At 33.3% G+C, this 127,180-nt stretch overlaps 4 protein-coding genes and 1 long non-coding RNA gene across 5 annotated transcripts; 4 read left to right on the forward strand and 1 right to left on the reverse strand.

The window, feature by feature from the left end:
• Positions 1-5,043: 5,043 nt before the first annotated feature.
• Positions 5,044-10,249, reverse strand: LOC132760329 (uncharacterized). Its single transcript, XR_009629836.1, has 4 exons — positions 9,842-10,249; positions 9,575-9,642; positions 9,312-9,369; positions 5,044-9,063 (listed from the first exon to the last, which is right to left on the reverse strand). It is a non-coding gene; the product is annotated as an uncharacterized LOC132760329 (long non-coding RNA).
• Positions 10,250-27,174: 16,925 nt separating this feature from the next.
• LOC132760377 (uncharacterized) lies at positions 27,175-30,915 on the forward strand. The gene is made up of 3 exons (XM_060752364.1): positions 27,175-27,333; positions 28,925-29,191; positions 29,510-30,915. The coding sequence occupies exons 1-3, from the start codon at positions 27,303-27,305 to the stop codon at positions 30,373-30,375; spliced, it is 1,164 nt and encodes a 387-aa protein (XP_060608347.1). The 5' UTR covers positions 27,175-27,302; the 3' UTR covers positions 30,376-30,915.
• Positions 30,916-61,099: 30,184 nt separating this feature from the next.
• LOC132760378 (ras protein let-60-like) lies at positions 61,100-63,484 on the forward strand. The gene is made up of 2 exons (XM_060752365.1): positions 61,100-61,170; positions 62,487-63,484. Exons 1-2 carry the CDS (start codon positions 61,127-61,129, stop codon positions 63,244-63,246), a joined length of 804 nt encoding a protein of 267 aa, XP_060608348.1. The 5' UTR covers positions 61,100-61,126; the 3' UTR covers positions 63,247-63,484.
• Positions 63,485-75,910: 12,426 nt separating this feature from the next.
• Positions 75,911-93,287, forward strand: LOC132760330 (threonylcarbamoyladenosine tRNA methylthiotransferase-like). Its single transcript, XM_060752284.1, is given in 15 exon segments — positions 75,911-75,948; positions 79,671-79,841; positions 80,154-80,255; positions 80,985-81,148; positions 82,390-82,456; positions 83,608-83,728; positions 85,017-85,120; positions 86,234-86,400; positions 86,922-87,067; positions 87,709-87,889; positions 88,781-88,843; positions 89,633-89,665; positions 89,668-89,718; positions 91,737-91,904; positions 92,834-93,287. Coding segments are annotated over 14 exon segments (1,677 nt in total). The 5' UTR covers positions 75,911-75,948; positions 79,671-79,675; the 3' UTR covers positions 92,978-93,287.
• A 1,549-nt stretch (positions 93,288-94,836) lies between these two features.
• Positions 94,837-117,554, forward strand: LOC132760369 (threonylcarbamoyladenosine tRNA methylthiotransferase-like). The gene is made up of 7 exons (XM_060752353.1): positions 94,837-94,875; positions 111,285-111,430; positions 112,069-112,249; positions 113,112-113,174; positions 113,956-114,039; positions 115,958-116,125; positions 117,051-117,554. The coding sequence occupies exons 1-7, from the start codon at positions 94,837-94,839 to the stop codon at positions 117,162-117,164; spliced, it is 795 nt and encodes a 264-aa protein (XP_060608336.1). The 3' UTR covers positions 117,165-117,554.
• The last annotated feature ends 9,626 nt before the right edge of the window (positions 117,555-127,180 follow it).

Below are 127,180 nucleotides of genomic sequence, written 5' to 3' on the forward strand. Positions count from 1 at the left end.
GTTGAATTATATTTTTTAAACCCGAGATTTTGGAAATTTTGTTTGTTCTTTTTTAAGCAAACGTTCCTAAGGTTATGAGTACAAAAACCCTTTTTTTTTGCATATTTTAAAAAATTGTTTGGGGGAAAAAAAGTTCGATTTTAATTAGGAAAAAAGGGGGAAAAAGAAAATAAAAAGGGGTTGTGGGTTTAAACCTAAAATGAGGAAATTGTAATTCTCAGTTGGGCCCGCATGGTTAAGGTAAATTTTTTCCCTAAAGAAAATTAAAAAGTAAAAAAAACGTAAAAAAGGTGAGGCCCATGCAAAAAATCCCTCTTGTTTCCCTATAATTATTTTAAATTTGGGGGCCCTCCAATCGGCCCCGCTTCCCCGGAGAAACCGCGGAAAATTTTTAAAGTTTTTATTAAAACCTAAAGTTTTAAATTTTTCTTAAAATCTTTTAAATAAAAAAATATGAAAATTAAATGGGAACAATTAAAAAACTAAATGTTTTTAGTAAATTTTCAAAAAAATTAAACTTCAATAAAAGCTGCTCAAGGAAAAGAAATATTCAATAATGCTCGAAAAAACAACAATTTTCAATTTTTTTAAAAGAATTAAAGATGTATCCTATGGAAAGTTTAAATTTTAAGGGAAAACTTTTAAATTTTTCAAAATGTCAAGCATTGCTTTTTATGGTAAAAAAATTTGCCCTGATTTTGAAATGAAAACTTTAAAAATTTTCTGGTTGTTTATACCTTTTTAAAGGGCCCAAATTTCCCTTTTTTTTATTTTATTTTTGTTAAAAACTATTTCTCCCTGTTTCTTTGTAAGAATCACGTTACTACACGTTGGATGTTATTGGTATAAAATCTATTAATAGTAACAAATGGCTGATAAGACAGATATACAGGTATCTTGTGAATGGTTGGCATGATAAAGTACTTATCAAAGTAATTCTGTATGAATAATTACAATATCTCGGTATGACGGTAGGGGGCCGGAATCGTATTGGAAACACAGAGAAAAACTAATATACTATATTTGTGATGATAGTTTATCGCACTGAAAGGCAATTAAACGTTAACTATACCATATGTAACGACGGAAATATTGATTTCAACTAAATTATATATTTTTTCGATAGCGCATAAGAATAAATTTTTTATGCAGACACCACTTTTACAGTAGAATTGCATTGTTTAATGCAATAATTAAGCATAATTATATATTTCATAGTCACTTTGCAAATATTCGATGATCAGTAATTATTTGTCGGTAATTATCGGATTCTTAAGTAAAACATACGGATTTCAATGTATGGTACAACGGTATATGTATAAAGTAGAATTACAAGTAGAATTACAAGCATATCATTTGCTATACAAGACTCGTTGACAAAGTGTTAGATTTTCATTTACTCGTAGTTTCAAATTGAAGTCTGTTGGTTCGATAAAGTGATTTTTTATGTTTTCTATTATGATATTTTTTGTATTTTGCAAAAAATGACCATTTATCAAAATTATGAAATAAATAAGTGCTAGAAATGAAACACACGATTTATCAACTGTTTCAGATAGTGAAAAGATATAATAAAATCAATTTAACAGGATTTGTCCAAGGGTTTGCCTTAAATACGAAAGTGAGATTTTTGACGAAAGTGAGCGAAAGTGACTTTTAAAATTGAATTGTACCGTTTTAATATAATTTTACAATAAAATTGCTGTTTGTAGACGTATATTATTAGCAACTAATTATATATATTATAATAAATAACCATAATCATGATTTAATCGCCATTTATTGGCCTAATTTCTTTATACCAGTTCGCTTGCAAAGAAAAATACGAAATATATGAAATATAGAGTTTAAATTGAAAATGTACTAAATTTGCAGTTTGTTGACGTATATTATAAAAAATTAATATTATTTATTTTCTAAATTAATCATTACGATGCTTTATAGTTTTATACCCCATTTTTGCATAATTTCTATATACAATATCAGCGATCTTCCTTTCGCTCTTACATTGAAAAATACGAAAGATTCGAACTTGCGTCTACTAGGTTACAACTTCTTCATACTTACCACTGGGCCATCGAGCAGTATTAATTGATATATACATGTAATTATACTTACAATAAAATCGTTAACATTAATCATAATATATGTAAGTTATGAAAACTAACGAAACACCCTCCGAAAATTAATGGGTCTCGGGTAAATATTGCCAAACAATACTTGCTTATTTAATAATGATACCAGTTTCTTGACCAAATTACAAAGCAAGTTTGCTTCAAATATGATGTTTTATTATAACATAACCTAAATTTATTGCATACAACTCTTTTACAAAGTTTATAGCAAGAAATGTGGCAGGTATATGAAACATGAACATGAACATGAATAAACATTACTCAACTTATTGTTCCTTTTTCTTTATACTCGAACCATTAAACTGATATTTTCTTTTTTTATGATATAAAAAACATATTTTTATCAGGCGACTCGATGCTTTAGCATCAAAATCTCTACTTGTTGCATTGAGTGCCGAATAAAAAATAGCGATAACCTACTTATACCTTTACTCGAATTGAAATAAGACGGGAGCAGTTGCAAACGCGCACCGACATTCGTTTGGGAATAAGCAATGGAGAAAAATATTACAAACACTAATGAAGGTAATTTATAACATTTTATTTTTCAACTTACAATTTTTTTTCTATTGTGTGGCCAACGTAACAATTGTATTTGTTGGGGAAATTACCTTTTTTTGTTTTTACAAGATATTTTTCTGGTATTCTGATTGGAGGTACAATTATGATATATTCCTTTCACCCTGCACATTTTTTTCTGTTGATTAAATCATAACCATAAAGGTGATGAAATATGTACTGTAAATGGACATGTATTGCTATTTAAAACAAAAAAACCGTTAATCATTGTCAGAATTTATGCAAGAATATTAAGGAAAACCTTCTGAGGTCCGAAGGTCGTGAAAAAACATAAAATTCGATTTTTTTAACATAGATCAACTTACTTGCATGGGTACTTTAAAGAAAATATATGCCAAAATAATAAAGAAATTTAGTTAAATTACGCAGAAATTGAAATTGAAAATCGCACCTTATATAATTCTTAGCGTTTCATTTTTTTAGTAACATCATGAAAACGTTAAAGGAGTCCCTTTAAAGGAACTCCACTGAGGACCAAAAGCCTAAAACATAAAATTTGAAAATCTTACATAGATCAGCTGGGGCAAAAGATAATTAAGAAATATACCCAGAAATTAATTGAAAAATTATTTTGTTCAACGCTTTTAAATGTTGGGTCATTTTCCACATTTAGAATAATCTTTGTGGAAAAACAGTGTGAGCAAATGATCTGAAATTTTGCATACAGGTAATTGTGCTAGACCTATATCTAATGGAACATTATTCTTGAAAAATAATTCCAGTCCTGTCATGTCAAATAACCTCAGTGGAGTCCCTTTAAGGTTTGAAAGAAAGGTTCTACTTCCCCCTCGTTACATTTCTTCGATTACTCAATGTGCAAGACAACGACTAATGTGAAAAGCTTTACCTATTATTACTCGGATTTTCTTTCCACTGTATTTTTTCTTCAATATTGTGACCAGCAAAAAACACGTTATCTTATGGACAGGGCACTGTCTGATTATTTACTTTTTTACTACAAGGACAATGGTATGGTATGCGTACAAAAAGTAATTTAACGTAGCGTCAGGCGGGATAAGCGAGCCTCATCGTCATAGTTATAGCCTAAAGTGTATCAAAATAATATACATAAAGTTGATTACGGAAATAAAACGTGCTGATAAAATTTTATCTAGTGCATCATTTTTATTTATCTTTTTTATTCATTCATATTTTTTGCATAAAAACTGAAAAGTGACAAGATGTCAAACTCGTATATTTTTTTCGACATTTCTATAATTTGTTAACTCTGTTGGTGGCGGGCAGAAACTAACAATGTGCATGTTTGTATATTGAAATAACCGATCAAGTATTTTCAATTATAAATTAATCAAATAAACTCTATGCATAACTCAAAGGCGTTCTCCTATTTTTGAAGCACGCTCTTTGAATCTTTGTTGGGATTCGTGAGAGTCATAAATTCTAGTAATAAAAACACACGACGAGCAAACTTTTTATATCGATATAATAAATGGTTGTTTGATAAACAAATAAACTCCCAATGATATTTCAAAATGAATTGCCTGGTCGCCTCGTTCTTCTCTACAGATTTTATTTATGATAAAGACATTACATATGTAACGTGTCCATTTATGTCTATTTACGTTAAGGGTAAATGACAAGATGCAAGCTGCAGTGATGAAAAAGTAGCGTTTTTATCTTTTCTTCTCATTTCTTTTGTTTTAAAGGTTACTATGGGGAGCCTGCTGACCAGCATATTACATCCCGGTCATCAAACCAAGGCCAGGTGCCTAGCGGGTTTTATGCAGTGGGTCAACATGCTGGAAGCCAAACGCCGATACAGATGCAAGCTTTGGATCCAGCACCTCAAGGAATTGTACAGTATGTGATGCAGCCTGTTCAACAAGGTTATGGCTCCAATACAGTACATTATCATGTCCCTGGTAACCAGTACATGGTACGAGATTCATTTAGCCCTATGCCTACCGATGAAGGTACTTTTAACCAAATAATCTTCTTATTTAAAAATATTTTATTGCATATATGAATATAAATCAATTATTTTACATAAACATAATATCACCATATACAAAAGGGTGGGGCAAAAAGTGTTTGCAATATTGCCATGGTTTCTCCCCAATAAATGTTTAATATCAGTTTCATAAAGTAAAGATATATTTATATTAACTAAACAATGAAATAATTTACATATTAACTAAATAATGAAATAATTTACATATTAACTAAATAATCAAATAATTAACTCACCGTGTCATTTTCCCATTCAATCAATATGAAATTCAGATATACCGCAATTTAAGTGTGATATAAGCTAACGAATTAAAACTCCTATAATCGAGTTTGTCAATATATTGCTCTTCTTTGCAGACGATGATGGGCCGACAATCATACCATCTTTAGCAGGTATAATTTTCAAGCGTATAGTCTCCGCACTTTTCATTCTTCTAGATGTTTGCTTAAATTGGTTGCAATTCGCCTCGTGGGTTGGAAATTTTGAATTGTCAGCCTGGTTGAGTGTGCTTGAAACAGTAAATAGTCTGAAAGGGAAATCGCCGTGGAAGTCTCAATGCAGTGAAGGGTCCGTTGACCTTACATCAATCTATGGGGCCTTTGTTGGCATAGGAACCGCCTACGCCTGCTTGAAAATAGTTAACATGATCGGGGAAACACTCTTAGAATACCAACTGCGAGATAAGAGTGAAAAAGAGCCTGCTTGCAGGGGGTTTCAGTTGCTACATGGTTGGATAGAAACAGTGCTGGGTGTTCTTTGTGACGACCTGCCCCAGGCCATATTGTTAACCTTATTTAGCGTACAGTGTCAGGTTGACTTGACTGCCATGACGAAACTTATTGTTTTGACAATAATCAAATCAATCAAGAATGCCTTTCGTGCCAGTTCGTGCAAGCAGAAGTACAAACCGTGTTGTCATGACCTATGTAAAGATTTCTGCGCCATAAAACAAGATTTTCCTTGCTGCTGTAGATTATTCATTTTTAGACCTTTTGGTTGCTGCTGCGACGCAGAGTGCGTAGAATGTGAAGAGTATGCCATTTGCCCCGACTGTGTGTGCAAGAGAGGTGGCAGATGCTTTGGCAATATTGACAAAGACCCGAAATGGGCATTAAGATACTACAAAAAGTTACAACAGTGTTATTTTACACTTCAAGTTGCAATTATCGTAATTTGTTTACTTAAAATTTTTAAAAACCATTGGATTTTCAATTTTATGAGCAAACCAATCGAAACAGTACAGCCTTAAGAACATTAATACCGTGTCCGGGGATTATAAAAAATCAACTGAGATGAAAATGTTAGTTCTGACATAAATTGTTTTTGTTTTACGATTTATATAATTTCCTTAAACGATTTTTAACATCTAATATATTAAACTTATGTAATTCATGTGTGTCATTATTCAGAGACTGAACTGTACAAAAGTAGATCTACGTAAATATTCTATTATTTAGAGACAACGAGTACATAAAAGTGTAATTATTCAGAAACTGACCTGAGCATAATAGTCTAGTCAAATTAGCCCGAAAATCAAGCTAACCTAGAACTAATTGCAAAAGTTTTTGTTTTGGTATTTTATGATGGTACCATATCTGCTTGATATTAGGAAAAAAGTTGCACTCTTTTGCTGAAGGGGAAATGTGATAATTCTAGCTTTCAAGTTGACACCCTTAAATTTCAGTTATAAAATCGGCGTAATTTGTTAATTTCCGATGATACTAAAAAAACACTTCTATATATAAGTTAAACATATTTATTACATGCAAACTTCATACAAACAAATTTTTGTACATGTTGATACAAAAATTTATGCATTTAAAATTTAAAAAAAAAATTTTGGTGGGCAATTCTATGACAAACTGGTGTCAAATTACCCCACCCACTTTATGTTAAAATTTTTAACCAGTCAAATTCCGATATATAAGCAGCAAATCATCCATTCCATGTATATTTACAGTAAAAACAATACATAATAACATATTTATGCATGAAGAAGTACTTTGTAAATTATGTCAACTGTATTCATATGAATTAAAATGGACATACATGTGTATTGTAAATTATGTTTTAGATAAATGTTGAATAATTCAGGTACACTTTTGTTTAGCTAACATTCTGAACATCCAACGCATTTTGAATAATTTGTTTGTTTCAAGCAAAAAAAAAAAGAACAACAACAACAAGTAAGTATAATTAAGAGCGAGTTACAATTACCAAAACTACAGATGAAAAATACTATGCCCGGTCTATGGAGAAATTGTAGTATATACATTTAAGTGTCACTTGTTGAAATTTGACATTACACACGGAATAAAACTATATTACAAATGTATAAATGTACCGAAGAGCTACCTAATTTGGCAAGCAACAATGTAGTGATAATAAATATAAAGAACATGAATATACAGGCTGTTTCATTCACAAGAACTACATTTTTGTCACATCGATATGTACACTTAAATCACTTTAAGTATATGGTAGGGTTATTGTCATGCTTGTACTAACACATAACAGTCTACAACATATAAGACCACTTCTATTAATTTGAAATTATCGTTCTGTATTTCAGACAGTATAGTAATACATTTTTATTTACAATAGGTGAACTTTGACATTGACAATTAGAGAAAAAAACAGTGTGTCGCAACACAAGCAAATATAAGAAAGCATTGATAAGTATGTATTCAATATACAATCTAACTCTAAATATACAATACTATTGTACATTTGGAGTTAGATTGTTTCAAACATTTTACTACATTTATGTTATAGCGCATAGTTTGGTGCTAGTACAAGTTAATTGTTCTGTGATAGACACCTGCATAAATTTTAGTATAATTTGACCCTGGATAAAAGAGTATAACTACAATACTAAAGAACTACTTCATATGGCAAGCAAACAGAGTATTATTATAAATCTTTTGTTTTTATTACAAGCTACTTTGTATTTACTTCGCGAGGAATATGAGACTGTTCAATATATAGAACAGATTTGTCTGCAAAGTTTTATATGAATAACTTAAAGTGAAACCTCTATTGCTTATGTAAAAACAAGATGCCAGATGCATGTACATTGCCAATAATAACACTAAATATGAATACATTTCAATACAAAACAGGTAAAAATTGACAACTAGTTCTAAGAGCATTGCGTCGATACAAGATCTAGTCCTCCATGTCTGCAAAATCAATATCTGAAATGGACCGACAGTTTGAACAGCTAATACAATATGACATTCTCCACAACCAACCGAAAATTCAAGGTTATGTTTGCGACAGGTACATCTCTAAGAGTGGCATTTTTTGCAATTGCATCTGATAATATTTAAAAGAAAATCTGGAGCAGCGGGTTGTGTAGATTTTGTGGGTAAAAGAGTCCTTCGAGAAGTTCCTATCCCCATTCAGTTGGATCTAATTTATCATTTCCAATCCATGTTTGTGTTTGAAAATATGACGGTAAAGAATGTCAGACGTAGGCGGAATGCTTTGAACTTGAATAACAGATCAACTTGACATGGGTTTGATTACAAATTTGTGAAATCTCAGTTTGTTCAAATTTATCTCCCTAGCTTCATCATATAATATCCTCATGGCATTTTCATCACCTGTAATAATTTCTTCTTTGTTTGTTGAAGAATGAAATATTGCAGCATTTTGCCGGAACACTTCATTTTTACACATTATTTTAAGAACTGTCGCAACCAGAGAAAGCGTGCAGGAATGGTAGGAGATAACAAATCTCTATTCCAATCATATTTTGGTGTCTTTTGAATATATATGCCAAACTATTTGGGTTTTCAATGTCTGATCTGAAATATACATTCTTCGAATCTGACGAAATTCCAAAACTGACAACAGTCTGTTTAAAACAACATTTCCCCACACATTGTTTCTCTTAGAACATTTGAGTTGTATTGTTTCCTGCATCCTCGGTAACGCAGGCTATTTACCGTATACATGTATCGGTAATAATATTAAATGTAGTGTATACGGAATGTGTACCGTGGGTTCCGACGATGTGTTTCCTGAAAATCAAAACTTCTACCAGGATGAACATCTATGTTTACCAGATGCAACTTTAGCAGGCTTACCACAGAACAAGCGATCACACTTTAAAGCAAAGTTAGCATTTGATCTTAAATGTCTTTTAACTTGGTTACACTTAAAATTGGAACTATTTGAAATGTTTCTATTGTGGATAAAATCCCTTCTACAGTCTTGATGCACAATTTGGCCTGTAATTGTTCGTATACTTGTATACTTGAATTCCTCAGATCGCTAGCATGGTTAACACTGTTGCTTCCCTTCTCCCTGAGAGTGACAATTGGTATCCATTCTGGATATCCTGCGCACAAAATACGCACGTTGTAGAATCTGAAAGCATATTTTAAATCTACAGATCTGTATATATTTTTATTTTGTATATGCATTATTTCACAGTAACAATAGTATTATGTAGTGTAAAATATGAATATACATCATACATGTATATAACTTATGAAATATGTTATTTTATATATGTTTGTATTGTGTGTTGATTATCTTACTATTCAGACCAATATCGACACATGGGAACATGATGAATGTATAAACCATCTGACATTGGTAAAAACAAAATATACCTGTTGCCATGTTGATATTTACTTGTAGATCCCGAAATCAGAAATGCACAACGGGTTTCTGAAAAAAAATTATTCAGTATAGAAATATTCAGTATAAAATGTGCATTTATTTCAGCCTACCTTAAATAGCCTATGTTATTTCCCTGCATTTAACATACATTAGACCTTTGTCCGAAAACTTTATGGCAAGCATGTGTATATTTACAGAGAAATTGTCATGAGTTTTTTATTAATTTAATATACAGTAGTCAGTATAAACATACCGAAATGCAACGCCCTTCATATCGTTGTTTGTTCCATCAGCATGGTTTGGTAATGTGGCTTGTATCATCTATAGAAATAAAAGACATATTTTGTGAGAAATCATGTATGAATTTAGCATATATTGCATCAACCGATACTCAAATGACATAATGGTGTGGTCTATTTCACATAAATAGCATATTTAAAAAAAGGACAAGTTAAAACAAACATTGTTCATATATTATAGATAGAAATTGTGCATAGATAATACTTAAAGTATGACTCACCTTGATACAAGAGACAGCTGAACATTAGATAATCATCATATGACCATTGGTGTGTAAATCATGGATGTCCCATCTGAAATTAAGTATTGATTTTATTTATGTACATTTACATACATGTTTATTAATGCAAAATATATATCTAAATATAAATTTATATATACGTACATGTAAATCTGAATATTGTTTTATTACTGGTTTGGGACCACCAAAACCAGACAACCACCAAACCCGGACGGCCCCGAAAATGCTTTATTTAGTATTTTCTTTGTTCAGTGGTTGTCGGTCACTTTTTCATCAACAATAAATGCATGTTTCTTCTAAAATTAAGCAAATAAATTTATTTCAACCTACGTAAATGGTAATATTTTTATTGTCTATTTATAGAATGTTGACGTTGAAATTTGGGGGTCAAGAAAGCATTGGATATATCATTTCGATTCTAACACGACATAAACAAAAAAATGCTGCCGTACCTGCTATTAAGCAAAATTGCGCCTAATTTGTTTCCGTACTTATTGTCAGCGCGTCGGATTACGTCACATGTATAATGATTACGCCACATGTCTAAATATAGAGCGTCAAACAGTGACTCTATTGCATAATAACACACACTTTCGGTTCTTCTATATGTTCAATAGGGCAAAATGCAGGTCGTGTTAGAATAACAAATTGATAGAGCGCTTGTTCGGAATGCGTATTTAGAGTTTCTTTTAATACTTCATAAGAAGTGTTTTATATATACTTTTATTTTAAAACACAATTATCAATTTCGCCATGATGTTTTCACCTCTAAATCGTCGTACACTCGTGTTTTTCGTCTTTGAACTTCCGTGTATTCATATTTTTGCCTTCCAGTTGGCATGTGCAGAACAGAACAATTGATTTGTTTAACAAATGAACAAGTTTATATAAAGTCATTTTCAAAGAGGCTATGCATCAGTGATTTTTTTTATTATAGTCTGAAATTGTTATATGCATTTTTGTTAGGTTTTTCTTAGGTTCTTTTTAAATAACCAAATTGTTTTGTTGTTTATTTTTCATTAGCATAATAGCAGGTGAGGCTGTGATGCAGAGGTAAAATGCTTACATCGGGTTTGACACCCTGGCACTGTTTAATATTTTATATGAAGGAGTTTTTTATCTTATTTTATTTCATGTTATGTTAGCTCATGATTAAACTGTTGTAACAAAAAATCTATTTGAGATTTATTTTTTTATTTTTTTATTTATTTATTTATTTAATTTCTTTTTTGCAATTTGAAATTTGCTTTTGAAGTTGTGTTTTAAGGGTGTGGCGCCGTTATATGTCGCAACGCCGCTAAATGTCGCACTTACCGCTAAATGTCACACAATTGCCGCTAAATGACGCAACAACCGCTAAATATTGCAAAATCATCTGCAACTGTAACGTTAAATGTCGCAGGATTATCCCTTACCGTTAAATGTAGCAACACCACCCTTAAATGTCGCAATATCAAATTCATGTACAAAAACTGGTATTATGTCAATTTTAAAGTTATGCAAGTGAACTAGGGACCAGCTATCTCTCAGAGAGAAAAAGATTTGCTGTGATGTTTATGTCTCTGCGATGATAATACAAGATGATACATGTTAAAAATAATATTATTTGATTCTAGTAACTTTGGTTCACATTTTTAAATGGCAACAAGCGATGTAATAGGAAATTGTTGCGCGTTAATAAACCAGTCAACACGATCAAATTCAATCGCATTTTCGGTGGTTTTAGCACGGATTCCAGTAACAGTTCAATGTAAAAAACAACAACATTGTTTTAAACAGTCCTAAAGTAGATAGAGAATCTTCTGATTATTTGATGCCAAGACTTTGCCGATATGTAGTCTCAAAGCGAAATGTGTTTTAGAAAAAAGAAAGCTCAATGTATTGCCTGAATTTGTTGCGTGGTAAGTAAAGGTATATCTAGACTTTGGTATCGCTTGAATATCTCGCGTGGAAGGTAAAATGCTAGGTTACTCTTATCTATGCCAGATGTAACTTAGTAAATCTTAAAAATTGAAATCCATTTATCACAAACATCTATAAGGCTAACATTTTTTTATTAAATGTTTTACGGGACATTTTTTAAAAAAAAAATGGATCGGGGAGTAGGGGATAAATAAAAATAACAAGAGCCCGGTTTGAGCCGGGTGATGCTCCCCGAATAGGTTTTGGACACAGGAAAGTACACCTCTTGTAGTTTCAGAGTTATGTCCGTGGAAAAAGTTCAAAGTGCAATAATTCCAAAATTAGGCAAGGCTGTTACAGTTCTTTGCACTGCACTTCTTATCAATGTGATCTATCAACCTACAAAGTTTCTTGATGATATCTCTTATGATTTCCGAGTTATGTCCTGGACAATTCAAAAAGTAAAAATAAACAAAGGGCAATAACTCCAGAATTAGGCAAGGTAGAGTTATGATTCTTGTGCACTGCACATCTACCCATTGAGATTTATCTACCTACAAAGTTTCATGTTGATATCTCTTATAGTTTTACAGCTATGTCCTGGACAAGATTTTTCTAAAAGGGGAGATTATTCAAAAATAAGGCTTAACAGAGTTATGGTTCTTTTGCACTGCACATCTATCCATTGAGATCTATTCACCTACAAAGTTTCATGTTGATATCTCTTATAGTTTTAGAGTTATGCCCCGGACAAGATTTTTCTATAAGGGGAGATAATTCAAAAACCAGGCAAAATAGAGTTATGGTTCTTTGACACTGCACTCCCCCTCAATGCCCTCTACCACTGTATGAAGTTTCAACAAATTATCTCCAAGGGTTTTCAAGTTATGTTCCGGACAAAGTTCAAAGTATTAAAATAAACAAAGGGCAATAACTCCAAAATTAGGACAAAAAGAGTTATTGTTCTTATGCACTGCACATCTACGCATTGAGATCTATTCACCTACAAAGTTTCATGTTGATATCTCTAATAGTTTTAGAGTTATGCCCCGGACAAGATTTTTCTATAAGGGGAGATAATTCAAAAACCAGGCAAAATAGAGTTATGGTTCTTTGACACTGCACTCCCCCTCAATGCCCTCTACCACTGTATGAAGTTTCAACAAATTATCTCCAAGGGTTTTCAAGTTATGTTCCGGACAAAGTTCAAAGTATTAAAATAAACAAAGGGCAATAACTCCAAAATTAGGACAAAAAGAGTTATTGTTCTTATGCACTGCACATCTACCCATTGAGATCTATTCACCTACAAAGTTTCATGTTGATATCTCTTATAGTTTTAGAGTTATGCCCCGGACAAGATTTTTCTATAAGGGGAGATAATTCAAAAACCGGGCAAAATAGAGTTATGGTTCTTTGACACTGCACTCCCCCTCGATGCCCTCTACCACTGTATGAAGTTTCAACAAATTATCTCCAAGGGTTTTCAAGTTATGCTCCGGACAAGACAACGGACGGACAGACGGACAGACGGACGGACGGACAGACGGACAGACGGACAGACGGACAAGGCGCCGACTATATGCTCCCCCGAAATTTTTCGGGGAGCATAAAAATAGATGACCGAATTATAATTATTAACTGTTTTATTCGGTCTTGAACTCATCGAACATTTTGATTTAGCGTAATAAGATTATTAACGAGACTTCTGTAAAAAAAGTAATCAACTTAGAGGCGGTACGGCCGAGTGATTAACGCGTCAGACTAGTAATCTAAAGAAGGCTGCGTGGGTTCAAACCGAGTCAGGTGCAAGACGTTTTTACCGTTAGCAAAAAAACTTTAAACTCGTTGCTTAGTACTGGTTAGTTCCAGTTCTAGTACTTTAATGCGCTTAGAGCTTCCAACACAAATGAACTAAAACAAATTCGTATAACCAAAAATAATCAAGTTGATATTCAGATTGTTGAACGTTAGCACTTACAGCAATATATACAAAATAAGCATTCTGATACAAATAGAATTTTGTTGGATTTTAATGCGCACCATCAGAGTCAGGACATGGTAACTTTTCCGCCTTACTGGTGAAGAAGGACATTATTTGCCTTTCCGTGCATAATTTCAGTCACGAACGGGAATTTGAATAAAACCAGCGACGTTCCATAAACTAGGTGGACTATCTTCCTCATATAAAAGAATACTAAGTCTCTTGCGGGATTCGAACCAACGGCGATGAGGGCAAGTAGAAGTACAAAAGTACACAAAGCAAAATACTTTACAGATGATTATTATATGAACATTTGCATACTATACTTTTATCAATCGCTTTTTCAGTTAAATTTCAATAAAAAAAAAGACATTTCTTGCGACATTTAACGGTAGTGTTGCGACAATTAACGGTAAGAGTAAATCGTTCGACATTAATTTTAACGTTACAGTTGTGACATTTAACGGTAATCAGCGTTGCGACATATAATGGCGCCACAAAGGGCACTGGCATAAGTTGTTGGAAATAATGTGCCATTCTTGATTTTTGTGAAAAAGTGAGACTGTTTTGGGGGCAAGCGTTTATTATGAATGTCTTATACAGTAGTTGTATTTTCTAGAAAAGAATAAAAATAGTAAAAGAAACTGATCACAAGAAAAGTACATTAGGATCCGTTACACTTATTCATAAAGTTTTAAAACAATCTGTTCTCGGGAACTCTCTGAATCAGAAATAAACCAGTGTTACAGCACATTGATTATTGTAGTTTTATATTTACCCACCAATATGAATCTTTTTAATAATTTAGCTAATATCCATTTTGTACTGGTTTAATATTCAAGGCTTTAGGCACTTAACATTTGTCATTTCGATAATGTTTCTTCTATATATGATTACTGCGTATTATAGTAGATTAAATATGAAAACACAACGTCTTATGTTGTAAATTAGAAGTATCCAGAGTAGTAGAACTGTTTCGGCATATTCAACCGAACGAACTGAAAGGAATGTCATAGACCCCAATCTTTATTCTAAAGACAAAGAGATGCCTTTATTTTATACAACGGATTCCTTCTGAAGCAAAATGATCCCCACTCCCCAGAACCAACTTCATAACACCCTTATCAGAAACCTGTAGAATATATGAATCTCAAACTGGTTTGTGCAAGCTTGAAATAAACTCTTACGTTAATTCTTTTTCTTTTTTACCTCGCCCGACCTTGACCTATTGATTAAATACTGTTTCAGCTTAAATACATTTGTAGCGTATATAAATATTGATTTGAAAAATTAAATCTGGTATTTGAAAACAATTTTTAATACTTTTATTACTGACAAATATACCGGCACTAACTTATTGTCCAATTGGTGACTGCCATAAAAAATCATAATTTAATCTGGCTTTTGTGAGAAGAGGCATCATGTATAAGCTGAACACCTGTCCATCCGTTGTTTCTTATTGTAAAATGCCTTCACTTTTTCTAGTTCAAAATTCTTGTAAAACTGTCCAGTGTCATAATGCTGACTATTCAAACTCACAAGAGAAACTGAATTTAATATGAAGTTTCCAGCGTTCTGTACCCGTATATCCGTAAAAACAACACGCCATCAAGACGCTATGCTGTCGTTATTCAGGCGTAAGTCACACGTTCACAACGCTCGTCAGGAGTTGACAAATAATTCGCCCCGCGCCAGTGGTACGTTAGCACACGCTTATGGGTTTCAGACGTATCTTACTTGGTCGCTGTTACACGCTTCTCGTGCGTTAGACACACGCTAGTTTTGCGCGTTAGACACACGCTAGTTATGCGTTAGACGCATATTAATCACATGCTAGATGTGTCAACCCCATTCAAGAACGTTCAAAAATTGAACGATTGAAACGTTCAGAGAGCGATGACGAGAACGTCATGGTGTGTTGACCCTATACATAGGCCATATAATATGTTAAAAATCTTATAATATACATGTTAAGAAAGAAATTAATACAATGTATATGCATGTAGAATAATTTCTTCATTTTTTATGTTATGAAAAAAAACGAATGAAAATGACCAAGGCGACACACACTGTGCTCCTCTTAGATCACGATACTTCACTCTTTGAAACAAGAAAGATAAGAAACAATGAACTTACGGTACCAAAAATTGTCAAAAGCTAAAATAGTTAAGTATTTTCTGCTGTATGAAACTAGTCTCATGGATATATGGCATTGCAGAGAAATAAGTGATGACGCGAAATTATTGATGTTGACTTTACATGTTAACGATATATTTTCTGTGATCTTAACAATCGGTACATCTCGCCGGTTTTCCATTTACATAAATATCACTTCGGTCGCAAAATTGCGAATGTAATCAAAATTTTCGACGAACTTTATCAATCACTTTAAGTACAGACTGGCAGTATTTACATCTTGTTCCTGCACATTTTCAAAGAATGTCCTGTCATTAAATAATCAAAAAGTATGCAATGTGCCATCTCGTTTACATCAAACTTATGTAATTGTATCATTTTCGGTTCTATTTGCCTCCTATACGGACGCGATATTTCGGTCTTACCTACGCTAAGAAACTAAACATGTAAACAAATTGTAATTTAATGCTAGAATTGCTTTCTGAATATATTCCATTATATCAAGAAAAAGTCCACATAAATTAAGTTAATTCATAGTTATCAAAGTAAACAGTACATTATTAATGATTCTAACACGACCCGCATTTTTCCCTATTGAACACAGAAGAACCGAAAGTGTGTGTTATTATGCTATAAAATCACTGTTTGACGTTATATATTTATACATGTGACGTAATCATTATACATGTGACGTAACCACTATAAAATCCGACGCGATGACAATAAGTACGGAAACAAATCAGGCGCAATTTTGCTATATATCAGGTACGGCATCATTTACTTGTTGATGTCGTGTTAGAATCGAAATAATATATCCAAATCGGTGATTTTATCGCTGGATAACATCACTGTTTGTCGTTCGGATGCGCATCATTATATCACTCTGGCTACGCCCTCGTGATATAATTCCTCGCATCCGAACTCCAAACAATGATGTTATTGAGCGATAAAATCACAGTTTGGGATATATTATTTCTTAAATATCAAGGTTTTAGAAACCGAAAGTACAAAATGTCTAAAATGTTGGTTTATTTCATTATTTGGTCTTAAAGTCGGCTTAAATTAAGTAAATTCATGGAAATAAAAGTATAAATAATATTATCTAAATACCATTAATAAGTTTTAGGAACCGAAAGTACAAAATGTAAATCTGTTGGCGATATGTAGGGATTTCGTTATAATTATATGTCTATGGGCATTCTGAAATTAATTCTGACTGTGAGACATATTTTCAATCATAATTTCACCCCTGAGTACGGACCCCGGACGCCGGACATGTCGCCAATTATGTCCTTAATTGCCAAATGGTGACCTATTAATTTTGCATTCAGTAATTCACTGAATGCGACTAAATATATTGTTTTATTCTTTCTATTTGATATACAATATGCATGATTAATACACTTGTTACTATATATAGTAACAAAATTGCCTATGATTTCAACTGATTATGTCTGTCACGTGACCTATTATGAGTTTGCTGCCCGGGGCCGAGAACTTGTTATCAGCCCGCTGAACATGTGCACGTGCACAAACTGAAACAATGACGTCATATTTTACGTCATCAAACAGTTAACTGTAAAAGTGAATGTAGGTTGTCAGCACTAATTGCTTTATTTTTATTATGAGAGCTTAAGCGTATTTAGTACAAACACATTTTTGTTACTATTGAAATTTGAAGAAATAATATGACAAATTCATTCCGAAAAAAAATGAAAATAAAACATAAAAAATAAACATCTCTGTACAGAATAGTAGAAGAGTAGACAAGAATTTCAACGAAAGAACTTTGTTGTTGTATTTTTTTTTTTTTAAATGCTACTAGAATCTATTAGATCTACAAAGTGTATTAAAGACATTAATACACTTGTTACTATATATAGTAACAAAATTGCCTATGATTTCAACTGATTATGAGTGTCACGTGACCTATTATCAGTTTGCGGCCCGGGGCCGAGAACTAGTTATCAGCCCGCAGAACATGTGCACGTGCACAAACTGAAACAATGACGTCACATTTAACGTCATCAAACAGTTAACTGTAAAAGTGAAAGTAGGTTGTCAGCACGAATCGCTTTATTTTTATTATGAGACCTTAAGCGTATTTAGTACAAACACATTTTGTTACTATTAAATTTGAAGAAATAATACGACAAATTCATTCCGAAAAAAAAAATGAAAATAAAACTTGCTTCTTGGTTCTACTGCTTTGACCGCCTCCGTGGTCGAGTGGTTAGAGTCGATGACTTCTAATCCAGTAACCTCTCTGGCGTGGGTTCGATCCCCGGGAGATGCTTTGGTAGTTTAGCGCGGAGGAAGGTAGTCAAGTACTGGTGTAACTCTCCAGGAACGATGGTTAGGGAACTACCCGCCTATATGACTGAAATACTGTTGGAAAAAGGCGTAAAATGACACAAACAAACAAACAAACAAAATCTACTGCTTTGAACACACAAACAGAAAATATCTCTGTACAGAACAGTAGAAGAATTTCAACGAAAGAACTTCAAAGTCTATTTGTTTTGATTATGTTTTTGTTATTTGTTTTTTGTTTTTTTTTAAATGCTACTATTAGATCTACCAAGTGTATTAAAGACATTAATACACGTCAGCGTAGGGCCGGAAGGTGATAATCGGCCCTGAATGAATAACGGCCCTCGGGCTAAAGCCCTCGGGTCCATTATTCATTTTGCGGGCCGATTATCACCTTCCGGCCCTCTCCTGCCGTGTATTAACCTCTTATTAATACACGTCGGAGTAGGGCCGGGAGGTGATAATCCGAAAAAAAATGAAAATAAAACATAAAAAATAAACATCTCTGTACAGAATAGTAGAAGAGTAGACAAGAATTTCAACGAAAGAACTTTGTTGTTGTATTTTTTTTTTAAAAAAAATGCTACTAGAATCTATTAGATCTACAAAGTGTATTAAAGACATTAATACACTTGTTACTATATATAGTAACAAAATTGCCTATGATTTCAACTGATTATGAGTGTCACGTGACCTATTATGAGTTTGCGGCCCGGGGCCGAGAAACTAGTTATCAGCCCGCAGAACATGTGCACGTGCACAAACTGAAACAATGACGTCACATTTAACGTCATCAAACAGTTAACTGTAAAAGTGAAAGTAGGTTGTCAGCACGAATCGCTTTATTTTTATTATGAGACCTTAAGCGTATTTAGTACAAACACATTTTTGTTACTATTAAATTTGAAGAAATAATACGACAAATTCATTCCGAAAAAAAAAAATGAAAATAAAACTTGCTTCTTGGTTCTACTGCTTTGACCGCCTCCGTGGTCGAGTGGTTAGAGTCGATGACTTCTAATCCAGTAACCTCTCTGGCGTGGGTTCGATCCCCGGGAGATGCTTTGGTAGTTTAGCGCGGAGGAAGGTAGTCAAGTACTGGTGTAACTCTCCAGGAACGATGGTTAGGGAACTACCCGCCTATATGACTGAAATACTGTTGGAAAAAGGCGTAAAATGACACAAAAAACAAACAAACAAAATCTACTGCTTTGAACACACAAACAGAAAATATCTCTGTACAGAACAGTAGAAGAATTTCAACGAAAGAACTTCAAAGTCTATTTGTTTTGATTATTTTTGTTATTTGTTTGTTTTTTTTTTTTTTAAATGCTACTATTAGATCTACCAAGTGTATTAAAGACATTAATACACGTCAGAGTAGGGCCGGAAGGTGATAATCGGCCCTGAATGAATAATGGCCCTCGGGCTAAAGCCCTCGGGTCCATTATTCATTTTGCGGGCCGATTATCACCTTCCGGCCCTCTCCTGCCGTGTATTAACCTCTTATTAATACACGTCAGAGTAGGGCCGGAAGGTGATAATCGGCCCTGAATGAATAATGGCCCTCGGGCTAAAGCCCTCGGGTCCATTATTCATTTTGCGGGCCGATTATCACCTTCCGGCCCTCTCCTGCCGTGTATTAACCTCTTATTATAGTGATGCTAAGGAAGCCAATGAGACCATTATATGCATCATGCTTAAATGTAAAAGGTTGATGGTGTTGCCAAAATAAGAAAGCAAAACAACAATAATACTGGGTTGATGTAGTTTTGACCCTGACCACTTTCTGTACATACAAAGTCATGTGATAGAACTATTCTCAATTCGTATTATTTCCGAGACGTTTACGTATAATTTGCAAGGTGTTTCGAATGACTTTATAATTATATGCTATAGATCTTTTTACAATACGATTTTTCCATAGCAACCGATGTTGCATTTCGCGCATGCGCATTTTGCGTAGGGCAAAAGCGCAATAACGATAGACTACATTTTAGCGTACTTGAAGGCTATAAAAGACGTGATTATAAGTTATGTCACCCAGAAAACATGACTTTTGTGATGAATTAAAGCGGTAAACTTGTACTTCAAACGTGAATTGATATTTATAACAGATATTAAGAGATTAATACACGGCAGGAGAGGGCCGGAAGGCGATAATCGGCCCGCAAAATGAATAATGGACCCGAGGGCTTTAGCCCGAGGGCCATTATTCATTCAGGGCCGATTATCACCTTTTGGCCCTACTCTGACGTGTATTAATGTCTTTAATACACTTGGTAAATCTAATACATCTGGTAGCATTTAAAAAAAACAACAAAAAACAAAAAACAACAACAACAACAAATAGGATCTACTTTGAAATTCTTTCGTTGAAATTCTTGTCTACACATACTCTTCTACTGTTCTGTACAGAGATGTTTACTAACAGTACTGTTCGTGTGTTAAAAGCAGTAGAATCTAGACGCAAGTTTTATTTTCTTTTTTTTTTCGGAATGAATTTGTCGTATTATTTCTTCAAATTTCAATAGTAACAAATATGTGTTTGTACTAAATACGCTTAAGCTCTCACAATAAAAATAAAGCGATTCGTGCTGACAACCTACTTTCACTTTCACAGTTAACTGTTTGATGACGTAAAATATGACGTCATTGTTTCAGTTTGTGCACGTGCACATGTTCTGCGGGCTGATAACTAGTTCTCGGCCCCGGGCCGCAAACTCATAATAGGTCACGTGACACTCATAATCAGTTGAAATCATAGGCAATTTTGTTACTATATATAGTAACAAGTGTATTAATAAGAGGTTAATACACGGCAGGAGAGGGCCGGAAGGTGATAATCGGCCCGCAAAATGAATAATGGACCCGAGGGCCGTTATTCATTCAGGGCCGATTATCACCTTCCGGCCCTACGCTGACGTGTATTAATGTCTTTAATACACTTGGTAGATCTAATAGTAGCATTTAAAAAAAAACAAAAAACAAATAACAAAAACATAATCAAAACAAATAGACTTTGAAGTTCTTTCGTTGAAATTCTTCTACTGTTCTGTACAGAGATATTTTCTGTTTGTGTGTTCAAAGCAGTAGATTTTGTTTGTTTGTTTGTTTGTGTCATTATACGCCTTTTTCCAACAGTATTTCAGTCATATAGGCGGGTAGTTTCCTAACCATCGTTCCTGGAGAGTAACACCAGTACTAGACTACCTTCCTCCGCGCTAAACTACCAAGGCATCTCCCAGGGATCGAACCCACGCCAGAGAGGTAACTGAATTAGAAGTCATCGACTCTAACCCTTCGACCACGGAGGCGGTCAAAGCAGTAGAACCAAGAAGCAAGTTTTATTTTCATTTTTTTTTCGGAATGAATTTGTCGTATTATTTCTTCAAATTTAATAGTAACAAAATGTGTTTGTACTAAATACGCTTAAGGTCTCATAATAAAAATAAAGCGATTCGTGCTGACAACCTACTTTCACTTTTACAGTTAACTGTTTGATGACGTTAAATGTGACGTCATTGTTTCAGTTTGTGCACGTGCACATGTTCTGCGGGCTGATAACTAGTTCTCGGCCCCGGGCCGCAAACTCATAATAGGTCACGTGACACTCATAATCAGTTGAAATCATAGGCAATTTTGTTACTATATATAGTAACAAGTGTATTAATGTCTTTAATACACTTTGTAGATCTAATAGATTCTAGTAGCATTTTTTTTTTAAAAAAAATACAACAACAAAGTTCTTTCGTTGAAATTCTTGTCTACTCTTCTACTATTCTGTACAGAGATGTTTATTTTTTATGTTTTATTTTCATTTTTTTTCGGAATGAATTTGTCATATTATTTCTTCAAATTTCAATAGTAACAAAAATGTGTTTGTACTAAATACGCTTAAGCTCTCATAATAAAAATAAAGCAATTAGTGCTGACAACCTACATTCACTTTTACAGTTAACTGTTTGATGACGTAAAATATGACGTCATTGTTTCAGTTTGTGCACGTGCACATGTTCAGCGGGCTGATAACAAGTTCTCGGCCCCGGGCAGCAAACTCATAATAGGTCACGTGACAGACATAATCAGTTGAAATCATAGGCAATTTTGTTACTATATATAGTAACAAGTGTATTAATCATGCATATTGTATATCAAATAGAAAGAATAAAACAATATATTTAGTCGCATTCAGTGAATTACTGAATGCAAAATTAATAGGTCACCATTTGGCAATTAAGGACATAATTGGCGACATGTCCGGCGTCCGGGGTCCGTACTCAGGGGTGAAAGCTGCGCTTCGGGCCATATACCTTCCTCAGTCTGACCAACCAGTCCGCAAACTTGCATATTGCCCTCAAGGTCATGTTTTATTTGTTAAATAGTATTGAAATGATATAGTAGGGAAACGCCCGAGAAAATGTTGGTATGAGCAAACTCTTTTGTATGTGCATTTATTATAATCATGCTGTAAAACAATGATCTAAATTTGTGTTGATATATCAATTTCTGTTGTATTAACAAACCTGAAAGACACCTAATTGTTTTGTTTTCATTCATTCAATAAGATATATATACGTGAAAAGCCATTTTTCTCTCACATCCCATTACCCCTTGTGTAGAAGTCACGTGCCTATCCATCTTCTAACTAATTATACAACAACTGTTCTATAAATGCTGACAACAACATGGAAAACATTACTTAAAATATACATACAACTGGCACTGGTATCGTGAGGGTAGATTATCAAGCTACATTTTATTTAAAAGAAAACAATTGAAGCAAATTTAATATGTTATAATAAGAATAAAATGGTTTAGGATCGGAAAAGATATAATTAAAATCTATATCAAATGCAATTTTGAAGTCTGGTCTGTTAACACCTCATTTTAATTTTCTCTTTGAATATGTAATCTTAGTATTTAAGTAAATTTTGTGTTTTAAAACCATTTTGATAAGTGAAATCTATTGCATTTTGACATTAGATTATAAATTAGACTTATCCAAATTGTCTAGAATGATAGAATAAAAATAGTTAAAACATAAGATATAAAACTGTGTAAAGAACAGAACAGAATTTTATTTTGGATTTGTACATAGTGCATCATCACTACAATATAAATACACAAATTGTAAAGATGTCACGTTTCTATTTAACAAATAATATAGGATTTTATATATATTATTGAATTTCATGTAAAGCTAGAGAATGAACAATAATGATTTAAGAGAATATTATTAACACTTTAATATAAAACAATTTGTTACGCAGAGTATACAACAAATCAATTGAATTTTTAGTATAAATTTGTAACAAAATTTCAAAATTCAGTTGTTAGTACTAACAATAATGTTCCTGATTTTAATCGATTCTCTCAAATATTTAGCTAGATTAGTGAGTATAATTTTATTATTAGAAGAAATCAGTCCAATATTTACACATTGACGGACATTTGTAATAATATCGTTTCACATATTTTTTTCCTTATGTCAACATAGCATGGGCATATCAAAACAAAATGGTATTCATCTTCTTACAACATAAACAATATCTTTCACTCCTTGGGATTCTATTCTGACCATATAACCCGTTTGTACTCTTAGTGTATGTGCAGACATCCTAATTCTTGTGATGTAAAATCTAAGATCCTTTGGTAATATGTTAAGATAGTTTTCGTATAAATATAATTCTTTACAATTTTTATAAAGTTCTAAAACAGAATTATTTTCTACAGATGAATGCCATATTTGTATATAATTATCAATAACTCTTTGTTTAAATATTTTTGGAAATAATTTACTATCTACGATATTATTTTCCAAAAAGTATTCGGATAAACCATATATATCTAGCATTTTTTTAACATTTGATACCCAGTTTTTACCTTTATAACAGTCAGATAAACTAAATTCTTATTCATATGTTTTCCGTAAAATTATATTATCAGTATTTATCAATTTGCACCAAAACTTAATTATTCTTACGTATCGGTTTATATACAATGGGTAACGGCCAAGTTCGCCGTATATACGAACATTCCTTGTATTGGCTCTAACATTTAAAATTCTTTTACAATACTTCAAGTGAATACGCTCAATTATCTTTTCATTTGCTAAAACCCCATACTCTCAGATGCATATGATATGACTGAACCTACAAAAGAATCAAATAATTGGCATAATAATTTGGGTTTTAAATCCATGTTATCTGTTAAGAAGTAAAAGTAATGTATAAAGTTTCAGTAACAGCTTCCTCATTAATAGGTAAATAGTTTTAGCTTGATTACACCCTATTTTTCATATAACATGCTGGAATATTATCATTTCGCTTAGAAATGCATTATGTATTACAAAATACGTTTGTTTACATCAAGTTATCATATTATTTGATTTAATTATGATTTCCACAATTCATAAAACATGCCAACTCTTTGAAATAAGTCAAATTTAACATTTTAAAAAAATATCCCTAGATTTTCGTGATTTTGATCACAACACGCTTCCGTAGAGAAGAAAAATTTACATAACTTGTGCATACACATTTTTTTAAATACTCAGTAAGATGTGTGGTTAATTCTGTGTCATTTTAGATAATTGTACAAAAGAAAACAATATAGAACAATGGGTAAAAGATAAACTCTCTGTTAATGATTACTTCATTCAAAATTGTGTTTAAAAATCGCGAAATTATATGACACATTTTGTCATCTGCATAATCGATTGATTGGTGGTCAATAAAATCTATCTACTGACATATTTTTCCCTAAAATTTATACAGAAGAATATAAAAATGACTAAAATTACTCACCTTTGCACTAGGAATGCTGGAATTGAAGTAACTTCAGATCTTTCAACGAAAATATAATAAACGTGACGTCACCGAACGTGCATAAAGTTAAAGTACGGTGTAATTTAAGAGACACATTTAAATATTGATTTTTACTAAATCTTTATGATTGATTTTTCAGGATTCTGCAAGGAGATTTTTTGAGGACTTTTTTCTCAAAATGTAGATAATGTTTATCTTTTATTTAATCGTGAAAACATTTCTGAAGGAATTAGTTTTACCATAATTTCTAATATGACTGGCTCGGTGAAATATTTTTCGATCTTACACTGAAACAAACAAATATCCTCTATGTACTTATAATATTTCACATTTAATCCTCGGATATTTCTTCTTATTTTAGGTCTAACACATTTTAATTGTAACAAAGAACAACTGTAAAAATAACTAAATTATATCAGTTTGTATGGAAAAACCTACATTTTGTAACTTATATTGTACATGTACATCAAAATGTCAGACTGTGAATGTTTAGACACTGAGAATATTTTGTTTCATTTACGTCTACACATAGACCGAGTAAAAACAAAATGGCTGCCATTTCCCAGTTTCTTGCAGAAATCTATATCATTTTTTGGCCCTGCTTTATTAGCCAATCAAATTACTTCAATTGCGGGCTTTATATCTATATCACTTTTCGGCCCGGGGCCGAAAAAGTGATATAATTATTGGCCCTGTTTTAAGGCAGGCCATCGTGTTATTGAACGTGTGACAGGTGCTTTTTTATAGGACTAAAAACGTAAAGTTATTTAATAAACAATTTTATTACCCATGTATTACATAATATTACACAATCGGTTTTCCTTTGAAAGTGGATTGGCAAGGCGGTAAGTGGCAAACGGATTGACACGTGATCGCTTAATTGTTATTTGCCAGCTATAGTTTTCAGTATCATTCAACCGGGACGTTTTAGTACCATGAAATATTTAATCACATAAAATTATGAAATTATCGTTATTTAAGTTACTTTTTAAGTTTATACCATAAATTGTTGAAGTGACAATTAAATAGTGTACGTGGCGTGCATTTTAATGTTTTACGAGAAACCGGATAAAATGTGTGTTATTTCATAACCCATCTTAACCTATCAAGAGTTTGAAACATTATTTAAATATATATATGTGTCTTAAAAAGTTTCTGCTTGGCATCACAGTCAAGTCGGATAAAGGATAATATTACTTTATATTAGGTAAGCTGAAAACTAAAAACTCATTAATTATCACGTGTTCCGATTTATTTTCAGAATAATAATTAATACACCTCTATTTTAAATGTTATAAAATTTCTTTAGTTTTTTTTTAAGAACAATTTTAACAACAATTAAATTAACTTCTTTATTTGATTATATATATATTTCGACATCAATTACATCAATTATCTCATTTTTATGTCCGTGATCGTAAGGGGGAATTCTTTAACAATCGTCTTTTCCGTGCATTTTGTAGCAATTTGGCCACAAAGCTATAAATGTATCTTTCATGCTTGTGTAAAAAGCTATTTTATATGATTTCCTAATTTTTACCTTAAACTAACTCGGAATTATCAATGAACTTCTACTACATTTCTATTGTAGGGCAACGCTTTTTTGCCCTACGCAGATTGCGCATGCGCGAGAAAATACTGCTTCCGGTCAATTTTTCATAGCAACGGACCGCGTCGTAAAAAGGTCTATAGGAATATATAAACGCAATAAAAGTCTATATAATTGAAAGATTGAAGATGAGACTAAAATTAAACTTCCAATTTTCTAATGAGCATTTGTTTGGCCTAAAATTATGCGGTGTAGATAGACGTTGATCCAAAATGTATTCTGCATAAAAATGGTCGGGATATCGCTGATAACGCACGTCGTGTCCAAGTAACAGATTGCGCATGCAATTTAGATTATAAAAAATAATATTTTGTAAAAAAGGAATTTCCTTTCATCTATTTCCAATTGGAGAATACATATAACAAAATTGTCTTTTAACGCAGAAATAGACTTTTTGTGTCAATGTTTGTGACCTCAAGTACTGAAAATATACTAGAAATATCCTAATGTACAAAAAATAAATACACAAAAACTCAAAGATAAAGGCAAGGAAGTTTAATAGCTCCCGAAAGTTCAAATATTACCCGTACAATTTTTACAAGTTTATTGCATTGTGTGCACATTCCAAATGATAAGAGACATGGTCTACTTATACCATGCTCGTATTAAAATAAACCGGGAGCAGTTGTAAACGCGCACCGACATTCGTGTGGAAATAAGTTTGCAATGGAGAAAAATACTGCAAACACTAATGAAGGTAATTTATAGCATTTTATTTTTCAACTTACTCAAGAGTTTTTTTTGTCTATTGTGTGGCCAACGTAACAATTGTATTTGTTAGGGAAATTACATTTTTTTACAAAATATGTTTCTGGTATTCTGATTGGAGGTACAATAATGATATATTCCTTTCACCCTGCACATTTTTTTCTGTTGATTAAATCATGACCATAAATGATAGAATGAATGAATTAATTAAAGGTGATGAAATATGTAAAATGGACATGTATTGCTATTTAAAAGAAAAAAAATCGTTTATCATTGTCAGAATTTATGCAAGAATATTAAAGAAAACCCACTGAGGTCCGAAGGTCGTAAAAAACGTAAAAATCGATGTTTTAACATAGATCAACGTGGGTACTTCAACGAAAATATATGCCAAAGATAATTTAGAAATTTATATAAATTACGCAGAAATTGAAATTGAAAATCGCACCTACTGTGATTCATTAGCCAAAGTTGAGCAAAAGATAATTAAGAAATATACACAGAAATTAATTGAAAAATTATTTTGTTCAACGCTTTTAAATTTTGGGTCATTTTCCACACATTTAGAATAATCTTTGTGGAAAAACAGAGTGAGCGAATGATCTGAATTTTTGCATACAGGTAATTGTGCTAGACCTATATATAATGGAACATAAATCTAAAAAAAATCAGTCCTGTCATGTCAAATAACCTCAGTGGAGGAGTCCCTTTAAGGCTTGAAAGAAAGGTTCTACTTCTCCCTCGTAACATTCCGACGATTACTCAATGTGCAAGACAACGACTAACGTGAAAGGCTTTACCTATTATGACTCGGATTTTCTTTCCACTGTATTGTTTCTTTAATATTGTGACCTGCAAAACAACCCACGTTATCTTATGGGCAGGGCACTGTCTGATTATTTACTTTTTTACTACAAGGACAATGGTATAGTTTGCGTACAGATTAGCGAGCCTCATCACCATATAGTTAATCAAAATAATATACATAAAGTTGATTACGGAAATAAAACGTGCTGATAAAAAATGATCTAGTGCAGTCATTTTTTATCTTTTTTTATTCAGTCATATTTTTTTGCATAAAAACTGAAAAGTGACAAGATGTCAAACTCGTATATTTTTTTTCGACATTTCTATAATTTGTTGACTCTGTTGGAGGTGGGCAGAAACTCACAATGTGCACGTTTGTATATTTAAATTATCGATGAAGTATTTTCAATTTTAAATTAATCAAATAAACTCTATACGTAACTCAAAGGCGTTCTCCTATTTTTGAAGCACGCTTTTTGAATCTTTTTTTTAAATAACTCCGGGATTCGTGAGAGAGTCATAAATTCTAGTAATAAAAACACACGACGAGCAAACTTTTTATATCGATATGATAAACAAATAAACTCCCACTGATATTTCAAAATGAATTGCCTGGTCGCCTCGTTCTTATCTACAGATTTTATTTATGATAAAGACATTACACATGTGTGTTGTCTATTTATGACTATTAACGTTAAACCTAATTGACCGGGTGCTGCAGTGATGAAAAAGTAGCGTTTTTATCTTTTCTTCTCATTTATTTTGTTTAAAAGGTTACTATGGGGAGCCTGCTGACCAGCATATTACATCCCGGTCATCAAACCAAGGTCACATGCCTGGCGGGTTTTATGCAGTGGGTCAACATGCTGGAAGTCAAACGTCGATACAGATGCAAGCTTTGGGTCCAGCACCTCAAGGAAATGTACAGTATGTGATACAACCAGTTCAACAAGGTTATGTTACCAGTACAGTACAAAATCATGTCCCTGGTATCCAGTACATTGTACGAGATTCAGTAACCCCTATGCCTGCAGATGAAGGTACTTTTAATCAAATGATCTTTTTATTTAATAATATTTTATTACATATATAAATATACGTCAATTTTTTAACATCAACATACACAATATACAAAAGACTTATGCAACATTATCATGGGCCCTCCTCTAATGCTTAATATCAGTTTCATAAAGTAAAGATAGATTTATATTGACCAAATAATCAAATAATGAACCTACCATGTCATTTTGCCATCCAATCGACATGAAATTCAGATATACCGCAACTGAAGTTGCATATAAGCTTACGAATTAAAACTCCTATAATCGAGTTTGTCAATATATTGCTCTTCTTTTCAGACCCTGATGGGCCGACAATCATACCATCTTTAGCAGGTATAATTTTCAAGCGTGTAGTCTCCGCACTTTTCATTCTTCTAGATGTTTGCTTAAATTGGTTGCAATTCGCCTCGTGGGTTGGACATTTTGAATTGCCAGCCTGGTTGAGTCTGCTTGAAACAGCAAATAGTCTGAAGGGGAAATCGCCGTGGAAGGCTCAATGTAGTGAAGGGTCCGTTGACCTTACATCAATCTATGGGACCTTTGTTGGCATAGGAACCGCCTACGCGTGCTTGAGAATAGTTAACATGATCGGGGAAACACTCTTAGAATACCAACTGCGAAATACGAGTGAAAAAGAGCCTGCTTGCAGGGGTTTTCAGTTGCTTCATGGTTGGATAGAAACAGTGCTAGGTGTTCTTTGTGACGACCTGCCTCAGGCGATATTGTTAACCTTATTTAGCGTACAGTGTCAGGTTGACTTGACTGCCATGACGAAACTTATTGTTTTGACAATAATCAAATCAATCAAGAATGCCTTTCGTGCCAGTTCATGCAAGCAGAAGTACAAACCGTGTTGTCATGACCTATGTAAAGATTGCTGCGCCGTTACACAAGATTTTCCTTGCTGCTGTAGATATTTCACTTTTAGACCTTTTGGTTGTTGCTGCGACGCTGAGTGCTTAGAATGCGAAGAGTATGCAATGTGCCCCGACTGTGTGTGCAGGAGAGATAACAGGTGCTTCGGCAATATTGAAAAAGACCCGAAATGGGCATTTAGATACTACGAAAAGTTGCAACAGTACTATTTTACCCTTCAAGTTGCAATTATCGTAATATGTTTACTTAAAAAGTTTAGCATACTGCCCGAAACTATTGGATTTTGAATTTTATGAGCAAACCAATCGAAACAGTACAGCCTAAAGAACATTAATACCATGTTCAGGGATTATAAAAAAATCAGCTGAGATGAAAATGTTAGTTCTGACATAAATTTGTTTTTGTTTTACGATTTATATAATTTTCTTAAACTATTCTTTAACATCTAATATATTAAACTTCAGTAATTCCGAGACTGTACATACGTGTGTTATTATTCAGAGACTGGACTGTACATAAGTACGTAAATACAAATGTATTTCATTATTCAGAGACAAAGAGTACATAAGAGTGTCATTATTGTGAGAGAGTGTACTTGGTGTGTCATTATTTTTAAAAAAAGAGTCCATAATGATGTCATTATTCTGAGACAAATTGTACATAAGACTATATATCATTATCCTGATAAAAAAGGTACATAAGTGTGTCATTATTGAGTGTAAATGTGTCAGTATTCTGAGACAAAGAAAATATACATACTCGTATGTGTGTTACAGGTGCTTAAATTACTATACATGTAGATAATATAAATAAAATCCTGAACCGTATTTTGACTTGTATTTGATTTTTTCCTCGGATTAATTATCCAATTATTAAAACATCTTAGAAGCTGTAATTTTTCTATGTAGCTGTAGGCCGTACCATAGTGTGTAGGATGCCGTTGTTGTTATACTGGCCGCAAGAATAACCATATGGACCAGATTATCTGCGCACTTGCTGGTCCGATCACAGAGCCCACATCAGCGGCGATTTGGCATGCAGAGTCTTCCCGGAACCTGTCCTTGGTGGTTGAAGGAGACGACACTACTTTCCAAGGCATCAGATTTCCGAGGGCATCTCTAACAAAAAACAGCTCTTGCCAGCGCCACCCTCCAAAGTTAGACACGACAGGTCAAACTATTATATCATCTCTGGTACTTGAGATGACTTGACCTTGACCTGTCGTGTGCCTTCTTCGCGACGTGCACGCCTCTGGAGGGATTTCGAGAAGTAGGATGCCCAATATCAATGAGACGACCACGTAATCATTGAATTGTAGATTCGATTGGGCTTATAATCCTCAGTCGACGCACAGAATCATATAACATATATATGAAAACCCATGCTGTAACATGTGTGTCATTCAGAGACAGAACAATACATATGTGTGTCATTCAGAAACATAACTATACATATGTGTGTCATTCAGAGACAGACCTATACATATGTGTGTCATTCAGAGACAGAACTAAACATATGTGTGTCATTCAGAGACAGAACTGTACATATGTGTGTTATTCAGAGACAGAACTATACATATGTGTGTCAATCAGAGACAGAACTATACATATGTGTGTCATTCATAGACAGAACTAAACATATGTGTGTCATTCAGAGACAGAACTATATATATGTGTGTCATTCAGAGACAGAACTATACATATGTGTGTCATTCAGAGACAGAACTATACATATATGTGTCATTCAGAGACAGAACTATACATATATGTGTGTCATTCAGAGACAGAACTGTACATATGTGTGTTATTCAGAGACAGAACTATACATATGTGTGTCAATCAGAGACAGAACTATACATATGTGTGTCATTCATAAACAGAACTAAACATATGTGTGTCATTCAGAGACAGAACTATATATATGTGTGTCATTCAGAGACAGAACTATACATATGTGTGACATTCAGAGAAACAAAACTATACATATGTGTGTCATTCAGAGACAGAACTATACATATGTGTGTCATTCAGAGACAGAACTATACATATGTGTGTCATTCAGAGACAGAACTATACATATGTGTGTCATTCATTACCCAGAGACATACTTATACTTATATTATTCAAAAACTGGACTCTGCATAAGTATATTATAACTGAAAGAAAAGTTATAAATAGTTATTTAAAAATGCTTTTTTGACAAAAATGACAAAAAAATCTAACACGAGGACAACCTCTCCTTTTTGTATTTGATTACTGTGAAACGTATTGTGACAAGTTTACCTTCAAGTAAACTGCCGATTATGTAAAGATTGTAAGATTGTAAAATACATATTTTTTCGATGAGAAATTCGTCATCTTTGAATCTAAAATTTTAATACTGCCAAGGAGATATAGCATGCTAGGTTCAAGTACATATTCAATGTGATTTCATCATTGTGGTATATTAGCTTAATATTATGTAAACAATTTGATACAGCGCATGTTCGGAATGCGTATTTATAGTTTCTTGTTGAACAATATGTAAATACTTCAATATTATTTCAATTTTATAACATACTTCTCGTTTTCGCCATCTTATTTCCACATTTCATCATCCAAACTCACAGTAATTACCCCCCTTGGCACATACTGTACTGATAAGGGGAGATAACTGCGTAGGAGATTGCTTCATCATCGTACGTTCTATTCTTCGTTGTTTCGTTCTCCCGCGTTTTCGTCTCCGTACTATCGTTCTTTCGTAATTTCGTCTTCCGGTACGCATGAGTAGAGCAGTAGATTTGTATAACAAATGAAAAAAGTCATTTTCAATTCAATGATTTTTAATTCTGAAATTGTTATAGATATAAAATGACTTTAGGGTTTACTTTTAAAATTGGATTTAAAACTAGTAAAAGGGGGTTTTATTTATAAAAACCTTTCCCCAACCCCCTTAAAAGTGGGGAAAAATTTTTGCTATAATTTCTAGGGCTTTTTTGGTAAAGGTTTTAAATTTCTTATATTTTTTTAAAATAATCATATTGCTTTTCATGAGCAAAATAGCAAATGAGGCTGCGGTGTAAAATGCTCAATTCGGTAATGAAGTATAAGAACTGTTTCGGCATATTGAAAACAACTGAACGAACTGAAAGGAATGTCAAAGACCCCAATCTTTATTCTAAAGACAAAGTGACGCCTTTATTTTATAGAACGGATTCCTTCTGAAGCAAAATGATCCCCTGACCCATAGACCCAACCTCACCACACCCTTATCAGAAACCTGTAGAATATATAAATCTCAAACTGGTTTGTGCAAGCTTGAAATAAACTGACATACTTTTACCTTACTTTAATTCTTTTTCTTTTTTACCTCGCCCGACCTTGACCAATTGATTAAATACTGTTTCAGCTGAAATAAATTTGTAGCTTAACTATATTAATATTGATTTGCGAAATTTTAAAAAATCTTGTATTTGAAAACAAATTTTATTATTTCTATTACTGACAAATATATCGGCATTGATTTATTATATTGTCCAATTGGTGATTCTTAGCGCAAATGGAGTAAAAGCGTTTCATTTTTTTTCAGTAACATCATGAAAACGTCAGCGGAGTCCCTTTAAAGAACTCCAGTGAGGAACAAAAGCCTAAAACATAAAATTTGAATTTCTTATATAGATCAGCTGACGCAAAAGATAATTAAGAAATATACTCAGAAATTAATTGAAACTCTTATTTTATGCAACGCTTTTAAATTTTGGGTCATTTTCCACATTTAGAATAATTGTTTTGGAAAACAGAGAGAGCGAATGATCTAATTTTTTGCATACAGGTAATTGTGCTAGACCTACATCTAATGGAACATTAATCTCGAAAAATAATTCCTGTCCTGTCATGTCAAATAACCTCAGTGGAGGAGTCCCTTTAAGGCTTTAAAGAAAGGTTCTACTTCCCCCCTCGTTACATTCCGCCGAGTACTCAATGTGCAACACAACGAATAATGTGACAGGCTTTATCTATTATGACTCGGATTTTCTTTCCAATGTATTTTTTCTTCAATATTGAAATCAGAATTAATCTGGCTTTTGTGAGAAGAGGCATCATGAATAAGATGAACACCTGTCCATCCGTTGTTTCTTATTGTAAAATGCCTTCACTTTTTCTAGTTCAAAATTCTTGTAGAACTGTCCAGTGACTTTTGACCAGATGTTCAAGGCACTTTACTACTGATCCATTGAAATTAAAGGAAAGCGAATACAAAATCTTTGTACTTGTGAGACTTAGGGGGAATGCAGGATCGTTTTTTTTATATCTTTTTCACAACCACTGTTTGTCATCGGCCCTTATTAAATTAATCTTACCTTCTGATATTCCAGTACAGCTAGCTATCTCCTCTACTGACAATCTACTATATAAACTTTAGAGCAGCAATGTTTGCCTTGGTAACCGATGTTGTAGGCTTAACGGTAGTCATCTTTGACACACGATTTCCCAGATTTTAAAAGCTTTGACCTACCTCAAGATGGTGCGCTTTGACCATATATGCAACACAGTTCTTTATACACATGTATCCGCGTTGCAGTTTTATCATGCTCATGCGACATTTTAATTTAGCTTCGAATTTCTGTCTTGTCTTTTAAACAATATGGTCAGTAAATTGGTCAGTGTATATGACTGCAAGTATTTGGAATTGAATTATCTCGGTCACTTTATACGCCAATGGCATGAAACAAACCATTGAACTCCTCATTCAATTACAATGAAGCGTTTTAAAATACTACGAGGATAAAACTACGGAACACAGTGACATAACTTATTGAATGATCCTCGTACAGTTTATGGATATTTATTTTAAACTTTATCTAAATATTTATATATCAAAATTGTTTTTTAAACCCTAGAAGGTTTAAATCAAAATAAGTGTGGAACCAGATGCGTCCATATTTCCGGCATCGACCGTTGCATTTATGAAAACCAAGGGAAAGGCAGTCAAAACATTAGTTATTTATAGCAGATTTTACATTATGCGTGCGTATGTTTATGTATGTTTGCATGTTGGTGGGTTGGTCAGTTTTCTTCTTATTTGTCTTCTTTTTTTACTTCACTCCCCATTGCAGACGCTATAAAATTGTTATTCTGTGTACAAGTAAACAAGAAATTGCGCAATACAGGGATAGTACAATGGTTGCGTGTGTAGCAACGCTATATGTCGCAACGCCGCTATATGTCGCAACTAACGCTAAATGCCGCAACGCTGACGCTATATGTCGCAATCAACGCTATATGTCGCAATCTCCTACCGCTAAATGTCGCAACGTTGCCGCTATATGTCGCACACAAATCGATTGCCGGCTAAATGTCGCAACCCCTTGACGCTAAATGTCGCACTTTGGTAGGAAAGTAACAGATGGAACTGACACAAAAAAGTAAGTGTTAAAACATTTAAAGTTTATACCATTTACACATGAAAACATATCCTAGTAACCAAACAAAAGTTGTATTTCGCGGTCTATGGCAAAAACCTTGTATGGCCATAGAAACAGTTTTTGATTAAAGGGATGGATTTGGTTCTCAACCACGGACCAGGTGTGAGATCAAACTTTCTCTTTGAGGATGTCTTTCTCACAAAAATGCATCAACAAAAACATTTGGATATACATGTATATTTTGCTCAATTATTTGACATAACTGAGCAAACCGCTTGTTAATGCTAAGGGGGAACTATATCTTACCATTTTATGTAAATAGCTGTCATTATAAATAGTGGTCGAATAGCCCAGTCTAGGTAATTCGAATTTGGTATTTGTCCAGAGCAGATATATACTTATGTATTGAATAATAAAATGTGAAACATCAGTGTGTTCTCTCTCCGTTTATACGACAGGGGATACAACAATATTTTGATATCCGAAAGTAGTCTACTGTGTCCATTTCTCATATTATACTGCGCTTTGTTTAAGCTCGTTTTTTTTTCTCCGTTACATGGATACTTTTGTAATGGTTTGATATATTGTAGCTTCATTTTTTACTTCAACATGGTTTCGTTTGTGGCGTTTTTCATAATGAAGTATCATTTTCATTTTTATAATGATACATTTGCCTTGTTTTACCATTACATGACATACTTTTGTAAAGTTTTTCGTTATTGCAGCCTGGTTTCAGTGTCACATTTCCTTATTGTAGCCTCGTTTTCATTATAATAGGGTTACTATAGTCTCTTTTCCTGCGTTTAACTGTATAACGCGAATACGTTTGTAACGTTTCCTTACTGTTGCCTTGTTTTCACTGTAACTCGGATACGTTTTGTGACGAATTCCTTACTGTAGCCTCGTTTTCACTGTAACGGCGGATACGTTTGTGACGTTTCCTTACTGTTGCTTCGTTTTCATCGTAACGCGGATACGTTTGTGACGCTTCCTTACTGTAGCCTCGTTTTCCCTGTAACGCGGATACGTTTTGTGACGTTTTCTTACTGTTGCCTCTTTTTCATTGTTTACATGGTTACGTTTGTGACGTTTGTTACTGTAGCCTCGTTTCCATTGTTACATGGCTACGTTTGTGACGTTTCTTTATTGTAGCCTCGTTTGCATTGTTACATGGTTACGTTTGTGACGTTTCTTTACTGTAGCCTCGTTTTCATTGTAACATGGTTACGTTTGTGACTTGTGACGTTTCTTTAGTGTAGCCTTGTTTTCATTGTACATGCTTACGTTTGTGACGTTTCTTTAGTGTAGCCTTGTTTTCATTGTATATGGTTACGTTTGTGACGTTTCTTTACTGAATCCTCGTTATGGTTACGTTTGTGACGTTTACCTTCTGTAGCCTCGTTCTCATCGTAACATGGTAACGTTTATGACGTTTTCTCCCTGTAAAGCACGTTTTCACTATTATATGGATTCGTTTGTGACGTTTCTTTACTGTAGCCTCGTTTTCATAGTTACGTTTGTCACGTTTTCCTTTACGTGGCCTCGTTTGTATTGCAATATGGTTACGTTTTGTGACATTTTTCTAATTACATGTATATTCTCGTTTTGATCGAAACAAGGACACGTTTGTGAATGGTTACTCTATTTCCTGATTTACATAACACGAACACGTTTATGACATTAAATTCTTACTTATATGTTTTATCCTCTTTTTCCTCGTAACACTGATACATTTGTTAACTTAATGTATCGTAGTCTCATTTTACTTCACCATGGTTTCATTTTTGATGTTTCTAAATTATTTCGAAGCAGAGTTGTTCGTTCCTCACATATATCACATCTGCAAATATGCTGAATGACAAGAATCTTGTCAAAACGTAACAATTTTTTAACACTTTGACTTTAAATATAAGACCATAGATAAAATGCACAAATAGAAGCACGTTGTAAAGATATGATAATTTTATCATCATTTTTATTGGAACTTTTGTCATGTCCAAGTATGCAGATGATGTCATCACGCAGATGCAAACAAAAAAAACTTGAAAGTGATTTTAATATAATTTTAATATGTGGTAGAAACATTCCTGTTTGGACCTCTGTCAGTTTGGAGGCAGTTGCCTTATTCTGGCGACATAAATCGCAAAATGATTCATTTCCAAAATGTTAACATACGAGTATGTCAGAGCGATTTTGGGACTACTTTCTGAGCCAACTATACTAAAGCGAATGGAATAGATTATATTTTTCTTATAAGTTTCGTTTTCCTCGTTACATAAATATGTTTGTTACGCGTTTTGTTAAAGTCTAATATACTCTAGTACATTTGTTACGTTTTGTCATTGTAGTCTCGTTTGCATTGTAACGTGTGTGAAGTTTTCTTGTTGTTTTCTTGTTATTATCGTAACATAGTTACGTTTGTAACATCTTCCTGTAGTTTTTTATGCCACCGCAGCATCTGCGATGCAGTGGCATATAGCGATTCACCCGTGTGTATGTGCGTGTGTTTGTGTGTTTGTGTGTGTGTGTGTGTGTGTGTGCGTGTGTGCGTGTGTGCGTGTGTGTGTGTGTGTGTGTGTGTGTGTGTGTGAGTGTGAGTGTGAGTGTGTGTGTGTGTGTGTGCGTGTGCGTGTGCGTGTGCGTGTGCGTGTGTTTGTGTGTTTGTTATATAGATTATATAGTGAACTTAAAAAATCTTCTTGTGAAAAACCGCTAGTCCAATTTCAACCAAACTTGGCAGGATTGTTCCTTGGGTGAAGGGCTTCCAAAGTTGTTCAAAGAATTTCATTCCATGCAGAAATCTGGTTGCCATGGCAACCAAAAGGAATTAAAAGGATAAATTTAAAAAATCTTCTTGTAAAGACCCAAAAGGCCTACTGTAGAGCTTAGATATTTTGCATAAGGCATTGTCTGGTAGACCTCTAACAAGATTGTTCAAATTATAGCCCTGGGGTCAAAATTGGCCTCGCCCGGGGGTCATTGATTTTCACTATGTACATATAGTAAAAAACTTAAAATACCTTCTTGTAAAACCCAAAAGGCTTAGAGCTTAGATATTTTGCATAAGGCATCATCTGGTAGACCCTTACCAAGGTTGTTCAAATAATAGCCCTTGGGTCAAAATCGGCCCCGCCCCGGGGTCATTGATTTTTGCTATATGTACATATAGTAAAAACTTAAAAAACCTTCTTGTTAAGACCCAAAAGGCTTAGAACTTAGATATTTTGCATAAGACATTGTCTGGTAGACCTTTACCCAGATTGTTCAAATTATAGCCCTGGGATCAAAATCGGCCCGCCCCAGGGGTCATTGGTTTTCCATATATGTATATAGTAAAAACTTTTAAAAAATTCTTCTATCAATTGACAAATGCTAAAGGTTAGATATTTTGTATGAAACATTGTGTTGTAAAACTCTAGCAAGATTGTTCAAATTATAGCCATAGGGTCAAAATTGCCCCCGCCCTGGGGGTCATTGATTTCAATATATACATATATAGTAAAAAATAAAAAAATCTTATTGTCTGAAGGTTCAAGGCTTAGAGCTTTAATAATTGTTAAATAATATCATCTAAAGGTACTCTACCAAAGTTGTTCAAATTTTGCCTCTTTTGTCAAAATTAGCCCCGCCCCTGGGAGCCATAGGTTTATCCTAAATGTATATAGTTAAAACTTAAAAAATCATTTTCTCTAAATTTACAAAGGATAAAGTTAAGATATTTTGCATGAAACATTGTGTAGTCAACCTCTAGCAAGATTGTTCAAATTATAGCCCTGGGGTCAAAATTGGTTCCGCCCCGGGGGTCATTGATTTTCATTTTGTACATATAGTGAAAAAAAAAATTTTGTTTGAAGGTTCAAGGCATAGAGCTTTGGTGTTTGATATATAATATCATCTATAGGTCCTCTACCAACGTTGTTCAAATGTCAAAAATTGGCCCTGCCCGAGGGCAGTGATTCTCATTATGTACACATAGAAAAAAAAACAGAAAATAAAACAAATGTGTTCTGAATGGGAGAAAGCTATAGCTTAGATATTTGACTTGAAATGTTGTTTGGTGGACCTGTATCAAGATTGTTATTAAACCCTTTGGTCAAAATTATGCCTTGCCCAAGAGGACAGTGACATACTTTCTTGTCCTTTGATGTACAGCAATGACTTTTTGACCATGTGCACAGTTTTAGTTGTAAAATTTAACTTTGACCTAGATTTTGATGATGTGACTTTCTTTCTTGTCCTTTGATGTACAGCTATGAAATTTGAACCATGCGGTGGCATAGCATTTTTCTCAAATGCAATCTTGTTTCAATGTTACATATATAAGTTTGTGACGTTTTCTTATTGTAGCCTCGTGTTTCTTGTAATTGAAACATGCTCACGTTTTTGACGTTTTGATATTGTAGCCTCGTTTTAAAACTGACATGGTTACGTTTGTGACGTTTTCTTATTGTTGCCTCGTTTTCGTCGTTACACGGTTGCGTTTGGGACGTTTTTTTTTCTTCTTTAGCCTCATTTTCACTGTTTCATAGATACGTTTGTGACGTTTTCTTACTGTCGCCTCGTTTTCAGCTCTAAGTTTGCGTAGCATCGCTTTCATCGAAGTCACGTTTTCATCAGAAAACGAATGCGTTTGTGAATGGTAATATTATGTTCACATTTACATGTATTAAGTTGTTGTCTTATTATCACCCTTTGATGATTTATCTAAAGACAAATTGAATGTATAATTCAATCGATATTTGAATTATTCTTAATTTGTCGCACACAAGAAAAAAATGAACATTCGGTTCATGCTTATTGAATTATCATTATTAATATACAACATACGATTTTATGTCTGGTTGCTTTTGAACATATTGTGACATAATTCATGGAGGATATTCAAGTGTTTTCTATAAATACAGGATTTATTTTCATCTAGTGGCAAGACAATAATTATTTTATGAGTGGCGGTAGCCATGAATGAAATATGATAATTTCCATACCACACGATGATAATAAATCCTGTATTTATAGAAAAGAAAACTTGAATTGTCTGTTTATCATATAGATTTCTCTTTTTTTTTCTTTTTCTTTTTGACATTACAATTTGAAAGAATTCTCCTTAAATTATGTGTATTGTCTGAAGTTAGAAGAAAGTAGTCCGGCAAGACAGCAGTGAAAATACAGAAAATATATTTCACTACAGTCAAAAATAGCTTTTTACAGTGAAACTACTAAAATTGAAAATACGCATTTTATTTCATCAGTATTTCTCAATATTTCACATATAAGTATATAATAAAACAATTTCTTTTCGGCTTAATTTTTAGTTTCTCTATTTTTTTTCATGGGTCAGCCTATAACCTCTATATGTAAACGGATAAAAGAATACCTCTATTTATTGATTTTTATTCATTTTTGTATTTCTTTATTTATCTAATTGTTGTTGTTGTTGATTTCTAGTGGGGGAGTAAGCAGTTGACAGCATGCAATTGACAGTAAGCAGTTGACAGTAAGCAGTAGGCAGTTAACAGTAGGCAGTAGTTAGTCAGAAGTAGACAGTAAGCAGTCAACAGTTGGCTGTCGTTTATGGAATTCCATGTTAAAGGCCATGCATTTATTAATTTATCAGTGAATTCCTTTAAATGTTGTTCTAAGAATATATATGTACCTGTAAACTATTAAAGTAAATTAGGAGGCAGAAAAATACCAAGGGTCCAACCGGGTTTTGAGCCACAGACCTCTTGGTCCGTAGACGTACACCTCAACCACGTCGTTAAAGGGTTAATCTAACAGCAAGGCTGATGGGTTGGCCTATATACCTACAACCACTACACTCCTCCCCTCTTTACTTTTCAGAGCTAGCCAGAATGTCTCTCCCTGCTTACCGCATGAGTCCGTCAAACACTTCTGACACAATTTAAGTAAATTAGGAGGCAGAAAAATACCAAGGGTCCAACCGGGTTTGAACAACAGACCTCTTGATCCGTAGGCGGACACCTCAACCACATCGCTAAAGGGTTTACCCAACAGCAAGGCTGTTGGAAGTGGCCTATATACCACTGCACTATATTAATTGTGCATGACCTCCAGAACAGCAACTATTTCGGCAACTGAATAATTTTTTGACCAATACAGTTGTAATAGGTCGTCCATTTTTATTTCAATGCTATTAGCAGTGAATAATAAGTAGTAAGCCGTAAGCAGTTGATAGTGAGCAGTTGACAGTAAGCAGTAGGCAGTCAACATTTGGCAATTCCATAGTATATTGATTCATTAATGTTCCCAAAGAAATATTGAGATAAATATAAAAAGTTATGAAAGTATAACAATTCTGTCATAAACCTAAAACAATAAACCGCATAGTTACGAATATCGATCAACAGATCAATTGGGTATTATTTAATACTTACATGTAGTAACGCCTATCTAGTCAGATTATGAACAGGTATAATATAAAATATATATTAAGATATAGTTCCCCCCTTAGCATTAACAAGCGGTTTGCTCAGTTATGTCAAATAATATATTAACAAATATACATGCATATCCAAATGTTTTTGTTGATGCATTTTGTGAGAAAGACATCCTCAAAGAGAAAGTTTGATCTCACACCTGGTCCGTGGTTGAGAACCAAATCCATCCCTTTTATCAATCAAAGGGCTGGAAGCTCTGTGATATTTTCTGATCTTTTCAATCTAAATCGTACTGTATATCTGTATGTGTTTTCCTGTATAAGTTTATTTTTATGTACTATAATTCATTTTGCAGGGCACCAGAGTTTGATACTAACGGAATTTTGCATAACTAGAGTTGCATCAAAAAATCATTTATGTTCATTTTTTATGATAGCCACACTTTATCCTTGGATATCGTGGCTATTTCCTTAACAAAGATACTATAAAAAGAATTAAAAAAATGTTGACTAGACTGGGATTTGAACTCCAGACGTCTCACAAACTAAACGAGCGCGTTACCACTGCACCACGGAGAAGTTTTAATATCAGAGGCTGAATAAAATCAAGTCATTCTAAATTTAGAATTTCCATTGCATTTCGGGTTTTAAAGCAGCACAGGCTGAATAAAATCAAGTCATTCTAAATTTAGAATTTCCATTGCATTTCGTGTTAGGGTAATTTCGAAGTATTTTGTTCAGGATAAACCTGTTGTTTAAAATTGAAGTAGATAATTTAGCAAAAATCTTCTCGCCCAAACAGTCCAACATGTATACTTAAGGACAATGAAAACGCACGCCCGCACTATATGCATTTAATTACATGAAAACAAAACAAAACACTAACGACTCCATTAGATATATATCATAACTTTAATACAAAACGCAAACTTAACAACTGAAAATAATTCAAAATGTTCAAAATCAAATGTACACCAGTAAATCGAAGAACCTTAGCTGGAAATTCAAAAATCACACTTTTTCATCACAGTAATGCAAACTTAACAAAGGCAAAAACCAAAATGAAAATCCAATACAAAGTCACTCATAAATGTCTATTCGTAAAGTCACGGTCGAGATCTTTAGAAACGACAATATCCTTCATCAGCGTCTCTTACAGATGTACATTGTCGCCTCATAGACCTTACGGTCCCTGTGGAATCTGACGCCATTCAGCCTGTAGTGTAGTGCGAAAACGCTGATGAAGCCGAGAAATTGTAGACCGATGGACGCCACAATGGTTGGCGCTTTGATAATACAAAGTTTGATTGTAAGATAGACCTGACTGAATCTGTCCTAAATCTACCCAGCTGTTAATTATTTGTAGAATCATTGCAAACAATTTGCTAGCAAATCTTCAGAAGTGTTTGAAATTAAGCACATTTTCTAGAGATGCAATTTCAATGTGAGCTTTTACGATTTCTAAAACTGACCATTGGCATACGAAAACGAGGCTCGAAAATATGGCCGCTTTTTTCAAATAGTGAAACTCGAAATGTAAAAAAAATTGGTGTTTGCGAATAAAACTGGAAAATATTGGGATATATTGATTTGGAAACTATATTTGTTTAGTATCTTTGATCTTTGATAATACTTAGTGATTTTATGGAAATAATCGTGAAAATTTGGACATTACTGTGAAACTGTGTAAAAACTGTGAAAAGTCATGGCTTCTAAAGATACTGGTAAGAAAACTTGCGGACAAAACATAAACAAAGGTAACCATTCAACAAACCCTGCAAGCACGCCAGGGTCAGATCGTGTAAATAGAGCCCCCCCCCCAAAACAGTGCAACATTCATTCCACCTTAAAGCGGGATTACAATATCCGTTCTTGCCACCCTTCCACATTCCAGGAATCCCTGGGTATGCGCCAACATCAAGTCCTCCTCAGACATACAATTATGACAATACAAATTCAAATGAAACATTATATGATCTGATGCGACAAATGTCCAACAGTATGCAGTCTATGGACAGTCGCTTGAAATCTATTGAGCAAAATGTAGATAAAATATCAAAAATTGAACAAAATGTTGCTTACCTAAAAGTAAATGTGCAGAAACTCGCGGAAGAAAATAAATCCATGTCTACTAGAATAGCTCACACTGAAAACTCCTGCTCATATATAAGTGGTATTTCTGATGATCTGCTTAAGTCAAAAAGTGAGACCGAAGAATCTGTGAGGCAGTTAAAGGCAACCAACAAAAATCTTCAGTCGCAAATCGATGAACTCGAACACAAAAACAATTATTTAGAAAGTAAACATATAGACATGTATAATAAATGCCTCGACACACAATGCGATGTCCTGAAAAATAACCTCATTGTATTCGGTGTAAATGAGGCCCGCCGAGGATTTGACCAGGATCAAAATGCACCTAGAATTCAACCAGAAATCCCAGAAGTTATCATTAGAAAAACCCTTTTGATTTAATCATATTTTATTGCTTGAAACATGTACATGTAACATAGAGATTACATTAATACTAAACAGAATACAATAAATACGAATAAGGAAACATGTATGTTAACAGTTTGAAGCAAATGGGTTGGGCCACAAGTTTTACCAACATTAATGAAGGCCCTTCCCAGGCAAGTTTAAATAACAAAATGTTCATTATAAAGATACAAAACTTGTTTACGTAATTAATGTGTTAGGCGAAGAAACAAGAAAATATATGTTTTTTTGCGCATCATCAGTAATATTTACAGTTTGCTTCTATATATATCTATATTGATATAAAAGTATTTAGATGACAATATTTTGAGAAAAAAAACAACAACAACAAAAAAAAATTGATATGAGGTTTAAATATCATGAAATAGAAAAAAAACCCACATTCTAAAAACATCCAAACTTCTGTTCACCTTTCCTCTGAAAAAAAAAACAAGTTTCGCCTCCATTTCCGTTACTGGACCAGCATTAAAAATAGAAGCACGGAGTTATATTTAATTATCATTAAGATATATTAAGTTCTAAAACGATTCGTATTCTTTATATATTTTTGAACATGCCCAAAAATAATGTCATTATCTTCAGGCGACAAGTTATCAATTCCAAACAGCAGTTTCTTTACACTTAAAGGATGGTATGGGCGGGTATTAATGAATAATTGATGGCGCTGTTGATGAAATAACGGACATTTGAAAAAAATAGTGTTCTGCATCCTCTATGGTATATCCACAGTCACATTTTTGATTATCACGTAAGTGGTTGTAAAATAAGTCGGAGTTTAGGTTACTACATTTATTACGTATTCTTGCATGATGGACCTGTGAAAATCTTTCACCAGAAATAAAGAATGGGGGAACTATTGGGGGTTTAAATTTTTCTTTTAGATTACGTTTAAAAGCTGATAATGAGTCTACAGTACGAGATTGAGTGTCCAAATTGTTCCAAAGTTTGATAGATGAAGGTATTGTAGATTTAGCATAGATTTTCAAGCCGGCGTGCCATAGTAGCATAGTCAGAATTGTTTCTCAAATTGTATGTATTTGCTTCTAAAACGGTATTTGGAAAAAGTTCAGACAGATAACAGGGTAATTCTCCACGGCTATATTTATATACCAAAATTAATTTCTGCATGTTTCTTCTGTCTGATAATGAAACCCACCCTATTTCTTTTAGTAAACGTTCTATTGATACAGATCTTGTTAAGCCAGTTACAATTCGTGCAGCGTCATACTGAATTTTGTCTAAAAGATCTTTTTCATAAACTGTGCAGCTATCCCAAACAATCGATGCATATTCAATAATTGGTCTAAGATAAGATATATATATTTGATTCAAAGTTTTCCGTTTAAGCTTAAACTTTAACATACGCATAGATCCTAAAACTTTTGTGGCGGAAGATGCTATATTTGTAATATGTTCATGCCATGAACCATCTTTACTAAATGTAATACCCAAGTGTTTATGGTTGTCAACAAACGTTAAGCGTGTATTATCAAAGAAAAGTGTAGGTACGTTCACGTGTTGTCTATTAAGAGAGAGAAATAATACTTCTGTTTTAGTCGGATTAAATTTAACAAGCCATTGTTTTGCCCATTTTGATAATATATTTAGGTCGTCATTTAATGTTGATTCGATATGATTAATATTATTGGAACTAACTGATAATGAACTATCGTCGGCAAATAAACGTGTTACACTAGACAGAGAATCTGCAATGTCGTTCACGTAAATAAGAAAAAGTAGAGGTCCAAGTACTGAGCCCTGTGGCACGCCGGCATTAATAGTTCTTTCCTCAGAAAAGGTAGATCCAACGAATACTTTTTGTTTTCGACTTATTAAGTAACTAGACATCCATTTAAGAATATTGTCTGTAATTCCATATTGTTTTAATTTGAAAATCAAACCCTTATGCCATACACGATCAAAGGCTTTACTAATATCACAAAAAACGATGCAAGTCGAATTCTTGTCATCAAAAGCTTTGCAAATTTGATTGTAAATGTCAATTAATTGATACACTGTAGAATGTCCAGGTAGGAAACCTGACTGATTTTTATAGATTAGATTATTTTCATGAAAATAGTTATAGATATACTTAAACATAATTCGTTCCATAACTTTACCTATACAACTAATAAGTGAAACTGGTCGATAATTTGACGGCATTGAGCTATCACCCTTTTTAAATAAGGGCATAACATTTGCAGTTTTCCAGCTATCTGGGTACATATTAAGATTGACAGACATGTTGAATAATATTTTTAGGGGTTCACAAATAGTAAAACGAGTCTCCTTTAACATACGATGGCTTATTTCATCAGGTCCACTTGCCTTATTAATAATAAGATTTGAAAGAACGTCAATAATATCTTGATTGGTAATGCTGAAACTATCGAGCTGTTTATTCGTCTTATATACTAGCGGTGGTAAAGAGGTATTAGAGTCATCAATAGTTGAAATAGATACGAAAAAATCATTAAGTGTATCGGCCTTGTCTTTATCAGAAAAGGCTAGGGAATTATCATCTTTTATTAATGGGGGCATACATTTACAATTTGGGGAATTTTCTTTGACTAATAATTTAACCAGTTTCCAATATTGACGCGGATTCGTTGAACTACAATCACTCAAAGTAAATTCGATATTATTAAAGAACTCTTCTTTAGCATGCTTTATCATGTTATTAACCTTATTTCTTAAAGTTTTATATCCGACCCAGTCTTCGTATTTTCTGGTAGAAATAGCTTTTCGTTTTTGTTTATTTCGTCTTTTAGTGGTTTTCCTAATTTCAGAATTGTACCAGGTTTATCTTTTGGACGGATAGTTGCCATAGTGGTAGGAATACACGTTTTTGCCAAATTTAAAAACTTATCTGTAAATTGTTTTGTTGCAGTATTAATATCAGTGAGTGTCAGAAATGACCAGTCAGTGTTTTGAATCTTTTCATTAAGTTGTTCGAAATTTGCTCTTTTATAGTTCCAGACTCGTCTTTTAAAAGGATCATTAATTTGATTTCTTGTTCTAATATAGGCAAATGTTCCAAAATGGTCACTGATTAACTTGTCTGTATTATAAACACCCGAGAATAAACATTCTAAAGAAGACGACATTCCAATAGGATCTAATAGAGTTTGCGAGTAAGGAGTAATTCTAGTGGCTTCAGTTATAACATTTTCCATATTATTTAAAAGAAGTATATTACGCAATTTGTTATTGTTTGAATTGAGTTGGTCCTCATTTAAGTCGCCAACTAAAATAATATTATTACAAGTTTCTAGTGCAGTTTCCATACTAATATTAATCCTATCCCAAATTTCAACGCTTGCGTTAGGTGGCCTGTATAAATTACAGAGTAAATACGTTTTAAATTCCGTTTTAATTTCCAGCCAAATAGATTCAGGTAAAATAACTTCTAATTCTAAAATTCTTTTTGAGTAAATGCCGGAGGACACGTAAATTAAAAGACCACCAGAATGGGCGGTATTATCTTTGCGATACATCTTATCGAAACCATCTAGATGTAAGGAGTCATTTGGAATATCAAATGATAATTTACTTTCTGTAAAACAGACAATATCATAATCAAGAAAATTTGTCTTAATATAATCAAACTTATTTCTTATGCTACGGATATTTTGATGAAAAACAGATAAACACGAATCAAATGTATTTGGTCCCGGATTTTTCTCTACATCGCCGGATAAAATTAACAATATTTCAACTATTAATAAGAAGTATGAAAGAAATAGTACGTCAGTAACTTCTGAAAATATTCCAATAGTATTGTTATAATAAACACTACACACTACTAATGCAACTGCTAGCGAGAAATAATAATCAACAATACCGTAATACAAAAACATCAAAAGCGTATGATAAATTTTCGACATCGAACCTATACCTTTAATAAACAAGCCAGCCAATATTTGAGTAACTTTAAATTCACTCCTATATTTAATACGTATGTGCTGTCTTCGAACATTAAAGAGTCCAATGGTCGATCTGTAGGATATTAAATCATTACCTATAAGGATACATAATAATGGTTATACAAATACAGATCGACCAGTGGACGAGAGTTACGAAACCAGAAGGAGAATGGTGACGAAAAGCGTAATCAAAAAAAGACGGAAAGGTGAACAAAGTACTCAAATGATAGAAAAAAAGATACATAACTACAATAAAATATTGCAAAATTCGAAATACAAACATATAATGCCTTCTGAGCTAAGCTAAATCTGGTACATTTTAATAATGCGACATCTTACATGAAACTATTATATATAATTTGATTTATAATTAAATTAGCCTGAGAAACTATATAAAAAAATAAGAATTGAAATTAATATAATAAATGTGTTAGTGATAAAGCTGTAATCTACTAATAATATATTGACAACAAATGCCATGTAGATTCAATGTAATATAAATTTCAAACAACATAAAAGTATATAAAAATCCATTAGATTACACTTCATCAATAAACAGTCACATGAATAAAATGACTAAATAGACTATCAGTTATAAAAGAATGACAAAAGTTTTGACAAAATAGTTTGCAGGTAAATGGGTACTATGACAAACTGGTGTGAAGACAGACTGGTACTACGACAAACTGGTGTGAAGACGGACAGGTACTACGACAAACTGGTGTGAAGACGGACAGGTACTACGACAAACTAGCGTGAAGACAGACAGGTACTACGACAAACTAGTGTGAAGACGGACACGTACTACGACAAACTGGTGTGCAGATAAACAGGTACTGAGACACACTGGTGTACAGACAGACACGTACTAGGACAAACTGGTGTGCAGACAGATAGGTACTACGAAAAACTGGTGTGCAGACAGACAGGTATTAAGACAAAACTGGTGTGCAGACAGACATGTACTAAGACAAACTGGTTGCAGACAGACAGGCTCTACGACAGTCAGACAGGTACAATGATAAAACTGGTGTGAAGCATCACACTTTTTGTCTGGACATGCATATAAGTATGTACTGATTGCGGTCAAAAGTGAACGGACAGACGCACATATGAACATACATATAAACATGTGTACAGGTGAGTACATGTGCTAATAATCAGACACAAACAAGTGCATGAACAAACTGGTGTACATACGGACGGTTGGGAAATCATGTAACATCTAAATTATCATTAATTTTGGTTTATTACTAAGTTTTATACAACTGAAGAAAGACAACCAATGAATTACCAAAAGAATCGTAATGCATTAATTGTCTCCCTTGTTCTACTTAAAAAAATATCACGAAATATTCGTACAGGATCATACAAATTAATGGGAGATTTCTATAAAAATGCAATTGCAGGTTTTGCAGCGGTATTAAAAATATGGATATATTTGTGCGCAACTAGTGCTGATCTTATAATAATGACAACTGGAATATATAATAAACATAAAATTTGGTGTTAAAAAGAAAAAAAAAAAAAACTATATATAAATCTACTACAAACAGTTAAGTTTCGTGTCGTAAACAACTACATAACGTGATATATCAACTGGTTTCAGAAGAAATCACCTTAGATTTATATAAAAAAATAAATAAGATGTGACTATTATGTATTAATCAAAAAGAAAGCACTTAGTATTTTACTATAAGTATGAAAATGGAATTTGTGTAATAAAACTAAACCTTGATAATGGATTATATAACAAAAAAGTTCGTCTGCTAAATGAAAAGTGTACACATAGTACAGGTAAGTGCAATGTTTAATATAAAGTAGTGTTTATTCAACCATGCCTATATTTAGCCGCTGTGTAAAGACATATAGCACATCACAAATAGTAAATAAACAACAATATTTGACAGCTGTCAAATTGAATCTAAGCAATGGGCTGCAGTCCCTTGTCTCTGATCTCCTGGATCGCATCCATGTGCATTATCACTCGAGCTTTGGACTCATTCGGCAGCAGAACGTGCACTTTACAGCCAGCGACCCAGCACTTAGATATGTATTTTTCTCTTTTCAACTGACGCGCGTAGTATGCCAGACTTTCACGATGCGGGGTTAGATTTTCCTGCACAAATATACCAGCTGCCATCTCCTTCCTAGCTGCATACATCCTCTGCCTAGCCTTTGAGTTAGTAAATTTTATAATTACCCTCCTGTTATAGCTATCAATGGGTTTGCCTTTCCTGTGACACTTATCGATGTCCGAACTTTTAACATCAATACCTATCCTATTAGCCTCTTGTAGGATTTTGGTTTCAATGTCTTCATCTGCTTTGCCTGTATCACCGGGAATACCGGCGATGTCCAGGTTCATTCGACGCCCATATTGTTCTAGTTCGTCATGCTCCAGCCTGGAAGCTTTCAGCTCTGCCTTTAGGTCTGACATTTCTGATTTTAAAGACCTTACCTCATCTTGAAGTTTTTGAGTCTCTATGTGGACGATATCACATATTTCTTCCTTCAGTTCACATATAACTTCTAGTCTCAGCTGAGCTTTCAACTCCTTTATTAGAATCGGTGCTAGTTGTGAGCTCAATTCTTTCAGATCATCTTGACTGAATTTCGGCATATCGAATTCTTGTGTGGGTGGGGTAACCTTGATCAAATCTTCCCCTGATTCACACGCCTCATAAAAATCTTCACCTTCACAAAAACCCTGAAAGACAGTATACAAAACAATATTGATATAAACAAGGAGGCCCCAATTGACGTAGACTCCATAAAATTCTCGCAAGTGAAAAGGATCGGTGATCCTGTGAAAGCAGCAGAGTCGCATCGCCCGAGACCTATAGTGGTATCATTTGAATCATTTAGTGATAGAGAAAAGGTAAGAAAAGCAGGCATACTATTTAATAAAAGTCAAAAAACAGATTAAAATCATGAACATTTCCCCAGAGAAGTAGAAGATCGGAGAAAAATATTGTATTATCCTGCTCGAAAACTATCAGGACAAGATCAAAAGGTTGTGTTAGTCAAAGATCGTCTTTATGTCAATAATAAACTGTTTGACCCACAAACTTACAAATATACAGACAAATTTGGTAACACTAAATTTCTAGCAAAGCCACAGCCTCCGGCATACGGCGAAAATAGTAACCGATACATACATCCATCACATATTAACACTTCGGAAGGACCAAGTAATATCCCTGTACAGGGACACGCTCATTCACAAGACAATGGTTTCAAAAACACATATCGTTATAAACCGAGCATACAAAACCGGAAGCGTTTGGATTCTTCAAGATTTTGGATTTCACTACCCCAAACCGGTATCAATCACTTGCGGTATTAGATCGCACCGACCAACAGAAACGGAAAGTTTGTTCCCCACTAGATATAGAGTTTGTAACAAAGCGTCTAGATGACAGTTCTTCACCGAGCTCCCACGCCACGACAATTCATGGAAACTTCTCGGGAAAAAAAATTCCGTTAGTTTCTTTATTAAATGACGAAATAATAACAGATTCAGTTAGTGAGAATTTGCCAGTAATTACACCGCCCGCGCCTCAAATAGTGTAGGACAGATGTGGAGAGTCACGTGATCAATTTAGTGACCTAGTAAACAATTATCGCAGTCGACAGTGTCAGTTTTGCTATACAGCAGATATTGTATGTGAAATGCTTGAATGCACGTGTAAATTTTACCGTTTAAATAACATCTACTGTTTACAACTATTCTACGTAAACGCCTGTCTGATTTTGTATTGCACTTTTCATCGTATGATCTTCAATATACATAATCAATTTGTAGAAACGGCATACTATCACCCATTAGAATATAAAGCAAAGGGTAACCCGTCTAAATATGAATACCCCAACAATATAAATATAAGAAATGATAACTTGTTTCCAATTGAATGGACCGGGACGCATACTGTTAATTTCTTACTCTTGTTTATTTATGCGATCACGTATTTTCAATTTCTCTTCTGTAACACACATTGTTTAAAAGCTCAATATCAATTATTGATTGTCATTCAGTACATATTTTATGTAATTAGCTATCTAAAATTGTGTGGCGCATTTTTCCTGACATATGCGTTGTTATTTTTCTTCTACACAACGTTAACAGATTTTCTTATGTATTTTTTGTTACTACCACATAAATTTTAATATGATAAGACGTAAATTCCATTTTCATATCACCACCATATACTGTTTAGAATTGTTGAACCAAATGTTAATTTTACAAAATTTTGTATATTTAGGTGTGACTTTCTGTAGCGTAATCTACAATACAATTATTTTTTATATTCATAATCAATCAATTGCCATCCACTATTTTAAACTTGTATTTTTGTCTGAGGTTACGGCATTACATTTTGCGGAGTACTTAATTAACGGTTATTATACTATAAGAGCAAAGATAGAATTATATTCTTGCTTTGAATTTTTGACTCGTACTATCTTAATGTAAGAACAGTGCCATTTGGGAAAGAAGAATTTTATTTTTTTGGCTAATAATAACTCTAACTGCCACACAACATGTGTTTGTAAATATGCAAAAGTAAACTTGAATAATAATTTATTGTGTATATCATGTTTTCTGCACGAGTGTATGTGCATGTATGTTTGCTCATTTATTCAACTGCATCATCATTTATATTATACTTTGTTAGATTTTTTTTATTTTTATAATGTACTGGTATTCTTTTTTCAAATATGTACCACTAGTATCTATAGCAGTAATGTTTTTAAAGAAGCACAACTAGTAAATAACATAGACGTAAATAAAAACAACATAAACAATAACAACGTAAATGATAATAATAATAATTATAATAATAATAATAATAATAATAATGATGATGATACAAATAATAATAATAATAATAATAATAACAATAATAATATAATAATAATAATAATAATTATGATAATAATCAAATAGATGATAATAATAATAGAAGTAATAATAATGGAAATAACGATGATAGTAAAGGTCTACAGAACAATACAATATCAAATAAAATTAATTGTAATCTTTCATTTCTTTCGCTGAATGTTTGTGGGTTGAAATCAAAGATAAAATGTCCTGAAATTTACTGAAATGCTCAACCGATATGAAGTAATTGGATTACAAGAAACAAAACTAAATGATCTGGATCATGTCGAACTCTCTGGTTACAAACTTCATTTTAAAAAACAGGAAATTTAGTAAACGTGCTTCAGGCGGAATCGCTCTTGCTTACAGATGTGCTTTGTCGAAATATGTAACTGTAATAGAATCAAAATCTAACCTTGTTCTTTGGTTCTCTCTATCGAAAAAACTTTTCAAAACTGAATCAGACATTTTATGTGGTGTGGTTTACATACCACCCGAAAGATCAGATTACTCGGTCGAAGACCCGTTTTTAGAGATTCAACTAGAACTAAACAGTTTATCAGATAAATACACATACCATTCATTGTTCGGTGATTTTAACGCTAGGACCAAAGAACTAAACGACTACATTGTGTTAGACACCGACTTTTTTAACATGCAAAATCTTCATGAAATATGTGATGAGTATAATGCGGAAATGCAAAAATTTGATAATGCAGAACATTTGTCGAAGCGTCGTAGAAACTGTGATCATATTGCAAATAATTATGGTAACAGACTTATCGAATTTCTCCAGTTTAATAATATTTATATCTTAAATGGCAGAACAAAGGGAAACGAAACAGGAATGTTAACTTGTAAGTCCTCTAGCACAGTAGATTATTTTTTTATGCAGTTCAAATATTTTCAAATATATAAACAACATGCAGGTATTAGATTTCTGTCCATTGTTATCGGATGCTCATAACCCTTTAAGTTTAACACTAAACATAGGAATTCCTAAAAGTACTGAAACCGATTCTAACGATACTCCTGACATAAGATTATGGGAAAACTCTAAAATAAATGAATTCGTACTTAATATAGATTTGAATGAAGTATGTAGACTATCAGATAAGTTGGATAATCAGGAAATTAAAGACAATTTTAACCAAGAAACTGTGGATAATATCATGTCAGATATTGCTTCTTTATTTCTTCGATCATCAAAAACATCTTTTGGCTCTATGCGCAAAAATAAAAATATAAATAATGAAAAATCGTCTGATTCATCGACGTGGTTTGGGCATAAATGTCGAACTGCGCGTAAACAATTCCATAAGGCTAAATACCTTTATAAATTGCGAAAAATCAGAGACAAATAAAGAAAACCTTAAAACAAAAAGTAAAATGTATAAAGAAACCATGAAACTTTTTATAATAAAGCTAAAAATAAAAATATAGAAAAATTAAGGAAATTAAAACATTCTGATCCTAGAAAATATTGGAAAGTTTTTAAAAGGTAACAACAAAGAAAAAGTTTAGTGTGGTAATAATGAATTGTATTCTTATTTCAAAGAAAATAATTTTGCAAGCAATATAAGCGATCAAATACCAGAGGTTCACATTCAAATGCAAAATGCAGAAATAAATGAAACGATCAACTGTCCAATAACTAAAGAAGAAATATCAAAAGCAGTCAAATCTCTAAAAAAAATAACAAATCATGTGGAATTGATAATATTGTAAATGAACACATTAAATACTCGTATCATATTTTTTAAAAACGTTTACCTTAAACTATTCAATTTGATTTTAGACAATGGCACAATCCCGGAATCATGGACCATTGGACTCATAAATCCAATTTATAAAAATAAAGGTGACAAATCCAAAACCAGAAAATTACAGGCCCATAACTCTGCTCAGTTGCTTTTGGTAAATTATTTACTTGCATTATCAATAACAGATTGACAAATTACGTTGAATCAAATGATATTTTACATAATTCTCAAGCTGGTTTTCGAAAAGGGTTTTCAACTCAAGATAATATGTTTATTCTTCAACATTTAATTCAATATAATAATAATAACAAAAAGAAATTATTTTGCGCTTTTATAGACCTTAAACAAGCTTTTGATACTGTTTGGCGAGATGGTCTTTGGAATAAATTAGGTAATTATAATATCAATGGAAAATGTTTCAATTTTATTAAAAACATGTACAATAATATTAAATCATGTGTTAAATCAAATTCAACTGTATCAAGTTTCTTTCCATGTAATATTGGTGTAAGACAAGGCGAAAACCTTTCGCCTTTGATGTTTTCTCTTTACCTAAATGATCTACACATTTTTTTTGACAATAATACTAATATAAATGGAATAGTTATACCTGATAGTGAAAATACAGATGATATGCAGACTTTTTTAAAATTATTTATCTTACTTTATGCAGATGATACTGTTATTTTAGCTAACAGTGAAGATGAATTACAAAACTCTCTTGATTTATATGAAGAATCATGTGATGCTTGGCAGCTAACCGTAAATATTGAAAAATCAAAAATTTTAATTTTCTCAAAAGGAAGAATACCTCAATATCAATTTTCATTTAATAATCAACAGTTAGAAATAGTGCAAGAATATAAGTACCTTTGGAAATATATTTTAGTAGAAGCGGATCATTTTTTTAAATGTAAGAAACATTTATCTTACACAAGCAACTCGCGCTATGTATAGCCTAATTAAAAATTCAAATAGATTAAGTTTACCCATAGATTTACAGATTGACATGTTCAATAAAACAATCAAACCAATTCTTTTATACGGATCTGAAATATGGGGTTTTGGAAATTATGATATAATTGAACGTGTTCAACTTAAATTTCTTAAGTATATTTTAAAATTAAAAAAGTCAACCCCAAACTATATGGTATATGGGGAAACCGGTTGTACACCTCTCTCTATAGATATTGAAGAGAAAAACTATTGCATTTTGGTCAAGAATATGTAATGTTAATCCAGATACATTGCCAAATAAATTATCTTCAATAGTTTACAAAAATGTAGTTAACATAGCTAAAACATTGGGCAATGAATCATTGAAAAGAAAATATCCTTGGTTTTATAATATTAAGGACATTTTTATCAAATGTGGAATGATACATATATGGACGAACCATCATTTCCCAAACAGTAAATGGCTAAAACTTTCAGTACGACAAAAATTAAAAGATCTGTTTATTAACGAATGGTATGCTAATGTAGAAAACTCTTCTAAGGCTAGCTTCTATAAACTTTTTAAATGCAAATTTGAAAGAGAATCATTTTTATCATTGCCAAAGTCAACAATCCTATATTCATTGATACGATTTCGTACTCGAAACCACCATCTTCCGATAGAAATCGGAAACTGGGCAAGAATTCAATTAAATGATAGACTATGTACGTCATGTAATAAATTAGGCGACGAATTTCATTTCTTATTCGAATGCAAAATCTTTGAAAAATGAGCGTAAACGCTTCTTAAAACCCTATTATTTTAGAAGACCAAATATAATCAAAACATCTGAATTAATGAATACTAACAATAAACAAGAACGTCTCAAATTAGGTAAATTTGTTAAGTGTATACTAAGTAGAATTTAAGGCATTGACCACTATGTAATGATTATAATATAACTTTCTTTTCTCCGAATATCAAAAGTGCTGCAAAGTCTCTGTTTCGTTTTGGGAGACCCAGTGGCACACATTTATAATATCCCGCATTTCAACTAGACCACAGATCTTTGATTTTTCTAAAGGAAAGGTCAGAAGAAGTTGTCTAGTTTAGAAATACTAATCAACTCCACTTTCGTATCTCAATATCTAATGGTATTTATCACTATATGAAAATGTGTTATTTCTTTCTACATTATACAAAAGAACTATTTTTTCCTCTTTGGGCCTATGATATAGCCTTTCGCTAATTAAATATTGTAAGATCGTGTGGGAACTGTGGCCTCCGACACCTTTGTATAGGACTCACCGTGAAGTCGGGGGTACTCCTGTCTCCCGACCGCCATTGGGAAGTCGAGGGACAGGAGTGCACCTGGCACGGCCTGGGGCGCGTTTCATCGCAGGAAGACCTTATTGGAGCTTCCATGCCCCAGGTCGTGCTCTGATTGAGTTCAGGTCCACGATAGAGTAGACGGAGACCCCAGTTCCCGCCGATCAGAAAGTTTTTTCTAGATCATATTCAAATTCACTCTGCATAACTAAACACTTGAATATTACCTAACACTTAAACTAAAGGGAAGTAAATGCAACAATATCTACGTACAAAGCCTTTTTTGTTATCTCCCCTCATCTACTATTCGCATCTCTATACCATAACTTTTTAGACTTCTCCTTTTATACCTTAAAAATGATTCGTATGGTTACTTAAATTTTTGTAGTATATTCATCTACGTTAAAAATATTGATTGTCGTTACGACTATTGAGCAGTAATCGTCAATTTAATACTACACATTGTTGAAATAGAAAGTATACATATATATATATGTGTGTGTGTGTGTGTGTGTGTGTGTGTGTGCGTGTGTGTGTGCGTGCGTGCGTGCGTGTGTGTGCGTGCGCGTGCGTGTGACGAGAAAAAAATGAAAAAAAATACCTTTGAATGTAATACTAGCTTTCTTTATTATTTAATATGTTTTAGTAATATATATACACAACAATTTTGGCTCTCCACGTACCTAAAGACTGGAAGCACAATTCTATTATATTTTTCGCTAGTATGTTAATTAACTGTTATTTGAGCCTCATTATACTTTATTCATGTTTATTACTCCATTATGTCATGTTTGTACATTTCTAGAAAGGTGAGAAAACAAGTTAATAATTAACAGTTTAAAAAAATAAATAATTTCATTTCATAAAGTAACCATGAATTGATTAAATCTGTTTTCCGTTGTGAACTTATCACAATTAGCCAAAAGTGTTACTTTTGATTTTTCGGGTACTGTCTTTATCATGCAATAACTTCATGAAAATTCAATCATTATTTTATAAGTATGGTATCAAAAGGACCGGAATGCATTCGGTTTTATGAATCTGTGAAAAAATACTTAAGGGAAACAAATTTTCCTTGTTAAAATGCAACTATTCCGACCGTGCGTTTTCATTGTCCTTAAGTATAGAAACTATATATTCAACTACTCGGCAGTCAGATTAATTTGTGTAGTATTCGGTAATCGACATCGCTAAAAATAGCATTTTCATTGATTAAAATCATATTCATCCGCGTAATTTGTGAGTGTGCATTTACTGACAATTCTATAAGCCAACGCTACTTTTAAAGTTTGTATGTGTAGTAAATTGTTGGAGACTTGTAACAAAAAATTGTTCTTTCTTTTAAATTGCTGGTTTTTAAGCAGTTTTGAGTGAGAACTAATTTGCGTTGTTAGGTCTGTTAGGAAATTTTGTGCTAGACCGTGGATGTTAGCTATGTATTTGCTGATCTGCGATCAGAAAATACAAAAACAGTTTCTATGGACATATAAGGTTTTTGCCATATACCGCGAAATACAACTTTTGTTTGGTTACTAGGATATGTTTTCATGTGTAAATGGTATAAACTTTAAATGTTTTAACACTTACTTTTTGTTTCAGTTCCATCTGTTACTTTCCTACCAAGTGCGACATTTAGCGTCAAGGGGTTGCAACATTTAGCGGCAATCGATTTTTGTGCGACATATAGCGGCAACGTTGCAACATTTAGCGGTAGGCGATTGTGACATATAGCGTTGATTGCGACATATAGCGTCAGCGTTGCGACATTTAGCGTTACTTGCGACATAAAGCGGCGTTGCGACATATAGCGTTGCTACAGCGTGTTTTGAACTGTTTACAAATATATACAATACCAATCCTGCAGGGTGCTGATCAATATTTTCAGTTTATGATAACTGCTAATAAGAAATCGCACCAGGTAGGTTTTGTTTTTTTATTTTTGAAAAATATAAGAAACAACAACAGAGCACCAAGGATGGTGAAGGGAAAGGCAAATAATTGATGACGTGGTCAGACTATTCTTTATTTGGAGTTCATAATATGGTGTAGGGGAGAAGTTATTAAAAAGGAAGGACTGTTATATATAGCATCATGCTGATTTATTTTAGAACTTAAATTTAAAACTACAATTATAATTTCATACTGCAGTTTATTATTTCATTCGCGAAGAGAATGAAAAATAAAACGTTTGAGTGTTATGGCATGGCTGCAAAATTGGAAATAAGTCACCCAAAATACAACGAAAATAGCTGATATGCTGACACATTTAAATAAATTTCAAAATTTTAAGCACGCTGTCAGTTTTACTTACTATAATAACAAAAACGTTATAAAACCACTCATTATTTTTATAATCATAATCATTATTTTCGGAATGATACTAATAATAATGATGATAGTGATAACAAAATTGACGACAATTTTCATATAAAATCATTGTCACAATTATCATCATCATTATCATCATTAGTAGTATTATTATTATCAAAATGATACAGGTAATGATAATATGAAAGTTTTTTTATGATGCTGATGACAACGATGATAATAATGATAGAATTTATTATAATTATCATTACTAAATAATTATCATTACTGATGCTTCTGCAGCTACTACCTACAATGTTTTTTAGAAAACCAAACTACCTTTTTATATAATGTAAAATGTGTATACATGTACAATTTCATTACATAATTGGAAAATATTTGATTGAAAAATGGAAGGGAATATGTTGGACTATACGAACAATCAGTTTCAATTAATGCAGTCGTTATACTCAGTACACGATATGTTGTATTATTTAGATCAGGTACGAAAAGGTTTGCAAAATCCGGAGACTTGACTTTCAAACAAGATTTTCAGTTCTGATATGCTAGCCGTCCAAAAATTCAACATTTTTAATGAGGATGGCTATTTTACGCAATACAATGGCGTTAAATTAATTTTTGCCATCTGCAGTGTGCATAATAAGACACAAACATAGTTTGTTTACTTTAACCACACAAAGAATTCAGCTTTACAAAATTGCGGTTTTTTTCTAGAAGAAAAAAGCTGTGCATGTTCCGACAAAAGAAAATGGCAATTACAGACAAAGGAAGGTCATCAGGGACAGATACATGTAGAGAATTGACTTTCACACTTATTCTTCCTCTCATAATTACCATATATTTATATTTGTCAATACCATAACGTTATAAAAATAAGAAAAACAACAAACAAGCAAAAGACTTATTGTCTGGTTGTAATGTTTTGTACCGATGACAATGATAAAGACTACAACATCAACTACGATGGCAACTTCTTCTACGGCGAAGACAACCACAAAATTGATATTGGCCATTTTCTGGTCATCAGGTACATTCTTACTTATCATGTAGACTGCGGACAAAAGATGTTTTTTAACTTGACCTTTAATAAGTGACCTCAAATCCATAGCGGTCATTTTCTGCTGCAAATTATGATACTTATTATAATGATATAAATTTAGTAACTAGACATGAGTTCTTCTCTTTTCCATTGAAAACTTCGAACAGGAACATTACTAAATTCCGTCTTTTATCATTTTCTGATCATCGTTGTTGTAATTGGTAACGTATTTAAGACGCTTTTATATTTTTTTTCCTTTTTCCACGTGTCCTATTTTGTTGAAATCGACGTATTTAAATGTTAAATTATTCATTAATACTAACTATAATACTTTCAACTAGAATATCTACATGAATGGTCAAGTGAAACAATGTCTTTAGGAAAATTTAAGAAAGCAGCAAAAATGCGGTAAGAATACATAGCATACATACAATACATGAAGACGATCCGGTATTTGTTCCGGTGTCCACAGTATAAATGTGTGTGTCCAACAAACAGTGTTTTTAGTCGAGTGGAGGACATTGGATTCCAAACATGTATTTTGAAAGTATTGAATTCAAGTATCCGACCAGTACACAGTAAGTCATTTCTCTTTTAAATTTTGTTTGTACTTTATGACACTTGACAGATCAGTAAATTATCGTTACATATTTCCTGCTAATTATTGTCATCTTCCCTCTCAATTTTTAAATTGTATGTTGAATTCAAAAAAACTAGTATCAAAACAGTGCACTTTCAGTACATAAGAATAAAGATTTTCAAGGGCAAACAAAAATGTTCATCTTTAAACATAGATTGCAAAGTAAATCATGGATAACTATTTTGTACAGCGGTGCAACAAGGAAGTGCTTGCTATAAGTCCGCCAGTTTCTGCTGGAACTGATAAATTATTTACACCAATGGATTAAACAGATTATTGATTGTAACAGACGCCACATTCTTGTAAAAATGACAAAATGTTTTTGTTTTGATTATGTTGTTGTTTGTTTGGTGTTTTTATTTAGTTTTTTATTTTTGTCTTTTTTGTTGCTGTTCTATCCCGACACAAACAAAAGCAAGATATAGAATGGAATAATTATCTCGTACACACGGCATTGCATATTATCTCATGCACACGGCTTATTATCTTGTGCATACGACATTGTAACTCATGCGTACGTTTTAGTTATCCCGTGCACACGACTTAACTATATCATGCGCACGACTTAGTAAGTCTGTGATGTGACGAGTTACTTAGTCGTGTGCACAAGATTATTAAGAGTAAACTTGTTCCTTTCGTGTTTTATAACATAAACAATGTTAAAAGGCTTTGTTGGCTTATTTGTGCCATTTCGTAATTTCGCTCCTCAGGCGTCAGAATAAAATACGAAAATACGCTAGGTATATTTTCGTGTTTATATTCAATTTCTTTGCCAGCCAATCACGTAAATGCGACAAAGTCACTACGCGTGACGCCAGATAAAAACACAAAAATATGACAATGTCATCCCTTTGTCGTATCCTCATGTCTTCGCCTGGCGCATCGCCGAGCGAAAGTTCGAGAAAATCGTCTCTTTGTTGAATTTGGCGTGTTTTTGAGCAAAAGTATGTCATGGCACAAATCGGCCACAAAGCCTTTTAATGACATCGTTTATGTCGAAAAACATGAAGGTAACGATTGATGATATATATCTTATATAATAGGTATCAACGCTTTCTTTTTTATGGTTTTATACATCTTCAGGGTGAAATTGACATTTCAATACCCACAATACTAGCTTTTGCATACCTTCACCTATATCATGCAATATATCATGAGAGGTGGATTTCACTTGATATGACACTTTTTATCACTATTTTCATGTAAACTTATCTTGATTCTCAATAAACATTTATCTTTAAACGTTTCTTTCAGTGAGCTTTCCTCGAGACTGACGATGAGGATGAGGTCAGTTACAGGTATCCAAGGCAACAAAATACGTGTGCTGGTAATTGGTGATACCGGTGTGGGTAAATCAATGATGATTAATCAGTTCTCGAAGAAACGATTCATTGAAGACTTTGAGGACAACAATCCCTCCGAGGAAGGAGCAATAGTAGTCGAGTTAATGGAGATCGATGTTAATCTCGTAGCAGCATTAAAAAGGCTGGCAATAAAAACCGCACAAGCCTATATCTTGATGCATTCGTATGACAATCCGCAGTCGTTTGAGTACATAAGAAAAGTCAAGCAAGAAATAGAAGAAATGAAAGGGGTTGGAATGCCGGTAGTCGTGGTCGGAAATAAAATCGACATTTCGCGGAGAATAAATCAACATAGGAGTCAGCATTCTGAAGTTATCAACTGGGGTTTACCTCATACAGATATATCACTGCGTACTGGGATGAATATAGGCGGGGTATACAGACACCTCTTCAGCCATCGCACACTGCAGAGACTGGTGGATGTTGTAGCAGTGATAAATGCATCATCGGTTTCAGCTAGTATACGTAGAATGTCCCTCCCGGCTTTTGAAGCTTTCAGAGTACCGGAAGTAAATGTAACGGAAGCACAGTCCGAGATTTTAACAGAAAATGAAAAACAATCTTCAGATACGTTCCCGTTGCAAAAACAACGTGCATCTACTTGGGCTAAGTTCAAACAGGTCTTTTCTGGAGCGAAAGTACGAAAATAATTACAAAAGAACCATTTCTTTTAATCGGGAATGTAATTTTCAAACGGGGACTGGTAAAAAAAATGACACTCACCAAATCAATATTGCTTGATCACATTTTGTTATTCTAGTTTCTTTAGCCTGTTTTTATGCTTGCCGAGTTCATATAGAAAAACAGTTTAACGATAATTAGATTACAATTAAAAGTGGTCTTTTCTTATTAAATGTTCATTACTAAAATTGTATATATTATATATGTTAAATAGATAAATAGTCGCCCCGCGGTGGCGCGGAGCAAGATTTAAGAAATAAAACGGCAGGGGCACGGAGCTAAAACACGCTTATTTAGCGCCCTTCTAATGAGCGTGTTTTCGCTCCGCGCCCCCGCCATTTAAACTTTTTAATTCTCGACTTTTTGCTTGGCGGGTACGCGGAACGAAAACACGCTAATTAGCGGGGCGCGGGCGCAGTTTTATTGATTAAACTTCGCCCCTCGCTCCCACTTATAAGCGTGTTTTCGCTCCGCGCCCCGCCGTTTTATTTCTTAAATCTCGCTCCGCGTCTACTCGGGGAGATTATTTATTTATTAAACATCGCCCCGCTCCCCTCGCTAATAAGCGGGTTTTCGCTCTGCGCCCCGCCATTTTAACTTGTTTGTTCTCGACTTTACGCTTAGCGGGATCGCGGGACAAAAACACGCTCATAAGCAGGGAAACGGGGAAAAGTTTTATTTATTTATTTAACTTCGCACCTCGCCCCCGCGTGTTTTTGGCATGCGACCCCGCCGTTGAATTTCTTAAAGCTCGCTCCGCTCCCCCGCGGGACAACTATTTTCGCCCCGCGCCCTCGCAAATAAGTGTGTTTTCGCTCTGACCCATCGCCATTTTTACTTGTTAATTCTCGACTTTTCGCTTGGCGGGGTCGAAACCACGAGTGGCACAAATCAGTCACCATGTTTTAAGTGATTTACTTTGTCAGTTATTGAGAAAGTGACCTTTGAAACAAAACAATTTAGAAAAGAGGCATTACATTACTTTGGAAAAATTGATTTAAAGATTATCTGTCCTCTTAAATGGTGACATATTTTCAATATGAACATGTAATTCAAGTTTGAAATAAATAACTTTGATAGTTTATTATGAAAAGGTTAACCAGGACTAAAATTTCAAGTTAAAAAGGGGGCTTATTTTTTCATAAAATAATTTCAAGATTATCTGTCCTTTTGAACTTGTGTCCTCATAAACTTTTATGCCAAGTTTGAAATCAACAGCTCTTATACTTTGAGAAAATGGCCTTTAACAACGCTGAGGAAGGGAAGGGACATAAATATAAAACCTGGGCCAGTTAGATTTTATTATCTATACCAAGTTAGGTTTGGTTATGGTTGGAATGCCAAAAGAATTGGTATTTTTATTTCATTATTAATTTTTATTTATTTTGTGTGTGTGTGTGTGTGCGTGCGTGCGTGCGAGCGAGCGAGCAAGCGTGCGTGCGTGTGTGTGTGATGGTGCGTGTTTGTGTGTGTGTGGTTTTATTGGGGAGGATCTCTGTAGTTTTGTTGTTGTTTTTCAGAAAAGCTTAAAGTTTACTCTTTAACAAATATTTGAAATTAAACATATAACGTAGTTAAAATGTGGTATGCTCTATGATACTATGTCAAATTTAATCTGAAAATCTTTCACTTGAATATAATTAATGCATTGTATATTGTTAAATTTATACACTTTTTATTGACAATTTGTTTTCCTTTTCTTTGTAGGTAGTGAAAAATAAATTGGGAGTTATTTGAACACATTTTTCTTTATTTCATTTCTAAATATCTATGATTATTTTTTTCTACAAATATCCGTGCAATTTTGCAAAACAATTACAGCCGTTTCATAAGCAAGTGTAACGTTTTTAGATTATTAACACAAAGTCCACAAAAACCGTCGAACGGATGATGCTCCCTGAATAGGTTTTAGACACAAAGAAGAAGTTTCTTGTTGTTATCTCTCGTACTTTCATAGTTGTGTCCCAAACAAAGTTCAAAGTGTAAAAATAAAAAATGACAATAACACCAGAATTAGGCAAATCAGAGATTTTATGCACTGCATTTCTACTAAATGAGATCTATCTTTCTATCTACTAAGTTTCTTGTTGATACCTCTTGTAAAATGGCATTACTTTGCATGAGTATACATTCTTCGACAACCATCAAGAACTGCTTTATATCTCAGACAAATAGTTTTTCTGTAGATGTATTGCCAATGCTCTTTTATGACACCTTTAAGTTAGGGCATGGCCGGGTACTTTATTTGAACCCGAATATCCCATCTCTAATTACCCGCGAGCTCTCTCATGGTACTCTCATTTGAAGACAAATATACGATCAAAGTACGCTTCAATTTTCACAAAACGGCTAAAGAAGAGACAAACAATCGAGTTCATTGCCTTATGTCCGTGCCCATGACAACCGTACCTGTTGCAGCAAGTGAAAGACAAACCTACTGCAAAAGCAAAACATTTCTCTCCTGATTACACACGGTCCGTCTTCAACACTGACAAAATTAACAAAGACTCAATCAACATCAGTAAGATAATTAATATATAAATCTACATTTGACATGACATGTTTTACTTTTAAGCTTCAAGCTGTTTCGTGTCTCAGTCCTTGCATCTGTTTATATTTCAAAACAGGAATACATGTACTATATTCTTCATTATTCAATGTTATTCCACCGTTGTACCAGTTATCGTTCTACCAATGCAAATTAATGGAATAATTCTAAAAAGAACCTCGATTTTAACTAAATTCTATATTTTTTCTGCTTTCTAAGATAAGTTTCATTTTGTGATTATGTGACCTATTTATAAACGGATAAAGAAACATTATACAGAAAGATATTATTATAAAAGCCCTTGCATTTCTTGAGTTAATGTCAACTAAAACATAAATGTTTTCAACAAATTAGCTTGTGTTCAGATTCAACGAAATGTCGTAGTTTGCAACGGTGTAATATATTGTAGTGTAAAAATCATTTTTGTCATCAGAAGTGTTCAGTGAGTAATGTGGGTAACTAAGCGGTATGTCGTCAAACAGTAAGTTCTGCTGTGTAAGATGCCCTTAGTGAGTAATGTCCACTGTGTAACATGTCCGCAAGGAGTAATGTCCACAAACTAGATAAATAAAAAGTACCTTTCAAATAATTTGTTTTAGGTCGTTTATGCATAATGTCTTTTTTATATGTTGATCTTAGTAAGTAAGCTTTATTTTGAGATAACGGAATTAGATTAGAAATATATGCTGGCGTTAATTTATTCATCACTTTATATACCATAATTCCAGAAAAGTATTTACATCTAGATAGAAAAGATAACCATTTCATATTTTGAAACATTTCAAGAGAATTTGTTTTTACGGGTTTATTTAAAATAATCCTGGCGATTCTTTTTTGTAATTTTGCTATTCTATTTAGATCTAATTTGTTACATTTGGACCAAATATTACATACATGTAAGCGTTATAAAATAATTGTTTCATTTCAGGTGTAAGAAATATTGAATTCTTTTCAGCAGAGATATTTTAGAAGCAAGCTTTAGCTTAGAACACGTTTTGTAAATATGTGTTTTCCAAGATAGACAGTTATCAATAAGCAAGTAGCTTTTGACAATGAACATTATTTATACTCGAATTCTCTATATACAGAGAAAGATTGCCTTTGTTATTTAATTTCCATTTTGATCCAATTATCATGCACGTTGTCTTTATTGGATTAATGACCATGTTATTGAGAGTGCACCATTCCTGTATTTTTAATAAGTCTAGCTGCAACTAAGACTTTATATTACTGAAACTTTGGTCAGCTATGCGTAATGTTGAATCGTCTGCACACATATCAAATGTCTGAATTCGTAGTGACTGATATATCATTTACATATAAAAGAAACAGTATAGGACCTAAGTTTGAGCCCTGTGGCACACCTGATATAACCGGTAAGCTTTCAGATTTATCATTGTTGACTTTTACAATTTGCTCTCTGTTAGAGAGATATGACTGGAAAAATTGTACAGAGTTTCCAGAAAAATGATAAAGTTTTAATTTATGAATCAGTATATTATGGTCAACTAAATCAAAGGCTTTTTTTAAATCTAAAAATACAGCACCTATAATATCTCCATCATCAATATTGCGTAAATAATTCTGAAAAACAAAGTGATCCCTCGGAAGCATTAATCACAACAATATTACAAGAGAATTACAGACTCGGTTTGATTGAGTCTGTACATGAGGGATAATGAATAAGTGCAATATCCCTCACGCCCCCTAGCACCGACTTGAGCGGTATTCAATTCTCAACACTAAATAGTGCTGTCATCAATGTTCCCGAAGGACCAGAAAGCCACTCATCTGTAAGGCGGATCAAAGCTGGTGTTCATTAATGATATTGGTATAATGAAGATAATTATTTATCTGATTTGCAACATGCCTTTCAAGTATTTTTTGAAATGTTTGGGAGAATAGATATTGGCCTATAATTATTGGGGTTTGACTTGCCCCCCCCCCCCCCCCCCCCCTTGTGTAAAGGTATAACACGTGCTAGTTGTTTCAATTTATCTGGGAATATACCTAGTGAAATACTCTTATTCATAATTGAAGTTACTGCTCTCGTTATAGAGTCTTCACATTGTTTTAACATATTAGGACCAATTCCATCAATGCCAGAGGATTTATTTTTATCAAGGTTGTCAATATATCTGCTTACTTCAAATGTGGTTATGAAATCAATTTCAAATTGCTTAGGTTTAAGTTTATGATCTAGAAAATCTTCTAAATACGAAAAATTGTTAACATTAAAATTAGATTTCTTAATTAGTTTTGAAATTTCTGTAAAATGTTCATTTAAGGCATTTGCAACATTCACATTTCCTTCAAATAGAACATCATTAATGTTTAAAGTGATTGGTAAAGACGGTTGCTGCTTATTTTCGTTTGATATGTCTTCTACATTTTGTCATAAATATTTACAATCTCTCGAATCTTTAACTGCCTTGTTAAAGAGCCCCTTCTTGCTCTTTTTAATAACAGCCTGGCATCTATTTCTCCATGACTTATAATTAATCTAGTCTTTACACCTTTAATAGTGATCCCTTTTATCGCGGGCCTCTTAAATTTCGTCAGAATACCAATCTGGTTGTTTAGTCCTTTTAATACGCTTTACCTTTTCAGGCGCATGTTTGTTAAATAATGCGTCAATCATATTGTAAAGAACATCAAGTGAGTTATTTGGCTCTGCAATAGTTTCAATCATATCAAAATTAATGGCTTTCAAATCATTTTTAAATACTTGTTTATAACAATTCTTGAAATAAAGATAATTTATCGTTATATGCGAGAAAGCAAATGCCTCCCTGCTTGTAAGACAATTTATTGTAAACGACAATGGACAGTGATCGCTTAAGCTTAAATTAGAGACGTATGGCTAAAGGAAGATACGTATAAATGGTCAATTATAGTAGATGTATCTTTAGTTACTCTAGTAGGAGATTGGATTAATTGCTCGAGGCCAAAATCTTGAACAATATGCGCCCATTTGTTGATGTTTAAAGTTGAAGAATGTATTTGTCAACAGGGATTTTGGAATCCAGATTAACATATATGAATTAACCCTGGTGCAAAATTTCTTAAAATCCGAAATAAAAATTGATAAAATGTTTATTATTGACGTTGAAATATTTTTTTTCAAATACCAATGGTAGGATACTACGTTATCGCGCACCTGCTGAATGCTCCCACTTGGACCATTTTTTTGTCGATTCGAAGGTAAAATTCAATTCTATTATAAGAAAACGTAAGAGTATTAAAAAATCATGTAGTGCACCAAAGAATGGCTATAGTACTTGAGATAATTGTAAAAAAAGTTTATAGATTTATTGCCTGGTTTAAGCCTGAAAACGGGATAAGTGTTTTTCTCTGAATGCTACCACTCGGACTTTTCCCGAAACATATATGAAATAAGGTTGAAAACCTTCTTGAAAATTATTTTTAATGTACCAGAATATAAACCGGGTCATGTTTACACGTTTTTCTATATTAGTTTCAAATATTTCTATTCCAAAGTCAGTCTTTTAAAGTTTTTTTTTTTATCGAAATGGAAAATGCTCCCACTTGGACTCGATTTCAGAGATGCTCCCACTCGGACCCAAATACATACATTTTGAAAGCATATTGATGTGCCAAGCTTTTATGGATTATTCTTACAATTTTTAAATCATTTTGTCAATATTTACTGTGTTTGTCGACATTAACTTTTACCTTCTTTTTACACAGATCTCTTCTTACGTCGTTGGGTAGGACCCGGTGCCATGGCAAAGTTTCAACTGACAGGATCACTTTACAAAAAGGTGAACTTGGCTTGTGTTGGATTCGAAGGGATGATTCAAAATTATTGCCAACAACAAAGATAGGACTATAAGACTTTAAATGGACAGTTTGGATCTCAAGAATAAAGTTGTTTTTTTTTGAGATGTTAAAACAATGGTGGTGTTTTATAAAGAAATTATTATGCATTGTTTAGTACCATACTGGATTAAGATTCTGTTGGACTCGTACACATATTAGAGGCCTGCATTTATTCAATAATTGCTGATCTTGTTAATAATTTAAAACCCAATGATTTGCGTGTTTGTTAAACTTGTGATTTAGATTTTATAGCATTATAATAGTACGTTTATGAACATAAAGAAGTCAATATCTATCGGTTGATTTGAATAGTTTATTAAAGAACAACATGTGAATCATTTTTGTCATGAACTGGTTAAAAAGTCAATGTACTGCCATACCATGGCATATAAAGCATGCATCACAGTTATTGACAACTTTGACATTTTTAAATATGAAAGTTATCATATGTACGTATTTTTACCTAAAATAACAAAATTAAATAAATGAGAAAACAAAGATCACAGTTATTTCTTTATCACAGTCTTTACCATATCTTTGTAACTACAATGGAAATTTTATATATATGTATATAAATATGCTACTAAAACAATTTTCAAACATTAAGGAATATGTGAAATACGTACTGCAAATGCTTGTCCACATTATATGTAATCATTAAAATATACATGTATGCATTCATTTCTTATTTAAGAATTCAACTTACACTTAAAAGAAAATATATTTCTAATTACCTCCCTTTATGAAATATAAGTTCGGTATCATCTTTACAAATAATGCTTTTTGGAACATACAATATTGATAAATCTTCATTTGAGCATTATATTTATTGTATAAAACCAAAATTGATTTCAGGATATTTAAATGACGTTAAAATAATAACAATCATACAATGGGGAATCACAGACAGTAAAATCCCCCGCCGAAAAGGAGGAAATACATTTCATAGGGGAAGTAACCCTTACATACATGTAAAAATCCAAGTAATGCCACTCGTGAAAATTAATGAAAAGTTATAGTCTAGAAATAATAAATCATGACAAAAATAACACTCCTGAAAAAAAAAACAAAGAAAAAAACAACAACAAAGAAGCATTAAGTGAACACTTCTGTGCCTTATGCTCTGCTTTTCACTTTTATCTGCACTGTCCCAGTGTTGTTTTCTTTAATTAAAAACAGCATACGGAAGTTTTGTTTAATATAAAGTTTCAAGTCTATATCTCAAATACCTTTGGAGGTATGGTCCTTGCAAACTAATCATAGTGAATACAAAGGGCAATAACTCCAAAACTGGAGAGTTGTTATTCTTGTTTGTGGTACATCTATCCTGCAGTGAAGTCTCAGATGAATTGATCCTTTAAGACACATTGTCCAATGATTAACGCAAAAACTGAACAAAAGACAATTACTTCAAAGAGCTACAATTCTTGTGTTTTCTAGAGTTTTCCTCCTCACTGAGATATATATCCACAGTTGGTATCTAAACTATTTGCTCCAGCTATGCCGTGCCAAGATGTCCTACCATGTGCTTTATTACGTCGCAATGTGGTTTATACCTTTTCCCATACTGGTCACAAACACAAATACTTTCTGCAAAACAAAATATTATATATATAATTTATATTTAATATATTTTTAAAATGTATAATCAATTTGTTTCTTATTTCAACGACTCTATTTAACGAGGAATTGTTTCAACACAACCTTTTTTCCTTATTCTTAGGCCGATAACTGATCCTCTAAGAAGACATATTTACGAGACTGTTATGATACAATGTGTCAAAATTTAGTGATCTAAATATTAGTATCGTATTTTCATTGAATTCTTACTGATAATATGAATATATGAACTTGAATATAAAGATAGTTTGAAAAAATTATAAATTCTTAACACAGCAATGTGTTTTCAAAATGTGTATATATTTAGGTCCGAGTGGGAGCATCTCTGAAGATGAGTCCGAGTGGGAGCATTTTCCATTTTTATAAAAAGAATTAAGAAAAACTGATTTCTGAATAGAAATATTTGAAACTAATCTAGAAAAATTGATAAACATGACTCGGTTTATGTTCCGGTACGTTAAAAATAATTTTCAAGAAGGTTTTCAACCTTATTTCATATATGTTTCGGGAAAAGTCCGAGTGGGAGCATTCAGAGAAAAACACTTATCCCGTTTTCAGGCTTAAACCAGGCAATAAATCTATAAACTTTTTTTACAATTATCTCAAGTACTATAGCCATTCTTTGGTGCGCTACATGATTTTTTAATACTCTTACGTTTTCTTATAATAAAATTGTATTTTACCTTCGAATCGACGAAAAAATGGTCCAAGTGGGAGCATTCAGCAGGTGCGCGGTGACGTAGTATCCTACCATTGAATACAGTATACTCAAATGTTGACCTGTTATTGTTAACAAAATAATGCTTCTAAGCGGCTCGGTCTATTTACCCAAAGACACTCCAAGACTATCCCAAGACACCCCAAGACTACCCCAAGACACCTCAAGACTACCCCAAGACACCCAAAGACTACCCTAAGACGCCCAAAGACTACCGCAAGACATCCCAAGAATCTTCTTAATGGAAATTAACTTCAAATTGGAAAAATTTATTAATATATGACCCTGTAGGAGATAATCTCAGGGGAGTAACTAGATACAACCGATATCAATATTGGAATTAACTCCATGGACTTGTGTGACAGGTTGGAGTTAAAAAAATAAGATGTAATTCTTGTGTTTCTTCAATCATAATTTAATAATATGTTTGTTTGTATGTGTTTGTATGTGGTTGTGTGTGTTAATTAAAAATATAACTTGCATTACATAGCAGCGACAATGTTTGAAAAGTAGGAAAAGTACAATGGTCAATTAACAAATGTATAAGTTTACAGATATAATTATTTCACTTAAAATAAAAAATAAGGATTTCAAAAAATGTAAGACCATTTAATCTCTTTTTTTAATTAAATATGTAAACAAAGTCTTTTTTTTCAACAAAATGGCATGGCAACAAACAGTTACACTTGAATTCACTTTTTTAACAAACATAATTATATTATTTATTTTTTAAACTTGAGACAATTTATTAAAGACACAACAGACAATATGATAAACATGGTTACACAAAGGGAAAAAAAGTAATAGACTTAAATGCCATATTACTACAGCTTAGTAGTAAAAAAATAATTTTCATTGATGATAGTTCTCTAAAGAAAATAATGTTAGCGACAAAAATGGCAAAGTTAAGCATGGAGAAACCCCGTCATTAAAAAAGCTTAATTTAACAATTGTTTGCAACAAAAAAATATTCTTAAAATATAAAAAAAAAATGACAAAGTTATATTGCTTCCATAGTTTTGAGAGTGGATTATTGAACTAATTGCATGAGTTGGTAAAAAGAATGCATCTGTTATATAGCACATACGAAGCAGCAAATAGAAAGACAAGTAAGTACACAAATAAAATGTTCATTAACAAATATCATATTGCTACTTATACAGCATTATGTATAACATTATATGTACATGTATGTATATATAGGTCTGAAATCAGTTTATACTATTCTACCCGAATATACCTGGTATATTCCAGTGATCGATTTATTATTAATTCACACATTTCCGGCATTTCTAAAATTTACTGGTCAGTTTTTATTTTCTGTTTGTTAAAGGCATTGCTACAAAAAGTCAAGCAATATGCATGCAAATTCATTAACTTTTCATATTCACAGCATGAACATTTAAATGCATGTGCACTGTATTTTTTGTCTTTATAATTTGGGACACTAGTTTTTGGGATCATCGCTTCCTAGTTCTTTCTGAGGGGACGCTTGCGCTGTCCTGGTTTCTTAGCCACACCACTAGCTTTATCAATAACTGTGTACTTTCCGTTTTTGGCTTCAACATACTTCATTTTTATCAGTCTCTTTTTGTTCATCAAGAATTTGTTAAATATTTCATTTTTTTCTTCTTCTGTCTTTCAGCGCCAAATTGAGTCCGTTATATGGTAAACACGACGTTCATTCGGCGTTTGGTCGTAGTTACCCGTGTCATGGAGGGCACTTCGATAATCCATGAAATGGAGATTTGTTATGTCATACATTTTTTCGATTAGTTCACTGGTTCGTTTCGGTTTCTAGTCTAAAGATAGTTTGAGTACATGTATATTGTTCATTGATTCTGCGTTGTTGTTTGTCCAATTCTTAAATCCATTTGTTTCGTGACTCGGTTTGAAGACAAATTCTAACAGTCTTGGTTTAAGGTTGTTACAGAAATACGTTTTTAGAGAATCGTTTTCTTTGTCAATTTTTTCCTCAAACTCTGAGGCCTTAGTTTCAAAATCCAAAGTGGAGTCTGCATCTATCAAGCCCCCGCTACCAAACAAATCATTCATTAATATGTTTCTTTGTTTAACTTCAACGCCGATTTTGTTTTGAAGGTAATGTTTAACATTGTCTTTTAGATGCTTGGTACACAAATATCTATCAGCTGATGGAAACACTTCTTCAATTGCCTTAGTAAGGACTTTTTCATCATCTGTACCGAATTCCATATTTTCTGAAATTATCATTTCAATTGTATCATATTGTCACTATCTTCTTCAGTGGCTATTTGTTGCAGAAAAAAATTGTATGTGTTGTATGAAGTGTCTTTATGTAAAGAACTGGTCCTAAGAAAATTGGGTTTTCAGTTGTGTTCTTTCGGAAAATTCTTTGACTTTTGTAAACTAGAACTGTCACAAAAAAATTCCCTAAATTGAAGGTTCTGTCTATTCCAATTGGCTGTTTCTTGCCATTCCTAAGGAAATGTTTAAGATCATTCATTTGTTCATTTGTATAGCATATTATGGAAGGGACCTTGTCTTTGTGGTGTATAAATGTTTAGACATTGGGGTGATCATTTATTATACTTAGAACTTCTAGTATTTCATCAGCTATATTGTCACGTTGATTGCATTTGTGCTGAACTTTCTGTTTACTTTTATATTTTATATATTCTTAATAACTTTAAAATCACGAGGACAATCCATAGAATCGTCTTTTTTTAAACGATGGAAAATCTGTTTAGGTTTGTCATGTTCATTCAACTGTTTCAGCTTGTCCACTGTCTTTGGATAAGTTCGTGTGAACGTTTTTTCCCATCCGTGCATTGCCATGTGGTTTAGATTCAATGGGTTGATTTCCCTGGTATTCGTACAATGCGACACTCGCAACATTTAGATCAGATTTCTTCGTGAAGTATAAAACACGTTTTTTGAAAGTTTGCTCTCTTTTTAACTGTGTATAATACCTACTTAAAATGTAAACTTCGTTGTCCGACGGTTGATTTGGAAGTGGCTCGTTGAATACATTTCCTCTGGACCTTTTTTTGACACAGTATTTCCCGTTTTTATATTCTACATTTTTCAAGTGTCCATTCTCTTTAATGCAAATAAGTGTAATGATAATAAGTTGTTATTTTTGTCAAGTAGAAAGGAATATATAAAGGTTAAGAGGCGAGCAAGGGAAGCGATATTTTACTCTAAAGAAAAAATAATCTGTCACAAATGTCAAAAACCTCACCGCGTAAGTTTTGGAAGTACATAAATAAATTCAAACGTAGCCACTTAGATTCAAATAGTTTTGTTAACCATTTTTCAAATATCTCTAATTTGCAGCACAGTAATTTTAATGCAGACGATTTTATTCAGCCACGTGATACACCGTTATATATTGAACAGTTAGATTGTCCTCAGTGTGGAGGAAGTGTCGAAAACTATATCTTCGTTGAATAGAAATAAGAGTGCTGATTATTTAAATCAGGCCGGGTCTTTCAAATAGATTTCTATTTGAAAGACCCTGTTTAAATATAGCAAATCATGCAGGGAAAGGTATTTCAACACTATTTATAGATTATATTATAATAATTTTTATTGATATATGTGATATTTTACATGCTTGCATTCACAAATATACATTTTAATTGAATTTTAAGTCGTTTGGAGCACCACAAAACAAGTGTCTATGAGAAAATTCCAATGTGGGGGGGGGGCTATATGTTGAGTGATCCTTCCTCTTAGAAATGAGGTCCTGATGAAGAATACACATAAAACATCGTTTAGAATTAACAAATATTATACAAAATAACAGATGTGTAATTCATTCACTTAAAATATTAGAATATAAGCAATCAAACTATAGCACCTATTCCGTACCCGAAAAGTTACGTGGTTTAGCAGTGACGGCATAACACGGCGTTTACCAAAATTAGTGTACAACAACAACATCACGCACAACATCCGGTATTGTGTCACAAGTTGCAATTTTCTTGTTTGTGTTGCAGGCTATATGGTATTACAAAAAATATTTGAGATCGAACAAACTTTTGCTAGACTTTAGAATCTGTCCGCAGCTATTTTAACCTCTATTATAAATTTCCTCAAATAAGTTGTATTTGACTGTTTCTCTACAAAATCACTCGGATTACTCTAACATTGTCTAAGGGTTAGGGGTTTGGGTTAGGATTTTAAAACATGGATTTTGCAGTGAACAGATTCCGAAACTGCCCCCAAAATTTCTCTGTCTGCAAAAAAATTGTGTATCAATTTGGCAAGCTGGATAAGATCAGGGTCTTTCAAATAGAAATTATGGTCTGGAAATTTTATGTAAACCCTTTTCGCTACAATTAAACATGTCTCGGTATAACTCGGTATAGTTTGCTATACGCAAATTATGTTAGTGTTCAAGAAAAGGGCGAACATTGAAAACAATAGCAAAAATGAAAATTCAACATATTGTTCATTAAAAACCTTTAAACTTGTAAAAAATAGATGAATCATTTAGAAAATAATGTTCTAGAAAGGCATAATCTATTGAAAACATAGATTGCTTGTTCATTATGTTTGCAGACAAATGGCGCCATTTTGAAATTTCTCAAAATTAAACATCAAATACAGGGTTCTCGGGGACGCTTATTTCGGCGTCCCGGTACGCATGTTTATTACAGCTGGACGCAAATTTTTCAGAGCAAGGATTCCACGTACGCTTAATTTTGCCTGGGGACGCATAGAATCTTAACATTACTGATTGTTTACAACCACAAATACGTCAGCGCGTGTCAGTCTGTAGGTACATGTAGGCGGTCCTATGCACATCAACCCGTGAAGCGATTAGCCAATTAGCGATAACGCTTCCGATCATTATCACGCAATAGTGATCAGAATAATGTATACACGCGCTGTACAAGTAATTACCAGATATAACACGAGGTGATAATTTTATATCTTCGATCAACAGTTGATTGGAAATTAGCAAATTTTACCGATTATCGACTATTTACTCCGCAAGTTTAAAGATACAAATGAGTGTAATTTTGAATGATTGTCGAATATTTTCGGCATTTTCTAGGCACAATTTTGCTTTAGTTTCATTCTTGCAAAAAACGTTCTATAAAAGTATTAAGAATTTAAAACATTGTGCCGAAATGCCAGGACAACAAACCAAAATACACATACGCTTTTCTTTGATATTTAGATCCTCTCCGAAAATTGATCCCGAACATCGGCGATTTCACGTTCGCCAGAAACCCTAAAATTTCGTAAAAATTTTCAGTTTCCAAACCAAACATGTGAATGAATTGTTCCTTTATTATTTAATTAACATTAAATCTTTAAATATCGATCTTCAATTTGCCCCCTTTTGAAGATACTTGTCGATCGGATGAATCTCTTACACACTGTGTGAAGCTGTACACGATTTTCCTATTCATTCCGCTAAATGCTTCCTATATACATTTACGTTTTTTTTTACAAATATAAACTTTTTGTCTTTAGAATGGACTTATTTTACCAGAAAAAAATTTGATTTGGTATTAAAAAAAAAAAAAAAAAAAAAAAAAAAAAAAACAATTTCCATTTGTTGATGCATTATAATGGAATAATTTCATTATAATAAATATAAACAACAAAACAATTATTATACTATGTAGTTCAGAGTTTCTTTTGAATAACTATAAACTTTGAAAGTCTCTTGAAGATTCAAAATATAAGCAATGCTCAGGGCTCATCCGGAAGGGCGATTCAGGCGAAAACTTCGCCGTGTATATTTCCATTTCGCTCTCCCAATTGATCAAAGAGAAGTCAACATCGCCGATAAAATCTTAATTCCCAAAGAGTAATTACTTGGCGATGTAAAGAGCAGAGATTGTATCCGCCCATTTGACGACTGCTAATTATCATTATCCAATCAGAGCGTCGCTTTATACTACCCTTCTACCTGTATGCACAGCGATAGACCGCCTACTCTAAACAGTAAATAATGAGAGCATCGGCCCGAAACGGGTATAATCACAGGGGGCCCACATAAATAGTCTATATTTATATACATATTATAAGGTTATGACTAAAATCTTATTTTAAGGTCACTATCAAGCAGTATATACCATCCAAACACTGTGTGGGCCCCCTGTGGGTATAATTGTGTGACAGTTTTGCGATAGGCGATAATTATAGATTGTTTTTTCCCCGATCATCTAAACACGTGCATATCTTCCCTAATTAATATACACGCGGTGTTTAACCCGAGTAATGGCGATGTGCAATGGGTTTTTCACGGCTATCACAAAACTGTTAGTCAATTAAAAATAATCAATTTCATTAATGATCAGCGACCGGATTAAAACCTTAATTATAGTTTTGAATGATTTCAGTCCGTTAACATGAATTAAAAATTGTTATGTCGCTCACATCATGGCTACAGGGCAAAATGCCCAAACCTAGCAGTAAAAGAAAAACTACGAATCAATGATCGGCATGCTACATATCGGTCGTATATCATGTGTACATGTATATAAACAACAAATTTTGTCAGGAAAAAGTGTTCTTATAGTTTCAATATATATATTTGTTCTAATGTCATAAATATGACGCCTCATATTAAGATTTATCAATATTGTAAATTTCAAAAAGCATTATTTATAAAGATATTACGAGTTAAACATTTCATGAAAATAAAGGGAGGTAATTAGAAATTTATTTTCTATAATTTCTCAGTCAATTTTTTCAATAAGAAATGAATGTATATAATTTTAGTGATCAAATATAATGTGCACAAATGTTTGCAGTACATATTTTACATATTCTTCGATGTTTGAAAATTGTTTTATAAGCATAATTATATGCACATAAATGTGACATTACAACATACAAGATCTTAAAAGATTTTCTGTAATCATTTTAACAGAACAGACAGATATTGTTCAGCAATATCCAATGCAACTATATCTTCTAATAAAAGTGAGGAATGTATATAATAAAAAATTAATTTATTCATCATACTTTTTCTTACACATTATTATCAATAAATCTACATGAAAATAAATAAACAAATATTTAGAGAAAGCTTATAAATAGATTAATTGTGTTTATATTATAGTTAAAGGATGTATAGCCATGCATGTTAATGCATACACATTGGGTTCTTTCCCTTCTCCCTATTTTTCGCGAGGAAGTCACTTCTCCCTAAAATTTCCCCCCAGGATGAGCCCTGATGCTAATTGTGAGCATTGAATGACTAATCTGTAAACATATTAATTGCAACGCGCTTTTGGACTCCAACTTTTTCAGGGTTGGGAGTCCATGGACTCCATGTTTTAAAGTCCTAGTGAGAACCCTGCAAATATTTGTAAATAACATCATGAAATATTATAAAATGTTTACATGATACGATTAAATTACATTTTGTCTCTGTAAAACCAATTGCTATGTAAGTATGTTGTCAGTGAACAATGCATAAATGAAACAAAAGCTTATGAAACTCTGACATATTTTCAAATATGAGCAGTTGATTTATACCTTGACACCGGAAATGAAAAATTCCTAATCACTTTTGTAAAGTGGTCTTATTTTTAAATTGCAAAATACCACTTAAGAATAGCAACTGTTGAACATTTGGGTGTTTTTCCTTCTGTCAGAACTTCGTCCAGTCCATAACTTTGTCATTTAACATATGATTCAATATAATTCAGTAAAGATGCCTCTCTCTGGAGATGTACCTCTAGAAGATATTGAAGATATAGTGACGGGGGAAACAGGGACAGATATTAGAGCAGGGAATAAGAAACATGTTGTACCTCGAGCTAGGAAACACAAGACTGAAGTGGCAACAGAAAAAGTTAATGCTGATAGTATCATACCAGGTGTGTATCATTTATGTGCTTTTAACATTTGTATGTACAGCTGACATAGATACAAATGGTATTGATATTTTTCTTTTGATTGAGATACTGATTTGAAAAAAATGTTATAAATCTGTAATGTTGAGCAGGCTTAAACCCAATGTTTGTATTTAAATCAAATGATGTCATGTTAAATTATCATTATTATTATTTTTATAAATAGCTACATTACACTGTGATAAAATTGTAGAAACTGTAAACATTGAGCTTTTGTCTTTGTTTACTGTTTTTCATCACCATTCTTTCATTTTTGTGATTTTTTTTTTATTTCAGGAACACAGAAAGTTTATGTAAAAACATGGGGCTGCTCACATAATAATTCTGATTCTGAATATATGGCTGGTCAGCTCGCAGCATATGGATACAAAATTGTTGGTGAGTCTGTGTTTTTTTAATAGAAAGTAAAAAAGAAAAGAGAAATAAATTGCCTTTTGTGAATCTTAGGTTTAAGATTGAAAGTAAGCAAAATGCTGTCATGCTAGACACAACAGAGATAAGATTTCAACAGTTTCCATAGTTTAAATGTAGTTGTAGGGGGGATGCTTCATGCATGTGCAATAATTTTAACCATGTGCAAGACATATTTGGATAACAGTTTCTAGGATTATTCATAATCTTTAATTTTCAGACCATGTTACATGTAAGGTGGCCTTTTTCCTTATTAAAAATGTGGGGGAGGGGGTGGTTGGGGAATGCAAAATCAATATTGTTTGGATTTCTTTAAATTTTAAGTTTTAGTTATGACTGCTTGTTTTCTATAGTAAAAAGTTGATGTTTGTTGTATTGAAGTCACTGTCAGTGTTGGTTATAGTCAAATGGAGAAGTTGATACATTGTACATGTTGAAAAATATATTAATTCTACGTGGTGAATCTACAGATATAGTGTCATTGAGTTGCCATGCTTCTACTTGAGAACAGTTCATTTGAGTATCAAGGGGAATATCAAAATACAAAAGTGAATCTATCAAAAAGTATAGAGCTTGGCCAGACTGCAGTGAACATATGTGCACATTGGACTAGCCCCTTTGGGTTCTTGCAGGTAAACAGTTACACAATAAATTGTCTTTTAATTATTAAACAAGATAAGGTGTGCTGTGTTTTAGATGAGAAGAAGAATGCAGACCTGTGGTTGTTGAACAGTTGTACTGTGAAAAGTCCAGCGGAGGACCACTTTAGAAATGAGATAAATTTGGCTAAACAACTGGAGAAATATATTGTGATAGCAGGATGTGTACCACAAGGTCAACCAAAAGGAGACTATATGCAGGTATAGTATTATATATTTAGTCATTATTTACCAAAATGTTTGTAATCAACTTGTCCAGCTTTAGATTTGGAACTGCTCATTGTTAGTGGAAAGTGTTTCAAAGACAATTCTACTCATTCTAGATAATTTTAGACATTTTATTATATATATATCTATAAAAGCAGTTAGATAATTAGACATTTTATCATAGATAATTCTAAATGATTTAATTCTAGAAAAGCAGGTGGCAGTGTAGATGTTTTACTGGCTTGTCTGCTGCTAAAATGTTGGCATAGGTCTGGCCTGATAATATTTCATGTTTAATCTGATATTATTTCAACTTGTCAGATAAATACTGAATTTTCCCAGACTTGTTTAGAATTGTTGTTTACTCATGGGTCTGGGGGGTATAAACAAAACAACAAAAACTGTTGTAGTGTTCATTATCACTTTAGAGCAAGCTGTGATTTTAAATTATCAGTTTTTGTTGTTTTGTTCTATGGGGAAATAGATGAAGTTTTATATTAACAACGTTCTCCGTCTGTTTGATTATGACATAGCCAAACATATTGTGTTGAGTAATCAATGTAGTGGTATCAATTTTCAATATCCAACTTTCCCTTTCCAAACCCAAATATTTTAGGTGTTAGGATATAAATAATCTATTTCAGGGGTTAGAATATAGAAATCTATTTTAGGGGTTAATTAAATATTAAATGATTTATTTCATGGGTTAAGTGCTGTATGATTTATTTCAGGGGTTAAGTGCTGTATGATTTATTTCATGGGTTAAGTGCTGTATGATTTATTTCATGGGTTAAGTGCTGTATGATTTATTTCATGGGTTAAGTGATGAATGATTTATTTCATGGGTTAAGTGCTGTATGATTTATTTTAGGGGTTAAGTGCTGTATGATTTATTTCATGGGTTAAGTGATGAATGATTTATTTCATGGGTTAAGTGATGTGTGATTTATTTCATGGGTTAAGTGATGAATGATTTATTTCATGGGTTAAGTGATGTGTGATTTATTTCATGGGTTAAGTGCTGTATGATTTATTTCATGGGTTAAGTGCTGTATGATTTATTTCATGGGTTAAGTGCTGTATGATTTATTTTAGGGGTTAAGTGATGAATGATTTATTTCAGGGGTTAAGTGTTTTATGATTTATTTCAGAGCTTAAGTGATGAATGATTTATTTCAGGGGTTAAGTGTTTTATGATTTATTTCAGAGCTTAAGTGATGAATGATTTATTTCAGGGATTGAGTGTAGTAGGTGTACAGCAGATAGACCGGGTAGTTGAAGTTGTTGAAGAAACTTTAAAAGGTAATTCAAATCTATAAGTGAAAAAATGTTTTCAATTTTTACTTAAAGCACAGACTTTCAAAACTTTTTACACAGTTATGATTATGATGTATTTAAGAAATAATATATCCCAAACAGTGCTTTTATCGCTCAATAAGTTGAATAACATCACTGTTTGGAGTTCCAATGCAACAAATTATATCATGAGGGCGTAGCCCGAGTGATATAATGATGCGCATCCGAACGACAAACAGTGATGTTATCTAGCGATAAAATCACCGATTTGGATATATTATTTCGATTCTAACATGACATCAACAAATAAATGCTGCCGTACCTAATATTAAGCAAAATTGCACCTGATTTGTTTCCGTACTTATTGTCACCGCGTCACATTTTAAGTGGTTATGTTACGTGTATAATGATTATGTCACATGTCTAAATATTACGTCACATGTCTAAATATAGAACGTCAAACAGTGACTTTATAGCATAATAACACACACTTTCCATTTTTCAATGTTCAATAGGGAAAAATGCGGGTTGTGTTAGAATTTAGAATTGTACTTGTAAATTTTCCACTCCACAAATATTGTCATTCCTGTCTCAGTTTGACTGATAAATCTTCAAAGATATTGATGATGATAAGTATTCTTGTGACAATTTGTACATGTATAAATGGTTAAGAATGCTGATTTTAAACCACTTGCTTCTCACCACTGGGGGTTCAAATCCCACAAGGGACTTTGATTTATTTCAATGTTAGGAAGCTATCTAGCTAGCTTATGGAATGTCAGTGGTTCAACTGTGTTGATGTGATGTTAAACCCAACCAGTCTGACAATCAATCATGACAATATGAATCTTACTGTCAGAATCAATTATACAGTCAGTTTAGGTTAATGGTGCTGAAATTAATAAAAAAAATTGTCGCATTGTTTTATATGAAGATTGCTCATTTTGTCTCAAAACAATGAAAAATCATCTACTGTTCGAATTTTATGTGTGAAATGTTTGATAGAATATATGAAACTATAGTAAATTGTTGGAATGAAAATGTATTGCGTAATTTGCGAAATAGCTATTGATTAATTCAGACTGATATTTTATTTTCATAAATAAGTTATTATAACATTAAGTTTCCTATGAATTGTAATTTTTACTTCCTTCTAGGACACAATGTTAGAATGTTGGGCCAGAAAAAGGCATCTGGGAAGAAAGTAGGAGGAGCATCCCTAAATCTACCGAAGATTAGGAAAAATCCACTCATAGAAATAATTGCAATTAACACAGGGTAAGCGAAGCAGAAAATGAGTGTGATTGCCCACTTTTTGTTTACAAGTTATATGATGTATTTGAGGTAGATAGATTTGAAGAGACTTTTGTCATTTCTGTATGTGTTAGTCTGTTTCCTGTTTCTACTTGCTCACTTACAGCCCTTGTATTAAGATATTTAGGAAATGATAATATTAAATTGAATAGGTTGAAAATAATGATAATGGAATAACATTAAGAGAATTATTGTTTTCACGTAAATAATGCAAAGGCACTTTCTACAAAGAACTTGTTAAAACTTGGTCATGTTTTCTCAAAGAGAAATAAGTATGGATCAGCATATTTTGTTTTCTGTGCTTTATACAGTTGATATTTCTCTGTAAAAATGAAGAAAAACTTATTATGGAGCTAAAATAAACAAAATAAATACAAATAACAAAGTTTACTGGATAAGAATTAATTTCAATTTTAAATATTTCATGTTCATGAATTCGAATTTTGTTTAAAACTTTTCACTTTTATCTATTGTGAGAGCTTGTTATGGCATCTACAAAAACATTGTTAATTAATTAAAACATTCTTGTACAAGTCTTTAATTTTCTTTGTTGTGGTTAGGTTAAAAATGAGCATATATGAGAAAGATGAAGGTTTAAAATATTATATCATTTATATGGTTAAAATCTATATTCTGATTGTTCAAAGAAAATCTTGAAGTTATATTATTTTGTATAACTTGAACCCTTACACTACTGAAACTGATAAACATTTGTCACCGGTATAGAGTTAGGAGGGGGCTCGTGGTGAGTGGTTTTTGGGCAATGATTAAAAACTTGCCCCTTTATTGGTGTTGAGCAATCCCACGGGATTTTTTATTCTTCATGAGAGGGAAACTTTCAGAGCTTTCCAAAAATTTTTGGCCCTTTCTTTTTTGTGCCCATTTTGTTGAAAAAATTCATGAAGGGGCCCCTGAGGTCTTCCAACCCGTAAATGGGAAATTGCTATACCCATATTTGTTGTTTTACATTAAAAAACAAAAAAAATGGGAGATTGGCAATTAATCTGTATACCCCGACCAGGTTTTTCTCTTCTAATTATTTTTTTTGTATTAAACTTGAGTAGATTTCCAAATTTAAACTTGGTAAATTCTCCCAAAATTTCCGGTTAAAAAGTGAAGTACTTTAGTTTTTTCATGGTTGGGGTTTAAACCAACTGGGGGTTTTAAAAAAACCGGGGGAAAAATTTTTTGTGAATTAGTTTTTCTTGTCATTATCCTTTCTTTATTGGTGAAATAACCCCTTTATTTTCAGATGTTTGAATCAGTGTACATACTGCAAAACTAAACATGCTCGTGGTGAATTAGGCAGCTACCCTCCAGAAGAAATTGTGGCACGTGCAAAACAATCCTTTGAAGGTATGTGTAGTTACATAGGGTGAGGTTTTGATCAAGGTCATTGATTGTCTACATTATCAAGGGTATAAAGTTTGAGAATTAGTACTAAATTTTAGCATTTTCCTACTCCCTGTTCTATATGATACTGTACAAAAGTGTAACTAAGCATTCTTTATCTACCCAATTTGTAGTAACAAATTCTTCATTGTATCAAAGTAGATCTTTTTCATCTCAAGTTTATTAAATTTACCTTTAAAGGGTATAAGTGAAATATTTTCACAAAGTTAATATGTCAGTAAAATAACGTTGTTTCCATATTTTAATGGTTGATTTTCAAAAGAGTTGTGTCAGTTATTTAAAACACATGAATATTGCTTGTAGTATAAATCTATTGCTATTTCAACTACGATTTTAACCATTTAGCAATGATTTTGTGCAATGCTCTTAAAGGTATAAACTAATATTTGCTTTCATCCAAGTATTTTGGAATAATGATATCTGTCATATGTTGCGGATCAGATCAGAGGGACCCCGCCCATTGGGGGGTAACGAGGCTTCCTGTGTTACTGCCCATGGGTGGGTTCACAAGGGACGGATATTCCGATGCGAACGGCAAACATGTCAGATATTTTTTCTCTCATATTCAGCCATATTATTTCATATTTAAAATCGTTTACCCCAATAAGATATTTGTTCATGGAAATTAATGTCATTTCATCCATAACTATTTTCTTACAATAGAGTATGCATTTACAACTTAAATAACAACAGCGAAATATCGTTATCCTAAGCACATAGTTCCCTTCTAACATGTGCCAAAATGACGTCATTTTAACGCAGTTCATTCATATAATGCGCTTAAATGACATTGTATGGCACGCAACTCATCTGGCACCCCCATGCCAGATGAAATTTCTGGCATGGGTAAAAGTAACGGAAATGCCGGTCTGCTATGCAAGAATTATTCTATTCCAAAATTCAGACAATAATTGTGTAATTTGAGATTACTTGCTACTGCCAAAAAATGAGTTTATCTTATAAGATGATTGTTTGCAAGCAGTTTACTGAATGTATAAGTATGAGTTATAAAGTGATAGCTTCTCTTTACTTTTTGCCTTACTTTCACATTTTCAGAGGGTGTTGTAGAGATTTGGTTGACCTCTGAGGACCTTGGGGCCTACGGTCATGACATTGGGGTGACATTACCTCAATTGCTATGGCAACTGGTTGAGGTAATCCCTGAAGGAGCAAGAATGAGGCTTGGCATGACTAACCCTCCTTACATATTAGAACATCTTCCGGTAAGTTTGATTTTCTACATGTTTAAGATATTCTTTCAAATCAACAAAGAATGCCACATCGAAAGTTATACCGCCTCCGTGGTTGAGGGGTTAGAGTCGATGACTTCTTATCCAGTTACCTCTCTGGCGTGGGTTTGATCCCCGGGAGATGCTTTGGTAGTTTAGCATGGAGGAAGGTAGTCTAGTACTGATGTAACTCTCCAGGAACAATGGTTAGGAAACTACATGCCTATATAACTGAAATACTGTTGGAAAAGGCATAAAATGAAACAAACAAAAATAACAAGTTAGACATTAAAACGCTAATTTTTCTTCTGTTCTACTCACAATTGTTTCGAAATTTTCAAGATTTAATTGGTAATGTGTTCAACAGGAACTGGAAAATTGCCTCTTTTCAATTTATGAATTTAATTATTAATTTATAAGATTTGAATCCCTAACATTGATGGCTGACAGACAGACAAGTTTTCTGGTATTGTACTTTGCTAGAATTTGATTTTTGCAAATATTTTCTCTTACAGGAAATAGCTAAAATTTTGCAGCACCCACGAGTTTACTCATTTCTACATGTACCTGTGCAATCAGCCTCTGATAGTGTACTTATGGACATGAAGAGAGAATATTGCCAGGCTGACTTCAGACATGTGGCAGACTTTCTCAAACAACAGTTAGTAACTTAAATTTCCCTAATTCTGTCCATATGTTGTTTTATTTTCTATTTTCTGTTGGTTATCCAAAAGAAGTACGGGATTAAGTATGTTTAATTTAATAACATAACTGAGCTATTTAAAAAAAAAGTCAACATACAATATCAGTACTCTTTTATAATATTATTATTCAATAACTTTATGACCTTTAAAGAGGGAGTGTTCATCTAGTGGTTAAGGTATCTGCTTCTTAACCCAGTATTTAAAGGTTCGAGCCATAATCTGGTCATGAATAAGATGATCAGTACTGATATGTTCCAGGAAGTGGAAGTGAAGTTGCAGTCTGCTTAGCTCATTACGCTATGCATCTATTTGTAATCCAGAGGTTGTTGATCCGATCCTCGGGCAATACTAGATGAAATTTCTTCTTTACAATTGATCTATGATATACAGTCTGAAGGGCATTTCTTTCTCACCGCTGATTTAAAAAACATGATTAATAAATAGTTGGTCAATTGCAGAGAAAGTGGCTATTATTATGAGACATCATTCATATCTAAAAATGTGAATCTGAACATTTGAATAAACATGCTTGAGTTGTGTCATTATGATAATGTATTTAATGCACAAGCACTGATATAAAAGGTATTGTTCCTTTCAGAGTCCCGGATGTAACCATAGCAACAGATTTGATATGTGGATTTCCGACAGAGACAGAGGATGATTTTGAGGAAACTATGCAGCTTGTTAGAGATTACAAATTCCCAAGTTTATTTATCAATCAGTTTTTCCCACGTCCTGGAACACCGGCAGCAAACATGCCTCGGATACCTCCACCAGACGTATGATTCTCAACATTTTCCTCAATATTTAAGTTAAATATAAATGTGCCAATATTTTGTTAAGCATTATATTTTCAAGCTTGTTTCTTGTTTGATCTACTGTTGGAACCACTTTTAAGTTTTATAACTGACCAGTAGGCCTACTGGTGTTTTATAAAATGTTTACTGTGTGACCCAATTTTGGCTCAAAAACAGGGTTCTCTTGGTTAAGAGGCAGACACAATAACCACTAGGCCAATACTCCAGCTAAGTAGTTTGTAACACAAAACACGGCATTTTTGATATATATTGTTATATAAAATACCTTGTCATTAATCTATAAAACAGTACATCTAATTTTGTTTTAAGTGAAGAAAAGCACAGTGCATTGTAGCAGGACTGTCAAAGAGACTCACCTCCAAATGAGGAAACCAAAGTTTTAAAAAATCAAACTTAATAACAAAAATATTTAAAGTTTTGAAGAAGAAAAAGAAAACTATAAACATCTTGCATGCATAATATGGCTTATAATACTATTTCTGTCAACCCATATCTGTATCCAGATAGTAAAGGAGAAATGGCTTTTTTTTTGCATTTTTTTAAGGACACATTTTATATAACCTTAATTGACTGTGGCCCTCTTCAGATTTAAATTTCTTCAAATTGTTCAGTTGACAATATTTGATGTTGTTGTTGTTCTTGTTAATGATTATCATTATGATGATGCTGTTGCCCCTTTGTCCATGATGAAGATCTGATACCAATGATGATGATGATAAAGTTGGAAAGTCACCTTGACCTTTACAAAAAAACAAAAAAAAAAACAAAAAAAAAACAGTTTATTATTTTGCATATTATACAAAATTTTTAATTTACCATTTTGTGTACTAATTTACTATATCATTATTTCAGGTTAAGAAGAGAACTAAGAGAGTGTCAGAATTATTCCAGTCATATCATCCCTATACCCACAAGGTACATTCTTGTAGTTATTGTCATATGATAGAAATTCAAAGTCTTATTGTTGACAAAAGAAAAACAATGAGAAAATACACATATTTTCTCTGTATATTTTAGTAAATTTTAATTTCATTTTGACAAAGTGAAGCTTTATCTGTTCTAACTACAACTAGGGTGATGGAATTGAAAATCTGAAAATAAAGGTATAATGTTTTCATTCTGGGCCCAGAGGTTCTGACCTCTAAATGATAATTCTGAGCTCTGTCTTGAACCTTGGGATTTCCATTGGGCCAGTATACAATCTGTACCAGTTTACTAACCAATCATATACCATAATTTCTTTTATAACCTTTGAGAAATTTCTGTATAACATTCAGTTGGTCATTTTATTTGTAGAATATACTAGAAGAATATGTAATCTAACAGCTATTGAGGTCACTTCATGATTTTTCTAGTAGTTTCAGTGGTAGTAAGAACTTAGTGCCATTGCATGCTTTATTTCAGGCAGCAAGCTGGCATGTCCTTTAAAATAAATAACCTTTTAAATAAACAGGCATGGTAACTTCCTGATATGAGAATATATTTACTTCCACCATTCCTATATTTACTGGAGAAATCAATTATGATAGATAGTGGATTTAAGAGACCTGTTTACTCACTGGTTTCTCCCTGTAAAATGATGTTAACCTGTAACATAAACAAAGTATTGAACAGTTTAATCATTTATTTCTTTGTAATAGTTTGCAGGTAGCTTTGAGAATATTTCCATGTGGAATTTTGTATTTGCTCAATGTCAATTTTCAGCTTGGTGAAATACAAGAAGTGCTAGTCACGGAAAAATCTCACATGATAAACAGTATTACGTAGGCCATAACAAGTCTTATGATCAGGTAACATGATACAAATATTTCATGTAGGCTGAATGTGCTGAAAGTCTAAAAAATTACAATGTAGGCCGTATGTGCTGGGAAAGTCTACAAAAATATTTCAATGTGATATTGTGCTCATTTGTTTTCTTTGTCAAGTTGAACTGAATAAAGCTATATAATTTCAAAATGTTGAATATTAGTTTTTAGGCTTATGATGAAGGATCAGGAAAAAAAGACTGCCCCACTTTTTTAGCTGCACCTGTCACAAAGTGACAGGGTGAGCTTTTGTGATCGCCTTTCGTCCGGCGTCCGTCCGTCCATTTTGCCGTCCGTCTGTCGTCCCGTAAACTTTTACTTTAAAATGACATCTCCTCATAAACCACGAAGCCAATTTCATCCAAACTTCACAGGGAATATTCCTTTGGTGGTCACCTTTGAAAATTGTTCAAAGAATTTAAATTCCATGCAGAACTCTGGTTGCCATGGCAACCAAAAGAAAAAACTTTAAATATCTTCTTCTAAAAAACCCAAAGAGCTAGAGCTTTAGATATTTGGCATGAAACATCTTCTAGTGAGTGTCTACTAAGTTTGTTCAAATAAAAGCCCTTGGGTCAAAATTGGCCCCGCCCCCAGGGGGTCATTGATTTTCCTACATGCATATAGTAAAAACTTAAAGATCTTCTTCGAAAAATCCGAATAGCTAGAGTTCAGATATTAAGCATGAAACATGTGCTAGTAAGTGTCTACAAAGATTGTTCAAATGAAAGCTCCCTGGTGTCCAAACTGGCCCTGCCCCCATGTGTCGTGTCATTGGTTTTTAACTATATGTGTAAAGAAAAAACTTGACCAGCTAGACCTTAGATGTTTATAGCATGAAACACTTTCCTTCTAATGGGTGTCTACCAAGTTTGTTCAAATAAAAGCCATGGGTTTAAACTGGCCCAGCTACAGGGGCCTCATATAGTAGGTGAGTGACTTCTGGGCCATCATGGCCCTCTTGTTTTATCAAGTGAATGTTACCGATATGTCTTAAAATGGAAAAATTTCTGGGTGACATGATTTTTTATTAACGTTTGAGACACAGCATATAGCATTAAAAACATTTTTTCTTTTTTTTTTTTTCAAAATGTTAAGTTATTTTGACTTTATTTTGACTAAAATTACTAAAACAAGCACCATTTAAACTTGGATGAACATAATGTTATGGGCCATATATTTTTTGAAAGCCTAACAAAATATTTCATTTGATCTACATTCAACAATATAATTTTGTATGATGTAGGAAGAAGCTTATTTGACAAATGAATACATTGTACCATATTTTACTATCCAAATAAAAATTTTCAATGACACAGTGTTGAACATGTTATGAAACAGTTGCAAGAAGTAAGCTAATTTCAACGAGAATTATTGGTGATGTTGATACATATTGTTATAATGTTTTTCTTAACAGCTGTTTTAGTTACAAACTGAGAAAAGATATACTAGTAGAAAACACTGAGAGGATATAGAACACTATGTTGGATTTTGAGTCACACCAAACTTGTTTTAAGGTCATAATGGTGACTTGCCAGTGTTATTGTTAAAGGAAGACCTCAAGTACCTCACTGTGTGTTATTTCAAGCATTAGGAGGCCTCTGAGTAGAGTCAAGAAACTTTTATAATCTATCTAGATAGATGCGGCATCATTCCTCACATTAAAGACTTGAATACCTGTGATGTCATCATGAGATTCAAACTCTCAGTAGTAAGGAACAAGTGATTAAAGTTAAGACCATAACCACTTGTCCAGGAAGGCCCCAGAACAAATAAAATGTATACAACTATACTTAGGCTTGTAAAAATAACCAGAACAAATAAAATGTATACAACTATACTTAGGCTTGTAAAAATAACCAGAACAAAAAAAATGTATACTACTATACTTATAAAAATAAATTCAGGGTAGTGATTATTAAGGTGTTTGGCTGAATTGATAGACTGGAGATTATACAAATTTCATTGTTGATAATATATAGCTATTGTTATATAACAAACAGGTGCTGGTACCCCAAGATGAGAACTTGATGGGAAAGATGGTTAGTGTAGAGATTACTGAGACCGGGAAACATTTCATGAAGTGTCGACTAGTGAAGGATGGAGAGGTCAGGAGACCTGTATCAGTACCCCCACCATTACCTAAAGGTCAAGTTTCAGGATTTAAACAGGTATTTAATTGATTTGGTATTTTAGAAATATTGCACCTTTTTGAAAGAAAATGTTCGCTGGTTTCACTTTCATCCATCAACAGGTTCTTTGTAGAATCAGTAGCTGAAATGAGAGTATTATTATCATAAATTTTTGTCATGATGTCATTTTTACTGTTATGAATGAAGTTGTAAATTGATAGAGAAAGTGGTAAATGAATATTCTTTTTTTTTTCTGAAATGTGATAAATATGCAATATGCAAGAAAAAGAATCAAACACTGGTTGATGTTACAGATCAGAATAACTAGATCTCCGAGTAACTGTTTTAGCCCAAACTCTATACAGTCTTGTGACCACCTTAAAACAGTTACCAACCAGCTCCATATTTCGGTCTATACTGGTTGCCGGTGTATTCAGTAAGATTCTTATAATATTAATAAACATATTATTAATTCATAAACTATATGCTATACATTATAGCCAAATGTTAACAAAGATATTATAACAGTGAAGTGTGTTAAATAAAATGATCTGAACTGGGTTTTTTTTGTATCTATCCCCGACTTAGCTCAGTAGGAAGAGCATCAAAATTTGTAATCCAGGGGTTGCTGGTTCTATCCTCAAGTGAAGGCAAAGTGGACTAACTGAAGAGATATGACCAAAAAAATTGTGTTTAAATCAGCCTAAAAAGCAAACAAATATACAAACAGATGATGCGAGGTTAAGATTCAACCATTCTGATTTAAATAGAGCAGTCCATTATCAGTATGTGGAATTTCAATAAAAAAAAAAGCAACCAGAACTTTGTCAGGTAATGTTCATGTCCAGGATGTCCTGGCCCTTTACTGGTAGACTAAAAATATAATAATTATAGCATAAACTGCCAATATTTATAAGGGTTATCTCCCCTTTCCAGATTTTAATGAATAAGTATATTGTGTATTTCAGACGGATGTTGTTATCACAAGTAAAGGAATCTGGTTTCTTCGCTGTTTCTATGGTAGTTATGCTTATAGCAGTGGTTTGGCGAGTATATGGACTAGTTCAACAGTTTATAACGTGAATACTATAATGTACTTGTTGATGACTTAAAACAATACTGTGTAGAAGTGATACCTTACTCTTTCATGTTGAAGGAGAAGGTAATTGGCATAGGAAGCTGAAACTTTTACACATCTTAGTATCAGGAAATGAATATGCAGTCATTTATAGCTGGAGTATTCAGTAAATAAAAAGTGCTATTTTATTTGCCCCAACATCCTGCACTATATTTTCATTGAAAATGTGAGTTGCAGCAAGAACTATCGAAGCGTAGACTGCATTCAAACTTCACAAGTGTATTTCCAATTATCAAATCTACAGACAGATTGTCCCATAACTAACATAAATTAGTTTAAATCATGGCTCTGGTTTGTGTGTGCAAGTTTTTTATGCCCCCGGGCATATAGTAATTGAACCGTCTGTCTGTCCATACGAGGTTAACCTAGAACAGCAAGTTGGATTTTCCTTAAGTTCTACCTGTACCAATGGCTTCATAATTTTCACACTTACTAATCTATACAAAGTATATGATCTTGGCAAGTTACATAACTATGGCTTTCATTTGCATCAAGTTATGGCCCTTTTCAGCACTTAGAAAATGAATAATGGTTAACCTAAACCGGCAAGTTGGAAATATCTTATGTTCTATCTGAACTTATGGCTTAATAATTTTCACACTTACTTATCAATACAATGTACATGATATTGCCAAGTTATATAAATGTGCCATCCATTTTCCCAGTAATTTCCCTTTTTATCACTTTGAAAATAGGTTAACCTATTCCGCCAAGTTGGATTTATCAAAAAATTTCACCTAATTACTTAATTTATTTAATGATATCTTTCATATTTTGTAGGTGGATACCTTTAATTGTCCTCTAATTTTTTGTGGCGTTAGGCGTCTCTAGGTCAAGGTCACTTGTGTAAAAAAATAAATCTAAACATTTCTGCTCATACAGCCTTTATTTTTAAGTTAATGTCTTTCTTGTTTATAATAGTCATACCAAGGGAGGTCCTCTTCCATTTCCTTTAGTAAGGGGTCATTTGGGTCAAGGTCACCAATGTCAAAAAATAGATTTTTTACACTTTTACAGGTGTATTAACCTTATTCTATCAACAGATGTCTTGTATATTTTGAAGGAACATAAAATTGAGGTATTCTCATTTGGATGGAGGTAGGGGTCAGTAGATTTTTACACTTTTGCTCATACAGCCTTTATTTGTTGACAGATTTGTATTATAATTGGTAGGAAGATATCTTACATGGTATTCTTCCTTTTGATGGAGTTTGGGGTCAGTTGGATCAAGGTCAAGTGCTTAAAATAGATTTTTACACTTTTTCCCATACAGCCTTTATATATTGACAGATTTGTATTGTAATTGGTAGGAAGATAACTTACATGGTATTCTTCCTTTGGATGGAGTTGGGGGTCAGTTGGGTCAAGGTCAAGTGCTTAAAATAGATTTTTACACTTTTGCCGATACAGCCTTTATATATTGACAGATTTATTTCATATCTGGTAGGAAAATAAGTTGCATGATATTCTTCCTTTGGATGGAGTTAGGGGTCAGTTGGGTCAAGGTCACCAGTGCTTAAAATAGATTTTTTACACTTTTGCCCCTACAGCCTTTATTTGTTGACAGATTTATCTCATATTTGGTAGGAAAATAACTTGCATGATATTCTTCCTTTTGATAGAGGTCAGTTGGTCAAGGTCAAGGGTGCCAATTACAGATTTCTACACATGATTGGTTTTCTTCATGAACTGCGATAATTTGCTTGCATCTCTTAGTAACAAATTGTTCTTTCTTATCATTTAAAAAAGTTTTAACAATTAATGAAGGCATTTACTTACCGAGTTTAATAGCTAAAGGCTTTTGAGAGAAATAATCAAGATGAAAAGGCTAAGATGGAAAAGAAACTGAAGGCTAGAGTAAAACATGCTCAGGTGAGAAGACACATACAAATTAGCTACTTCACTCTCTAAAGTTAAATTATTGACAACAGTGAACCCGGGGGCATTTGTGTTTAACAAACACAGATTCTTGTTTCTTCTATCACTGAAGCAGTGTTCATTTAAAACTTCACAATTATGTATGTGGGGTAATTATATCCTTGACTTAATCTGTGCCTTGTCCATATTGAGGCAAAAGTCGTGGTTATGTATTGTACAAATGTTTTATGATAATTGATCAGTTGTTGTATAATGAGGCAACACAGCAGTACAGAACAAAATATATTGTCAACAAACATTTAAAATAACCTTTTAAATATATTTCATCCTGATTTTACTTATTTTGAATACAACATGGAAAAAAAGAAAAACATTAAAAACTGTGTTCTTATTGTGAGTAAGCATTAATGAGACAGTAAAACAATGTTTTCCCTCTTTTTAGCTTATTTATCCTATGACTAAGAGTACAATTTACATTAGAAAGCCTGCAAACCAAGTTACCCAAAAGGAAGGCCCTTATATAATTTGCTGAAAGTTATTAGTGTACTACTTTACCATATTACATATCCAATATCTTCTCACGAAGTCATTTCATTTTTATATGCCCGAAAGGGCATATTATGTTATACCTCCTGGCGTCCGTCTGTCCGTCCGTCCTCTGTTAGCAATTTGGTTTCCGGAGCATAACTTAAGTTCCATTTGGCCCAGAATGTTCAAAGTTCATAGGATGATTGTCCATATTGGGTAGAAGACCCCTATTGATTTTGGGGTCAAAGGTCAAGGTCACTATTACCTTAAAACTGAAAACAGTATCCGGAACATAACTTAAGTTCAATTCGACCCACAATGTTCAAACTTCATAGGATGATTGTCCATATTGGGTAGAAGACCCCTATTGATTTTGGGGTCACAAGGTCAAAGGTCAAGGTCACTATATCCTTTAAACTGAAAACAGTTTCTGGAGTATTACTTAAGTTTTATTTGACCAACAATGTTCAAACTTCATATGATGTTTGTCCATATTTGGTAGAAGACCCCTATAGATTTTGAGGTCAAAGGTCAAGTTCACTATTACCTTGATACTGAAAACAGTTTCCGGAATAAATTTAAGTTCCATTTGACCAACAATGTTCAAACTTCATAGGATGATTGTCCATATTGGGTAGAAGACCCCTATTAATTTTGGGGTCAAAAGGTCAAGGGTCAAGGTCACTATGTCTTTAAAACTGAAAACAGTTTCTGAGGCATAACTTAAGTTCCATTTGGCCCACAATATTTAAACTTCATTGGATGATTGTCCATATTGGGCAAAAGACCCCTATTGATTTTGGGGTCACTAGGTCAAAGGTCATGGTCACAATTACCTTAAAACAAAAACAGTTTCTAGAGCATTACGTAAGTTCCATTTGGCCCACCTTATTTAAACTTCATAGGATGATTGTCCATATTTGGTGGAAGACCCCTATTGATTTTTGGGTCACAAGGTCAAAGTCATTTTTACCTTAATACTGGAAACAGTTTCTAGAGCATAATTAAAGTTACGCCAAAATATTCAAACTTCTTAGGATGATTGTCCATATAAGGTAGAAAACCCTTATTGATTTTGGGGTCACGAGGTCAAAGGTTAAGGTCATTATTAATAACTTAAGTATTAATCAACCTATAGCTGTAAAATTTTATAGGATGAACAGCTAATTCCCATGTCTTACAAATGCTTCATTCTTACTAAAAAAAAACACTTTCGGGCATATAATGCTCCGCCTAGCGGTGCTCTTGTTAGTTTTTCCTATCCTGGTCTGTATTAAAATCAAATAACCCTTTTCCCATGGGTTTAAGTTTGGGTTGAAATTGGCCCTTGCTTTCATTAGCAATAGGTGACTCCATAGCAACTGTTGAGTTTACTTGGCAACAAGTGAATTCCTAAGTATCTATTTAGCCCTAGCCCTGGTTTCCTTAGTGACTTCAATAGCAAGTGTTGATTTTCCTCAGCAACCTTTGACTTGCATAGCAACCTTTGACTTAGCATGACAATAAATGACTTTCATAGCAACCATTGACTTTCTCTATCAATCCCTTATCTGTGACTTTGCAAAGTAAACATTGACTTTCCATAACAAATAGTGACTTTCATAACATTAACTGATTTTTCACAGTAATTTATAACACTAATATAATGATTAATTTTCATTCCTAAGCATTTAGGTTTATTTCTCCAACAGGTACAAAATTTTCTTTCTTATAGGTCATGGACAAGTTTATAGAATTTAAAATGGTTAAGGCGTAGTTTCTTTGTTTCATTTTGGACAAATGCCAGAAATAAAACTGATACTTGTAGCTTGGTTTAAAAGTATACTAGTTTTGACAAAAATATATTGATAATTTTTCATAAAGACCATTGTTTAAACTTGAATACCATGAATAAATGACAAAAGGTAAAGCTTTATATATTCTTTCATAAACTTTACTTGTCAGTACAAAAGTGAAAGGTAAATTTTTCTACCCCTTTTGCAAAAATACTGTGTCATTTTTATCAAATTTAAGGAAGGTATTTCATTCTCTTTCTATGAAAAGACCCAAAATAAATAGTTTTGTGATTCACTGTTTATTGACACATACTCTTATATTCTAAGACAATGATATAATTAGTACATTTATTAGGTTATTCATAAATGCCTGTATTCACATGTCTATGAGGACTATCGTCACACTTCTGTATCACAGTTCAATGATGGCTACTTTCACCACTAAACAATGCCTATTATGTCTATAATTACAGTTGAATAGAGTAGACATTCATTTCACTGTTCCATAATTTCTATGATCAATGATGTCTTCATTTCACAGTTCATGTTTTTTTTTTACTCACAGTTCGTGCAGTTCATTCAGCATTCAATGATTTGTATATTTACAGTATAATGATTTCTTTATTTACATTTATATTTTTACACTGAGTCAGTGGTACTTTATTTACATTCACGACAACTTCTAATATATTCACACTTCAATATTTCCTATACATTTGTATTCATATTGATTTTGACAAATACATGGTTTTTTTTAAGAAACTTCATTTGTTCAAATCTCGCCCTTTATCTTAAACTCCTCTGAGGTTGTCTGATATGATGGTACTGGAAATGTTTTTTTTTTCGAGATTTGTGTAACATTTGATGTATTTCTTGTTTAATAACACATTTTTTTTCAGAATCATCATTTTCATTGTGCCAAATGACAAAAAAGAAGAAAAGCATTGCAAGCTCTTCAATCAGCTGGGCTGTGAATTATAATTATAAAAATAAAAATCATTTTCATTTAATTCAAAGCATAATGATTTCTTTATATTCCTTTGCAAAGTTTCCCATTCGATCTATGTAAAAATTTGTACATGTTTTTTACGTTTTTGACCTTCTTTCAAAGTATAATGTCTGACGATGAAAACAATTTTGATACAAAGAAACAACCAGTACAAAGATGTCTTATGAGGTTGTCATTTTAAACAAAATTTAAACTGTACATTCTATGTATTCACCTGTACTCACTACTGGATGAGTTTGAGAATAGAACTTTTGTTTAGTCCATCTGTGTAAATGTTACACGATCAGGATAAGTCAAACAATTATCAGATTATGCAAATGCTAATAGCAGGTATCTTGTCCATAATAAGAATCCAATCCAAATATACTTTTCCAAATGTTCTTGTCATTTGTCATTTACTTACACTTAGAGATTAATAGAATTGGCAGTAGTTGGTATCGCTAATATTTTAACCTTTGGGTGGCATACTGTCTTTTCTGACACACTTGGTGACATTTCAAAAGAACAATCGAATATTTGGTATATTAATATCTTTATAGAATGCTTGTATCATTTGGCGAATGTCTTCCATCTTCACGTTCCTCCCATTTTTATTCTAAATATACTAGATGAAACTGTCATTTTATGCTGCTTTTTAACACCCGTAAGTATTGACCAGATTTCGTTAATTACGGACAAACCGAATAAAACACATGAATAAAAAATATTCGCCAATTTACTGCAGCAGCTAATTGCAGTATTTTTTTCATTGTAACCGTCCTGTACATAAGAAAAAACTTGTTTCGGTTTTTTGATACAGTCGCAATTTATATTTTCCTCAAACCAAGGCGACCCTTTACACAGAGCTTTGTAAACCACCACTGCACAGTTCTGTTCGCGTAAGTGATATTTTGGGTTTTCCGACAGAAAAATGTCCCACCACGATTTAATAGCTTCAACATCGAGACCATTCACATGAATTGTTTCTGGCTCACCATGTTCCCCTTTTTCATCTTCATAAGTTTTGTAACATTCTGCCGGACAATTGTCTATAATTTGGCAACTTTTCGTTCCATCTGCTGGCCAAAAACTTATGTAGCAATTGTTACTCAGTTCCAACGATATATGTCCGAATGATAACGATGACGAAGTTACATCCCAAAAATGAAGTTTTGACGATTTGATACGTTCCTCCATTTTAGTGTTTATTTACAGTTGTCATAACAATAACATGCCATATTTTTGGTATTCCAAAAAACAGTTCATTTGTTATTTATAGCTCATATTTATAGCTCATAAGACTACAAATTAAGCTTTTCGCACCGCGACATGCATGAGATCTAGTTTGTGCAAGGACAAATGCTATATAGCAAAGCGAGGTTTCAAACGCATTTCATTTGTATTTGGCAAGGTGACTGACATATTATTAGTTATAAAAATTGTTGACAGGTTATATGGCCCTATATAAACGGCTATTTATAAATATAACCCGAGCCGTTAGGCGAGGGTTATATTGCAAACAGTCGTTTATATACGGCTATATAACCTGTCAACAATCTTTACAACGAATTTATAATACAGCAAGCATCATTTTTTAGAGAAAAAAGTAAGATTTCTTCATGAATCGACAGCAGCCGTGTATATAAAACTATATAAACGTCTAGATTATCCAATGAAAAGCGACCTTACAAACGTGCAGTATTATAAATGTCACGATTATCCAATGAAAAGCAACGTTACAAACGCGCAATATTATAAAAGACCGTTCTATTTTGCTTTCGAAATATATTGCTTAGTTCTTTTCCATATTATTTAGAATTGCAATTAAGTTCATTGCATTTAATTGTGTGTGTCTTTATTTACACTATTGTATTTTTATCAGTTTCACGAAACTTAAGTAGCATGATCAAATCGGGTGACGGAAGTAAAAAAGATTGTCGCGTCAGTCTGCATAAACACTACAGTACAGACGGGCGCAAACGAAAAGTAGGCCAACGACTTAGCTACTTTCATAAGAAAAAATAAACTTTAACATGCTGGCAGCTACATGTATATATTGATTTAAACAGCTCAAGGGCGACTGTAATGTTTTAGACGTTGATTTTCTTCTCTTTTTTTTTGTCAGCGTCGAACTTACTTAGTCTTTAACCTACTTTTCGTATGTACGCGCTTCGGGTTTTTTTCAGATATACGAACGATTAAATAAACCCTATTGAATAAGGCTTATGCGAAATAAACTGTCACATTTTTTTTTAATTTAGGTATTCTAATTGGGCGAATATGTAGGTCATAGACTAATTGCAGCTTCGGAAATTGTTTATTACATATTTGGGGTTTTCCACAAACAAAATGTTTATCTTTTTAAAAGAGACCTTATTGAATTCAGCAAAAAAAAAGCACAGCTTAACTTACATTATTTAGAAAATTTAACAATTACATTACATTAGATACATGTATTTACACACAAATTAATTCAGATAGTAACACTTATTATTTACATTGCCGCTTTGGCGACTCGGTAAAAATGGTATTGCAAGGCATTGAGGCTCGTATAATATAATTTTATTCAACTCGTTACATAAGTCAGTATTGAACTTCACTCATTCAATATCCTCTATTTCTGTTTAGATATATATATACATATTCCCACTTGTATATTTTTCGCAGTTCCCGTCGATATAATCAAAGGGCTGCAGCTCTATGGTATTTTCTGATCTTTGCAATCTAAATATGTATGTACTTTCCTGTATAAGTTTATTTTTATGTACTATAATTCATTTTACGCAGCGACAGCGTTTTGATTTTCTTCTATAACAGTTTGAGATTGATACATATGGAATTTTGCATGAAAAAAAATAGAATTGCCTCGACTAGGATTTGAACCATAGGCCTCTCACACCCTCAACGAGATCGCTTACCTCTGCACCACGGCGAAGTAATACATATGTACCTCGAATAAAAACGAATACATTATGTTATTCTAAATTGAGAATTTCCATTTCGTGTTTGCAATCCTTATCAATTTCGAGGTATTTTGTTCACGATAAACCTGTTGTTTAACACTGATGAAAATAATTTAGCGAAAATCTTCTCGGCCAAAACAGTCCGACATGTATATATTCCACTACTCGACAGTCAGATTTATTTTGTGTACTACGCTCTGGAGTATTCGGTAATCGACATATCTAAAAATAGCATTTTCATTGATCATGATAATCCGAAGCTTTACGGAAATAGCCGAACATTTTTTGGCCGGGTTGCACTGGTGCAAATCCGGGTTATAGTATGGTGAATGTTGGGCGGTGGGCGGGCGGCGTCGGGCGGCGGGCGGGCGGGGAAAAAAACTTTCGTAACAGTTTTTTCAGCAACTACTTATCACAGCCTCTTGATATTTGGCATACAGCATTGACACATGGTCCCATACTGTGGGATTTGATTTCAGGTCTGTCGCTCATCCACTTCCTGTTTATCCACTTAGTTAAATTAGTTAGATTTTTCGACATTAATGGTCAATGGTAGGAAATTTTCGTAACAGTTTTCTCAGCAACTACTTATCACAGCCTCTTGATATTTGGCATACAGCATTGACACATGGTCCCATACTGTGGGATTTGATTTCAGGTCTGTCGCTCATCCACTTCCTGTTTATCCACTTAGTTAAATTAGTTAGATTTTTTGACATTAATGGTCAATGGTAGGAAATTTTCGTAACAGTTTTCTCAGCAACTACTTATCACAGTCTCTTGATATTTGGCATACAGCATTGACACATGGTCCCATACCGTGGGATTTGATTTCAGGTCTGTCGCTCATCCACTTCCTGTTTATCCACTTAGTTAAATTAGTTAGATTTTTCGACATTAGTGGTCAATGGTAGGAAATTTTCGTAACAGTTTTTTCAGCAACTACTTATCACAGCCTCTTGATATTTGGCATACAGCATTGACACATTGTCCCATACCGTGGGATTTGATTTCAGGTCTGTCGCTCATCCACTTCCTGTTTATCCACTTAGTTAAATTAGTTAGATTTTTCGACATTAATGGTCATTGTAGGAAATTTTCGTAACAGTTTTCTCAGCAACTACTTATCACAGTCTCTTGATATTTGGCATACAGCATTGACACATGGTCCCATACCGTGGGATTTGATTTCAGGTCTGTCGCTCATCCACTTCCTGTTTATCCACTTAGTTAAATTAGTTAGATTTTTCGACATTAATGGTCAATGGTAGGAAATTTTCGTAACAGTTTTCTCAGCAACTACTTATCACAGCCTCTTGATATTTGGCATACAGCATTGACACATGGTCCCATACCGTGGGATTTGATTTCAGGTCTGTCGCTCATCCACTTCCTGTTTATCCACTTAGTTAAATTAGTTAGATTTTTTGACATAAATGGTCAATGGTAGGAAATAGTTTTCTCAGCAACTACTTATCACAGCCTCTTGATATTTGGCATACAGCAGTGACACATGGTCCCATACTGTGGGATTTGATTTCAGGTCTGTCGCTCATCCACTTCTTGTTTATCCACTTAGTTAAATTAGTTAGATTTTTCGACATTAATGGTCAATGCTAGGAAATTTTCGTAACAGTTTTCTCAGCAACTACTTATCACAGTCTCTTGATATTTGGCATACAGCATTGACACATTGTCCCATACCGTGGGATTTGATTTCAGGTCTGTCGCTCATCCACTTCCTGTTTATCCACTTAGTTAAATTAGTTAGATTTTTCGACATTAATGGTCAATGGTAGGAAATTTTCGTAACAGTTTTCTCAGCAACTACTTATCACAGCCTCTTGATATTTGGCATACAGCATTGACACATGGTCCCATACTGTGGGATTCGATTTTAGGTGTGTAGCTAATCCACTTCCTGTTTACCTACTGAATTAAATTTTCGACATTAATGGGTCAATTGAATATTTTTTCCGTAACATCACAGCCTCATGATATTTTGTATACATATGCAACCCGGCCTTTTCTGTCTTTGACCCATTTTTAATTACTGCTGTCCTGAAATTACTGCTTAACGCTGTCCTGAGTCCTGAGTGTCGCAAACAAGAAGTAAGTAAACTCAATTATATCTAGTAATTAAATATCATCAAATGACTGCAAAGATATTCAAATATCCGCATGTACTACACAAAGTACATCAACTCGAACTATAGAAAAGTCATACAAAAAATACAGGTATGAACTAAAATATCAATTCACACAAAGAGCGGAGGGAGGGCGGGAAATTTGAAACTTCAAAGCGACACGAAAAATACTAATAGCAATGATAAATGGTAAGTAGTCAGTATAAGTACTAGAAGCGTAGGAATACAAACTCCTATGACCAATGAAAAGTTGTTATGATGTTGTGATCAATGCTTGGTAACCGTAGTTAAAAATAGAACTACGAAAATTCTTCGGCTGAATCCGACAAAAGTCCGAAGTCATCCGAATAATATAATAACAAGTTTCAGTGTCCTAATTAGTTATTTTAAGAACTTAAAATAATTCCATTGGGTAAAAAAGATATGCATCCGCGAAATTTGTGATTGTAACCTCATATTTCTATTGCCTACATTAAAAATTATTCTTTCTTTTAAATTGCTGGTTTTAAGCAGTTTGAGTGCGAACTACTTTACGTTGTTAGGACTGTTAGGAAATTTTGTGTTAGACCGTGGATGTTAGCTATGTATTTACTGATCTTACGATCAGAAAATACAAAAACCATGGCTGGATGGGTCAAATCGTTCACACCGAATAAATAAGGCTATCCTATGCATATTTTCATCCCCTTCTGGGTGACATATTGTACGTCTTCCCTGATTCACTACATGACGTTTCTTTAGAACGAATGTCTATAAAATCTTCATAATTTTCTAAAAGCGTTTCCTCATTTTCGTGACTTTCTTCAATCATGTCACTAGTGTCATCTTTATTTTTGCCATTGGCTTGATATAAATTTATCACTCTATCCTCCGCTTCTTGGTCTGCATTTATATAATGTTCAACTTCAGGTTTGGATACCAAACATTTTACATACTGCCAAATACTTAACAGACCTAAACAGAACTTGTAAAAATAAGACGAAACAAACCCAAGACATCTATACGTCTTCAAGGAAAGACAATGTTTACATGAACACCCACAGCCAAATCTAATGTTTTTATTATACCCCCACAAACGAAGTTTAGGGGGGTATATAGGAGTCAGCTTGTCGGTCGGTCCGTCGGTCGGTCCACATCATGGTTTCCAGACGATAACTAGAGTTTGGAGTGAGGTATTGTAATCAAACTTGGTATATAGCAACCTTATGTGGAAACCCCGGTTGGTATTGCATCTGGACCCCCTGGGGCCAAGGTCAAGGTCACTGTTACTAAAAATAGAAAAATGGTTTCCGGACAATAACTAAAGTTAGGAATGAGATATTGTAATCAAACTTGGTATATAGCAAGCTTATATGAAAACCCCGGTTGGTATTGCATCTGGGGCCAAGGTCAAGGTCACCGTTACTAAAAATAGAAAAATGGTTTCCGGACAATAACTAAAGTTAGGAATGAGATATTGTAATCAAACTTGGTATATAGCAAGCTTATATGAAAACCCCGGTTGGTATTGCATCTGGACCCCCTGGGGCCAAGGTCAAGGTCACCGTTACTAAAAATAGAAAAATGGTTTCCGGACAATAACTAAAGTTAGGAATGATATATTGTAATCAAACTTGATGTTTAGCAAGCTTACATGAAGACCGCACTTGGTTTTGCATTTGGACTCCCTGGGTTCAAGGTCACAGTTACTAAAAGTAGAAAAATGGTTTCCAGACAATAACTAGGGTTAGGAATGAGATATTGTTATCAAACTTGGTGTATATCAAGATCAAGATAGTTGGGATTGCAATAAATTGAAATAATTCTTTGTACACAGTGCTGATGGTACTTTATTTACTGTAGGTTTATTTCAAATTTTTCTTCAGACAACTTATTGTTCAAGAGTCAAAGTTGCTGGTGGGGGTATTAATCACCTTCAGTGATAGGTCTAGTTGTAACTAGCTTCTCGGACATAATCATCATAATTTATACTCGTCCCGGAGTTTTTATACCATTGCATTCCTTTGTATTTTCTACAAACCAGGACGATCCTACACATAGAGCTTTGTAAACCACCGTTGCACAGTTCTGGTCACGTAAATTATATTTTGGTTTACGATATAAATTTTTCACACCATATTTTAATAGCTTCACAGAAAGAGTACGTATCTTGGTGACCGTATTCTACAATTTCTTCTTCAACAGTGTTGTACCATTTTGCCGGACAGCTAGTTGTCGTTCTTAATTTGGCAACTTTTCGTTCCATTTGCTGGCCAAAAACTTATGTAGCAACCGTTATTCAATTCCAAAGAAATATGCCCGAATGTTCCTGGCGAATGCGACCTCCAAATATGAGGCAATGACCGCTCACTACACTTAAGATTCTCCATTTTAAATTTTGTTGTCATTATTATCTCAAGTTCTCCCCTACAATGATACTGCACACATAAACTGTATTTCCGAAAACTAAACCATGTGTATAGAACGTGATCTATATTAGAAAAGAAAAGCTGGCGCGTATACTGACTGTAGAGACAGTTCGTACTTTATGTAGGATATGATTAACTATAAATAAACCCCTCCTACCTCGTCATAAAAGAAATAAGTAGATATGAACTTTAGTCAGAGGACGGATATTCCATCCAAACCGCAGCATGTGACAAATATTATTATTCTTCACCTCAAAGATTGCAACAATAATCAAATATTGGAAGAATTTACTCAATGTAATTAAAGTATAATTTTCAGTAAGAAAAAAAATGAATGCGTTTTAAAAGGGCATTTATAGTGTACGGAATCAATCTGAGAAACCAAATTTAATAGGCATGCATTGTCAACACAGACTCGTTAATCATTCTGTTGAACAGCCAGTTTCGTGTCTACTTTCAATTGAAGCTGGCCTGTGTTTTCCAATTTTTGAGATACAATGCATTTGGGTTATCTAGGATGGAGGGAACGATTTGTTAGCAAGATTAAATTGTAATTTTATTTTTCGTCAGTATATATATCTATGTTTAAATCTTTACAGGAAGACGCTTTATCATTAATATTAAAAATAATAAAAGTCCTATGACTTGACTATGAGCATTTTTATTCAATTTTTCAACTTAATATTGCACCATTTGACGTCTGTTTAGCAAACACAACTCAAATAACTTTATTGAATTTTCGGAGAAACGATAGTTTTTGTTAATACAAAATAATTTCGTCGTCAACCAAACCAAAGGCTATTATATAAGACACCCATTAATTTTCCAGTCAATATCACCGAATTGATGACTTTATGGTGGGAAACATGTAGTATTTACACGCGAGCTGCTGTTGCTGTCGCAATATTAGTCGTACATTCTCTTTACCATTGACTAAGGAAGTCTATATATGCAGACTGACTGATTTACTTCTACATTCTGTTCTTGTTGTTTTTATTGTTTGACTGAGACTGTTCATGAGATTCAATGAAACTGTGCAACATATCACATGCCCGCCCCTACCCTAAACGCTGCGTTTTCTATCCCAAACTTTTATTTTATGCGATATTCAATCATTACCATGATAAATAAATGAATGGAATTAATGATCAAGTACGAGACAACATTTTACAGCAGCTGTCACATTTTATTACTGACATTAACGACATTTCATTTTGTCCGATGATAAGCATGTTATAAGTACTCAGCATTGTTTTCAAATCAAATGAAGAAATGTTAACTTTGTATCTTTATTTTTATATAAGTTTTTTGTTGATGTTTTTTAAGTACAATACTCATTGGTATCTTTGCTCGTGCGTGCAATATGCTCAGAGTGCTTCTGAGACTGAATGATGAAAAAATAATCACAATTCCTTACTTCGTGTATAGGGGCCATCATAATATGTCTGGAGAGTCAATATCTAAAAAAAAACAAAAACGGCCCATATGACCGGGGCTCATTTTCATTTACGTTTTCATTTGAAAATACCACACCCCGAAATTAATTTCAATGTAAATGTGAGCTTTTCTGTGATATTTTTGAAATACTGCATATCATGTGGACCTAATTATAAATAATACTTGCATTGAACCGTTGCAAAAGTTGTTTATTACACATCAAAGGTATGCTTTGTTCGTCCTCTTCATATTTTTCCTGTATATCTGACCTTGCCTACAGGGACCTACAGGGCGAGGGCTGGGGGAAATACTTCAAAATGGTGAACAATGGTGTCACGTTACATTAAAGTGCCCAAATGCATGTAAATATTTTATTCCGAGTCTTCTCCGACCTGTGTGTGACTGACTTAACTAGAGACCATGCGTGTGACACTGCGTCAAGTTTAATTACAGTTCATCCCCCTACACAAAAGCAGCTTTCGTTGTCGAGTACGAACACCGGACATGTCACTAGTCTTGCCCTTATATATTTTGATTTTGAAGCAAAAAGTGGTGATAATTTACCTCCGTGCAATTTCCAAAAAGTATGAGCTTAGATGTAAATTTTGAGCTGAACATAGTTCAGTGTACAGCGATCAATGAGCTCTTAAACGTATAAAGGCAATATTAACAAGAGCTGTCACAGGAGACAGCGAAGTTCGACTAATTAAATACTGAAGACAAAACTATGAAAGAACAATCAATTATGGTATGAATATATTTCTTCTTATGACAAGAAGTTATAGTTGTTAACATAAATTCCAAGTTTAAGGGGGAATAATTCTGGAAATAGTCACACTAGAGTTATGGACCTTGTCACAAAATATGTGTGTAATGATAGGAAATATATATTTGAAGTTTAAAGATACCTTAAAAAGGAAAGAAGTTGGAATATTTCTAAAAAAAATAATGTAGGTTCACAGGGAGATAAATCTGAAAATATTGCTTCAAGAGTTATGAACCTTGTCACATAAGATATGGTTGATGATAAGGAATGTGTATTTAAAGTTTGAGGTAAATACATTTAAAACTAAAGAAGTTATAGTGAAAAATAACTTTTTTGCAAGTAAAAAATCTAAGTTAATGGGGAGATAATTCTTGCAATATTGGTGCTAGTTATAAACCTTGTCACATAAGATGTGATGAATGATAAGGAACAAATATTTGATGTATGAAGTTGATCTTTTGATTAAGAAATAAAAAAGTAACAGTAAAATATAATATTTTTAGGGAAAATTCTAAGTTCAAGGGGAGATAAATAAAAAAATATTGGTGGAGTTATGAACCTTTCTGCATAAGATGTGGTTGATGATAAGGAACATATATTCAAAATATGAGGTTGATACCTTAAGAACTGAAAAAGTTGTAGTAAAAATAATGTTTTTCAAAGAAAAGTTCAAGGGGAGATAACTCTGAAATATTGGTGCTAGAGTAATGAAACTTGTCACATAAGATGTGGTTGATGATAAGGAACATATTTTTGAAGTTGATACCTTAAGAAATGAAAGTTATAGTGAAAAATATTTTACTGCACCAAAACTTTAAACTTGGACGCTGGGGCGAGTAGGATAGCTCTCCATATAGACGAGTTAAAAAGGTGAGGTAGCTCTGACAAGGGCTATTGGTGCCAAGCAAAGGGCCTGGCTTTCACTGCATATTGACTCACGTACTCTAGAACCCCGTCTCTTCATTCTTATGGTAAACATTTGTGAACAAAATTGGATGCAGTCCGACCGGCAATGTGTTAGGGGGAAAAGATTTTAAAAAATGAGTATATTTCATTACTAGATTAAGCAATAATTCAAATTATATTTACAAATTATTTCATATGTTTAAATTTTCTTTACTTCCTTTAGAAGATTTAAGAAGGGATTATACCAGCCATTAGTTTATGATGCATTAACTAATAAAAACAGAGTTGTCATTGGGAGAGCGTGCATGTATATTGTTACCAGCCTTCGATAGTGACCTATACAAGTGGTAGTTTCAACCCATTCCCAAGAATGACTAGTCTGTCTAGGATTAACCTACCGGTATAACGCAGCCGAATGAGTTTACTCTGTCTGGACTAGGATTAACCTACCGGTATAACTCGGCCGAATGACTGGACTAGGATTAACCTACCGGTATAACTCAGCCGAATGACTGGACTAGGATTAACCTACCGGTATAACTCAGCCGAATGACTGGACTAGGATTAACCTACCGGTATAACTCAGCCCGAATGACTGGACTAGGATTAACCTACCGGTATAACTCAGCCGAATGACTGGACTAGGATTAACCTACCGGTATAACTCAGCCGAATGTCTGGACTAGGATTAACCTACCGGTATAACTCAGCCGAATGACTGGACTAGGATTAACCTACCGGTATAACTCAGCCGAATGACTGGACTAGGATTAACCTACCGGTATAACTCAGCCGAATGACTGGACTAGGATTAACCTACCGGTATAACTCAGCAGAATGACTTTACTCTGTCTGGACTAGGCCAACCTTAGTGGTGGCGACATATCATTTCATGGAGATCCTACAGTCAATAAGAGGAAGTCAGTGCCTAGCATCTTGGTAACATGGTGTGCGCCCAAAGTCAGATTTGACCAAACATGCAAATCGTTGGTTTGGGTGGGACCAGACTTCAAATGCATAAAAAGGGTCTTATATGCCATACCAAATGCAGGGATAAACTTTATCTGTGACGCCAACACATGGGTAAGAACAATAGCTTTCATTATTCTTTTAATAGTCGGGCACAAAACTAATGTATTTAAAACAAAAAGAAAACAAGAATGTTCATGAACATGGTTTATTGTTAGCATATGAAGATAATTCTATACCGAGGACAAAAAAATACCAACAATGAAAAGCTATTCAGCATGCTGTATACAGATACATATGAATAAAAATCTGTTGTAGTTCTAGTTATAGTCACCTTTCAAAATAAAATCTAACTTTAAGCCTACATTTATAGACAAAATGCATTCATCTGAAACGTGCCTTTACAAAAACATCAAAATATTGTGGTTTGATATTTTCAAAATAATTAACACAATCATCATTATAAATTTTCAGCATTACAAGTTTAAATTTCGAATGTTTTGATAATCATTTATATATTTTCTGTTTAACTTCACAATTTTGTTGTAAATAACAGCTATACATATAAAGGGAGAGTACCGGTAAGAAATAGCTGACTGTTACACAGCAATTGATTATTAATAAACAAATTAACAACACTAATAACTGCTGAATATAATCTTGAACAATTGCTAGCGATGGGAGATCAGAAATGACTTATTTTATGAAAATAGCTAACACAAATACAAAATTGAATGATCTGAAAAGTGATCGTTTTGTGTCCGGCCGTCTGTAAACTTTTACTTTAAACAACAACTCCTTATAAACCACTAAGCCAATTTCATTTAAACTTCACAGGAATGTTCCTTTGGTAGTCAACTTTAAAAATTATTCAAAGAATTTAATTCCAAGCAGAACTCTGGTTGTCATGGCAACCGAAAGAAAAAACTTAAGATATCTTCTTTTAGACAGCTGAAAAAGCGAGGGCTTAAATATTTGGCATGAAACATCATCTAGTCAGTGTCTACCAAGTTTGTTTAAATAAATGCCCTGGGGTTGTTAAGGACCACAATGGAAATAAGTCGGCTTTTGCCTTCTTTTTGTGTCATCCTTGGTATTGAATATATGGCATCAACACATGCACTTTCATGTTTACATGTATCTCTTGATGTTGACATTGAATTTGTAGTTGTTTTATGACATGTATTTTTTACCAGAATAAAACTATCTATCTATTAAATAAATGCCCTGGGGTCAAAATTGGCCCGCCCCGGGGGTCATTGATTTTCCTTATATGTATATAGTAAAAACTTAAAAATCTTCTTTTAAAAAAACCAAATAACTAGAGCTTAGATATTAAGCATGAAACATCCCCTAGTGGGTGTCTACCAAATTTGTTCAAATTCAATTTGAAGATGTTTCATGATAAATAATTAAGCATCTTCAAATGCGTGTCTACCAAGTTTGTTCAAATACAAGCCCCTGGTTTAGAATTGCTTTGCTAGATTTTGATAATTGCAAATATTTTTTCTAACAGGAAATAGCTAAGATTTTGCAGCACCCACGAGTTTACTCATTTCTACATGTACCTGTGCAGTCAGCCTCTGATAGTGTACTTATGGACATGAAGAGAGAATATTGCCAGGCTGACTTCAGACATGTGACAGACTTTCTCAAACAACAGTTAGTAACTTAAATTTCTCTTACTCTGTCTATATTTTGTTTTATTTTCTATTTTCTGTTGGTTATCCAAAAGAAGTAAGGGATTAAGCATGTTTAATTTAATAACATAACTGAGCTATTAAAAAAAAATCAACATACTGTATCAGTAATCTTACTTAATATTTACTATTTAATAACTTTATGACCTTTTAAGAGGGAGTGTTCATCTAGTGGTCAATGTATCAGCTTCTTAAATCATCGTTTAAAAGCTTGAGTCATAGTCAGGTCATGTATTACGTGATCAGTACTGCTATGTTCCAGGAAGTGGAAATAAAGTTGCGGTTTGCAATCATAACGGTATGCATCTATTTGTAATCCAGAGGTTGCTGATCCGATCCTCGGGCAATACTAGGTGAAATTTCTTCTTTACAATTGATCTATGACATACAGTCTGAAGGACATTTCTTTCTCACCGCTGATTTAAAAAACATGATTAATAAATAGTTGGTCAATTGCAGAGAAAGTGGCTATTATTGCAGAAACATCATTCACATCTAAAAATGTGAATCTGAACATTTGAATAAACATGCTTGAGCTGTGTCATTATGATAATGTATTTAATGCACAAGCACTTATATAAAAGGTATTGTTCCTTTCAGAGTCCCGGATGTAACCATAGCAACAGATTTGATATGTGGATTTCCGACAGAGACAGAGGATGATTTTGAGGAAACTATGCAGCTTGTTAGAGATTACAAATTCCCAAGTTTATTTATCAATCAGTTTTTCCCACGTCCTGGAACACCGGCAGCAAACATGCCTCGGATACCTCCACCAGACGTATGATTCTCAACATTTTCCTCAATATTTAGTTAAATATAAATGTCAATATTTTGTTAAACATTATATTTTCAAGCTTGTTGCTTGTTTGATCTACTGTTGGAACCACTTTTAAGTTTTATAACTGACCAGTAGGCCTACTGGTGTTTTATAAAATGTTTACTGTGTGACCCAATTTTGGCTCAAACCAGGGTTCTCTTGGTTGAGAGGCAGACACAATAACCACTAGGCCAATACTCCAGCTAAGTAGTTTGTACACAAAACACAGCATTTTTGATATATATTGTATATAAAATACCTTGTCATGAATCTATAAAAAAGTACATCTAATTTTGTTTTAAGTGAATAAAAGCACAGTGTAATGTAGCAGGACTGTCAAAGAGACTCACCTCCAAATAAGGAAACCAAAGTTTTAAAGAATCAAACTTAATAACAAAAATATTAAAAGTTTTGAAGAAGAAAAGTCACTATAAAACATCTTGCATGCATAATATGGCTTATAATACTATTTCTGTCACCCATATCTGTATCCAGATAGTAAAGGAGAAATGGCTATTTTTTGCATTTTTTAGGACACATTTTATATACCTTAATTGACTGTGCCCTCTTCTGGTTTAAATTTCTTCAATTGTTCAGTTGACAATGTTTGATGGATGTTGTTGTTGTTCTCAATAATGATTATCCTTATGATAATGCTGTTGCTCCTTTGTCCATGATGAAGATCTGATACAAATGATGATGATGATGAGGATGATAAAGCTTGACCTTTACCAAAAAAAACAAAAACAGTTTATTATTTTGCATATTATACAAAATTATTAATTTAATTTTTGTGTACTTATTTACTTTATGATTATTTCAGGTTAAGAAGAGAACTAAGAGAGTGTCAGAATTATTCCAGTCATATCATCCCTATACTCACAAGGTACATTCTTGTAATTATTGTCATATGATAGAAATTCAAAGTCTTATTGTTGACAAAAGAAAAGAAAACAATGAGAAAATACACATATTTTTTCTGTATTTTAGTAAATTTTATTTCATTTTGACAAAGTGAAGCTTTATCTGTTCTAACTACAAACTAGGGTGTTGGAATTGAAATCTGAAAATAAAGGTATAATGTTTTCATTCTGGCCCAGAGGTTCTGACCTCTAATGATAATTCTGAGCTCTGTCTTGAACCTTGGGATTTCCATTGGCCAGTATACAATCTGTACCAGTTTTGTAACCAATCATATACCATAATTTCTTTATAACCTTTGAGAAATTTCTGTATAACATTCAGTTGGTCATTTTATGTGTAGAATATTCTAGAAGAATATGTAATCTAACAGCTATTGAGGTCACTTCATGATTTTCTAGTAGTTTCAGTGTAGTAAGAACTTAGTGCCATTGCATGCTTTATTTCAGGCACAAGCTGGCATGTCCTTTAAAATAAATAACCTTAAATAAACAGGCATGGTAACTTCCTGATATGAGAATATATTTACTTCCACCATTCCTATATTTACAGGAGAAATCAATTATGATAGATAGTGGATTTAAGAGACCTGTTTACTCACTGGTTTCTCCCTGTAAAACTGATGTTAACCTGTAACATAAACAAAGTATTGAACAGTTTAATCATTTATTTCTTTGTATAGTTTGCAGGTAGCTTTGAGAATATTTCCATGTGGAATTTTGTATTTGCTCAATGTCAATTTTCAGCTTGGTGAAATACAAGAAGTGCTAGTCACGGAAATCTCACATGATAAACAGTATTACGTAGGCCATAACAAGTCTTATGATCAGGTAACATGATAAAAATATTTCATGTAGGCGGCAAGTGCTGAAAGTCTACAAAAATTACATGTAGGCCGTATGTGCTGAAAGTCTACAAATATTTCATGTAGGCCGTATGTGCTGAAAGTCTACAAATATTTCATGTGATATTGTGCTCATTTGTTTTCTTTGTCAAGTTGAACTGAATAAGCTATATATTTCAAAATGTTGAATATTATTTTTTAGGCTTATGATGAAGGATCAGGAAAAAGACTGCCCCACTCTTTTTAGCTCACCTGTCACAAAGTGACAGGGTGAGCTTTTGTGATCGCCTTTCGTCCGGCGTCCGTCCGTCCATTGCCGTCCGTCTGTCGTCCGTAAACTTTTACTTTAAATGACATCTCCTCATAAACCACGAAGCCAATTTCATCCAAACTTCACAGGAATATTCCTTTGGTGGTCACCTTTGAAAATTGTTCAAAGAATTTAATTCCATGCAGAACTCTGGTTGCCATGGCAACCAAAAGAAAAAACTTTAAATATCTTCTTCTAAAAAACCCAAAGAGCTAGAGCTTAGATATTTGGCATGAAACATCTTCTAGTGAGTGTCTACTAAGTTTGTTCAAATAAAAGCCCTTGGGTCAAAATTGGCCCCGCCCCAGGGGGTCATTGATTTTCCCTACATGCATATAGTAAAAACTTAAAGATCTTCTTCGAAAAATCCGAATAGCTAGAGTTCAGATATTAAGCATGAAACATGTGCTAGTAAGTGTCTACAAAGATTGTTCAAATGAAAGCCCTGGTGTCCAAACTGGCCCTGCCCCATGTGTGTCATTGTTTTTAACTATATGTGTAAAGAAAAAACTTGACCAGCTAGACCTTAGATGTTTAGCATGAAACATCTTCTAATGGGTGTCTACCAAGTTTGTTCAAATAAAAGCCATGGGGTTTAAACTGGCCCAGCTACGGGGGCCTATATATAGGTGAGCGACTTCTGGGCCATCATGGCCCTCTTGTTTTATCAAGTGAATGTTACCGATATGTCTTAATGGAAATTTTCTGGGTGACATGATTTTTTTATTACGTTTGAGACACAGCATATAGCATTAAAAACATTTTTCTTTTTTTTTTTTCAAAATGTTAAGTTATTTTGACTTTATTTTGACTTAAATTACTAAAACAAGCACCATTTAAACTTGGATGAACATAATGTTATGCCATATATTTTGAAAGCCTACAAATATTTCATTTGATCTACATTCAACAATATAATTTTGTATGATGTAGGAAGAAGCTTATTTGACAAATGAATACATTGTACCATATTTTACTATCCAAATAAAAATTTCAATGACACAGTGTTGAACATGTTAAATAGTTGCAAGAAGTAAGCTAATTTCAACGAGAATTATTGGTGATGTTGATACATATAGTAATAATGTTTTTCTTAACAGCTGTTTTAGTTACAAACTGAGAAAAGATATACTAGTAGAACACTGAGAGGATATAGAACACTATGTTGGATTTTGAGTCACACCAAACTTGTTTTAAGGTCATAATGGTGACTTGCCAGTGTTATTGTTAAAGGAAGACCTCAAGTACCTCACTGTGTGTTATTTCAAGCATTAGGGGGCCTCTGAGTAGAGCCAAGAAACTTTTATAAGCTATCTAGATATATGCGGCATCATTCCTCACATTAAAGACTTGAATACCTGTGATGTCATCATGAGATTCAAACTCTCAGTAGTAAGGAACAAGTGATTAAATTTAAGACCATAACCACTTGTCCAGGAAGGCCCCAGAACTAATAAAATGTATACAACTATACTTAGGCTTGTAAAAATAAATTCAGGGTAGTGATTATTAAGGGGTTTGGCTGACTTGATAGACTGGAGATTATACAAATTTCATTGTTGATAATACATAACTATTGTTATATAACAAACAGGTGCTGGTACCCCAAGATGAGAACTTGATGGGAAAGATGGTTAGTGTAGAGATAACTGAGACCGGGAAACATTTCATGAAGTGTCGACTAGTAAAAGATGGAGAGGTCAGGAGACCTGTATCAGTACCCCCACCATTACCTAAAGGTCAAGTTTCAGGATTTAAACAGGTATTTAATTGATTTGGTATTTTAGAAATATTGCACCTTTTTGAAAGAAAATGTTCGCTGGTTTCACTTTCATCCAAAAAATTCAAACTTGAACAGGTTTTTTGTAGAATCAGTAGCTGAAATGAGAGTATTATTATCATAAATTTTTGTCATGATGTCATTTTTACTGTTATGAATGAAGTTGTAAATTGATAGAGAAAGTGGTAAATGAATATTCTTTTTTTTTTCTGAAATATGATAAATATGCAATATGCAAGAAAAAGAATCAAACACTGGTTGATGTTACAGATCAGAATAACTAGATCTCGAGTAACTGTTTAGCCCAAACTCTATACAGTCTTGTGACCACCTTAAACAGTTACCAACCAGCTCCATATTTCGGTCTGTACTAGTTGCCGGTGTATTCAGTAAGATTCTTATAATATTAATAAACATATTATTAATTCATAAACTACACGCTATACATTATAGCCAAATGTTAACAAAGATATTATAACAGTGAAGTGTTAAATAAAATGATCTGAACTGGGTTTTTTTTGTTCTACCGACTTAGCTCAGTATTAAGAGCATCAGATTTGTAATCCAGGGGTTGCTGGTTCTATCCTCAAGTGAAGGCAAAGTGGACTAACTGAAGAGATATGACCAAAAAAATTGTGTTTAAATCAGCCTAAAAAGCAAACAAATATACAAACAGATGATGCGAGGTTAAGATTCAACCATTCTGATTTAAATAGAGCAGTCCATTATCAGTATGTGGGATTTTAATAAAAAAAAGCAACCAACTGAATAGAACTTGGTCAGGTAATGTTCATGTCCAGGATGACCTGGCCCTTTACTGGTATAATTATAGCATAAACTGCCACTCTTTATAAGGGTTATCTCCCCTTTTCCAGATTTTAATGAATAACTTTATTTTGTATTTCAGACAGATGTTGTTATCACAAGTAAAGGAATCTGGTTCTTTGCTGTTTCTATGGTAGTTATGTTAATAGCAGTGGTTTGGCGAGTATATGGACTAGTTCAACAGTTTATAACGTGAATACTATAATGTACTTGTTGATGACTAAAAACAATACTGTGTAGAAGTGATACCTTACTCTTTCATGTTGAAGGAGACGGTAATTGGCATAGGAAGCTGAAACTTTTACACATCTTAGTATCAGGAAATGATATGCAGTCATTTATAGCTGGAGTATTCAGTAAATAAAAAGTGCTATTTTATTTGCCCAAACATCCTGCACTATATTTTCATTGAAAATGTGAGTTGCAGCAAGAACTATCGAAGCATAGTCTGCATTCAAACTTCACAAGTGTATTTCCAATTATCAAATCTACAGACAGATTTGAGTCCCATAACTAACATACATGTAGTCTGAATTTTGGATGTTAGAAAGTTTAAACATTTTGGACAGATTAAAAGTTTAGTGTGTGCAGATTCTTATTGCTCTACCACTAAAGTTGTGTTCATTTGAAACTTCATACACATCTTTAGGGTTATGAGACTAGAGAATTTAGGCTTCTGACAAAAGCTGTACCTCTTTTATGGATATTTATATTTATAATGAAATTAGAAAAAAAAATCTACACAGATTATGATTCGAGCATTTTAAATTCAATTCATGTTTTCTTTATTATACTCCACGAAAAATTTCAGGGGAGCATATAGTTGTCAGGTTGTCAGTCCGTACGTACGTACGTCCCGAATTCGTGTCGGCCCATAACTTTGTTATTTGAAGTCGGATTTTATAATTATTTCACAGAAATGATCACCATATTGAGACGAAGTGTCACGCGCAACATTTGGGTCGCTACCTTGAAGGTCAAGGTCACAGCATGACCTTGCAGCAAAATTGTATCCAGCCCATAACTGCATTATTTGAAGTCGGATTTTACAACTATTTCACAGAAATGATCACCATATTGAGACGATGTGTCGCGCGCAACATTTGGGTTGTTTTTTCACTTGGAACTTTGTCTGTGACATAACTCTGACACTACAAGAGCAGTGGCGGATTCAGGCCCGGGCTTCAGGGCTGAATCCCCCCCAGCTTGACCCAAAGATACGTTTACCAGCTGGGCTGGAATATATTTTTGTCAGTTTAAAACTTTATTGGCTGTTACAAGTGTACTACCTTATCAAAACATTAATTGCTGTCAGTCAGTTGTTAATCTCCTGTCTGGGGGCTTGGCAGAGATCTTTATCTATCAATATGCTTGAATGACTTCAATGTTTAACCCTTTCCCCCATGAGCATATTGTGAAAAATGGCCATTTTCACTGAAAAGCCTCCTGTTACAAATTCAAACTGCTATGAAACTATGAAAAATGCTTCAATACTAATCAAACTTGGCACAAATGTTGACTGTACCATTGCCTTTGTAACGACATGCTCAGTCTTAAATTTTCTGTTACCATGGCAACGAGGGGACATCTCAAAATTGCCAAAAATCACTTTTTTGCCTCGATTTTTTCCATCAAAATTTATTTCAAAGTGCTGCAACTTCTCAAGGGATTGAGATAGAGTCAAAGGCTTTTCAGCGTTGGTTACACGTTACCTTATGATCGACCTGGGGTCATTTTAAGCCTCTCACAAGTCCAAAATTTTCTTGGCGATGAGGGGGACTCAGCCCACCTTCAAACCCCCCAAACAGAAGGGGGCACATCCCCCTTCTGGCAACCCCCTGATGTAATATTTGGATGGGGGACGGCGCCGAAAAAATGGTCACTTTTTTTAACAATATTTATCAAACAAAAGACAGTGTTCGGGGCCTAAATAGGGCATTTTTTCACTGTTTGAGGCCTCAAAAAAGGGGGGGGGGGCAAAAAGCCGTCGAAACACGCATATATAAGGGAAAAGGTTAAACTGCATAATCGATTGGTTTATTACTTTCCAAAGGTCTAATGAAATCAATAGACACTGATAGTGGCAAATAGATGTGTTACAGTGTGCACCATATTTTATTATCTTTGTTTTTCCAAGCCCTATTATTAAGAAATTGAAAATTATTATTTGTAAATTAAAAAGATGGCGAGTTTTATAATGATAATATTAAAAGAATCACGTTTTGATCACTAGTTTTATTAAGATTTTTATTTAAATGATATAATTGGTCATTTGCTATTAATAATTTTTTATGGCAGCTATATTTTTAAATAGAATTTAAATTGTACTGACCTCTTTAGTATCTAAAACGGATTCATTGATGGGAAAAAATTCTTATTGAATACTAGTATTTAATTATTTTTTTTGGTTCATTACGAAGGCAGTATTTTAATATCACTTTACTTTGGAAAATCGTCTATTATTCAAATGAGTAAATTGATCAAGTGTTTGAATTTATTTTTATCAACAATTGTGCATACATTGGTAAGTGTGCTGTTATTTTGTAAATGCTCACTACTTAACACTAGGGGAATTCTTTTTATAAGACCCTGCAAACACTAACCTATACAAAATACATTAGTTTTGTAAAACCGTCCAAAAGGTACAATAACAGCACTTACATATATATTTCTAATTTCCATATCATCTAAATATTTACAAAAACATTAGTATACTCATGTATAAGGAAAACACATTGCCACTAATAAGATGAGCTATAAAACACATCAATTACAATTTTTGTCACATGAACAAGTTGCTGGACCAATCTTCAATTTTTCGCCTGTTGCATTATGTTTGTCATATTCGTCCACCCATATGTCAGCCCCCCCAGGAAACCATGTTCTGTATCCGCCCCTGAAGAGGCATACCTTCCTGTGTCCAAAACCTATTTGGGGAGCATCACCCGGTTCAACCGGCTCTTGTTTTCACTGTGATCATGTGACTAAGTGATTACTATGATTAAAAATAAAAATTGGGACAGTTAAAGTTGTCTTTTATTACTTACCTTATTTAAAGCAATGTGTTCAATTATGACATCTAACTATAATGACGCAAATGACTGAAGGTAGGAGAATCATTTTAGCAAGTCAATAAACCATTGGGGGCAAATTAATGACTCCATGGCCATGATTTCATTAAAATTAGTAGAGCTGTTTGTAACACATAGTGGTGAGAGGCAAGAAATTTGTAGTCACCGACCTGAACCACTAGACGACCACGGCTGCCAGTACCAGATACAGACAAAATTGTTTTGGAAAATATTCATGATCATCTTAACAACTTATCAGGTGAAAAGTATACGGGAAACAATCGGCATTTTGTTAATCCCAAGCCAATATCCCCGGGTATATACAAATACAAGACATTTATATAGCGCAAAAATGTATTAAATATTCGATTGCGCTGTACAGGTATATGATAAATGGACGTTTTCTATCCCAAATGTCCTAAGATTTTAATCATAGATTCACGGTAAGCAAACTGAAAGGGGAAATCTCGACTTTTCTGTTCCAGAAAGATCTCCCCCGTCGCAATTAAAATTTCCACTGAGCTACGCTCTTTGTGGTTTACACATAGTGTTGTAGCAGAGTGTCACTTTTAACTGTTTAAACGAGTACGGTCGATTTTGGCAAAGAAACTCGACAAAGTGCCGATATTTTTTAACGTATAACAAGACGAGATATTTTATTTATATTTCAGTTATTTTCTTTCTGATTATTGGTTTTTTTTAATTTTCACCGTTGTACAGCGTTCACAGAGGTAGTGTTTCATCATAACTTAAACGAGTTTTCCAAACTAAACAATTTTGTGAAGCTAAAATGCCCTCGTATAAAAACAGTCTTGTGAGTGAATCTCTAAAGTTACATGTATCTGGGAAGAATGATCGACCAACTATGAGTGAAGCAATCACACAACGTACTTTGATCTGTTCTTTAACATTTGCTGAATCTCACACTGTTACTTTTGCTATGTAATTTGTTGTAATGTATATTATATCTTTTAATTTGGAAAATAAAGGCAAATTGCCAACAAAATTGCTCTTAAAGTGGACCGTGTTTGAAATGTACTTAAATGCACAGTCTATTATTGTTTAAGGAAAATTATACACTTTTACTGTAAAGTTCTACCAATCTGTAATGAAATAAGGTCTACATAGTTTTAATTTTTTCCAATTAACTCGGTCACATATAAAAACGGAAAGAGTTTACTGCCAGTAATACTCCTGTTACGTATATATAACTGTTTCTTATTTATCATGTTTTTATCCTTTGAATAATATTAAAATGTTTCATTTTACGATCCCTGCTCCCGACATCGATCGTTGTTTCTTCATCAGCTTACGTGCATGTTCTACTTAAGTTTAATTTTGCAAAAAATAGCATTCTTTTACCTGCTACACTCGGTACACTTGTTTACAGTGTTCCATGTACACCTCGTACACAACCGTGCTAGACTCTGTACACAAGGCAAGACTGTTTTTAATATTTAGTTTGCAGAAAAAAGCAAATACTTATCTAAAACCAGAAATATTCTGCTTCAAAAAATTGTTTAGTTTGGAAAAATCGATTAAGTTATGATGAAACATTACCTCGGGTGAATTCGACGTACACCTTTTCTGTACGAAATCTGCTGTGGTCATAGTATTATTTCTACAATAGCTTTAGCTCTTAAACTTGGTTTGCTATTACTAATCATGGTCATGCGCTTGTTTTGGTTGAGTCTGTTATGTATTGTTTAGGGGGTGAGTTGTCAATAATTTTAATGAACACGAAATTAGTTCACACCTACATGTGGTGGTTTAAGCCAATGAAAACACATCAATATTATTACAATCAGGCAGAGAAAAGGAGTAAATCGATATTCTTTATGTAGCAAACAAACTTTGAATTGCAAGTATTTTTTATCATATCTTTTCGGCAGGATAAACTGTCCGAGGAGGGCCAGGCATTTTCGTATCGTAAAATGGCTGCCATTCACAGTATCAAGCACCACAGCGACTTAGCGCGGGAATTATTAATATAGCTAACCGCGGCGCGTCGCATAGGATGGAAAATACCTTTTTCATATTTTATTGTAATAAATATTTACAAACTGTGTCTTTCGGGTTTTTTTTTATCAATATATAACCAATAATGATGTTAATTTGAATAAATAATCTTATCTCGAATCTGCGACTATATATGATTTACAATGAAATTCTACCTTTCGTGTATAAAAAAGGTTTTTAATTTCCTGTAATTTTATTTTGTGATTATGCTGCAAAGCAGTCATTTGACTGTGAATTTTCTTTCCATATTTTGATTTCCTTGAAATCATTTTTCTCATCTGGAGGCATGCAACTTTAATATGATGATACATTAATTACATTCCATGAAAATGTTTAAAGATATAAAATATCTCATGACATGTTTGTTCATTTTACATTACACCTTTAAAATTTAATGCAGCAAACACAAAAAGTCTTCACAAAAAGTAGTATGCAATCGTTCCTATATTACATACGAATGTATGTAATATTTTTCTTGTTACTTTCGTTTTGATGTTTAGAGTGAACGCTGTATAAAAGTGATTTTTGCGAATCATACTGAAGTGGTTTACATGGGGTTTTCCACAAATTACTATAAATAGATACTAGTCACACAGCTTAACGTATATAATCTAGAAATTTTAACAATTTATTTAATTTATACACATGTATTAAACCACAATAATATAGAAAATAACACATATTATTCACATTTATGATCAATATTTATACAATTCAGGCGATTATAACCACCTGTACAACATCTGGATTAAAAAGAAATATCAACGATAACAATCAGTTCATTCTCAATCACACCGAGTCTGTAATGTTAACCATTTTACAATTTTATATTCACTGATGTTTACTGCTCAACTGTCTATATATTGATTATATTCACCGTTCAAATATTCACTGTTCAATGATGTCTATATTCAACGCTAAATGGTGTCTATATTCAACGCTAAATGGTGTCTATATTCAACGCTAAATGGTGTCTATATTCAACGCTAAATGATGTCTATATTCAACGCTAAATGGTGTCTATATTCAACGCTAAATGGTGACTATATTCAACGCTAAATGGTGTCTATATTCAACGCTAAATGGTGTCTATATTCAACGCTAAATGGTGACTATATCACTGTTCAATGGTGTCTATATTCACTTCACAACGTTGTCTATATACACTGAACAATGGTATCTTTATTTACTATTCAATGGTGTATAAATTCACTTCACAATGATGTCTATATTCACTGCACAATCGAGCCTATATTAAAAGGACTCCGCTGAGGTTTAAATGCCATAAAAACATAACAATTGAATTTCTTACATAAATGAGCTGGGGCACTTTAAACAGAAATATATGCAAAGATAGTTAAGAAATACATTTTGAAATAAATTGAAAATCGAATTTTTATGACTTTCTTAGCCCGATTTGTCGAGTGAAAAGTGTTTAAACGCTCAAAAAACCTCAGTGGAGTCCCTTTAACTCCCTTTAACTGTTTATATCGTGTCTATATTCACTTCTCAAAGGTGTCTTTATTCACTGTACAATGGTGTCAATTTTCACTGTTCAAGAGCCTATGCCTTACATTTTCATCTGTTAATGAAGGCATTGGCACGTAACTGATAATATTTTTATCCCCTTCTGATGGATGGCATATTGTCTTCCCCAATTCACTAGTTTCCTTCGAACGAATGTCTATAAAATCTTCATAATTTTGTAAAAGCGTTTCCTCATTTCCTTGACTTTCTTCAATCGTATTACTAGTGTCATCTTTCATCTTGTCACTGGCTTGTGATAAATTTATCCCTGTATCCTCAGGTTCTGGGTCTGCATTTATATACTGTTCACCTTCAGGTTTGGATATCAAACGTTTCATATACTGCCAAACACTTACCAGACGTAACCAGAACTTGTAAATGTAAATCGAAAATAATCCAACACATCTGTAAGGCTTCAAGGAAAAACAATGTTTACATGAACACCCACAGCCAAATCTAGTGTTTTTATTGTAACCGTTCCGGACATAATCATATACTCGTCCCGGAGTTTTTATACCATTGCAGGCCTTTGTATTTTCTAAAAACCAAGACGACCCTACACACAGAGCTTTGTAAACCACCGTTGCACAATTCTGGTCCCGTAAATTATATTCTGGTTTAACCAGTAGAAATTTTTCCCACCACGATTTAATAGCTTCAGCATCGAGTCTATACACAGAAAGAGTATCTGGGTGACCATGTTTCTCAGTTTCTTCTTCAACAGTGTTGTACCAATTTGCCGGACAATTGTCGTTCTTTATTTGGCAACTTTTCGTTCCATTTGCTGGCCAAAAACTTATGTAGCAACCGTTATTCAATTCCAAAGAAATATGTCCGAATTTTCCTGGCGCGCGGCCTCCAAATATGAAGCAATGACCGCTCACTACACTTAAGATTCTCCATTTTAATTTTTGTTGTCATTATTACCTCAAGTTCTCCCCTACAATGATACTGCACACATAAACTGTATTTCCGAAAATTAAACCATGTGTATAGAACGTGTAACTTGCTGTAATCGATAAAGAAAAGCTGGCGCGTGTTCGTACTGAACTATAAATAAACCCCTCCTACCTCGTCATGTTTCAGATCTACATAAAAGAAATTAGTGTCCCCCATCTTTTTTTTGTCATCCAATGAAAACGCTGTATTTCTTAAAAATTCTGTGGATAGTATATATAAAAAAAACTGAATGTACGCGTGTGGTTGTTCTTTTTGGATTCATAGTGGATAGTATATCAAATTACATTAATAGTTTGTAAAAGTATATTTGCGCATGCGCTTTCGTGGGCCGCTTTTGCAAAATGAGGTCAACCTACATTAATTTTGCATTAATTGATACAGGATATAAATGCAGTTCAGATTTAGGTTCACGTCTTGGTGAAAAAGATACTGCACGTGAAAAAGTAAAAACCAATACAAAATGTCAATTAATTTTATTTTTATTACGAACGTAGGATAGGGAAAGTCACATATGTCTATTCGCTTTCTTTTTTTTTTTTTCGGTAGACAGAAAGTGAAAGTAGACATTTTGTTTTTGGAAAATACTTTACGTATACATTCGTATGTAATATAAGTACGATTGCATACTACTTTTTGTGAAGACTTTATGTTTGCTGAATTAAAGGTGTAATATATGTAAAATGAACAAACATGTCATAAGATATTTTATATCTTTAAACATTTTCATGGAATGTAATTAATGTATCACCATATTAAAGTTGCATGCCTTCAGATGAGAAAAATGATTTCAAGGAAATCAAAATATGAAAAGAAAATTCACGGTCAATTGACTGCTTTGAAGCATAATCACAAAATAAAATTACAGGAAATTAAACACCTTTTTAATTCACTTAAGGTAGAACTTCATTGTAATTCATAGTCAAAGATTTGAGACATGATTATTTATTCATATTAACCTCATTATTGGTTATATATTGATAAAAAAACCGAAAGACACAGTTTGTAAATATTTATTACAATAAAATATATGAAAAAGGTAAACGCGCCGAGGTTAGCTATAATTAAAATTCCCGCGCTAAGTCGCGGTGGTGCTTGGGATTATCACTTGATACTGTAAATGGCAGCCATTTTACGATACGAATCCTCGGACAGTTTATCCTGCCGAAAAGATATGAAAAAATACTTGCAATTCAAAGTTTGCTGGCTACATAAAGATTATCGATTTACTCTTTGCACACTTTTTCTCTGCCTGAGTATAATAATATTGACGTGTTTTCATTGGCTTAAACCATCACGTTACCAATACACATGTAGGTGTGAACTAATTTCGTGTTCATTAAAATTATTCCGTTAATAGACATATAACAATCTTATTTACAAATGAATTGATAAAACAACAATCCCAGAAGCATTTAAGATAATAACAATCATTGGGAAAAAATAAATGCATATAAATTGTAAATTTATGTATGACAACTCAACCCCCTAAACAAAACATAATAGACTCAACCAAAGCAAGCGCCTGCTTCTTCACCTAACTATGTAGTTGCATGACCATGATTAGCAATTTAGCAAACCAAATCTAAGACATAAACCTGTTGTAAAAATAATACTATGACCACAGCAGATTTCGTACAGAAAAAACGAAGAGACGGAAAAGGTTATTTCATGCATTGCGAAATTCTCCAGTTCGCTATTCATTGTACATATCGAGACATTTTTTTAATCAAGCACCCTCATACCGATCGGAATGGGCTTTTTATTATGACCGACTAAAAGGCTCGAGAAGTTGCTGTCGCCCATTCTCATTCCTTACACACCTCCTCCATTGTTTGTGACAGGTCTATATTTTTCGGATAGACCTGTTTAACAAAAGAAAGTCCGTTATGAGGTCTATATTTTGCACGTGCACAGGTCTGTTCTAGTCAGACAGACCCGGTCATGAAATACACGTGAAAATAGACCTGCCTATGCGCAGAGAAAGACAACATGAAATGCAATAAAAAATGAAAATGAAAATAAAATGTACATGATTGTCGTAACATTCCTGTCTAGGACTTACAAAATCTTGATACATTTTCTTAAACAATATAATGTTTAATGAATGCACTTAGCAATTATTCCAACATCCCTATATTAAATATTTGAATAAAAATAATGTATAGGATATCAAAGTTAGGACATATTTAACATTTATGTTTCAAAGTAATATTAATGTAAGCGGATCTTCTGTCATTCAGTTCACAATATAACAAAAATGGACGCTTCAAGTTCATTTAATCTATGAAACTATACAGTTATCACAGCATATTTATTACGATTTTAAATCACCTAATCCATAACATCTTAAACGTTCTAGAAAATCCATAGTACATAAAAATTGTACCAAAAATTCATAAAAATATAACAAGAATATGTCCGTTTCAAACGCATTTGTGATTAAAATAACGTCCATTTGAATACGCTTTGCATTGGAAACCGCAGCTACCCACTGTTAATAGCGAAGACCCTGGTAACATTTTCACCCGCGGGATCTCTCAGATTGTTAAATCCCCGTTACCCCCCCCCCCCTCTCGTTGAGTTGGCAGCACTGCCGTTCTAAGAATGCTACACAACAACGTTAAAAGAATTTTGT

Source organism: Ruditapes philippinarum, unplaced genomic scaffold (assembly GCF_026571515.1).
Source record: "Ruditapes philippinarum isolate M1 unplaced genomic scaffold, ASM2657151v2 ctg32_1_1_1_1, whole genome shotgun sequence".
Classification (NCBI taxonomy): Eukaryota; Metazoa; Mollusca; class Bivalvia; order Venerida; family Veneridae; genus Ruditapes; species Ruditapes philippinarum.

Coding starts and splice junctions, on each gene's coding strand:
- LOC132760377 (XM_060752364.1), top strand. CDS start 27,303: ATGGAGAAAAATACTGCAAACACTAATGAAG. Junction 27,334..28,924: donor TACTGCAAACACTAATGAAG/GTAATTTATAGC, acceptor TTTGTTTAAAAG/GTTACTATGGGGAGCCTGCT. Junction 29,192..29,509: donor CCCTATGCCTGCAGATGAAG/GTACTTTTAATC, acceptor TCTTCTTTTCAG/ACCCTGATGGGCCGACAATC.
- LOC132760369 (XM_060752353.1), top strand. CDS start 94,837: ATGGAAAAGAAACTGAAGGCTAGAGTAAAACATGCTCAG. Junction 111,431..112,068: donor ACAGACTTTCTCAAACAACA/GTTAGTAACTTA, acceptor TGTTCCTTTCAG/AGTCCCGGATGTAACCATAG. Junction 113,175..113,955: donor ATCATCCCTATACTCACAAG/GTACATTCTTGT, acceptor GTCAATTTTCAG/CTTGGTGAAATACAAGAAGT.
- LOC132760378 (XM_060752365.1), top strand. CDS start 61,127: ATGTATTTTGAAAGTATTGAATTCAAGTATCCGACCAGTACACA. Junction 61,171..62,486: donor AAGTATCCGACCAGTACACA/GTAAGTCATTTC, acceptor CGTTTCTTTCAG/TGAGCTTTCCTCGAGACTGA.